General features: G+C 31.6%; 27 protein-coding genes and 2 pseudogenes across 34 annotated transcripts in view; 19 read left to right on the forward strand and 10 right to left on the reverse strand.

The window, feature by feature from the left end:
* The window catches only part of LOC101268613 (bet1-like SNARE 1-2), a 6,643-nt gene extending 3,678 nt beyond the window's left edge, over window positions 1-2,965 (reverse strand). For both annotated transcript variants that reach the window (XR_011211431.1, XM_004247654.5), the window contains exons 1-2: window positions 2,838-2,965; window positions 1-122 (exon numbers count right to left, since the gene is read on the reverse strand). The exon at window positions 1-122 is cut by the window's left edge and continues 35 nt beyond it. Coding sequence is in view for 1 of the 2 variants with exons in the window: in XM_004247654.5 (XP_004247702.1) it covers window positions 1-122; window positions 2,838-2,851 (136 nt within the window). In the remaining variant the exon portion in view is untranslated. The remainder of the gene's footprint in view (window positions 123-2,837) is intronic.
* Window positions 2,966-4,439: 1,474 nt separating this feature from the next.
* Window positions 4,440-6,517, reverse strand: LOC101243639 (protein PSK SIMULATOR 1). Its single transcript, XM_004247655.5, has one exon. The coding sequence runs from the start codon at window positions 6,201-6,203 to the stop codon at window positions 4,440-4,442; it is 1,764 nt and encodes a 587-aa protein (XP_004247703.1). The 5' UTR covers window positions 6,204-6,517.
* An 18,242-nt stretch (window positions 6,518-24,759) lies between these two features.
* On the reverse strand, window positions 24,760-25,110 carry LOC101243932 (uncharacterized protein At4g14450, chloroplastic). The gene has a single exon (XM_004247656.5). The coding sequence runs from the start codon at window positions 25,108-25,110 to the stop codon at window positions 24,760-24,762; it is 351 nt and encodes a 116-aa protein (XP_004247704.1).
* Window positions 25,111-26,685: 1,575 nt separating this feature from the next.
* LOC101244230 (actin-related protein 9) lies at window positions 26,686-43,163 on the reverse strand. 6 transcript variants are annotated; one of them, XR_011211460.1, is made up of 22 exons: window positions 43,005-43,163; window positions 42,860-42,932; window positions 42,664-42,773; window positions 42,439-42,498; window positions 42,216-42,281; window positions 41,873-41,975; window positions 41,003-41,211; window positions 40,625-40,745; window positions 38,640-38,704; window positions 37,182-37,271; window positions 36,408-36,458; window positions 35,612-35,743; window positions 35,224-35,313; window positions 34,678-34,748; window positions 34,443-34,606; window positions 34,323-34,366; window positions 34,200-34,249; window positions 33,840-33,885; window positions 32,441-32,491; window positions 31,579-31,725; window positions 31,216-31,289; window positions 26,686-26,933 (listed from the first exon to the last, which is right to left on the reverse strand). XR_011211460.1 is itself a non-coding variant. In XM_010328451.4 (21 exons), exons 1-20 carry the CDS (start codon window positions 43,005-43,007, stop codon window positions 31,582-31,584), a joined length of 1,743 nt encoding a protein of 580 aa, XP_010326753.1. In that variant the 5' UTR covers window positions 43,008-43,163; the 3' UTR covers window positions 30,893-31,289; window positions 31,579-31,581. The 6 variants fall into 6 exon arrangements, 2 of the variants coding, with proteins under 2 accessions (XP_010326753.1, XP_004247705.1); XR_011211459.1 differs by having other exon boundaries at window positions 41,003-41,214; XR_011211461.1 differs by lacking the exon at window positions 26,686-26,933 and adding an exon at window positions 30,709-30,884.
* A 1,933-nt stretch (window positions 43,164-45,096) lies between these two features.
* LOC101246566 (uncharacterized) lies at window positions 45,097-48,414 on the forward strand. Its single transcript, XM_004247663.5, has 5 exons — window positions 45,097-45,618; window positions 47,338-47,452; window positions 47,526-47,615; window positions 47,757-47,855; window positions 47,952-48,414. Exons 1-5 carry the CDS (start codon window positions 45,551-45,553, stop codon window positions 48,063-48,065), a joined length of 486 nt encoding a protein of 161 aa, XP_004247711.1. The 5' UTR covers window positions 45,097-45,550; the 3' UTR covers window positions 48,066-48,414.
* Window positions 48,415-48,596: 182 nt separating this feature from the next.
* LOC101245697 (1-aminocyclopropane-1-carboxylate oxidase homolog) lies at window positions 48,597-51,762 on the forward strand. The gene is made up of 3 exons (XM_004247662.5): window positions 48,597-49,571; window positions 50,437-50,758; window positions 51,394-51,762. The coding sequence occupies exons 1-3, from the start codon at window positions 49,033-49,035 to the stop codon at window positions 51,643-51,645; spliced, it is 1,113 nt and encodes a 370-aa protein (XP_004247710.1). The 5' UTR covers window positions 48,597-49,032; the 3' UTR covers window positions 51,646-51,762.
* Window positions 51,763-54,006: 2,244 nt separating this feature from the next.
* On the forward strand, window positions 54,007-56,121 carry LOC101245098 (1-aminocyclopropane-1-carboxylate oxidase homolog). Its single transcript, XM_004247660.5, has 4 exons — window positions 54,007-54,122; window positions 54,221-54,841; window positions 54,990-55,311; window positions 55,595-56,121. Exons 2-4 carry the CDS (start codon window positions 54,294-54,296, stop codon window positions 55,850-55,852), a joined length of 1,128 nt encoding a protein of 375 aa, XP_004247708.1. The 5' UTR covers window positions 54,007-54,122; window positions 54,221-54,293; the 3' UTR covers window positions 55,853-56,121.
* Window positions 56,122-56,736: 615 nt separating this feature from the next.
* Window positions 56,737-58,395, forward strand: LOC101246282 (1-aminocyclopropane-1-carboxylate oxidase homolog). Its single transcript, XM_069289066.1, has 3 exons — window positions 56,737-57,431; window positions 57,589-57,910; window positions 58,023-58,395. Exons 1-2 carry the CDS (start codon window positions 56,887-56,889, stop codon window positions 57,740-57,742), a joined length of 699 nt encoding a protein of 232 aa, XP_069145167.1. The 5' UTR covers window positions 56,737-56,886; the 3' UTR covers window positions 57,743-57,910; window positions 58,023-58,395.
* Window positions 57,761-58,274, forward strand: LOC138338655 (1-aminocyclopropane-1-carboxylate oxidase homolog). Its single transcript, XM_069289633.1, has 2 exons — window positions 57,761-57,910; window positions 58,023-58,274. Exons 1-2 carry the CDS (start codon window positions 57,761-57,763, stop codon window positions 58,272-58,274), a joined length of 402 nt encoding a protein of 133 aa, XP_069145734.1.
* Window positions 58,396-59,392: 997 nt separating the features above from the next.
* LOC101259289 (1-aminocyclopropane-1-carboxylate oxidase homolog) lies at window positions 59,393-61,134 on the forward strand (annotated as a pseudogene).
* A 526-nt stretch (window positions 61,135-61,660) lies between these two features.
* On the forward strand, window positions 61,661-63,646 carry LOC101244528 (1-aminocyclopropane-1-carboxylate oxidase homolog). Its single transcript, XM_004247658.5, has 3 exons — window positions 61,661-62,623; window positions 62,754-63,075; window positions 63,179-63,646. The coding sequence occupies exons 1-3, from the start codon at window positions 62,076-62,078 to the stop codon at window positions 63,428-63,430; spliced, it is 1,122 nt and encodes a 373-aa protein (XP_004247706.1). The 5' UTR covers window positions 61,661-62,075; the 3' UTR covers window positions 63,431-63,646.
* A 637-nt stretch (window positions 63,647-64,283) lies between these two features.
* On the forward strand, window positions 64,284-66,358 carry LOC101245991 (1-aminocyclopropane-1-carboxylate oxidase homolog). The gene is made up of 3 exons (XM_019215791.3): window positions 64,284-65,077; window positions 65,464-65,785; window positions 65,880-66,358. The coding sequence occupies exons 1-3, from the start codon at window positions 64,530-64,532 to the stop codon at window positions 65,931-65,933; spliced, it is 924 nt and encodes a 307-aa protein (XP_019071336.1). The 5' UTR covers window positions 64,284-64,529; the 3' UTR covers window positions 65,934-66,358.
* A 539-nt stretch (window positions 66,359-66,897) lies between these two features.
* On the forward strand, window positions 66,898-68,572 carry LOC101259580 (1-aminocyclopropane-1-carboxylate oxidase homolog). Of its 2 annotated transcripts, none has more exons than XM_069289067.1 (3): window positions 66,898-67,643; window positions 67,706-68,039; window positions 68,150-68,572. In XM_069289067.1, exons 1-3 carry the CDS (start codon window positions 67,096-67,098, stop codon window positions 68,405-68,407), a joined length of 1,140 nt encoding a protein of 379 aa, XP_069145168.1. In that variant the 5' UTR covers window positions 66,898-67,095; the 3' UTR covers window positions 68,408-68,572. The 2 variants fall into 2 exon arrangements, with proteins under 2 accessions (XP_069145168.1, XP_004247920.1); XM_004247872.5 differs by having other exon boundaries at window positions 66,913-67,643; window positions 67,718-68,039.
* A 12-nt stretch (window positions 68,573-68,584) lies between these two features.
* Window positions 68,585-71,350, forward strand: LOC101245399 (1-aminocyclopropane-1-carboxylate oxidase homolog 1). The gene is made up of 3 exons (XM_004247661.5): window positions 68,585-69,945; window positions 70,169-70,490; window positions 70,777-71,350. Exons 1-3 carry the CDS (start codon window positions 69,401-69,403, stop codon window positions 71,038-71,040), a joined length of 1,131 nt encoding a protein of 376 aa, XP_004247709.1. The 5' UTR covers window positions 68,585-69,400; the 3' UTR covers window positions 71,041-71,350.
* Window positions 71,351-71,459: 109 nt separating this feature from the next.
* On the reverse strand, window positions 71,460-72,970 carry LOC101244810 (deacetoxyvindoline 4-hydroxylase). Its single transcript, XM_004247659.5, has 3 exons — window positions 72,290-72,970; window positions 71,884-72,205; window positions 71,460-71,806 (listed from the first exon to the last, which is right to left on the reverse strand). Exons 1-3 carry the CDS (start codon window positions 72,784-72,786, stop codon window positions 71,567-71,569), a joined length of 1,059 nt encoding a protein of 352 aa, XP_004247707.1. The 5' UTR covers window positions 72,787-72,970; the 3' UTR covers window positions 71,460-71,566.
* Window positions 72,971-73,723: 753 nt separating this feature from the next.
* On the forward strand, window positions 73,724-75,774 carry LOC101246865 (1-aminocyclopropane-1-carboxylate oxidase homolog 1-like). The gene is made up of 3 exons (XM_004247664.5): window positions 73,724-74,568; window positions 74,919-75,240; window positions 75,331-75,774. Exons 1-3 carry the CDS (start codon window positions 74,066-74,068, stop codon window positions 75,574-75,576), a joined length of 1,071 nt encoding a protein of 356 aa, XP_004247712.1. The 5' UTR covers window positions 73,724-74,065; the 3' UTR covers window positions 75,577-75,774.
* A 138-nt stretch (window positions 75,775-75,912) lies between these two features.
* Window positions 75,913-77,703, forward strand: LOC101259885 (1-aminocyclopropane-1-carboxylate oxidase homolog 1-like). Its single transcript, XM_004247873.5, has 3 exons — window positions 75,913-76,593; window positions 76,706-77,027; window positions 77,103-77,703. Exons 1-3 carry the CDS (start codon window positions 76,088-76,090, stop codon window positions 77,349-77,351), a joined length of 1,077 nt encoding a protein of 358 aa, XP_004247921.1. The 5' UTR covers window positions 75,913-76,087; the 3' UTR covers window positions 77,352-77,703.
* A 548-nt stretch (window positions 77,704-78,251) lies between these two features.
* On the forward strand, window positions 78,252-79,927 carry LOC101247162 (deacetoxyvindoline 4-hydroxylase). Its single transcript, XM_004247665.5, has 3 exons — window positions 78,252-78,875; window positions 79,109-79,430; window positions 79,500-79,927. The coding sequence occupies exons 1-3, from the start codon at window positions 78,367-78,369 to the stop codon at window positions 79,737-79,739; spliced, it is 1,071 nt and encodes a 356-aa protein (XP_004247713.1). The 5' UTR covers window positions 78,252-78,366; the 3' UTR covers window positions 79,740-79,927.
* Window positions 79,928-80,720: 793 nt separating this feature from the next.
* On the forward strand, window positions 80,721-82,206 carry LOC101260178 (deacetoxyvindoline 4-hydroxylase-like). The gene is made up of 3 exons (XM_004247874.5): window positions 80,721-81,333; window positions 81,398-81,719; window positions 81,799-82,206. Exons 1-3 carry the CDS (start codon window positions 80,831-80,833, stop codon window positions 82,060-82,062), a joined length of 1,089 nt encoding a protein of 362 aa, XP_004247922.1. The 5' UTR covers window positions 80,721-80,830; the 3' UTR covers window positions 82,063-82,206.
* Window positions 82,207-83,712: 1,506 nt separating this feature from the next.
* Window positions 83,713-85,519, forward strand: LOC101247464 (deacetoxyvindoline 4-hydroxylase-like). Its single transcript, XM_004247666.5, has 3 exons — window positions 83,713-84,466; window positions 84,549-84,870; window positions 84,950-85,519. Exons 1-3 carry the CDS (start codon window positions 83,958-83,960, stop codon window positions 85,196-85,198), a joined length of 1,080 nt encoding a protein of 359 aa, XP_004247714.1. The 5' UTR covers window positions 83,713-83,957; the 3' UTR covers window positions 85,199-85,519.
* A 3,709-nt stretch (window positions 85,520-89,228) lies between these two features.
* On the forward strand, window positions 89,229-90,058 carry LOC101260478 (1-aminocyclopropane-1-carboxylate oxidase homolog 11-like). The gene is made up of 2 exons (XM_004247875.1): window positions 89,229-89,275; window positions 89,725-90,058. The coding sequence occupies exons 1-2, from the start codon at window positions 89,229-89,231 to the stop codon at window positions 90,056-90,058; spliced, it is 381 nt and encodes a 126-aa protein (XP_004247923.1).
* Window positions 90,059-93,023: 2,965 nt separating this feature from the next.
* LOC101248048 (CASP-like protein 5B3) lies at window positions 93,024-96,882 on the forward strand. The gene is made up of 3 exons (XM_004247668.5): window positions 93,024-93,978; window positions 96,130-96,262; window positions 96,364-96,882. Exons 1-3 carry the CDS (start codon window positions 93,848-93,850, stop codon window positions 96,556-96,558), a joined length of 459 nt encoding a protein of 152 aa, XP_004247716.1. The 5' UTR covers window positions 93,024-93,847; the 3' UTR covers window positions 96,559-96,882.
* Window positions 96,883-97,518: 636 nt separating this feature from the next.
* LOC101247754 (WAT1-related protein At4g08300-like) lies at window positions 97,519-99,588 on the forward strand. The gene is made up of 7 exons (XM_004247667.5): window positions 97,519-97,775; window positions 97,855-97,917; window positions 97,991-98,107; window positions 98,199-98,433; window positions 98,580-98,738; window positions 98,824-98,975; window positions 99,096-99,588. Exons 1-7 carry the CDS (start codon window positions 97,582-97,584, stop codon window positions 99,271-99,273), a joined length of 1,098 nt encoding a protein of 365 aa, XP_004247715.1. The 5' UTR covers window positions 97,519-97,581; the 3' UTR covers window positions 99,274-99,588.
* A 213-nt stretch (window positions 99,589-99,801) lies between these two features.
* Window positions 99,802-104,662, reverse strand: LOC101248331 (transcription factor bHLH104). Its single transcript, XM_010328455.3, has 5 exons — window positions 104,313-104,662; window positions 102,116-102,193; window positions 101,126-101,203; window positions 100,519-100,681; window positions 99,802-100,351 (listed from the first exon to the last, which is right to left on the reverse strand). Exons 1-5 carry the CDS (start codon window positions 104,426-104,428, stop codon window positions 100,106-100,108), a joined length of 681 nt encoding a protein of 226 aa, XP_010326757.1. The 5' UTR covers window positions 104,429-104,662; the 3' UTR covers window positions 99,802-100,105.
* LOC112940007 (U6 spliceosomal RNA) lies at window positions 101,546-101,642 on the reverse strand (annotated as a pseudogene).
* Window positions 104,663-107,894: 3,232 nt separating the features above from the next.
* On the reverse strand, window positions 107,895-111,545 carry LOC101248614 (electron transfer flavoprotein subunit beta, mitochondrial). Its single transcript, XM_004247670.5, has 5 exons — window positions 111,042-111,545; window positions 110,599-110,883; window positions 109,732-109,812; window positions 109,161-109,255; window positions 107,895-108,322 (listed from the first exon to the last, which is right to left on the reverse strand). The coding sequence occupies exons 1-5, from the start codon at window positions 111,108-111,110 to the stop codon at window positions 108,097-108,099; spliced, it is 756 nt and encodes a 251-aa protein (XP_004247718.1). The 5' UTR covers window positions 111,111-111,545; the 3' UTR covers window positions 107,895-108,096.
* A 2,636-nt stretch (window positions 111,546-114,181) lies between these two features.
* On the reverse strand, window positions 114,182-115,528 carry LOC101248916 (RING-H2 finger protein ATL16). The gene has a single exon (XM_004247671.5). The coding sequence runs from the start codon at window positions 115,385-115,387 to the stop codon at window positions 114,338-114,340; it is 1,050 nt and encodes a 349-aa protein (XP_004247719.1). The 5' UTR covers window positions 115,388-115,528; the 3' UTR covers window positions 114,182-114,337.
* Window positions 115,529-128,008: 12,480 nt separating this feature from the next.
* On the forward strand, window positions 128,009-128,422 carry LOC101260767 (ethylene-responsive transcription factor ERF096). Its single transcript, XM_004247876.5, has one exon. The coding sequence runs from the start codon at window positions 128,009-128,011 to the stop codon at window positions 128,420-128,422; it is 414 nt and encodes a 137-aa protein (XP_004247924.3).
* A 2,935-nt stretch (window positions 128,423-131,357) lies between these two features.
* On the reverse strand, window positions 131,358-131,816 carry LOC101261069 (ethylene-responsive transcription factor ERF098-like). The gene has a single exon (XM_004247877.4). The coding sequence runs from the start codon at window positions 131,814-131,816 to the stop codon at window positions 131,358-131,360; it is 459 nt and encodes a 152-aa protein (XP_004247925.1).
* Between the last annotated feature and the right edge of the window lie 5,472 nt (window positions 131,817-137,288).

Genomic DNA, 137,288 nt, shown 5'->3' on the forward strand with positions numbered 1-137,288 from the left:
CAACAGCTTTGTCATTGTCTCGTTCATCAAGATCACGGGGATAGGAAGATGAAGCCCTTATACCACCTTCCTCAATACTATCGTAGTTATCAAAGAGAGAAGCTCTATGGGCTCGATGATCCCTGTGGACCAAGAAGTTCAAATGCAATTACTAAGGCCATGAAACAAGAATAACAGAGACTTCTGGATATTATGTGTTTGTAGTCAGTAAAGTAACTACATCTATTTCTTTGCTATGTATCTCATTTTACAAGAGACACCCAGCAAAAAGAGCATTCACTTGGCACACAAAAAATGAGATCATGATAACTGAAATGCAATTTTTTCATGTCTTCTATGTTCCAACCCCAGTCTAAGCTTCATCATACGTCAAAATACACCCTCAAGATATCCAAATTATTTCTCAAAGTTATGCATTATGAAATCTATCTCAATGCATTTAAGCTGGCATCTTAATCCATCATATTGTCACAATCATGAATTATTTTTCCAGGTATTTAGCCAACATCTCAACATTGGTAGGCTGGTCGTAAGCATGTATTACACTATTGTAAATTGATTTCCTCCTTAAGACTAGACAAGTTCTTGTTTGAACACTCTTTGAAAGAAGTAACTCAGCTACTCTCAAGTATGTTCACACCAAGCTGTTCGACTAACTTCCCTAGCAATGATTTAACATGAGCCAAGAAAGAACAGGGGCATCTGGCTGTCTTTTAAGAAGCAGCAAATCCAAATTACAACAACTATGTCAAACTGCAAAAGGTCAGAAGAATGTGCCACTAAATAGATAATCCCTCCATCCCAAGGTTCCTCCTTTCCTTCTTTGATGTCTGAACATTGTTCCTTTTTCCACAGATAGAAATTTTCATTCCAAAACTACCCATAACTTTAAGGTAAAGGGCATGATTCTTGAAAGCCTTTTATATATAAGGGCAATTGTGGACTCGACATGTAAACTTCCACTTCTTAATTTTGTGAAAGATTTATAAGTGCCACTACTTGTGATATATGGAAGATACTATGAGCTGAGTGCAAATTCCACGTAAATCTTTGAATTTAAGAAAGAAATATGATATGCCATTCACACTGACACCTGGCAGAAGGCTTGTGTCTCATAGTAACTGCATCAGCAGAGACGCCATATTATGACATATTTTTATGGTCTCAGCAAAACTCAACTTTCTTTAGATGAAACCAATTAATACCTTACCATTGATATAACACGCAGGCAACAAAATTTATCCTTAAAGTCTCTCAGATCTAAATAAACACATGTGTTTTGCTTAGCTATCCAACGGAAAATAGAGAAGACAGAAATATTCACTACTTCCATGATTTATAGAACTGGTAATCAAAGAGTCCTGTAAACGGAAGTTTACCACAGGAACTGAGATCAAGTTTAAGTCACTCAGCAGACCCAACAGATGATCTGATCCGGAATACTTGTTTGACAACTATTTTGGTAATAGTGGTATCATTAAAGCTACAAACCTTAAGACGAAAGAAACCCCTTCTCTGATAACATTATTCAAAAATTCCTTTCAACACAGTAGAAATACAGGAACTAACTGCTGTTTCATTTCACAAATGTTGAAATACCAATCCGGAGAACAAATTTTAGCATTTCTTGTTGATTAGAAAAGCTACTCCAAATTGCAGACAGAAAAATGGCATCCAAAATCACGCTCTAGAGTTTAGAGCATTGGTTCAAAAAACTTATCAAAATAGCATAAACCTCAAAGTGGAGAGTTCAGCTCACTTAACGTATTTAACTTGTACAGTGTTTGAATCTAACATTCAGATATATTTTAACAACCCAACCATCCTATGTCAACTTTTATATTAAAAAAATAAAACTCTCTGGTGATTATTGATTCTATTAATAATCTTGATGAGTTAAGTGAAAACCTTCATATTATCATTTCACCAAGTCAAGCACAAATAGAAAGGGAGCCAGAAATGCACCAGCTATTTCTTTAACCTGAAATGGACCATTAAACATTCTATTCTTTCTTCAAGTTTAGTGGTTATGATATCATTTGCGATCTTTCGTGCAAACTAACTCGCCTTGGACAAGGGACTTCAAATCTTCACGGCATAGCCCCAACAAATCGAACTGACCAAATTAGTTTGTCATATTGAGATTCTTTTTTCTTTTAATGTCAATTAACTTGAATGGAGAGTTAGAACATCACTAGATTTGCTAAATCAATATTCCCAATAGCATTTGAGAATGCTAATTTCACGAGATAACCCAGCATTTGCCTACACAATTTTGAACTAACCATATCCTTGAAAGGGGAAAAGAAAGAAGAACAAAAACTACTCTTTCTATCTCATTTTATATGACATAGGAACTCTTTGGGAAGTCTTAACATTCTTTTTAATCAGTATTGTCCGCTTAAGCCCTGAAGCAAGGCATAAAACATGTTGAGCGGTTCACCTCGTCATCAAGGCTCTAAGACCTACTTTTCCTTACCGATGAGCATAAATCCGAAGATGAGACACCAAACAATTGATAATTTCACTTTTATCTTAGTTTTCTTTTCTCCACTTATGCCTTTCTTCAATAAAGCTAACCTTAGTTAGGCCTTAAGCTCCAAAGTCTTTCACCATATTTTTTCTCAGACACAGTACACAATATACTATAACTCATCTACTTTTGTTTAAAGTTAATTAATTAGGACATCAATATCACATTCACCAAAAATTAGATGCCTTGACTCTATTCATCATTCTTATTTGGCAGGAAATATTATAAACTACAATTGCACAACAATGCAAAAACAGTCCAAATGGCGAATGCTTATAACAGAGAATCGTAGAGACTGACTGACCTCCGATAACTCATTGCAGAAACCGCCGGTCACAGTTCTCGCCGGTGATCCGATTGAAACTATGTATACACACGACAATGGAAGATTCTAGAAGCCGGAATTAGAAGTCTATGCAGCAAATTGCAGATCTGGAAATTTTCAGAGTATAAAATTGATACTTTTTTTGAGTGATAAATACAAATCGAATTGGAAATGTTGGGAAAAGCACTAAAAATTGAGTTACAATGACGATAGAAGAATATTGGACGTGTCGGTGAATTAAAAAAATATATATATATATACTACTACATGTTATTGTATAATATACATTTGATATAAAAAATCAAGTGAAAAATTGATAAAAATTATTACCTAACATTCTATTACTGATGATAAAAAAAATTGTTGTTTGTATACCCAACTTAAATTTATTCAAATATTTTATTTTATATAACAGCTTAATTTTTTTCCTCTCGAGTAAATGAAATGAGTTTTTTTAGATTTCTTATATGTAAAAATATAATTAATTTTATAGGTGTGTATAAGGATTATACGGCTCTGCCAAGAGAATATGAGTTTTAATAAGAGGTCTTAAATTCAATTCATATGCCAAAAGAGATAAAAGCACAAGTATCTCATAGACTATAATCGAAATTTCAGAGACACATTTTAATTAAATTAAGATCTTGTTACCTCCCTGCATTTATTCTTTTTGTAGGATTGTGCACATTTTATGACTCCACGCAATTGAAGCGTGTGGGAGATGTATGAATGTTACGTAAGTAAAAAAGGTGCACAAAATTACAAAAAAAAATATGAATTAGGAGATAATATGACCTTAGTTTAGTTAAAATGCATCTCTAAAATTTCGATCATAATCTAAAAGGATACTTGTATATGCTTAGAAGACAATAAAGAGATGTCTGCTGTTTTTAAACACAAAACATTGGTCCTTTTTGTACTTGATTCATAACCAGCTCTAGAAATTTAGAATTCGAATTTAAAGACTTAAAAGTACCCATATATCAGTGTTGCAAGAGCAATTTGTAATAACATAAAAGTGAACCATCGGCATAAAGTCTGCATACATCTCACCCTCGCAGAGACCCTACTCGTGAGATCACACTGAGTATGTCTTCGTTGTAAAGTGCAAACATCATACAGAAATTTTCTGTGACATAGAGCACCATGGCTAATCTTGGAAGAAACATAACACATTGGATGAATCAACAACTTTCTTCACTTCCAGAAATGAATCCATTCAGTACTACTATGAATTTTGGATCTAAAAATACTTCGTTGAGTATCTCAATATAACGATACAAATGGAACAGTAATAATCCGTTGAGTATCTGAATCAAATGGATAACAAAAGAAGAGAAAACATATACAGCATACACAGCAATTAATTGGGAAGTGCATAAATATATACTCTTGGAAGTCCTTGCTTTTCAATAACTTGCAATGAAATATCTAAAATGATCAAACACCAGAGAACCAGACATCTTGAATGTATGGATCTCTGCTGTTGACATCGTGTCGAACTATATTCTAAACTATCATACAAATGCATCAAATTCAAAAAAAAAAAAATATTACCACACTAGTGTTGTTCCAATGCGATCAAGAATGAAAAGAACCTCCGAATTGCAGTTGCCACTCCATACAATCTTCAAAATCAATGCTGCTGGCGCAGTCCAATAAAGCATTTTGCTGTTGTTCAAACCGGCATATGTAGTTTAATCCAATAAGCAGCTCGCATATTACTGCCTCTATCTTCTGACAATCCGCGAAATACAATGTCTGAAGAAGGAGAACATTAGTTCTCTTAACAATCTGTTGCTGCTCAAAGTTCCGTTCGCTCTGCCACCTGATCATATTATGTGCTAAAGGTGCAAGCCATTTGAGTATCTCTTCAAGCCTTTCTTTCCAATCATGCGCAAGAGGCGCATCATATATGGCTAAACCTTTCATATAAGATCTCAGACTAGCCTTCAATGTCTTTCTTAAGCTTGTCGGTAACATCTGATATAGATCATCCCTCCCCTCATCACCAACCAGATGTGGATACTGGAGCAGCTTTTCTACTACGATAATCACATTCGCGTAATGCAAGGCTAAAGCAGAGCCTCCGACTGTTGTAGGAGGAGCATACAAAGTTATCCTACTTTTGGGACCATGTTTTGCAGCATCAGACACACAACTCTTAAGCTGTCTGGTATCTCCGCTAAAACGGATACTACCAGGGGACCTCTTCATACCACTGGAAACACTACAACATCCAGATATCTGACTACTTCTGTCATCAGTCCCAACATCATTGTCGAAATCCATTTTTGAAGCAGAACTCAAGCTAAGACATTCCATGAATAGTCTCCCAGGTCCCATTCCACAAGCAAAATTAAAATTCTCAGTACCAAATAAGCTCCCTTCATTTCTTCCACCCTTAGTTTGGGTACTATGGTTCATGCTCCTTTTCCCCGAAACCCCTCCCTCAATTGACCCCGATCGATAGCTTCCATTGTTGTTCCTCAAAACAGGTTTCTTGAAATCAGCATCCATAACTTCAGACTTGCTATCTGCTACAATTGAACCAGACTTCTCATTGAATCCTCGATTACCTAAAAGATCCCTCTTTACGAGAACATTATTGCCAAACACCGTACTAATCCGAGCATATACAGTACACACAGTCCTAGCCAACAGCTCAACAACTTTATCATAAGTCTGATTCCAGAGTGAAACATCTTCTAAATGCCTCACATCTTGTTTCTGCCAAGCCAGTTTCTGCTCAAATGCCTTTCTACTTTCCTCATGCTGATTCTGCTGAAATTTCTTTGTTGCAACTTCCAATTCATTCAAAACAGCCATCTCACAATACAAACTAGCAGTAGAATTCACATACCTCTCCATTTTCCTAACCATCCCATCCATATCTTTAACCAAAAATCCCAAATCCTTCACATCAATAACCCCAGAAATAACATCACCATAAACATGCTGAAACCCTTGTAAGGCAGAAATTGTACATTTTTTGCCAAGCCTAGACACTACACTAGCAACCCTATTCAAATCATCAAGTTTTTCAACAAGTACTAATTCAAGAAGCTTATCTTCATCATCAGAAACTAAAGCCTTTACTCCTACAGACTTAAAGATCTCATTTTTAAGCTTAAGAATCTCAGAATCAGTCAAAGATTTATGAAGATGAATAATCTTAGACATCATATTAGCAACTTCAAATGACAATATCCCTATAAACAACTTCTCTTGTTGAGTTTGTTTCTTCATAGATAATCTCTTTGAATTTTCAATAAGTAATGAATGTTTCTTGACATTTGTACTTACCTGACTACCCATCCTCAAACACCAAGGCTCAGCCACCATTTTCTTGAAATGGGGTTTCAACAGATCTAACAAAAGAGTGAAATCAAGAAGAGAAATGCAAGAAAACAAGAAAATTGAAGTTGGGTTGAAGTGTTTAAGGGTAAAAGATTGGATTTTGAGAATGGGTTCATTGATTTTTTGTGCTGAAAAAAGTGGGAACAATGTAGATGAGTTTCAAGAAACACGCATGGTGTGAATGGTGAGAAAAAAATGCAATTGATTTTGATGCACTAAAGAAGAAGAAGAAGATGAATGGAAAATGTTGTTGAGTAGTTACAGAGAAGACTAAAGACTTGTCTCTGCGTGTGAGAATTTGTAATGATTTTTTTTCTTTTGAAAAGGCAATGGGAGTTTTGAAGAGGAAGAAGAAGCCAAACCTCAAAGCTCACTAACCCACCCCCACTCAAAACCAACCCCCTCATAACCCCCTACCCCTATCAACTGTACCATCATTCCAAACAAACAAAGAAGTTTAATGTCCGGCTAAATCTGAAATCACGTTCGAAAGAGATTCAAATTCGAAGACTATGGTTAAAGATCAAAATCGCGTTTCAAAGAGATTCAAATTTAAAATCTATGATTAAAGATCATCTAAATCTTTATTGATAGTTAAATACATAAATTAATTATTTAAAAGGTATAATCTTCTTTAATTACGATGATCTTCTCTTAATTTATATAATAAACACTCGAGAATATAAATAAAAAAGTAATTTGACATGATTTGAATTATTGCGAAATTTAACGAAGAAATAAAAATTTTATATTTTAAAATGTATAAAATTTATAATAAAGAAAGTTTAAATCTATTGATTTACAAATTTCTTAAATACTTATTTGACTATAAAATATAAAGTTCATTTATTTTTAAATTTAATATTATATCTCTTGTTTAAATGAATCTTTTAAAACAAAAGTAATATAATATAATCTTATAATACTAAAAAAGAGTTATTAAAATAATAAATATTTATCGCTTTGTTGAGAAAGGGGTAAAAAGCGTAAATCCAATAATGTACTTCTAGTATCTATTGGTTTTCATCTTAAGAATATACCATTAAACTTAAACTTTTATTGTAAATTAATTATTATTTTTTTCAAATATGAAAAAAAGTGTATAATAAACTTAAATAGAATAGAAACAAAGGTAATCAAATATGATTCTTTTTTTTTCTTTTTTGGTCGAATCAAATATGATTTTTTTTTCTTTTTTTGGCCGAATCAAATATGATTCATATGTTACCTTTGTAAGAAATATAATTTAATTTTTTTTCTTTTTCCTTTTATGTGTGTAAAATTTTTGACCAAATTCAATTCCTTAGCCTTATCGTTCTTCAAATTTTTTTACTACCATAGTACTATTTAGAAAAAAATTAATAATAATATACCATAATTTTGAAACTGCCTTAGCTGTACACATTAATAGACGCATGGAAAAATTTAATATAGTGTTATAAAAGTGGTTTTTCATATTTTCCAAATATATGGGGATAAGAAAGTTAAAAAATACTCTCGCTGTTTTATATTAGCTTTTCACATTACTTAAAATAATCTTTTCAGATTATTTGTTAATATATAAAATCAAGATATAATTAATTATTTTATTTTTATAGTTAATTATTTATGAAAGATTAAATAAATTAGTAAAGTTTCTTGAGAAAAAAATAATAGTAAAATTGTAATTTTTATTTATGATTTTATAGTGTATGTGTAAAAAATAAAATAAACAACAAATATAAGACGAAGAAAGCGTCGAAAAGATAACTATAGATAGACAGTCTACTATAATGTTTTTATTATTTTTTTTTCCAATGACAGTCGAACAAAATTAGATACAAAAGTATGATTATTATTTGCAGATTTCATAATTTTTCCTTTATCTTACTCTATAATACTGTTTTATATTTAGTTAGCAAAAATTAGTGGAAAAAATATAATTGTGCTCCAAATTTGAGTGGTGATTATGAGGAATGGAAATTGTTGTTCTTTATTTATGGTCAATTTATTGTGAATTACATACCAGTATCAAACATTACTATAATTATATAGATACAGCTATAAAGAATCTAGGGAGGAAAAATAAGTACTTTTTATTGAAGTTTAATGCTCGTTCGATATTTTATATTCGTATTGAAATTCGATTAATTTAAATTTATATTGCATAGAATTTTGATATTTTATATTTGTATTGAGACTCGATTAATTTAAATTTATATTGTATAGAGCCTCATTTCGAAGGATAACATTTCTTACTAAATATTCTTTTATATTAAAAAAAAATGATCTCATCCAACAAAACTACATTCTTTAATGATATTTAGTTTAAAGAAATAATGTAAAAAAAGTGGGTAAATATTAAATTGTAGTTAGGTTCGATTTGCTTTAAAGGAATACGTTTTATTTTAATTCAGTACTTCACACAGCTAACAGGAGTACAAGCTCTACACCAAAAACATCGAAATTAATTAATATGTATAATTTAATGGTCATTAAATATTTATTTTTAGAGACAAGTAATTTTCTTTATAAATGTTCCTACAATTTATGGTGATATCTGATCTAATGATAACGTTGGTAAAAAATTTTTATCAATCTTTGTTAATATTTATATTTATTAACAAAAAATATATTTATTAAATGAATATATATAATAAAAAATATAATATATTTTAAGCGATTAACTTAAAAATAGTTAAAAAGAAGAGCGTGACAGTTTAATTTCATGTATAATTTTGCAAAGTCAAAGTAGGCACAAATTTGAAGAAAGGAACAAAATGTAAGTAAAAGTGTTGTAAAAATCACAATCATTATTTTAGAAAGTCAAATAGGCACACTGCATCACAAACCAAAGCCTGCTATTTTTGCAGTGGCAAATTAAAACAACTTTTAGATATTAACCCAAGAGGATTTTTCAAGAATTGTAAGTATTCAAAATTTATATATCAAATTAATTTATAATATGTGCCTGTATGTATTGATTATTAATCAAAACTTTAATCGTAATTTATAAAGTATAATTATTAAGGTTAAAATTTAAATTGCTCTAAATATTGATTGTGTTACGTTATGTATTTTGTCTTTTTTTTTTTTAAATCCTTAGAGACAACTCATATACGATTCAAAAATCAAGTCTTGAGCAAAGTTTTGATGTACACTTATGGAGTAGGGAGGTGGGGGGATCTATCTCAAAATAGACTATTCTTTTTTTAAGGTCAAATTGGTGCCCTAATCGCATAATTAAAGACTCGATATAAATTTCATCTGTCAAATCTTTAAAAATCACTAATGATGAATAGGGGCGAGCATAATATGAAGTCGAATAAGATACAAACTAGCAGAATATAAAAAAGTAAGCATACAAAGAAGTCAAGAAGATTTAACATCATCTACAATATATAATAAAATAAAATTTAATCTTATATATAGTTAATTTTTGTTCGTTCCAAATGAACCTTTCGATACTCTAGCTTCGCCCATGGAGCTTGACGTGGTCATTTCAAGTCTCTAGAGTAAAATATAAGTTGAGGCAAGAAAGATCAAATATAGCCCTCTTTAGGAAGTAAAAAAAAGTGAAGACATTGAATAGATGATAAAGACGGATTTTTATTTTATTTTCTCACTTAGTTATTATATTCACGTTAAAGCCCTGTTATTTTGGACTTAAGCCGCGTAGGCGCTCCATTCTGGAGAAATCACTCGATTTTTTTATATTTATAGCTCAAATTTGAGATCTCTAGTTAAGAGATGAACAACTTCATTCACTATATCACATTCTTTGACGATGAAAAAAGATGGAATATTATTAGTCATAGAATGAAAAGACTTATAACATCTCCATCAAATGTAGTTCTTTATCTTTTAGATGGGGCTATTGAGTTGGATTTGGTAAGTTAATAGTTCAATTTTACAAGGTGTAAAGACAAAAATATTGAGATGAGAAACTTGACTAAACAATTATGTCAAAGAGATAGAAATATATAGTGGGAGTTGTTGATATTATTATTATTTTTCAATACAAAGACAAAATCATTATTCAAAAACAAAGTAGACAATGACAAAAAGAGATAAACCTGCCCAACTAGCTATCCACCTTGAGTATATTGTGGGTTTGGTTTAAATGTCTTTTTAGATACCTCATATTTTTCCACTTATGCATTTTAGTATCACAATTTTGCTGTTGTTTGTGTACTTCTTTCTTTTTGTTTTGTTCTTTTTGTCCCATAATTCTTTTTAGTCCACCACAAATGTGAATGAAATGACTATAGGAAATAGTTTTAGAATATATTAGATCAAAATAGATGAATGAAGCTTATTAAAAATAATTTTTCCATCTCATATAAACGATAATGATCAAATCAACATATAATTCATTCGCCTGATCATATATTTCACTTGTAGGACGTTCAGAGTCGATAGGTGGTGGTTATTGTTGTAGACAATTGAAGCATTATCTCTTAGTAAGAGTAAAGGGGATCAAGTGACAAAATTGATCCTTCGTATTTGAGGTAAGTTAAAAATAATCTGATAAATATATTTTTCGAATAATTTTGATCTTTTGAATGTAAATATTTAGTTGATCCATGAGAAAATTATGCTCTAGTATTTCATATTATATGCTTTTAACAAAATTAGAAATGGATTAATGTATTCATTATTTAAATTTTTATCTGATATTTAATATTTATTTTGAGCCATAATTGATATAAATTTGTGTCATAATTTTTTTTTATTAAAGGCCGAAACACTTTTAACAATAATGACTTTATATTCTGAACTTGAATATAAAATTTATGATTAAAATAAAAACGTATTTTTCACTTTATCCATAATCGATATAATGGATTATATAATATAAAGGAAATTATATGTTGGACCATATATATATTAAGACCCAAACCATGTAAAGGTGAGTGATCTTTTAAAAAGACTGTTTAACATACCTTTAAATCAAATGATGATAATCAATCCATATGATATATAAAAGTTTTATAAAAAGAAGTGAAAAGTAGAAACATAAAAAATAAAAAATAAAAGGTAGGCAAAATCATACTACTAATTGATTAGGTTAATTCTTTGTTACATTAAAAAGATAATATATAGTTGATTGGTTGTTTCATAATGGTTAACTAAATTGATGACTTTTTGTTGTCAATTTAGGGGTACAATATGTCAAAAAGTAGAATCTAAGTTCTAAGTTTAATTAAATAATTAAAGAACTAAAGCACCTTCTCCATGATATTGACAATTTTTTATATATAAAAAACATTAAATTAAAATTCTTAATATTTTAAAAGTTTGTGGGGCTAATTTCAATAGGCTTTTAATATTCTTCTAGAAAAACAAAAGTTATTCGTTGAGAAAATGGAAAAAAACGGTTAAGAAAAAAAAAAAGGAAGAAAAAAGTTTAACATGTTTGTGGAGGGAAACTTGTTTATTATTTATTCATTCTATATTCTTTTTTTATAAGAAAAAGAAAAGTAGAAATTTAATTTAGGTTTGTTTAGCATGGAAGAAAAAATATGTTTTACATTTTCTCATGGTTAGAAAGAGGGGTAGCGGTTCGATAAATTCAGCGGCTTTAAGATAATATTAATGAAAGATTTGAAATGTTTGAGTATCGTCTTTCATTAAATTAGAGATCTCGTGTTTGAGTTTCAAATTATTTTTTTTTGGTGAGACAACTTCAGATTTTCTTTTTAATCGATCTTATATGTCTTAAGATAAAATTAATCAAAAAATTAATAGAAATATCAAACGTCGGATATAAAAAGTTTGGAGGCCTAAAGCTCTTGCCTTATTGGGTTGTTCGTTTAGTCGACTCAATTTGAATTTATTTTTTTTTTGTGTAAAAATAACATGTTTATTACTAGAAAAAATAATTTATATAAAATAGCATTTCAAGTCTACTTGTCTTTTATCACTTTCACCTATGTCACTAACAATTTGATTGGCATCCCAAATTTTTTCTTTAATGGCATATAAATACTTCTAAAATAATATTTTTTTAATTTACTTATCAGATACCAAAAAAAAAAAGCAGATAAATAATTCCTTTTCCATTCTTAAAAAACAAATTTTTGAGAAAAATATTTTCTATTAAGGATATTTCAAATCATACTAAATACAAGTTTATTAAGAAAATAAGAGGACAAAGAAAATATTATTTTTTCGAGAGATCTATCTAGTTTTTGATAGCTCATTATTTTGAGTTTACGTCGTATAGATTCATTCAAAAATAAGCATATCCTGTCAAAGATTTTTTCAAATTCAAAACTCCTAATTAAGAAAAAAACAATCTCATCCGCTGCACCATATTTTTTAATTTTCAAAAAAAATACTTGTGCAAGTTATTATAATGGTTGAAATGGAAATCCAGAGGATTTGTTATAACTTTCTTTTTGATAGATTAGAGGAAATTAAAACCAAATTTGTTTTAGGTAAACAAGATTAGAAAAAAGAAGAGAAAGTTGTAGAAAATGTTCATAGAAAGGGTTAAAAAAATATTTCCTATTGTTCACAATAACTATTTTATGGTTTTGGCGAATTCATTTTAAAAGTCATAATTTAATAATAAGAATAATACTATTATTTGTCTGTCCTCAAAATCATTAACTAAGAAATATTGAAAGACTTTTTTAGAAATTGTTTAGTCTTTTATTAGATGAGATATAATAAATTTAAATAACTTTTATGTTTAAAGTAAGTCATTTTGAATCAAATTCAATTAGCTTAAAAATTACTTATTTTAATTCTAAAAAGTCACTTATTTTAAATATATTTTATAAAGTTAAGAAGTAACTTATTTTGAATCGAATGAAATATTTTAAAAAATTATTAACACAATCGATATTTCACTATAATTTTAAAATTTTCAAAATAACTTTATCTAACCTTTCCATAATCTAGGTAGTTTCCACCACAAAAATTTAAATTTTAAAAGGAAAATAGTAGAATTTGTGTTTTTTTTACTCAAATAATCAACGTATAAATGAAACATTACTCTATAATTTATTTATTTTTCTTGGGAGAAGATAATGGATTAGCTTGTTCAAGAAATGAAGAGATAAAAAATAAAAAATAAAGACTAGCTAAAAACAACTTTTTATATTGACAAAAAAAAAAAAAACTTTTGGAATTGGAGTTCGTCAACCAAAGAAAAGTTTTAAAATGTAGACTTTAGAGTTATAATTAATTAATTAAATATAAATAACATAATCAACGGTAGAGTGAACACACCTCCCAAATTCAACATTCCATTATATATATATATAAAAAATACATTATATTAATTAAAAGTAATATGCAGATCATTGAAAAATAAATAATTTTGAATAAAGATTGGTAAGCTAGTTTTAAAGTTATGTTTCTTCTTGAGCTATATCAGAGTCTATATTGTCATTATTATTGATATTGCAATAGATAGTTGGTAAAGTTGACAGAAGCTAAATCTCATGATTTGTTATATTCATTGCGAAATATGAAATTTAAAACCTTATTAATATGAAAAATTTGTATAATTTTAAATATTTTCACCTCAATAACTAACTTTCAAATATAATTTTTCGCAAGTTATATTATTAATTTGTCCATAACTTAAAATATGAATGAATTTCAGTTTATTATACTTATCAAAGTTAATTTTAAATAATTCCACCTCAATAACTAACTTTCTTAAATATAATTTTTCGCAAGTTATATTATTAATTTGTCCATAACTTAAAATATGAATGAATTTCGGTTTATTATACTTATCAAAGTTAGCGACAATTCAATCAAATAAATAATAAATATGAAAAAGTCAAAAATAAGTATTGAGTCCATTTTCTAAAGCAAATGAATTGCAACAAGATAAAAACATTTATTCTCAAATTTACCAAATTTTCAATAAAAGCCTTTTATTTTCTTCTAAATGATGAAAGTTTTATTTTATATAAGGTTTCCTAAATTGTTAATTTATGCCCATTATCTTTTCTTAACATGAAAATTATTTTTATTTTTGTATGGTCATTCGATTAATATTTGAAATTTATTTGACTCGAGTGATTGAAAAAAAATTATTTCAAAAAATTAATTGAATTATAATGTCCATGAAAGAATTCAATTCTTCCAAATCTTAGTGATGAAAATAAAGGGGTAATAGAATTTAAATTTAAATTTAAAATTTATGATCTAATTTAAAATTCTATTGTAAACTTGTAACTCATTTAATTTGAAATCAATTATTTATAACTATTTAACTCTAATATTTCACACATATATAAAGTCTGATTTAAAGTTTGTAGTTTGCATCTCCCAATTACACCAATTTTAAATTCAGTATTCCATTATTTTTACTTCTTGCTAAAATATTTCCCTACTCGTTTTCCTTTTCAAAATTTTTCAAAAGTTTTTTTTTTTAAAAAAAAAAGATAATTAATTTTTCAAAAAAAAAAAAACATTCAAAAATTAAATAGGAGTGATAATGAGCCACCAAAATGAGTGGATTTGTTCCGCCCCCTATATATTTAAAGAAAACCTAACTTCATTTTTAAGTTTTTTGAATTAGTTTAGTTCGGTATAATCATTTATATAGATTGTTCGAGTCAAAATTTTAATTTTATGAGTTTTAAATTTTAAAAGAATAATTTAATTTACATGTTAATAACTAAATTTTAAATTTAGTATTTACACTCATTTGATAAAAAATTAAAATATAAATATATTATTAAAGTAAAAGATACTGATTTTAACTGATTTATATTCAAATTTTTATCTCCGCTCTATTGTATATATAAATAAATAGAGATAGACACTTATTTATTATATATGTCTCTATCAGAAAACCAAAAACCAAAAATAAAAATAAAATGACAAAGTAACTTTAGCTTTTTATAGTTTTTTTTTTTGAAAGTATTATTATGATCATGATTATAAGCTAAATAGGATCACGTAACATTTTAGTGGCACTATAATCATGATTAGTTAAAAAAAACACGGGCACGTAATTTAGGATTAGGACCAGTTTGATAATTTATCATAAATGCTTTTTGTTTTTCACGTCAATTTACGATTTAGCATTAAAGTTCTGATTAATTTGAATTGTACACTATAGGGTTCATTTAGAGTGACAATTCCAATATAATTTTTTTTTCATACTCAAGATTTGAGCTCGAGACGGTTTTGGATTGACTAATCTTTTTTCTGATAGGAAAAAATTTAGAATTCTATAAATAGAGACATGTTCCTTCTAACTTATTCAGCATTCACAATGTAGTCTTAAAAACTTTGAGAGTTTTGGTTAGAGGGAGAATTTGTGGGTCACAAGATACGTTATTATTTGTGTGAACCTCCCATGTATTCCGAGTGAATTGGTTGAGGTTGTTTCTATATGTATTTTGTACTCTCATATTTATAGTGGATTGTTCATCTCCTTTGTGGATATAGGTCGATTGACCAAACCACGTTAAATCTTTGTGTCTTTTGGTATATTTCTCGTTGTCTTCTTACTCGTGATCTTTCGAAATTTACTTTGCTAACTTCCATATTTACATATGCTTATTTTCGATCCTAACTAAACAGTGACCAATAAAATACTAAATACCAACCATGGTATAAGCCTCCTTTAATTTTTTCCGTTTCATTGTTTCTTAAATTGATATAATTATATTACAGCTATATAGTTTTTTTCCTTTTAATTCTTTTCCTCAATTAAATTTAGAAGTACAAAAGTAAATAACTTAGCAACAGGAAGTCAAACTTATTAAATTCAAATGGTGATTGAATTAATATATCCAACAATTCATAGGGGTAATTTAGGCAAACTTATTTAATATGCCATTAATAATGTGACTTGAATAAATTTATGGTGTTTAATTAATTACCAATATGTTAAACAATTATTGCAAAGAATTAATAGTAATTTTATAGTAGTTGTAATTATTTAGAAGGGAAAACAGTGCATACATGTTGATCACAATGTTAATATTAAAATTTGAATTTATTGTAGAAAAAAAAACTATGTCCTTAAAATAATTCAATTTGTTCCACTATTTGTTAATGTTTAGAGAATATTAGAGACTAATTAAGACAATGAATTTTTTAACTAAACCTAACGCTTATCATTTTGGCCAAAAATTAACAAAGCATTACTAATTTGGCAATTTCAAGATTTGGTATCAATAATTCTCTAGCAAAACAAATCAATTGGATTTATCATGCAATAATTTCAACATTTAAAGTTTAATCCAAACACATAATTACATATTTAGAAATCAAGTTCAACATGAAGTGCTTCAAATAGGAAAAATCCCCATTAAAAATACTTTTTATTACTCTTAGCCTTGTTGGACATAATTACATGGTACATGTTGTCAGTGACAAATATCTCGTCCAACTAGTCGAAAAGTACAAAAGTTAAATCCAGATATCACAATTATAAAAAATGTATTTTTTATTTTAATGATCTTATGCAATACAAATCAAAATTCATCGAAATTAGTCGCGGTCAAAGCAAATTTGGAATACCAAATCCACTCGTATTATCACAAGTCATTGTCAAATAAAGAGGTTACAAAATGCAACTCAAATTGTTTAAACTTCTAAGTAAAGACAATTTGAAACTAATGTTTTTCCACAAAAAAATTCAGCAAGAATGTTGTATTAGTTGACCTCCAAAAATGGACTTATATGCTATGAATGAAAAGTTAGTTCAACCAACGTGAGTCGTGGGGCGCCATCGTAGAATAGTTGAAATTTCTTTATTTATAACTAGGGCTTTCGTATTTGATTTTCTAGTAATGAAAACAATCTAGTTGGAAGCGTAACTCCCCAAAAATAAATTTTGCAATACATATCAAATATTAGAGAGAATTTTCGACGTTGTATCTGAAGCTCGCATTGAAATCCTAATTAAATTTGGATCGTCCATTGCATGGCCCATTAGGAGTGGTGTTTTCAATAGAATTTTCTTCATCCCTAAGTCTGAAACGCGATACATCTTAATTTTTACCATATATATGATATGACCATAGGATAGAGATAGACATATTTCTAACATACTTGTAACGCTTCAATTCAAGTGGTGGAACCTACATTTAGACAGTCATAAGAAGATTCATGTTTGAAGATCCAAGTTGTTGATAAATTTATTACTAGTTTTTATTAAATCAGTTGGTAATGGTCCATCCTTTTTTCTCTTTATTTAGAAATAATAGGAGTATCCATCTCTAACTATAGAGTTAATAACTTTGATGGTCACTTAATTATTAATTATTTTTATAAAAAGTGATTTAATTTTCAATTTTAACTCAAAAGTCACTTAACTATGATATCTTTATACAAAAAGTCACTCAATTTTCATTTTCAACTAAAAAATCATTCAACTATGATTTATTTGCACAGAAAGTCACTCAACCTATTTAATTGTTTTTTCATTAAAATTTAGTGACATGAAATTTTAATTATTAACATAAATTTTAAAATTGAATATATATCCATTTAATGACCCGTACCCGACCCCTAAAAATATAATTCACCATTCGACATTTACCATTAATTCACTAAAAGAATATGGGGGAGACAAGGGAGAATGATTTAGGCAATTAATAGTAAAATGAAATGTTCAATGTTATATTTTTTGCGGGTCGGGTTAAATGGGCGTATCATTAAATGGTTAAAATGGGTATATATTCGATTCTTAAAATTTTGGTTAATAATTAAAATTCTATTTCACTAAATTTTAATGAAAATAACAATTAAATAGGTTGAGTAACTTTCTATGCAAAGAAGTCATAGTTGAGTCACTTTTGAGTTGAAAATGAAAATTGAGTGACTTTCTATGCAAAGAAGTCGTAGTTGAGTGACTTTTGAATTGAAAATGAAAGTTGAGTAACTTTCTGTGAAAACAATTGATAGATAGTTGAGTGAACATCAAAGTCATTAACTCCTCAATTATAAATACTAGCTAGTTAGTAGCTATCATGTTCACGATAAACGTTGGATCTTCAACTAAACAAAGATAAAAGTGAACAAAATTTCATATGAAAATTAAAAAACGAAAAAAGAAATTACTGATGAAATGTTGAATATTCTTAATGGTTTGAAGCTTTCGGTGAAAAAACTGCATGCAGACTTGATCAAAATAAATATGATCATATCTTGTTATGAATATTTTTTAGTTATTTTACCGTAATTTAATAACTATATTTGAGCCAATGGTTCGTCAAGACGGTGCAAAAATATTCTTAATGATGTGAGACATTTACAAAAAATCGTACATGTTTTATTTAACGTGAAAAATATAATATCATATTAAAAATATCTTTTAAAATTTTGTTTGATTTGATATTATAAATAAATAATAATTTACATACTGTATACACAAATTATTATGTTTTTTATTCATAAATGTTGCCCGAGTTACTGGGAAAATGAAATTGCAAACTTAATGCAAAGCATTATTTAAAACTATTTTTTTTTACTGATTTAAAGGAAAAGGTCCACATGACTTGCTTCTGTCTTATCCCAAATTGTTCATTTTTTGCAATTAATTAATTTTAATATGATTCACGTGTATTTGAGATAAATAGACAAATCTTGCTCGTCTTTCTTTTTTCTTTGCTCGTCTCTCTTTCTCTATTTCAGTATATTTGATAAAAAATAATTTATATATCTAAGTATATTTAATTTGAAATATGATATGACATTATTAAATAGTAAAATAAATATAATAATTTTAAATGATAAAATTAATTAATAAATATAATAGAAATATTTGTGATTAAGTAATTTTTCCTTATTTAATTAGGAGACTAGTTCATGCAGGAAGGCCCAATTCAAAATTTAATGTATAAAATGTGGCTTTCATTAACAGGCTAGCCTATGCTGTAAAGCCCAATGATTAGTCCTTTTTGTGGAGCCCAAAGTAGAAAGAGATGTTTCACTTTCCGTACTACTTCCTCCGTCTTAAAATACTTGATTCGTTTCATTTTTTGGAAATTAATTTAACTAGTCTACAAAGCTATACGAAAAAAATTATAAATTGTGATTCTTTTATAGTGAAAAAAATAATATTAAAATATTAATCAAGATTCATTTAATCTGATCTTTAAAAATTATAAATTTCATTGCGTTCACTTACTTAACATTTGTGAATAATATTTCCCATACTCATCTATAAAAAGAGCTAATGTTATAAGTTGTAAAGTATTTTAAAATTTTTATTTTATTTATTTTGATTATATTTTTTTACCAGTTATTTTTACCCAACTATTTTAACTTTATAAACTGTACCATGAAAATTAAAAATTATTTATTGACTTGATTGTTTAAAAAGGTCCAAACTACATAGTATCCAATGATTTTGACAGTCTTAAAAGTGTTAATTTTGACACACAAAAAATGTAATATTGTTTCTTTATCCTTGGAATTGGAACAAATTTTAATTTATTTGCATCAAAATGTACTTTATGAACTTTAGACCATCAATATTTGGCCCAATTATCATCTCATATGTATGGTCCAGCCCAATTTTTGGATCGAGTTTGATATATCAATTGTTATTTTTCTTTCTCTTATTTTAATTTCATAATTTAAAGGAAAAATCAAAAAAATTTAAGTCATGCTTAATAGTTTTCATCGGTTTTGTTTTTTTTAGTAATTCAAAATTTCTTACTCACAATTAAGTTAGATGTGGAAGATTTGTACAACAAATTCCTTTTATTAATGTAGTATGAATGACTATAAGATAATTTTTGTATCAATGTTTCCCATTTATGTTAAGTTCAATAAAAATGTATTTTATATATTGCAGTCTATGTGTTTTGCTTTTTTTTTTTTTAATATAACATTATGTAAAAGGATTGTTTCTATTCTTTTCAATCACTTTTTAATTTTAACTTTCCACTTAACATGTTTAAAATCATAAGATTTTATATATATATATATATATATATATATATATTATTTTGATATATTCTACGTATGTTTAGTTTTACCACATAGTCCTCGATTTATGTGGTAATTATTCATTCTTACTTCTTTCCTTCTTTTATGTCAATATGGATGATTAGAGATTGCGCTCTTCAATTGTTCTTGAGATAAATTTAGAGAGAGGAGTTTCAATTTTATATCTGTTAATTCGTTTTTTATTTATAAAACTTCAAACAAATTAAATAGCTATGAAACTCATACTGAATAGATAATTTTAAATTAGCTTTTAAAATTTGAATTGTTTTACAGTAAAATTAAATATATATATATATATATATATACTACTTAGTTATCATCAAAGTAGCCTAATTATACCAAATAATAATTAACAAAAAGCTTATGTAATTGATAAGCAAGCTAACAGTCAATGTCAACATGTTTGACACTTTAAACCTAATTTTCTTTGTTTAAGTTTGTTGTGCGGAATTTGATATAATACGAGAAAATATAAACGCGAAAAATAAGATAATAGATTTACGTGGTTCACCAATAAATTGGTTACGTCCACGGAAAGAGGGGGAGCTGTTTTATTATGGAGAGGCAAAAACAGAATTACGGAATAGGGTTTGCCATAGCGTCTATATATAGTGCTAAGCTACGCCCTAACAGGCTTGGGCGCCCAAAATACAAAATTGACAGATAATTAAGGGCCCAATACAACAACATTGTATACCATCGGGTTGTAACGGATTTGATTCAAGGCATTCAACAAAGTTGACGTTATTTTGTTAGTTCAACAGATTGGATTGCCAAAATTAATTATTTTCCCCAAGAATTACAAGACAGGCGACATGTTAGACTACTCTTTTAAGATTCATATGAATTCGATATTGCGACGTATTATATTTGTCCCTAATTATAATTATCGCGTAGAAATATGTTACTTATAATATTTATTATTATGTATTAATATTTTTGTTTTATGTCCAATATTAATATGAAAATCTTAATTAAATTGAATTTATCTAAAACTAACTAAATTGAGAAGTACTTCTGATAAAAATACCCTCTCAGGACTTTAATCTGAGGTCCCTAACTAGCCTCTAGTTAAAAATGAAAGAATTTAATCCATTTCATTAAAACTTGTTATGGAATTACAATTTCTTATTAACTACTTATTTTACCTATATGTCATGAGTAATAACATAATTATAAATGAAAATTGAACCCTTCACAATTTTTCATTTTATTTATAGATCTTGAATAATTTATTCTAACGTATGTTAATAATAATTATTAATTCAGTTTCTGACTTATTTTTCTTGGGTAAAATTACTCAATATCTACAATGGATTTACAATGTCCATTTTAAATGAAAAAATTATCTAGATATATAACTTATTTGATCATATTATCTAAAAAAAATTATCAGTTGAAAAAGTTACTAAAATTGGATAGATACATCATTTTATGCTATGAATCGATTGGATACATCACTTTAAGCGATGTATCGATCGGATATATCACTTTACATGATATATCGATCTAATACATCACTTTAAGCAACATATCATTTGATACATAAATTTACGCAATGTATCAGGACGTTGTGTGATATATTCCAAATCGAGATGTGATGTATTAAAATGTTGATGTATGGGTGGATCTGCAGTTAGAAAATGATATACCAAAACGTTTTGAGATGTACCTAAATTCCATCAAATTTAAAGAAATTTTTGTTATTTTTAGAAAATAGGAATATGATGTAAATTCTTTAACACTATAAGATTATTGTAAAATTAAAATTTATACTTCTTATATTTAAAAATGCATATCGTGGGTTAAAAGACTAAAAACCACACAATTATACTACTAAAATCAACTTTATTCTAAAAGTTTGACACTCCTACATTAATACTCTATGGTAACATTTCACCCTCCATGGTTAAATTAGTTGAACAAATGATTTTCCAAATAAAAAATCTTAAAGTTAAATTATTTTTTTTCAAGTATTCTCGATCAAACTCACTTAAGTCTTACACTAAGCGAGTTTAAACTTATGTGAACACATTTAAAAAAAATATAAATTAGGAATTCATTTGTCAAACAAAACAATAAAAGTAATATTTCATGAAATTGGAATCTAATACTTTTCTAGTGTATCGACGTTGAATGGATTATTATATTATAAATTATAATATATGAATGAAAAAATAAAAGAAAATCATGTTGTGCATGGATTGTGTTTCTTATTTATAGACCATTCAAAATCAAACCAAACATCTCAAAGTATAAGATATAATAAAATAATCAAATTACAACTACTAATATAATAGGTTTGGCCGGTCTATGTATGCAACAGCCTACACTTAATTAGAATGTTTGGCTATTTAATTAGTCTATTACCTCATCTTCCATAATATTTTTTTCAAATTCAATATTTAAACTTGAAAAAATTAGGTACTAGTTTGTACCACCTTGTTAATTATATATGTAACAAAGTGGGTTACTTTATATTGCATTCAAACTATATGTGATATAAATATTATTATTATTATTTATATTACATCATCTAGTTTGAATGCAATATAATAACCATGTTATTATATTGCATTATCATTTACGTGAACACATATTATTGGTTAATTCTGATTCATATACATAAATTTTTTGAATCGATCTCTATTAATCGACAAATACAAATAAATTTAAAATTTTGAATCGATCACTATTAATCGATAAGTACAAATAAGTTTACTTTGTTTTATGGTTATCCCAACAAGAGGTTTAGGGAAATTCTCACCCCTATTAAATTATTTGTATCATATAAATCGGGATCTCGATTTATCAATTCATCAATGTCTCGATTAAAATTTATCAAAATAAGAAACTTAGACCGTTTCTTCTAACTCTTTATCAAATTCGATCAGTTTTGTATATTTCAATTTTCATTATAGTTATATGCTTTGGAATATTCTTTTTTATATATTTCCTTTGATTAAATTTCATATTAAAAATCCACAAGTAGTTGTCATTTTCAATTCGAACTCTTTGATATTATAAGGTTTGAAATTGTTAGTGAACTATTGACACATAATTATTTGGCATGAATAAGGAGAAGTAGTGGACTTAGGTGTCAATGATCTTGGCTTATTTTGTTTGATTGAAGAGACAAAATAATATAAAGATACGTATCTAAGAAACAAAAAATAGACAAAGACAATAAGACGTGAGGTGTTTGTATAAAAATTATTTATGTGGAAGGAAAAAGCAAAAAAAAAAAAAAAAAGTTAACAAATATGTGATCATTATTTACAATCATCCAAAGTGGACACCCTTTTAGTTTTTGTTTTCTAGGTATTATTACTACTACCTTTGCTATCCTTTTCATCACTAAAAAGGGGAAAAAAATTATGAGTCAAAAACACATAAAAAATATCTCATTTTCTTGTGTTTCAAACCTTTTTGTTTGGTTTCTTACTCTTCGTAGCATACATTATTGATTCGAATTGCGCTCTTATTTTCTTGTGTTTCAAAGCTTTTTTTGAATGGTTTTTCACTATTTGTAGCACAATTAAAGCTCTGACTTGTTTCGAATTATACTCTGCAAGATTTATTGGGATTAACACTTCCAACAAGGTTTAAAATAAATTTTAGAGCTTTGACTAAATTTGAATTTGCTTTGCAGAATTCATTAGGAGGTGAAGCTTCCAATAGAATTCGAAGCCCACATTAGAAGTCCAACTGAATTCGAATTGGGCTATGCAGGACCCACTCGATGATGACGCTCCCAACTCCATATGCAGGGCTCAAACACGAAATTCATAATTAAAAATAAAACACTCCTATCAATGCACCACAATTCATTTCCAGACTCAACTACACAAAACTATAAACAAATAGAGTATCTCATTTTTTTCGAGTTTCATACTTCACTATGAGGTGTTGTTGTATACATGAACTATTAGATATATAAGTTTCATTTTTTTCGTCCCATTTTATAAGTCACCTTTTTACTTTACAAAGAAATGATATAACTTTACCTTTCTATCCTTATTTAATATTTTCTTAAGTCAACTTTAATAATAAATGATAAATATATTTCAAGATGAATTACTACTCTGTCAAGAGTATATAATTTATATATAAATTTTATAAAATAACAAATATTGTGAATCAATTACTTATCAAAATAAATGACGATTTAAATACATGAACTATTAGATATGTGAGTATTCAACATTCACTATTGTCAATCCTTTATTGTGTAGTAGTTATCACTCCACGACAATCCAATTGATCAAACAAAGGTGTAATTTCTCGAGACACTTATCACTCCACGACAATCCAATTGGTCAAACAAACATTGTCATTTAATTTGTTCTAAAGCAAAAAAACAAAAAGTGAGCTGTGATTTACACTTTCACATGATCATCTCATCAAAGTAATTAATGGAAACAAAAAAAATAAAGAGAGATAATTTTTTCCTTAATCAGTTTTCATAACTTTGTTAATAATCTAATTATACAACTTCTGCATCCTAATAGAAAAAGACCTATCAACAATTTGTATCAAAAGCTTCAATCAGATATCTATCTATACTTTTGAAATTAAGAGATTCAGATTTTTTTTAGATCTATGATAAATTTCACCGTCTATCGGCGGTTCCTGTACACAAAAACTGAATCAACGGCGCCGGTTCATGATAAAACGGCGCCGCTGGATGTTGCCACTTCTTAAACACCGGTAGCTCTTTCTTCACTTCCTCTTTCTTACTATTACTCGAATTAGAATTAGAATTAGAATTAGAGAGACGATTAATCACCGATTTCAGATTTCCGGCATCAGGAGAAACCGGAGAAGTAATCAACGGTGATAAAAGAGGTATAGCCACATTCCAATCGGTCGGTCGGTTGATTTGAATCGATGCCGGTGCTCGACGCTGTAAACGACTAGGATTCCGACGGTCTCCGGTGGAAGTCCGGTGGTTAATTGACATGATTGGATCGGAGATTTGTATTTGGGAGAGAGAAATTAGGGCTCGAAAGAGGGGAAATGTGAATGCGATGAAGAAGAAGAGATTTGGGGGTTTATATAGGGGGTCATGTGGAGGACACGTGGCAGATTTTCAGTCAAAGGTCAAAGAAAGAGCCAGAATATTTATGTTGCACAGCTTGGCTTTGAGCTGGATTACTGTGAGTAATTAATCTCCGAGTCTTGTCCGTTTCAATTTATGTGAAAATATTTGAATAAATATAAAATTTTAAGACCATAATTATAAATTATGTTTGTCTCTAAATTAAAGTTTTATTAAACATGCAAATTGAACTAGAGAGAAATATCGAAAACACACTTAGATTTGATAAAAATATAATTTCATTCCAAACTGTTAAGTCGTCTTAAAAACGCCTCTTAATTTGACTAATTGAACTTAATACCCTCCCTCCGAATCTTGCAATATGAGTGAAGTACACTCCTAAATTCTCGTCATTTCTAGAGTGTTTTTTTTAATCACTTCTTGCAACTACATTTAAGAGTCTTGTACTCCTATAAGAGTTTGAAATTACTTGTTATATTATATTGTAGATCAAGCATATATATCTAAATTTAATTAATTAAGTATACAATGTTTTTAAGACTGACAACAATTTGGAGACAAAACTAATATTATCTTCATAATTTAATCATTAAAATTTTATATTTCATAAAACTAAGTTAATTGTTAAAACTAATATTATCTTTATAATTTGAACATTAAAATTCCATATTTTATAAAACTAAGTTTAATTGTTATGATAAAATTTGACTTATTACTTAATTTTTCATTGGATTGTCTTTTCATTTTTTATAGGAAAATGTCAAATATATATTGCCTTAAAAAGTTGATTACTTGAGGATAAGTTACGTATTAAAAGGATACTTTGTCATTATATACTATTATAATAGGATAGCAGGAAATTGTGTACCAAAAAAGATAATTAGCATAATAGGAAAAAGGAGTTTGTTGATACCACGAGCACATGAATAGATGATATAAATTGAGAACATGAATAGATAGATATAAATTATAATGGACAGTTTGGTGAATAAAATATTTGACGTTCACGTAAAATTTTGAAAAAATCAAATATTAAAATGATATGATACATTTTATTTTAATGTTTGAATAAATAAAGGGTTACAATTTAAATATATAAGTTTTAATTTATAAATATCTTAATTCAAATATATTAAGATGTACCTTTTGAAGTATTACAAAATGTTCTCTTATATTTCATAAATTTAATATTTGATTAAAATATATCACATAAATTAAGACACGAAATTAATCATTCACATTCTGAGCCGAGCTCATGTCTAAGCAGCTTAAGCAAAAAGACTGATATTTTTATAGTATATACTTTATAGTATATTATAAAAAAGAAGAAAAAAAGCTCATCACTTGGTCAAAAGCGTTTCATAGCTGACTGGATCCTTCAACCTAACGTCACTCTTTCTATTCTAGGCAAATTCTATACCAATTTGTCCATAAAATATGTGAAAACACTTTTACAAGTTAAAACTAAAAATACAATTTAATTGTAATTAGTTAATAATAATAATTTAATTAACATTAAATATACTTTTTAATAACAATATCCCTCTTTGTAATTGTCTTGAAAATTTATAGTGGCACTAAATTCAATGACAATAAATTAATATCGAAAAGATATACATATTAATTATTATTAAAAGTTACCCGCTGAGTAGCTGAGAGCATAGGCGGATCTAGGTGTGGATCCGACGGTTCAAACGAATTCACTAGCTGTCCCGTTAAACCTCCTAACAGAATGATTGATAGTTCAACGATAAGAAAGAGTGGTGAAAATATTTCACACATTTATTATGGGTTCGAATACCTTTCTCTTGTATTCTAATATTTAAAACTATAAGCACTTAATTTTAATTACGATAAAAAAAGTGGGCAAGAAACTTTGAATAGAACCCAACTGTCATTGACTACTCAGTTATAACCTCATAACCTCATAACATGAAGCTTGTAATACGATTCACTTTTTCTACGTGATTTATCGAACACAAATATTATATTACAGTAAATCAATTATTATAAAGTGTTCTTTTTATCCAGCCGTTAAGTAATGGGTTATTACCCGCACGTGAAACTATATCATCATCGTATATTTTCTGACAAATGATGAAACAATCAACGGCTATGATTACACCTACGTGGCTATATTTAATCCTTAAAAAGGACAATGCACGTTTGGGTCGGAGTTATCGAGTTATCTTCATTGTCTGATTGTGCTGTCACGCATTTCAAACTTTGGATCGTTTTAACGTTCCTTTTCGATGGTATCGCCCACGAGTACGGTAGGATGAATAAGACTTTTAAGTTTTTAATTATAAATAGAATGGAATATTACAATAAATGGTGTCGAGATAATTTGACATAATGTGTTTTTTATAATTATTTTAAATTAATTTGAATATTTTCGAATATATAGTTTTAAGTTATGAGTTTCTGTAAGTTCGTAAATAAAAAGATTGAGAATATAAATTATGTTTTAGAGATTGTTTGATTTAGAGACAATTAATACTAATAAAGATTATATTGTAAAGCAATATGGGAACAATGATATAAATGTATATTCAGAGTATCGATCAATTAAGAACTCTCACTGAAAATGAGGATTTGAACTGAATCACTTGGTATATTAGCTAGTCGAAAAAAGATAAGAAATTATGAAGATATTAAAAAATCTTTTTCTTTTCTTAAACTCTATTCCTAGTCAAATTAGGTCATCGTTTTTGAAACAGAGTAAGTAATAGACTTTAATTAAAAATCAAAAAAATATTAATACTACCATTTATGAGTGACACTCTATAGCACAATCATTAACCTGCTCTTGATCCCGAAATCTCTATATTTTTTCATTTAGAGTCTGTGTTACATGTGTTTTAAGTTATGTCTAATCATTTTATCTTGATATATATTTGGTCTTTCTCTACCTCTCATCAGACCCACCAAACTCAACATCTCACATCTCTAAATGAATCATTTAATTATGTCCTCGTCACACGTGTGAATTATGTCAAATTCAACTTCATTTTTCTTAGTTTATCCTTCATATAGGCAATATCCATCTCGTTCTTGTTGGCGCTATTTAATTTTTTTTTTCTGAAATATTCTCTTTTCCTTCTTATTTTTTTTTATTTTATATGGATTAGGGATTTGTTGGTGCTATTTAATTTTTTCCCTGAAGTATTTTTTTTCCTTTCTTATTTTATTATGTTTTATTTGAGCCAGGAATTTATATATAAAAAAAAACCTCTCAATATACACTACCATAAGGTCGGGATAAGACTTGTACTAACCATCTTCATGTTGATTTTGATCTTTTAATCTGTGTTTACTAATTCATTTATTCTTAATTCATACTATATATCATGGGATACGATATAATTAATGTTGATATTTTAATACGTGTTTACTAAGTACTTCTTTTATTCTTATTTCCTACTATATATCATGAAATAAATTTTTACCTATTTTATACAAATATTTTGTATGCAGGCAGAAAAAGAAATAATAATCCAAACTAAATGTTTTAAATCTGTATTTACCAATCCTTTTATTTTTATTTCATACTTATAATTCTAATAACCTAACTTTATACAAATATTTTGTAGGAAGACAATAGAGTGCTAAATTTTATGCTTTCCTATATGAAAAGGTACCCAAAATATGGTATACCATTAATGTGATCTTTTTCCCAAATATTATCTTATGCAACCAAAGAATCTTTGTTCAGCTGACTAAGGGCCTGTTTGGATGGGCTTAATAAAAGCAGCTTTAAAAAAGTATTTTTAAAAGTATTGAAACTTAATTTTAAAATAAGCAGTTATGCGTTTGAATAAAAGTGCTGAAGTTGTTATGCCAAACGTGAAAAGGAAAAAATGGAAGAAAGAGATGTTAGGGTTATATGGGTAATTTGGACATTGTATAAAAATATTAAGGGCAAAAAGATAAAAATATGGTCAACTTAAATCAGCTTATAAGCTAAAAAAAAAACATCCCTACCCAAGCTTTTAACTTTTGGCTTAAAATAATTTTTTTTTAACTTAAAATAAGTTATTTTGAGTATTGCCAAACAGTTAAATAAGTCAAAAACCAGCTTTTAAGTCAGTTTGACCAGCTTTTAAGCTGAGCCAAACAGGCTCTAAGTTATTTCGAATGAAATTACGACCGTTGAACTAATTTATTTCACAAGCAACTAAGAACAAAAAAGAGGGGGCTTAATATCGGTGTTAAGCTGAAGAAAGATGGAGAATTAAGAAATTAAAATAAAAAGAAGATGTTAGCAGGGTATCACTGTTTTCGATAAGAAATCTTTAATCAAACAAAATATAAATTTAATCTCGAAGATATTCAACCTTATCTAGGAACAAAAAGATCACTTAATTAGTACATCAGTTAAGAACAAACATAATTTCTAAATATTCTTTATGTGCCCTAGTCAAAGTGTCCATGGTGGGTCATATTTAAACCACCTTTGACACAAAAAAAAAGAAAAGAAAAAAGAATATACAGAAATGAATGGACTCAAGCAAAGACCCAATCCAAAAGCATAGACAAAAGTAGGAATCAATTAACCCCTAACACTAGTTTTTATAACTTTACAAGATATTGAAGAACATTTTTGACTATACTAAAATAATTTATCCACACCCTTTAATCTTTATAGCATATTTTCTTCTACTTTTATCTTTTTCCTTTCTTAATTTATGTAATAAGCAATTCAAATTAATCAACCAAATAGGGCAAAAAAAAAAAAAAAGAACGAACTTAAGAATTTATTGCACATAATCTTACTCTAATTTCTAATGGAAGTTGTTTCATTTGAATTCATAACCTTCTAATCACATAACAATAACTTAACCAGTGACTCAAGAGCTTCCTTAACACTCTACTAAATGAAATATCACAATTTAATCTTCAATGGACAAGCTTACGTAATCTATCCTAATTTTTACTGCAAGTTGTTTCGTGATTTGAATCCATAACCTCTTAATCACATAACAACAGAGTCTTTAACACTTTACTAAATAAAATATCACAATTTAATCTATAATTGACAAGCTGTCTTCCATAATAATTAAATTAAAGAGAAGTAGAATTTTATTGATTCTTGATTAATTTGTTACCATTTTGTTTTTGGTGCACCAACTAATGTTTTGAAAACATTAATCCATAATTTTTTTTAAGTAATGAAGAAATTATCAAAAGTATTAGAGAAGTGTGTAGTACATGAAATAGAAATTAGTAATCGTTTCTCAAATGACCATTTTAACCCTCACATACCACTTTCACTATTTAAAAGTCACTAGTTTTCCATTGAAATTTACTACTAAAAAATGTTTAATAGTTATTCCTATCGATATTTTAATTGAATGAGAGAGGAAAATAATAGCATCTTCCTACGGAAATAATAGGAAGCTTTGATGAGTATCTACACTATTGAAAAGAATCGCTATTTTCCCTCTAAAATTTCCCCGGAAAAATATAAATATTCACTAGCTATTCTCACGAATATGATCAGTGTGAAACAAAAAATAATAGTAATATATTGTATATGAAAAAGTTAACAAGCTTCCGACCATTTCAGTGAGAATGGTTATACCAAGTCATATTTAAATTAATCCAACGAAAAGGTCATCGAATTGTTTAGCTTTTGACTAATGCGCCGAATTTTGATGACTACTTGGCTTTTCCTGCATGGTTTAATATTTTTGAATATAACACGATTATCATATTTATTTGACTAATTAAATTACTCCCAAGTTAATTATTCACATAGAGGGTCAGCTAGCAAATCAACCCTATGAAAATTCCACAATCTTGAGAATGAAATCGTCTTAAATAAGTTTGAATACCAAGATTAGTATAACTCTATACTGTGACTTAAGTTTCCTAGAAATTAGGATGTACTCCAGATTGGCCTTGCTCAGTGATAATTCTTGAATAATTTTTCAGGTTTCAGGATTATCGAATCGTTGTTCACAAAGGCTACCATATGAGTCCAGAGAGAGGAGGGAGGCTTACAGTTCTTTCGTCTTCAAGATAAGCTAGCAAGCTCCAGTTTCGATCTTTATCAAATCTCATAACCCTGCAGAAAGCTGAACAACAAAGGAGTTGAAAGAGAAATGTTAATAGCAATAGTGTTGCACGACCTATGGACCAGCACTATAACAATAACAAGAAATCAGAACGCAAGGACGAGAATTATGTCTTGACAGGACGAAAAGGAAAGATAATAATCGTAACCGTTCAATTCCCTCGTCAGTTAGATTAATCCCCCAACTCATCCCTTACCCTTCCCACTTATCTGAAGCAAAAATAAAATCAAACGTATAAAACCTGAGTTGAAAATGAATATAGATAAATTAGAGCAACATTTATTTGTACCTCTTATGAATTCAGGTAGCACATTGCCTGAGCTTGAAGATAACATGAATCCTTGTACTTTCTCCCACTGCCAATGTGAATTCCATTTTTAATCCAGTCCTCACGATGAATCCAGGCCTCCCTACTAATATCAAGAATTCCGAGGATCTGCAGTGCATAGAAGTGATACTAACTCTATAGAGTCTCATACAAACTTAAAAGTGAAGCATGGTACAAGATATGGTTGAACAGGTATCACCTTATGCATCATTAAAAGAATATTGTCTCAACAAGATAAGTACATTTAGCATCCTGGATATAGCAATCTCAAATTGAGCTGGTGGATATTCGAATAGAAGAATTCTACCAACTGTAAAAGTGTACCACTTAGGATTCTACAAAAACTAAGATTATTAAACAAAAAGCACGACACAATACAATGATTGTCCCTCTTAAGGCTCCTGATCTTTAATTGAGATGTTATTCATAAATTATGCACCAAAATAGGTTCAGTGCAACAATACTCTGTAGCATCAACTGTTCATTAAGCACTGTAGTGGAGTCTTACAGGTCAGTTGATGCGATTAGCAGCCCCATTACGCTGTTCAGACTCGTCAGTGCCATTTATTTCATTAGTGACAGAAACACACTTCAGCTAATGCTATAATAGATAGTTATTATTTATCAACTCCTTTTATTCCTTTTATAATTGTGGTGTGAGAGCTACCTTGCCTGATTATTTACCACCTCCTTAGAATTACTTATAATACAAAGCCCTAAATTGTATCAAAGCCATATTACCACCAGAATGTAGGATATAGCCGTTAAAAAATAGTGTGACGGAAACTAAGCAGAACGTCTAATAAAAATAGTGTCTACTTACTGCTCCGCCTTTCCATGACACAAATGCTGGATTTGTTCTCGATTGCAAGACCTAAGATATGTACATACAAACGTAAATGTAAATACAGCAACTTACTAAATAAAAACAGAATAAAAGATGAGAAGAAAACGAAATGATGTAAGTCTGCAAGGACAGTAAGGGCTGCAAAAAAGGATGGGTACCCAATCACAATAGTTTCTATTGCACCTATTTGAGCCAAAGATTTTTCAAAGTCCATTCCAAATATTTACCCACACATGGTCCATTTTACATATGTATTTCAACAAGTTGGATTAGTTGGGGAAGGAATCTACATACAGGGAAAAAATGGCAACAACAACAATCACTACGCTTCATATTTGTGCAAGTTGGTGTCCTACATGAATCCGAAACAGAACAAAAGAACACTTAAGAATTTGTCTTTATCCATTCATTCCATACACAAATCTTAAATAGATTGCTCTATCGTGACAACATCCCTAATACCTTTTAAACTTCCAAATACCCCTTTCATAGAAAACGCCTAACACCCTCTTCATTCCATTTTCACCATTTGTTCTTCTCTCTTTTGTGCTTAGGTCTATTGCATTTATCACAAAATAATTTACATTTATTAAAAATAATCCTATCAAACCAATCTAGAGTAATTGATACATAAGTTAATTTGTAGTTGAATCAATTAGAATTAAGAATCTTGCAATAATCAGCTCCTTTTTTTCAAGGTGCCAAAATAATGGAACTCCTTTTTAGTGTGAACTACTTCAAAAGCATTTAAGTCATTTTATATGATAAAAGTCATTATCAATATTCTTCACCAAACATATCAACTGCTTATTATCTGTTTCGGTACTTGATATCAACATCTACATCCAGAAAGCCGTATACTTTGGAAGAAGCTTGTACAGTTTGTGAAGGGGTTTTGATGGAACAAAAGAAGAATCTACTTTAACCGATATTGCCCTCTCCAACACACAATTACTTATTTATAAAATAAACTTTAAAACTTAAAAGGCATCATTAGTATGTGATGCTTATCAACTAATTTGTACTCATCAACAAGCGAGAGCAAAAGACGTGTATCTTCCTAAGGAACAAAGGAACTCTCATATATTTATTTTTGGGTTCTCCTTTCCCTTTTCAATTTGTTTTCCCCATTTATGGTCTTCAGCATGCTGAAAACAATCTAAGCATCTGAAGGATATATTTGAGAAGGCCAAACACATAGAAACCTTAGGATGATAATGGGGGCAGGACTGATATAAATTTATTTGATTAAATCAAGCGCCAGATTATGCATCTGGCAAAGAGAAGATATAAGGTACACGAGATTGTCTGCACATGTATATTGAAGAATGACATAACAACTAGAATAGAAAGAAATCAAAAGCTCAAAACTTACCTCCACAGTGTCAATTGCTTCATGTGAAGGGATTGCATGTAAAACTCTGGATACGAAAGTGAGCAGTTAGATAAAAGCATACTATTTTGTTAGAAACAAAAAACATCAAAGCATACTAGACTACTGGTGATCTCCTAAACCATTTCTATAGCTTGGAAAATTTTGAACATTCTACTTATCAGCACTTACCTGATAACATGCCAAATGCAGTCACCTAGTTATGCTTTAAAAAATTTCTAAACAGAGGGTGGAATATTCATTGATGATATGTATATATAATTATGTCCAACTTCTTTTAGCAACAGGGCCATTGTTTTCTTTTTCTGTTTAAATTCCGGCAAAACTAGACTCAAAACAAACCTTTCCTCCACAGCAGGAATGAGACCATAAATCGATGCAGCTCCACCAATCTGAAGAGTTGAAAAATATCACGCTTCAAACCACATGACAATAACTATAGGTTTAATGCCTCAAACAACTAACCAGTTGCATGCTGCAAAACAACTTTCTCTGTAGCTCAATACGCCCTGTCAATTGTATGAAACAAGGCTCAGAAAGAGTATCCAAATTCTACCACATTATAGAATACATTACTATTATCACCTGTCAAAAGAATGCTCTTTGTAATAGCTTCAGCAAGTCCAATAATATCTTCTTTCTTTGGCTTTGTTTGGAAAACTGGGTAGCTCTCCCACATCGGATATGCACCACCACCAGGGAAGTCCATGTGCCATGTGTCCTCAAGCATATCATCATAATCGTTAAACCTATTTAGATGCAATAACTGAGCACAGAAGGAGGAGAAAGGATTTAGTGAAATCATATATACTTGACTTACCAAGAGCGAGGTGGCGGAGGATAGACATCTGGAACCAAAAGCATTGGGTAAAATAAACCCATTGGGGGAACCTGTATTATCAAACTATCAGGCACTAATATCAACCCTTGTGAATTCAAGGTTTCATCTTTATCAGCAAGTACCAAATCTGCCTCTTTCTTTTGAAATACAGATGGAACTTGATACTGTAAATTTTTTTGTCCAACTGTTAACATGGAATCTCATGTTCAACAAATCATGTCGCAATTGCTCACATGATATCTCAGCTTCAATTGCAAAAGCATGTCATAATTTAATTTTGGATTTTCATTGAATCATGATCAAAGAATAACTTTTCTGGATTAGACAATTCAAGTTGTCTCCCTTGTAAAGCAGTAACCTTGTCATATATTGCATTGAAAATGTTGCCCCAGAAAGTTACGAGGCATAAGCAGAATTTATCTTCGAAGAGTTAGAATGTGAAAGTTAAACAAATGGCATTAATCACACGTCCTCTTCAAAAAAAGCAAAATAAATACAAGAAGATTTTGAGGTTAAGAGGTATACATTAAGAGCAGTCAGCCTAGTCTTATGAGATCCAGGTTGCATTCCATCTTCATATGAATGTACCATAGCAACAGCTTCTACTTCCCCCTCCTGGACAGTGGAATAAATTAAACATGCATTTAGGTATTCATGTAAGGATGCATCCTATATAACTAGAGTTAATATAAACAGTGTGGTAGATTACAATAGAAGGTGATAAATCGAACAATTAAACTGAACATCATCCACTAATTGTCTCCATTCATACCAAGGACACTTTGGATATACATTCCCAGGTTCATATATTGATAACCAAACCGAGGAATATCCAGTAATGGGCTATACGTGTTTCTAGCATATAAAGTTAAAAACCTTAAATTTGTATTTTCCTGAATATTAGGAAACTTACTTTGATCTGACAGTAGGACTCCTTAAGTCTGTTAAGCATCAGCAAATCTACAGGCTTCGACAGGGCATCAGTCCGAATAGGTGGCCATGTTTGATGATGCCTCTGAGTCCAGAGAAGGCATCTTGATATATCCTGTTAGAATTTTTTAAAAAAACAGACAGGTTGGCTAAGAAAGACGAAAGACAATTAAAAAATCATTGAGGGAAGACTACAGGAGAAGCCGAGAACTTAATAAACTGCTTCAAGCTTGATGCTGAAGTGTGTAATCATCTCATCTAAAAGCTTAAGCCATTAGTGAGAGTACATTTTTAATTATTTAATTATATTATGTATCAACACTTGAAGACAAAGAAAACCTATGTTTTTCCAAAAAAATCCTAGAACTTTGCATTATTTATAAATTATAAAGAAAAGGAGAAGAAAAGTTTGTTCCGGTATTATAAGAACAAGGGATAGTTAAGTTTGTGCTAATTATCATATATTGAACTTTGCATCATATGATAGATCTTTGGAATAAAGTTATCGAATATAGACTTGGGGATATTACAAAGGTGAAATCAGTTTGGATTCACGAGCAATAGATCTAAGGCATAAGCAGCCTATTGACTGCAAAACTATTCAATTGAAACATCCGATTAAAGAAGTTCCCAGTTTATTATATGTCTCACCCTATTTAAAAAAGCTCCAAGAAATAAAAATGAAAATAACCCCTGCTATAAGCAAAGCATAAAAAAAATTGAGCTTCTCAACTTTTTCATTCCGCAAACTAAAATCCATAGTTTTACTGAATGCTCACCTCTCCACCAAACCGTAAAGATATCTGTGTTGTGGGTAGAACCACTCCATCCTGTCCAATAGCATTAACAATTAGCATATGAACTCATGGAGGATCAGCATAAAGGTCAAATAGCAATTTTCAGATGTTCTTGTTAAAAAGCATAAGAATATCACAGAATTTTTTTTACTTCCAGATTTAAGTAACAACATATGTATAGACTGTAGGTCATCTACATAGATAACAAGGCACTGACAGAGCAATTGGGGAGATCAAGGTGAAGCAGTAATCACAGTGAAGTAATGACAATGAAAGATATCATGCCAGTGATAGAATAGCACTCTCAGAATCCCAATTTTCTTGTATAATTTTACCTAGAATTGAGACTATGGGTAATGAGAAATTTTCTTGTACTTGGGTGTGCATCAATAGCACTGATGGTACTGGATGTACTAATCATGATTCATGGCCTTTCACAATAGGTGGCGAGAGCCGCTCGGAAAATCTATTTAAGAAATAAAGAGGATAGATGCCATTACTGTGAGTCTGTGAAGACTGATGCCTCAGTAACATGAATTACTTTCGGAACGTTATCATGATTCATGTCCAGTTATAACCACCCACTTCCGCAACACACAAGGAAAAACGCTTGCAGTATGCCAGTATCAAAGTTACTTAGAATCCTTATCCTGGGTCCCATTCTAATGCTGGGGTGCTATAAACAAAGCTGTAACAAAAAAGGGACTTAATTGTTACTTTCCAACCATATAGAATGTAGAAACAAAGCCACCATACCTCAACACAGATAACAGATGTCACTTGAGCTCCCATGTTGACAATGCATGCTGTTGATAAACCATTTCCAAAAACTGCAGCAAGACCTTCCTGGTTTAACCAATTGAAACAGAACATGAGTAACAAAGATGATTTCATACATTTGCCCCCAAGGCCTAGCTCGAGTGGCAAAAGGTGGAGGATTTGTGGCTTAGGTCACAGGTTCAAGCCCCACACCATGTAAAGCGAAGCCTGGCATTTAAGTGGAGAAGGGTAGAGGGGTGGCCTATTATTCACCGAGTTTAGATGGTTGTGATTGGTCCAAAGGACGGTCAGACAAATTTCCCGGTAGTCAAAAGAAAAAGATTATCTCATCCATTTTTATCCCTACTGTTGATTACAAGGTACAGTTAGCACTTCCAGTTAGTTGTTGACAGTCATCTGCATTTCCAAGAACAGGCAATTGCATATTCAAGAGTAAAGTTTTTCTATTTCAGCAAACTTCTTGACATCCTTAATGTTTCTTCCTTAGCCCTCCTAAGGTAACTAATGGCACAAAGAAGGGAGACTTTTAAAGCTTGTAGCATTAAACATGCCATAACATTCGTGTCACGATAAAAGTTTGTCATTAAGGATAAATAGAAGGTTTGTGTTAATATTTCCGAACTTATAAAACTGCCGGGTTTTTTTAAACCGAACTAAAAAATTGTCACAGGAACTGGAACCGAGGGGAGTAAATAATTTAGATCTTGGATTATCATAAGAGACAACTAGGATGGAGAAAACAAAACATTGATGAGACACCCTAAACATAGGATTTCGGGGAGCCGAATTATTAATTTAAAAAGAACAGAGATTTATTCACCGTTCCACACCTCCTCCCACTGAGTGCAACTTCAAATAAATAAGTGTTTTTAATAGATTCTGACCCTTCTTTTTTAATTTCATCAAGAAGTAGGTGCTCCATAAGAAAGAAAGTGGGCCAATCGTTGGGCAAGTTATTGCTAAACGTACTGGTGTACAAGATAAATCTTCCTATTCTCCTTAAGTAACTGAAAATGAAATGTATTAAGTTTGATCTACATCAAAATAGCCTTAAACCAACTTTCAAGAAGTAAGCTTAAAATTCCTGGAAAACTAAACGTGATCCCCTTTTAGAAAGTGCAGCAAGTCTATCAAGAAACTTGCAATGAGGGTAGTAATATGTAAGTTCTTCTATGATCATACTTAACAAATACATACCTTACACACAAGCTTTATTGGTATTATTGTTGATTAGAAAGCATGGGACAAGCAATTATCAGATCTTCAAAAAAATAGAATGAAGCAATCTATATATTTCAAAGTTAATGCTGTCATGTATGTCGGTAGTTGGAAAATTATATGAACAGGTTAATAAGAATGAAGGCTTAGGTCCAACTTGTGTGCATACATACAATCACTTCATAATGCCTAAAAAGTTCAGCAACATAATATCACCTGGTGGACTACTGCTGAACCAAACCGTAAGTCACGCAACACGATAGATAGCATTTCCTTGATTTCTGCTTTGCATAAACAGCAAGAAGTGTTACATTTTCTATAAGGAACAAAAGTTCTATATCAACGACGGAAAGGGTGATCATATGGTAAATATGAGTCAATCTATATTGTCCACTTAAGATTTGGTAATTTAAAGGGCAAAGTAGATTAAACTACAGGCTACATCATATACTTTTTTTTAAACATAGGCTACAGTCATATAGTACTATGTTATTTCCTAGAATTTAGAAAGAAAGGAAAGAAGCAGGTTATAAATACTTTTATTTGCGAGGAAGCACAATGCCTTGCTAAATTCATTTCTTTTGGAAATTTGTGAATGTGGTTTGACATAATAACTGAACTATAAGCATATTAACATTGTTGGATTGTTCAAAGGAAATAGTTGATATTCTCTTGGTTCCCCCACAAAATAATGTGGTAGAGTAGTACATAAAACTAGTAAAATGAGCTCTCTTGGTTCTATGTTATAGTAGGTATTGTCTTGATACTATGATAATGATAATTTTGATCAGCTTTGGTGGGGTAATTTAGACCCACCATATTCCACAATGATAATATCGACAATAAGGATGTCCATATTTTTTTTGATAAAAGAATAAGGATGTCCATATTATCCAGTGAGTAACCTATCTTCCATTCGTGTTAAATATGATTGGTCAGGTATTTTATCCATTTTTGTTTAACTCGTTTTTGACTTGTCCATATCCTACTCAATCCGCCTGTTTCCCACTCCTAATCAGAAGATTAGTCACTTAACAGCAATCTCTTAGACATTAACAAAAACAACATATCCAATGTCATCCCACAAGTGTGGTTTAGGTAGGTTAGGATGTACGCGGACTTTACCCTTACCTTTGTGGGGTAGAAAGGTTGTTTCCAGTATATACAAAAGAAATTAAAATGACAATCTGAAGAAACCATAGGGAAATTTTCCTCTTCACCAAACTGTTGGGCTTCTCCATGGACAACAAGACCCTATTTCAAAGTTCTTGCTCTGAATTCCGATATTCCTAATTCCAAATCCAAGTAATTGATGAGTAGAGAAATTCTCTGAGAGACCATTTTATGATGGATCACTATCTTCAGCATTTGGAGAGGCAAGGAGAACTTCAATGCTTGGAAAACTAGTCAAGATCAGGGAAGCAGAGGAAAAGTACTGATCTTTCCTTTTCATCATTTGGTGTTAGCAGTAGGAAGAGGAGGGAACATGGGGATATAATTTCCTTTTGGGCCTACAAATTTTAATTTCCCTTTTCTCTTCAATTTACCCACTTACTATACTTCTGCTCTCTTTTGCCTTACCTTCCAGTTCCCAAAATCAGTGGAAACGAGACCAGAACAGCTCTTTGGATTCGTCTCAATATATTGTCAATTAAATTCATTATTCTCATTTCAGTCTGCAGGACAGCACATATGTAAGATAACACACTATCACAATTTTTTTTAAATGATAGTGGTGTTTGGCGCCAATTTGCGCAACCCTGAGCTAGTCCACCTACTGTAGCACACAAGCACAAATGTTGGTAACCTGCCCATCAAGGATGGAGCAGCTGGGGATTCCTACTGTCACACACACATCTCTCTGTCTTGATAGTCCAACTAGTGGAGTATTTACTTTCTCTAGAACACTGGAACTTCACATTGCTTCTTCAATTAAAACAGGTGTCCCGTGGATGACAGTATGTCATTTTTACAAACCAACTAAGAGAAACACATAAGAGACCTTATGCAGACGTGAATTAGCGAAGCTAGCTAGACCATGAGCAGCTAAATTCCAGGATCTAGTGGTGCATGCACCTTATAATATTTATTTCAAAAATTGCAGATTTGACCAAAATAACAAGATTCTAGCCTAAACATAAATTTACCAGATTCTGGTTTCAGACAGAAAAAATGAGAAGGAAAAAATAGAGTATATATACCACGATTGTCAAATGTCTCTGGAATAACAAGGATTGCAGAATACATGCTTCTCTCACGATGAGAAATATGCAATTTCTCATCCAAAATCCACTCCCATATAGTATGCAGGTCTTCGAGAACCTAAAATTCCCCAAGTATTATAAAATAATGGCCACTGTAACTCTAGTTAATCTGAAAGAAGTTACATTTATACACCTTTCGAAAAATCAACAGAAAAGTTTTCAGAAAATCATGCCAATGCTCAATGAAAAAATTGGAAAGAGAAATCCAACATTGATGTCAAAAGTATAGTTACTAATGTGTGAGTCACAACTGGAAGAAGCAGATGCACATCAAATTTTCCATGCATCTAAAGAAATCTTGAAACAAAATGTTACCTGCTGCGTCGGATAATATTGAGATACATTCAGATGACCTCGGCGTATAGGACGCCGCAAGCAATATGGTTCAGTTGGGGAAATTCTTAAAGCTTCCTCTCCACATATGTACTCTCTATATTTACGTTCACTGGAATTAGGTTCAACCTTAATCTTGCTTTCCTTCAGAGTGGGTGACTCGCTGGTATCGTCCTCGTTGGGTACATCTTCTGCTATTGCAAAACATACTTACTCATTCTTGAAATAAAGGTGTAAATAGCAAAATAAACAAACTAAGCATGTTCTAGTACCAACTACTACTGAAAATCAAACAAAAGCTAAGCCAATCAGAAAATATATTCTCTCCGAACAAAGTGTCCTTAATGTAAAATTTTGAGAACAGAAAAATATTTTCAAGTCCAAAATTTAAGATCGGGTCATCAACTATGGAAGAGTTGCCGCAAAATATCCTTGTCATAATGCTCATTGGTCATCTGAGAAGCTTGACACGGGATATCAGATGATATCTAATCGCTAAAAGATCTCCCAGAAAATATGAATTAGACCATCCACAGAAGCACTAATAGAATTATAGATGGGGAACCATTCGGCTGCTTTAGGCATTGATAGCAGAAAATATTTTCATGCCAGCTGGAACATAGGGCTACTTGCCAACCAACTAACTGGCTAGGGCATCACTTGCGGACAAAGAAGAATGAGTTGTAGACTAAAAGAGTATTCAAACTCCATACAAAATATTGTGTATCTGTACATATAACTGGTTTACAAGAAAACTATACACCACCTATAACTTTCAGCATAGAGAATGCAACAGCCAAACCTGAACGAATAAATGCTTAATTCAAAGAATGAACATGTTACAGTACTTACCTGTTGTTGAAGAATGAGGGACATTTCTCTCAAAAACATCAGTCCAAGTGAACACTGGCTCTTTCATGTTATTTTGCGGAGGATATGCGTCTACACGCCCCATCTGCACAGATAAACACAAAATACACACAAAAGATTGTCGATAGAGGTATTCCAGAAAGCATGGCTATAGATACTTTGTAGTTCAACTAGTTTCGATTCCATTAAAATCTTCCTGATAAAATCTAGCTTCAATAGCTCCAATAACCACTCCTTACCACACATGTACTTGAAAATCCCGCAGAACCAAAGAAAAAAAAATTCATATTATACTTTAAAAAGCATAGAGAATTATCCCTGGTACCTTGCGTGGATAAGAACTGTTAGCTACCTCCTCATCCAAAAATGGAATTCTCAATAATGACGCAACCTGATTAAAAAAAAAGTGAAACATCGAAAATATTACAATGTATTGATGTCATCGACCTATATAGTTTCATATTCGTGCTTATATGATTAAACATCTTTTTTTTTTCAAGCTCAAATATATAATTTAAACATTGTTTACCATATTTCATCATACTTACAATGTCATAAGCTCTTTCCCTTTCCATATGCTGTGCAGTCGTAACCTGAGAATTCAGCATCTAATCCACCAAAAAAAGAAAAGGATATCATCAAAATACATAAACATACACACTTGCAATATGATCAACAAACTAAAGATGACTTAGAACTTCAAAACTAAAATTTGCGAAAAATCACATAAAACTGCAAACTTAACTACAAAAATTCAAAAAAATTGGCCTTACTTGATCTTGAGCATTTCGTTTCGGTAACTGACTAGTGCGACGGGATATGCAATGAGGTATATTCAATGGAGTGTCATGTTGAGCCAATCCTATTCTAATATTTGCGGAACCTAAATTACAGTACAGTATTTCACTTAATTAGTTAATAGAAAAAGCAAAAAAAAATGGAAATCGAGGAGAATTTAGGGTTTAGTACCTGGATTGATGACGACGATATTGGACCCGCGTTCAGTGAAGATGTTAGTAGGAACTGCTGTTTTAGGGTAATCCTGTGTATAGAAACAAAAATTGTTAAGATTGAGAAGAAGATTATAGTGTGTAGCAATGGAGAAGATGAGCACCATGGCTAAAAGCTTGAGCTGGTGCTGAGGCCTGAGGGAGCAGAAAACGGTACTGATGAAGAAGGGGGGTTAGCTTATATACTGTTTGGAATTGTCCCGAAAATTGAATTTGCTCAATTTTGTGTACAAATTAACGTGACTCTTTAGATTAGCTTAGTTGAGGTTCCGTTAGTTAATTCATGATTTATATTTTTTCTTTAAGAAAAAACTACTTTTCATTGTTACTCTTTAGATTATTTTGAAACTTTTCACTTAAAAATGAAAAATAGTTAAACATTTTATTTTAAAAAAAAGTGAAACTAAAAATAAAAGTTGATAATTTTATTGAATTTTGAAAACAATAATAATATACTCGATGAAATTTCACGAAGGAGGCAGAGAGACTATTATGAAAGATCCTGAGCTCAAGTGCAATAAATTTCGCTATGAAGATGAAAGAGATAATGAAGAGAATATAACAAATAATAAGAAAACAATGCAAAGTCTACAAAAGAATAGCCAAAACAACAATAAAACATTTGATAATCGAAACTTCGTAACAACATGCTAGGGTAGATTAGTATAAAGTTAAAAAATAATAATGATAAAAAAAGTTACAATAATACAACTAGTTCCATCACAAACATCAACCACCATAAGCAAGACAACATTATATTATCTATTAACCCTCGCATCTTCGTGTCTAAGGTTATATCGTCATTCCTCTGAATTTTAGACCCAAAATACTTAAATTTATCTCTCTTGAAGATATTTGTGTGTCAAACCTCACTTCCAAGCATATCTCATGCATCGTATTATTTAATTTTTACCAAACATATACTATCTTGATTCGGCTCAACATAAACCTTTTAGCATCTAAAGTTTTTCTCTACGCCTACTTAGCACCAATTTTCTTGCGCGTCTCATCATGTCATCCACAAATAACATATATCACGGCATTTTATCTTGAATGTCAAGCGTTAAAGCATTCTTCGCAAAGACAAACAGAAACACACCAAGATTCGACCCTTGGTGTAAGCTGATCTCCCCATGAAGGTGCTCTAGAATCTCCTCCCCTTGTCTTATCCACATTTTAGCCTTTTCGTACATGTCCTTTATCGCTCTAATGTAGGTCATTGATATACCTCTTGCCTCATGCATCGCTACCAAACTTCCCTCTGAACTTTATCATAAGTCTTCTCAAGGTCAATGAACACCATATATATATTCCTCTTTCTTTTTCAATACAATTCTATCGTTTCTTCACAAAATGAATGACTTCTACCATAAATCACCCTAACATAAATCTAAATTAATTCTCTAAAATAAACACACTATTTCTCACTTTCTACTTCACCATTCTCTCCCAAACTTTTATAATATAACTTAACACCGCTATAGATATTACAATTGAATATGATTAGAGGGAATACTATTTTTTGAGTGTGGGACCAAAATGAAAGGAACAAAAGTCATAAAGGAGTTCAACAAGAAACTACTCTTAAAACCAAGGGACATATTTGAGAAGACCACAAAAATAATTCTTCCATACTCACCTACTTAAAGAATGAAACTACTCGCTTACTCAAGCTGCCACGTTTCTCAATGCTATTGGTTCTAAAACGTGTCTCCTTCAATCAACCGTACATTTCAAAGATGGCCAAACAAAAAAGCGAGTACACTATTTTTATCTTACTCCCGAGCGTTTGCCATTTGCATAGAGAAATTTATAGTAGGTATGGAGGAAATTTAAATTTTACAAATATAAATAAGCCGTCGAGAAGGAAAAAAAGGTAAGTGGACATATTTGAGAAGAGTTGTTATTTGTGTTTGATACGAAGAAAAATATCATTTTAAAAAAATTTTAAGTAATTAAATTGCAAGTTTGTAACTTACAATGAGCTTTTTGAGGTAAATTTGAATTAATGAGATTTTAATATTGATATTAAATATCTTATGATAAATAAAAACAAATATAATATCTTCTATAGTGATAGAATCACATTTCGTTATATTATTCGTACTCTAGAAATAATTTTAATAATTTTTAATTGAAAAAAGTTTGGATGAACTCATGGCCCTTATTAGGTTCAAAGTATTTCTTAAAAGCCTCACGATAATATTATTTTTTCTTCTTCAAATATAAAACTCAATCGATTCATTTGTGTATTTCTAAGAATAATAATAAAATCTCTTAATTCTCCATCCCAAACTTCTTCAACTATATTTCTTAAAAGAAATATATTATTGTATGAAAATTCATAACTATTGTGCATATTTTAGTTATTAATATTCTTACTTTTTAACGTGAATACAAATATAATGTAAATAAATATCAAAATCAAACATAACAAATAAAATTAAAAAAGTGACTTCAAATACTAAAGTTTGAATTCCCCGATACTAAGGGGACCAAAGAACAATTTTTTTTACTCTAACAAGTATTACTACTACCTATAAATTAAAGGAAAACAAAGACCAACAAGATCCCTGTTTTTTCTCTCTGTTTGAATTCATCTCTGTTTTCTCTTTTATAGAGAGAAATTTGAATCCCCATTTGCATTGTAATGGCGACCATGTCATTCGTTGGAAGACTTCTCTTCGTATCCGTCTTTGTTCTCTCCGCTTATCAAGAGTAAGTTCTTCATTTTTCATATTCAGATCTGCTCTGTTTTTAGTTTTTTTTTTTTCAAAATATGAAAAAGTAAACACACGAATAAGTTGAAGAACCCAAAGGGGTTCAATATTTACTATTTATGTATAACTAATAAATTTAGTTTTGTACAAATAGTGTAATTTTTCGCCGGAGTGGTAGGATGTGTATAGTGAGGAAAGCTAGGGTTTTGTTCTTTGCTTTAGGAGATAGATCCAACATTTTAATGTAATTGACTGTACACGTTGACCTTATGCATATTATGTAATTGATGACAGTATGAGTTGCACTTTGCAATTCTTTTGGTTAGTTTCTACTGGCCAGCATGCAGATCCGCTTATTTGTTTTGGTGAGGTGTTGGAATATTATTGTTGTTTCGTGGTAAGTTAGCTTTTGGAGTTGAGTTTAAGCTTAAAGTTCAATTTTTTAGCATGGTGTCTTTGTTAGTTTGTGTGCTTATAGCTTATATTGAGTAAAGGAGTGTTGTAATTGAGATTCAAATCTGGGATCTTTAGGTTGTTAGTTGTTACTACTATGCCTTGAATACTCCGCCATTGGGGAGTAGATCCTTCTCGTGTTTGTACTTGGTTTGAGTTGATTTGTTAACAGAGTTGGATGACTAAGTTTTGGATGAATTAGTGTAATGATTTGGAATCAGCTCAATTGGTTGTGATTGGAGATCTCTCAATGTTTTTGAAGTTGATTTTCTTGACTTTGATGTTGAAGTTGGAACTTTTTGGTTGGAATTGTGTTTTTTTGCTCTTGTGTGTTGATCCATTCAAGATGTAGATTTACAACTATATGACTGGATATATGGTGCAAAGATTACATAGCTTGAGTCAAGGTTTGTGTTCTTTGTACTTGTGGCATGCTTATAAAGCTGGCACTTGATGTGTTGTTAACACTACCCGGTAAAGTAGATCTGTTATTGGAGTTTTATATTGCTAGAGGAAATTACATTACGAAGTTTAAATGTGAGGCCCAATCTAGATTCTTGAATTTGGTATTGGTGTTAAGGCTGTCAATGGTACAGTATGTGTGTTCTATGGTGTAAACTATTACCACTCTCTCTACTGAGTCTGTTATGGAATACTTGCCAATACTCATTTTCAAATTGATTGAACAAGTATACCCTTTTATATAATACTTGTTAGTATGGAAGCTAATTCTGAAGGACATAATGATGACTTGCATAATGTTTCTTTTGCTCCATTTCATGTGCATATATCTGACCTTCCTCAAGCCTTTAAAAAGTCAATAACTTGCATTTTCCTCTTTGGTTTGTGTGGCCCGATATAGAAAATACAGCCTACTTCCTTGACTCTCTTTCTTGAGTCCTGTACTACCAAATGGCTATAGATGAAGCAAAAAGGAATATGTTAGAGGTCAATAACACAACTGAAATGGTGTTAAACATAAAACATGTACCAGAGTGCCAACTGCGTGGCACTTCTATCTACTGAGCTTCGATGATTAGTTCATTGATTGATATTACATTAGAATGTTTTGGGCTGAAGAATTTATGAAAAGTTAAACTATTGACTGTCTTGGACTGCAACATTGGGATGTAGTCTGCGTACATAATGTAGTCCGCGTACATAATGCTAGGAGTAGGGGAACTTTCTAAATTATTTTATAATTTCTTTGCCCTTATATTTTATTCGTAAACTGATCATTATTCATCAACTGCTCTGGTTATAGGTTCAGTGAATTTGGGTCTGATGGCGGGCCAGCAGCAAAGGCTTTAGCACCAAAGTTCAATGTTTTGTCAAAGCATGTGGCAACACACATCGGATTTGAATTACCCCATGTAGAGGTATCACTTTGGCTCAACTTATTTGACCTTCTTTCTTAGTTGTACCTAACTTAACATGATATGTTATTTACAGATGAAACATCTTATTTTGGGGGCCATAGTTTTGAAGGGTCTTGGAAGCCTTTTATTCGTCTTCGGCAGCACTCTTGGAGCTCTTCTTCTGGTTTGTATCTTACTATGCGTCATTTTCTTGTTGGACTTACATTGTATAGTAGCTTTCGTGGGGTTTTTTTTTGGGAAACTATTTTGTTTGAACCTTTTTGTCTCATACCTCACTTATCCTTATCTTTGTTTGTTTACACAGCTGATACATCAGGCCGTTGCTTCCCCAGTTTTGTACGACTTCTACAACTATGATGTTGACAAGAAGGAATTCGTTCAACTCTTTTTCAAATTTTCTCAGGTTAGCCATTGGTTTGCTCTTCAAACTTTACGTTCATCTGGTATTCGTATCTGCAATGTATTGATAAAAAGTACGTCTCTTCACTCGTTTGAACAGAACTTGGCGTTGCTAGGTGCACTATTGTTTTTCATTGGCATGAAGAACTCAATGCCCAGGAGATCATCCTCCTCATCTTCAAAGAAGAAGGGTCCAAAGGCAAAAGCAAATTAAGAAGGGAAGGTGCATTTTTGTTGCAACGGTTTCGCGATTTCATATTTTTCCTGCAGGTTTACGATGTATTTTTCTATTTACGGTTGAACTTTCCCAACCCTTTTTAGCATATTCATCTTTGTTTTTTTTTTTTCCTTTAGCCGGCAATTTTAAACGTTTGAACCAACACTATTTAGATATCAACAGTGCAATATGAGAAAAATGTAGTTGATATTTACATTGTTATCATCTGTAGCCATGTTGGTTCTTTTTGCAGCAGTTGTACTATTTCATGTACTGACTGAAAATGTTGCTCGTACTAATATATTTTTATAGTATAATGAATGAGTAAAAATAATCATTTGCCAAATGTAAAGTACCTACAACAGTAATGGAGGTGCGCACTAAATAAAAACACATAGTAGGTATGCTGCAGTAAATTTTGTTGGTGTACCAACCTGGATTATAATGTGGGATTTGAGTTTCGTGTTTGAGCTCGAGGTCTTAGTATGAAAAAAAAACTATTGAAAGCGTCATTAGTTTGGCGATGTACAGTTCAACTTTAATTAATGTTGTTGGAGTTCTTATCGGCTCATTTAACTTATTTTCGCCATCTGTGTTATTTAATTATAATTACTTGCTATTATTATCGTGATATTTTCTATGATATTATTTTAAACATTAAACAGCAATTTACATGGTAAGCGGAGACTTTATAAATTATTGCTCATACACGTGAAATACACCATTTAAAATTTTAAATAATATAAACTCATTGCACCACTAGTCCACTAGGATTTAACTGAAATATTTGCTGCTTAAAGTCAATTTTTTTGCCAAACAAGTGGCTATTAATTAATATGTTTGAAATGAATCTTATTCTTATCATCTATCTAACCTTTTATAAAACTTGCATCAAATAGGATTTTTTTTTTTCAAAAGAGATTTGAATTTATCGGTGAAACTTTTGATTCCGTCACCGTACAAAATGATACAACAAATTCAAGACACGTCCTCATCAAACTATGATAAAAATATAGAGCTAAAAGCCTTTGATGACACGAAAGCCGGTGTTAAAGGCCTTGTTGATGCTGGAATTACTCAAGTACCTCGGATATTCATCCATCCAGAGGTTTCAGGCTCGGGGCCTTCCCCGAGCCTGGAGGAAACACGTTTTGTTTTTCCAATAATAGATCTCGAAAACATCAATAAAGATCCTATCAAGCACAAAGAGATTGTTAAAAAAGTTGGTGATGCTTCAGAGACATGGGGATTCTTCCAAGTGATCAATCATGGTATTCCGATGTCAGTCCTGGATGAAATGCTACGAGGAGCACGAGGTTTCTTCGAGCAAGATATTGACGTTAAGAAGAAATATTATCATCGCGATTATACACGGAGAGTGGTGTATAATAGCAATTTTGATTTGTATAACCCTAAGGCTTTAGCAGTAAATTGGAGAGACTCACTTTATTCTACTATGGGTCCTGAGCCTTTTAATCCTGAGGAATTGCCTGAGGCTTGCAGGTATGTATTTTCGGAAAATTACTCTGTCTTCATTTTATATCACGCTCTTTTCATTTTGGGATGTTTTAAAATGTTTGATACCATTCGATGATGATGTGTTGGTTGTTTCAATGAACCTAAATTTTCAATTATTGCTTTAGTATTTTCTTTCATGTCTATCAATAATATGCGCCGTCCATTTCATTTTATGTGATATTATTATATGTTACTTTTTGAAAAGTCAAAGAGTTTCATTAACCATATTTTATATGTAGATTATTTTGAATTATTAACTATTGTGAGTTAGTACTTTTTGTAAGCATGATTTTCAAATATGTAAGTCTAATTTTAGAAAAATTCAAGAATTTGTCTGAATTCACAATGAAAGTTAAGTTGGTTGACCCTCGTACTCCAATGAAAATCAATTTATATCTTAAACTCTATTTTCAGTCAGATACTATATCATATTAAATAAAAGACATAATACATATAAACATTATTTTTAACTTGGTGTCAGTTGACAACTATGACCCTTAACTTTATATGTACACAAGTAGACACTCAAACTTGTATAAAATTGAACAAATTGACACATTCGTCCTACATGGCACCCTACATGAAAATTTTGTGTCCTTCGTGTAGTATGCCATGTAAGACACGGGTGTCTACTTGTTCAATTTTATACAAATTTAAGTGTCTACTTGTACACTTCCAAAGTTAAGAGTCATAATTGTCAACTGACGCCAAGTTAAGGGTCATATTTATATATTATGCCTAAACTAAAATACACATGGAATAACTAAACTAATAAGAAATGATGCATATTGTATACCTTTCTTTTCAAAACTTATTATTTGTATAAACTTTATTACTTACATTCTTGAAGGGAAATAGTAATGGAGTACTCACACCATGTAATGAAAATGGGATGCACTCTGCTTGAGTTACTCTCAGAGTCTCTTGGTCTAAAAACAAGTCATCTCAAAGAAATGGAATGTTCAGAGGGTCTTAGCATTTTGTGCAATTACTATCCATCATGTCCACAGCCAGATTTAACCATAGGTCTTAGCAAACATACAGACAATGATTTCTTCACAATCCTTCTACAAGATGATATTGGAGGTCTCCAAGTTCTTCATCACAATCATTGGGTTGATGTTCCTCCTACACCTGGAGCTTTAGTTATCAATATCGGAGATGTTCTCCAGGCAAGTCTCTTACTTCTTAATAATCATTCGGATTGAGGATCTAGAGTCAGTACATATGTGATGAACGAGTATGATATATAGTATCACATGTATTTATAAGACAAGTCTTTTTCTTATTCTTACTTCCTAGCTAGTCGAATTCAGGATCTAGAGTCAGTACATTTGTGATGAACGAGTATGATATATATATAGTATCACATGTATTTATAAACAAGTCTTTTTCTTATCCTTACTTCCTAGCTAGTCGAATTTAGGATCAAGAGTCAGTAGGTGAAGGAGTATGATAGTATCGTATATATGTATAAGACAAGTCTTTTTTCTTATTCTTACTTCCTAGCCAGTCGAATTCAGGATCTAGAGTCAGTAGGTGAAGAAGGAATATGATAGTATCACATGTATGTATAAGACTAGTCTTTTTCTTATTCTTACTTCCTAGCTAGTAGAATTCAGGATCTAGAGACAGTAGGCGAAAGAAGGAGTATGATAGTATCACGTGTATGTATTAAACAAGTATTTTTCTTATTCTTACTTCTTAACCAATCGAATTCAGGATCTATAATCAGTAGGTGAAGGAGGAGTATAAATAGGGTCATAATCAACTTTTATTATATTTGTGTGAATTTTGTATTTTTCAGCTCATATCAAATGACAAGTACAAAAGTGTAGATCATAGAGCATTGTCAAACAAAATAGGTCCAAGAATATCAATAGCAAGCTTTTTTAGCTCAGGGCCATTGCCATCTTCCAAACTCTATGGACCAATTGAGGAGTTACTATCAGAAAACAATCCTCCAAAGTATCGTGCAACGACACTGAAGGACTTCTATGATCATTTCAGCCAGAAAGGACTTGATGGAACTTCAAATCTATCTCACTACAAAATCTAAACGTTAGGGTTCGTTTGGTTCACATTCTAGTTATGTGGGGATTGTAATGCAAGAACTTCTATTTAATGGATAATAAATATACTGAAATACCATGACACATGATTTATTTATGCTTAATATTACTTCTGGAGTATACTGTTCGGAGAAATCTTAGTAGCTCAATTGATTGACTATCTGAAATTGAAAAAGATTGGATCCATGAGAGCAATTAAGCATACTCCATTGTTAAATAGTCAACCAACTGAGCTACTAAGAAATGAAAATATTTATCCGCATGGAGTTGGAAATTCTTGTAGACTGGGAGGATTCGGAGCCATGAAACATAAAATTGTCTCTCCAACTTGCAGCTGGAACACAAGGTTTATACAAATCAAGATTGCTAGTATAAAACACTTTTCTCTCCTAAGTTTTATTCTCTTTTTAAAATCTGAAATGACGTCTGATTAAGGACAGAGGAATTTCAACCATCTCAACATAATCTATATTCGTCATTTTGAATTTTTCTTATTGATGTAGTGGACGTTTGGCCTTAACAACCAAAAAAATTGTTGAGGAACAATTAAAATTTCACAATATATTAATATAGTACTCAACTTTTTATTTAGCAAAATAATAATCCTAAAAATTAGATAAATATTAGTATGATGATAAATAAATGTTAATATTAAACATAAATACTTGGACAAGTGATAAGGAGGGTGTAAAAGAATAACATACACTGCCAAATGCTTCATTGTTGCAATTTCTCCAAAAAAGATGACTCTTTGACAACTATATTTCTTTTAGAGAAAATAACATAAAAAGCATCTTTAAATTTGATCGAATAACTTATTTTAATATTTAAATTACACGAGCGCTTAAATATCCTTTTATAATTTTTAAAGTGAATTAAATGCACCACAAAAGAATGATGTGGTAAATAGATTGAGTTCACTCACCTGTCATTTTTTATAAAAACATACACATGCCTTTTTTTTTATAGATTAAAATATAATTAATATTTTAAATATTCATATATATTTAAAATTGAATTATTTATATTTCGTATTATTATTTTTGATATTATATTTTCCAACAACAGAACATAGAAGAGAAAATCAAAGTAAAACAAGAAATAGGGAATTGAATTAATTAACCTTTCTTTTTATGAAATAAGTTGCGCACAAATTTTATCATCAAATCAAAGAAAGAAAGAGGAAATATATATAGAAGGACCACAAAAAGATATGGTTTAGTGAATAATGCTCCGTATGTCTTATTATCATGACATATTTTCTTTTTAATTTATCTGAAAAAATGTCAATCTTTGTTTTGTTAGAAATAATTTAACTTTAAATTTTCTTTCTCATCTTCATGAGATAATTTATATTGTACAAACCTTTAAAATTTATTTTAAATCAAAAATTTTAAAAGCTTTTCTTTCTTTGTTAAATTTTGTGTTAAGTCAAACGATAGCACATAAATTTGGACAAAAAGAGAACTATATGTGGTGTTTACTTACCTTTTAGGGCGTGTTTAGAAATATATTTTCTTAAATAATAAGTGTGCTCTTTATTTATTTTTTTACTATTTAATAAATAAACAATTACGAATCTAGCCACAATACAAGATCCAATTGATATACTGTCAAATTATATTTGGAACACCTGGATTAAAAGTATAAGTCTGTGCACTAAAGATGCCTATATATAGAACATAAACTATCTCATTACTATTATGCTAGGAGTTATGTTATTTTCTTTTAAATAGCTATTTTGTAATAGCACTCTAAAATCTCCCTTTTCTAATTTCCTTTTTTTTTTTTAAGTTCTTTTACAATCAATACAAACCTTACTTTGTTACATAACACAAAAATATATTATTCCAAAAACATCTAAGCAAGCATAAAGAAATAAGAGGCTTCTTTATTTTTAGAAGAACCAATTAATTTCTTATTCCACGTCTCAATAATTGGAGCTAAAGACACACACAAAAAGAGTATTGGTCCCTTTTTTTTAAAAAAAATAAATAAATTTATAGATGTACATTCTTATATTTTTTAAAGGGATAATGCACAAGTACCCCTCAACCTATGCCCGAAATCCCAGAGACACACTTATATTATACTAAGGTCCTATTACCCCTGAACTTATTTTATAAGTAATTTTCTACCCTTTTTTGCCAACGTGGCACTAGTTAGAAAAAAAAAGTCAACCATCGTTGGGTCCACGAGATAGTGCCACGTAAGTCGAAAAGGGGTAAAAAATTATTAATAAAATAAGTTCAGGGGTAATAGGACCGTAGTATAGTATAAGTGTGTCTCTGAGATTTCCGGCATAGGTTGAGGAGTACTTGGCATTATCCCTTTTTTTAAATAAAAACTTATCTTAGCTTTATTTAGGTGTTTTCCAGCTATATGATGCGTCCTTTATCTTTCCAAAAGAGTGGACATAATTCTCTCAAGATAGGGGCGGAGCTAGATGGGCTCGAAGAGTAATGTATATACAATATTAGTTGAATTTTTTTTATATTTATTTTTTCATATTCGAATCTCGTTATTTTAGTGAAAATCTTGACTTTGCCATTTGCCGTTCAGATTTGTCCATCTTATAATCTCACAAGTGAAGTAACTTTGTATTTACAATAGTAATGAAAAAGTAGAAGAAAAGATGGTTTTCTCCATGAATGAAGAATTTCAGGCTACATTACAGCCAAATTATGATAAACATAGTGAATTAAAAGCCTTTGATGACACAAAAGCTGGTGTCAAAGGACTTGTTGATGCTTGCAATAGTACTGAAGTGCCTCGAATATTCGTTCATCCACGAGAAAGCATACAAAACTCCCCAGGCTATACTGAGGAGGAGTTTGTTTTTCCTGTAATAGATCTTGAAGGCATTGATCATCCAATAAGGCATAAAGATATAGTTGACAAAGTTCGAGATGCATCAGAGACATGGGGATTTTTTCAAGTAGTCAATCATGACATTCCATTACCTGTCCTTGAAGAAATGTTGCAAGGAGCACGAAGATTTTTCGAGCAAGATGTGGAGATAAAGAAACGATATTACACTCGAGATACTACGAAGAAAGTAGCACATGTTAGCAACTTTGATTTGTTTAGCCCCTCTGTTCCAGCAGCTAGCTGGAGAGACTCACTTTACTGTTTTATGTGTCCTAATCCTCCTAGTCCAGAGGAATTTCCCACAGTATGTAGGTATGTTCTTACTCACACTTGAAAGAACACATTATTTTCACAAAAACACTCAAATTTGGCCAATAAGTAAGCACTTCAACTTTGAATATGCACGTCTAGACACCTCAACTCGTCTAGCCAATTGAGCAGACTAATTTGCATTCTGCAGGGAGATTTTGATTGAATTCTCTAAGAAGATGATGAAATTAGGCTGCTCATTATTTGAGTTATTGTCCGAGGGTCTCGGTCTCAATCCTTGTCATCTTAAAGATATGAACTGTGCTGAAGGGCTATCTATTGCCCAACATTACTATCCAGCATGTCCTCAGCCGGAACTCACCATAGGCACCAGACAGCATTCGGACTGTGTTTTCATTACCGTGCTTCTTCAAGATGATATAGGAGGTCTCCAAGTCCGTCACCAAAATCAGTGGATTGATGTTCCTCCTACACGTGGTGCTCTAGTCGTGAATATTGGAGATCTGTTACAGGTTAGCGTTCGTTTCCTAAAAACTTAAGCTGTGAAAAAGAGTTGTACTTTTACTTACTTAACTATGTCTTCAACATATCCTTTCATGTGCAATCCCGATTAGTCCAATCACGTGAAAGTTCTTTTTGTTTTGTAATTGGTGGTGGCGAGATGTTGAACTGTGTGATCATATCATGTGAAAGCTCAACGGTCACACAATTGAACTCACATTCTTAATTAGACTGATTCGTATAGTGTGTTTTGGTACTGATATAAAATTTTGCTTTAACTTTTTCTGATTTCAGCTCATATCGAATGACAAGTATATAAGTGTTGAGCATAGAGTATTGTCGAACAAAGTAGGTCCAAGAATATCAGTGCCGTGTTTCTTCAGCACTGGTGCATTTCCCTCTCCAAGGATTTATGGACCAATTAAGGAATTGTTATCAGAATGTAATCCTCCAAAGTATCGTGCAACCACAGTGAAGGAATATACAGACTATTTCCGCAAGAAAGGCTTCGATGGAACTTCTACACTGCTGGATTACAAGATCCCGTCCTAAAATTTAAGTTATTTCGTGTAAGTCATATCAAAGCTGTAAACTGAACATGTGATGTACAATTAGCTAATAAGATATTCTGTAGCAAGTGGAATCACATCAGGCTTTGATGATCACCTGATATTGGATTCCATCTATTTCTTTCGAGATTGAATTCAGTGTTAGGCATGTCGATAACCTTTAAAAGTGCAAAGGATGACTTTAATTTCATAGTCAATGTATTGAGAAAACAAACTCATTTAATCATATGTGCTACAGCCTATCTTCTTAAATATTTTGGTTATTCGTAGTCGTTAACGTGTTGTGCATACTATCAATGGGAACTAGTTCCATGACCACAATTAGCTTAGAGTGATGACTTTTTTTCTTTGGCTTATCTACCTTACATAAGCTATCGCTATATCTTCTAATATCCCCATAAGGGTAGGGATGGCAAGGGGAAGGGCGGGAGCAAATAGGGCAGGCTTAAACATAGGCGGGGCAGGGAGGGTTTCGATATGTGTGTGTGTGTGTGGGGGGGGGGGGGGGGTTAAAACTAATTTTTCTAAGCCCAAAGAGGTGCAGGGTGGGGGTGGGTTGAAAGAACCCTGTCCATTTATCTTTTTGACTTCTCATTTCTATCTCTCTTGAGTCCCAGAAATGAGAAGCTTACTATTTAATTTAGGGAATATACCCCTCGTTATAAAAGTGACTCATATATAGCGAGTTCCGTCATTTTTAGTCCCTTATGCAGGGTGGGGTGGGGCGGGTTAAACTCAACTCCCGCCCCATTGCCATCCCTACATAAGGGACTAAAAATGACGGAACTTCTCTATTGTGGTCTGAATTGCAAGTATCCAATAGTCTATGTTAATAGCTCTTTGACAAATCAACTCTAACTACTATGTGCTACGAAGAGACTTGTGGTCCGAAGGTTGAGAAATCCTTCACCTTTTAGATATTTTTGCAGTAAAAATTAATTAAACTCTAGTCCATGCTTCCTATAAGATTCTAATGAACCTCGGGAATCCTACTTGTTTAACACTCTAGCAAAGAAGATGGCAATCTCTAGAACCAATGATTATCAGGCCACAATTCAGAAAAGTTATGACAAAATGAGTGAGTTAAAAGCCTTTGATGATACTAAGGCAGGTGTTAAAGGGCTTGTTGATGCTGGAATCTCTAAGGCTCAAATATTCATTCTACCACCAAAAAACAGACCGGAATCCTCAAATACATGTGAAACTCAGTTCAGTTTTCCAGTGATAGATCTTGAAGGAATGAACGAGGACCCAATCAAGCATAAAGAGATTGTGGAAAAAGTTAGAAATGCATCGGAGACATGGGGTTTCTTCCAAGTGGTAAATCATGGCATTCCAAAATCTGTCCTGGAAGGAATGCTGCAAGGAACACGTGAGTTTTTTGAGCAAGATATCGAGGTTAAGAAGCAGTATTACACTCGAGATATGACGAGGAAGGTGGTTCATAGTAGCAATTTTGATTTGTATAGCCCTTCTGTCACAGCTGCAAATTGGAGAGACTCCGTTTTATTTTCAATGGCTCCTAATCCTCCCAGTCCACAAGAACTTCCAAAACCATGCAGGTAATTTAATATGTATTATGTTGTGATAAAAATCAAGAATTAACCAAGGAAATGTTGGCATCGTTATTTCTTTACTTATAATCAATTTATGCTTGATGTAAGTTTTAAAGGATTGTGTTCGGGAAAATTAGAAAATTTAACTGTGAAATTGCTGCAGGGAAATACTAATGGACTACTCGAATCATGTCATGAAGTTGGGAAAATCCTTGTTTGAATTATTGTCGGAGGGTCTAGGTCTTAATCCATCTCATCTGAATGATATTGATTGCGCTGAGGGGCTCCGCCTTTTGGGCCATTATTATCCAGCATGACCTCAGCCAGAACTCACCATGGGCACCAGTCAACACTCTGACAATGATTTTATCACCGTGCTTCTACAAGATCATATAGGAGGACTCCAAGTGCTTCACCAGAATCAGTGGGTTGATGTTCCTCCTACACCTGGTGCTCTTGTCGTGAACATTGGAGATCTTCTGCAGGCTAGTATTCCTTTTCTTTTCAAATCTTACATCACCTTGATAAGAATGAACATAACACCTTATTTGGTACCAAAGCTAGTTGTGCTTATTATTGTTGCCTTCTCTTTTCCAGCTCATTTCAAATGACAATTACGTAAGTGTTGAGCACAGAGTATTGTCAAATAAAGTTGGACCAAGAATATCAGTTGCATGCTTCTTCAGTACAGGTCCATTACCATCTTCCAAGCTGTATGGGCCAATTTCTGATTTGTTGTCAGAAGATAATCCTCCAAAATATCATGCCACCACAGTGAAAGACTTTAGTGATTACTTCCGTCAAAAGGGTTTAGATGGAACTTCTGTACTGTTGCATTTCAAGTTCTAACATAGTAACCGTAACTTATAAGGCATGAAGAATAAAAGAAAACAATAATATAAATTCATAAGGAGACTATGCAATCTCTATGAACCAGCTATTCTATCGTATATACAATCATATACATATATGTAGTGATTCTGTAACCCAAAATAACTTTTGGTGTGTATGTCGCTGAAGCTTCATAGATGTTGAAAGTAATAATACATATACAGTTTAACTTGACCTCCACTAGCAGATGAACACTTCAACTATCATTGTGATTATCTAGACAGTACAACTTGCACTTGCGATCAAAAACCTTAACTTTGAAAATGCACATTTAGACACCTTTAAGGAGGTGCATTTCTCAGCATTGGGGTGTTCACAGGGAGAACTTAAACAGAATTAAGGTGTTGAAACATGAACTGTTATGATCTTTGCAAGATTGTCCTCGTGATCTTTGTTATAGTTTCTATTCTTACCAGCAAATAAATGATTGTCAATTACCACTTGCAGCATCGGTCATAATTCATTTCTTTTCTCAACTGTCTAGTTTTTCTTTCCTCTTAATATAGTGTGGCGGGAGTACTTGTAAAGAGTAGCAAAAACTAGTTTGAAATTCCGGAGTTTAGGACTGATCGATGTATTTCATACTTACAAAATGCTATGTCCTTCTTTCCTTTTGTCTAAAAATTACCATTCTAATACAATGAATCCAGACTCGTGTCAAAGAGTCTGCATCTCAATCCTAGTTATTTCTGTTGAACTGTTTGTAACACGGATTAACCATTTAATTTGGCACATGTTGATGATACCTTTATTTTTACTTCTGTTGACAGTGAGTCCCTAAAGAGTTTAGTGATTGTTTTGAGAAGAAATGAGCAGACATCGGGACAGTTAATGTAGTAGTAACTAGTGCCATGACCACAACTTGTTTTCTTTGGCTTCTCTACCTTACATAAGCTACCACTATATCTTCTAATATCCTCATAAGGGACTAAAAAGTAATTTTGCTTGTCTGTTTTGTGGTCAAAATTACAAGTATCCGGGAGTCTAAGTTAGTAGCTCTTTGATAGATAAACTCTAATCTTTTTGCTGTAAAAATTAATAGCCCTTTAAAGTTTATCATGACTATTTCCTAGTCTACGCCTCTATTTATGCCGGATGGTGAAGATTATATATGTTTTTCATAGTGAGTAGTACTTTTAGTATCCCGTGCAGCCTATGTGATTCTAAGAACCTCAGGTATTCTACTTGTTTATAATACTCTAACAAAGAAGATGGAAATCTCTAGCACCGATGATTTTCAGACCATAATTCAGAGAAGTTATGACAAAATGAGTGAGTTAAAAGCCTTTGATGGTACAAAGGCAGGTATCAAAGGGCTTGTTGATGCTGGAATCACTAAGGTGCCTCGAATATTCATGCTACCACCAAAACACAGACCGGAGTCCTCGGATACATGTGAAACACAGTTCATTTTTCCAGTGATAGACCTTGAAGGCATTGCTAAGGATCCAAGCATAAAGAGATTGTGGACAAAGTTCGATATGCGTCAGAGACATGGGGTTTCTTCCAAGTGGTTAATCATGACATTCCAGTATCTGTCCTGGAAGAAATGTTGCAAGGAACACGAAAGTTTTTTGAGCAAGATATTGAGGTTAAGAATCAGTATTACACTCGAGATATTACGAAAAAAGTGGTTTATTCTTGCAATTTTGATTTGTATAGCCCTTCTGTTCCAGCTGCAAATTGGAGAGACACACTTTTCTGTTTAATGGCTCCTAATCCTCCTAGTCCAGAAGAAGTTCCAACAGCATGCAGGTATGTTCTAAACATTAATTAGAAAAATAACCAACTTCATTTCGTTACCTAATAACTAAATATGTATTATGTTGTGACAAAAATCAAGAATAAACTATGCTAATATCGGTAGTTATATCCAGATGTCATATCTTTACAAATTGTGATGGATATTGTTAGGAAAAATAAGAAAACTGGATTTTCGGTTAGTTAATGATAACCACTGTTTCACGAGTTTACTGAAATTTCTGCAGCGAAACACTAATGGAGTTCTCTGATCATATCATGAAATTGGGGAAATCCATGTTTGAATTATTGTCTGAGGGTCTAGGTCTCAATACATCTCATCTCAATGATATCGGTTGTGCTGAGGGGCTCGTTGTTTTGGGCCATTACTATCCAGAATGTCCTCAGCCAGAACTCACCATGGGCACCAGTAAGCATTCTGACAATAGTTTTATCACCGTGCTTCTACAAGATCATATCGGAGGGCTTCAAGTGCTTCACCAGAATCATTGGGTTGATGTTCCCCCTACGCCTGGTACTATTGTCGTGAACATTGGAGATCTTCTACAGGCTAGTATTGTTTGCCTTTTTGAATATTATACCTACTCGATATGTATGAGTATAATTATTATTTGGTAAAGATTACTAGTTACGTTGTGCTAATTGTTGCTGCTTTTGTTTCAGCTCATATCAAATCACAAGTACATAAGTGTTGAACACAGAGTATTGACAAATAAACTAAGTTCAAGAATATCAGTTGCATGCTTCTTTGGTACAGGTCCAGTGCCATCTTCCAATCTTTATGGACCGATTACTGAGTTGTTGTCCAAAGATAATCCTCCAAAATATCGTGCAACCACAGTGAATGACTACTCTGCTTACTACCGTAAAAAAGGTCTAGATGGAACTTCTGCATTGTTGCTGTTGTGCGGAATTTGAGATAATATGAGAAAATATAAACGCGAAAAACAAGACAACAGATTTACGTGGTTCACCAATAAATTGGCTACGTCCACGGGAAGAGAGGGAGCAGTTTTATTATGGAGAGGCAAAAACAGAATTACAGAATAGGGTTTCCCATAGCGTCTATATATAGTGCTGAGCTACGCCCTAACAGGCTTGGGCCCAACATACAGAATCAACAGAAAATTAAGGGCCCAATACAACAACATTGTATACTGTCGGGCCGAGGGCGTCTCCGCCCCCGGATCAAGGCATTCAACAGTTGCATTACAAGATCTAATCATAGTAGTGTAACGATTGAATATACGATGAAAACTGAGAGTTTTAACTTTTGATGTATCTTATGCTGAAGCTTCATAGATAGTGAAACATGACCTGTATCAATATATGATAGAAAATTTATGTAGTCCTTCTCTTTTATGTACTGGCTTTAATTTTTTCTCCGAGGAGTTCTTTCACTTTAGAACATACCGATAAGATAGTGAAAAGCAATATCAAACAGAGGGAGTAATTCACACATAACAGTGTGAGGAAACAGAATGGGAGAGTACTATTATAGAAAGGCGTGTGAAATAAAAGAAGGTTAATTCTTTTAAATTCGTAGTAGTCTTTTAAGATTACAAAATACTAAATTTCTCACTGTAGTGGTATTATGTTGCTCGACTCAGCTATTATGTTTTCCGTGTTTAAAGGACTTGGTGCCTTATTACTCTCTTGTTCTTGTTATTTGTCGTGGATATTATTCCTACGAGTAATTTTTGTTTTAAACACAATTATATGAGAATTATGAATGTTTTGTTTTTTTCTGCTTGTCTACCTTCTATTTTTGGGACATGTGTGTGGTGAAGAGTGACAGTGGGTTCAGACAGTGACCGGTGAAAGGGACTTAAACAATTTAAAGCTTATCACGAAGATCTACTTGTTTACGGCCTCTTCTTTTTTGTGGATAGGAAGATAGTGCTTTGCATAGAGAGTAGTATTTATAGTATCGTGCGTGGCCTATTAGGTTCTAAGAGCCTTAGGAACTCTATTGTTTATAACATCGTAACAAAGAAGATGGTAGTCTCTAGCACCGATGAATTTCAGGCCACAGTTCAGAAAAGTTATGACAAAATGAGTGAGTTAAAAGCCTTTGATGATACAAAGGCTGGTGTCAAAGGACTCGTTGATGCTGGAATCACTAAAGTACCTCAAATATTCATTCTACCACCAAATAACAGGACGGAGTCCTTGGATACAAGTGAAAAACAGTTCATTTTCCCAGTCATAGACTTTGAAGGTATTGACGAGGACCCAATAAAGCGTAAAGAGATTGTGGGAAAAGTTCGAGATGCATCGGAGACATGGGGTTTCTTCCAAGTGGTAAATCATGGCATTCCAACATCTGTTCTGGAAGGAATGCTGCAAGGAACACGTGAGTTTTTTGAGCAAGATATAGAGGTTAAGAAACAATATTACACTCGAGATATCATGAAGAAGGTGGTTCATAATAGCAATTTTGATTTGTATAGCCCTTCGGTTCCAGCTGCAAATTGGAGAGACTCCTTTTGCTTTTCAATGGCTCCTAATCCTCCCAGTCCAGAAGAATTTCCAAGACCATGCAGGTATGTTTACCTAGTAATTGAATATGTAGTTTTAACTAGAAGTTCGGTACTTAAGAGCCAATCAAGCATAGCATTTCTCTTTTTAAGTATCGAGATGTGCTATTTCATTAATTTTATAAAATTGCTGCAGGGAAATACTAATGGATTACTCCAAGAATGTGATGGAATTGGGCTGTTCCTTGCTTGGATTATTGTCAGAAGGTCTCGGTCTTGATCCTTGTCATCTCGAAGATATGGATTGCGTGAAGGGGCTCGGTGTTGTGGGCCATTACTATCCACCATGCCCTCAACCAGAACTCACCATAGGCACCAATACACATTCTGATAATGATTTTATCACAGTGCTTCTACAAGATCATATCGGAGGACTCCAAGTCCTTCACCAGAATCAGTGGGTTGATATTCCTCCTACATCTGCTGCTCTTGTGGTGAATATTGGAGATCTTTTGCAGGCTAGTATTCTTTTTCTTTTCGAGTCTTGTATCGACTCAATAAGAATGAAAGTAACTCCTTATTTGGTACTGATACTAGTTGTGCTTATATTTTTTTCCACAGCTCATTTCAAATGACAAGTACACAAGTGTTGAACACAGAGTATTGTCAAATAAAGTTGGACCAAGAATATCAGTTGCAAGCTTCTTCACTACTGGTCCATTTCCATCTCCGAAGCTCTATGGACCAATTGCTGAATTGTTATCAGAAGATAATCCTCCGAAATATCGTGCAACCACAGTGACGGACTATAGTGATTACTTCCGTAAGAAGGGTTTAGATGGAACTTCTGCACTGTTGCACTTCAAGATCTAATCCTAGTAATGAAACAATTAAATGTATGATGAATATTACCGAGAATTTAACTTTTTATTATATCTTAAGCTGAAGTTTCATAGATGTTGAAACATGAACTATTATGATCTTTGCAAGATCGTACTCGTGACTGATAAGACTCATAATATAGTGTGGTGCAGAAGGTTTATGACGGATAGATGTATTTCATACTTACAAAATGTTGTTTTCTCCCTTCCTCTTGTCTAAAAATTACCCTTCTTATGAATTCAGACTCATGTCAAAGGGTCTGCATCTCAGTCCTAGTCATCTCTGTTGAACTGTTTGTAATCATCTCGTCTAAATTGTGGATAAATGTTCTAGCTGACCCTTGTAACCACTGTACCATTTGACATATGCTGATGATACCGTTATTTTTACTTCAAATGTATGGTATGAAAATTCGACAAGGCGGGGAGCATTACATCATATAGTATATCCATTGGATAGACCATGTAAGGACGACTACACGCACATGGAAATTCAAAAGTTAACAGTGCCTGGAACATGTTGAGACACAAAGAGCAGACAGACACAGACACAGTGAGTTCAAACACAACGAGCAGACTCATCTGATATCCGTATATTTTTTTTCAGTGGTGGTGGTGGTGGGGGCAGTGGATTCAGACAGTGACCAAAAGAAAGGGACTAAAAATAATTAACCCATTTTCTTTTGTTTTCTTCTGCTTCAAATATCAAGTTTGTTGGTATGAACTGTTAGATGGTGACAATTGTGGTCCAAAAGTCTAAATTAGTGGCCCTTGTTCATAAAGCAAACTAGATTCATCCCAAGTATATGAATTTAATAATAGATCATTGACAATAACTCTAACCATTGTCCAAAAGTCTAAATTAATGGCTCATTGAGCACTAAATTGGAAACCTGAGTAAAAAAGGACAGCCTCGGTGCACTAAGATCCCGCTATGCACGATAAAAAGGTCATTATATGGGCATTTTCGTCTTTCAACTTTTTTACTTTGGACCTTCCGACTTTTGATGTAAAAATATATGATGATATGATGGCCATTAGGTACTAACTGATCTCAGAAACTCTTGGTTCTTAACATCCTAGCAAAGAAGATGGTACTCTCCAGCACTAATGATTTTCAGGTCACAGTTGAGAAAAATTATGACAAAATGAGTGAATTAAAAGCGTTTGATGATACTAAGGCTGGTGTCAAAGGAATTGTTGATTCTGGAATCACTAAAGTACCTCAAATATTCATTCTACCACCAAAAAAAAGGCCGGAGTTATCGGATACAAATGAAACACAGTTCATTTTCCCTGTGATAGACATTGAAGGCATCGATGAGGACCCAATCAAGCATAAGGAGATTGTGGACAATGTTCGAGATGCATCAGAGACATGGGGTTTCTTCCAAGTGGTTAATCATGGGATTCCAACATCCGTCTTGGAAGAAATGATGCAAGGAACACGGCAGTTTTTTGAGCAAGATGTCGAGGTTAAGAAACAGTATTACAGTAGAGATACTACGAAAAGAGTGATTCACACTAGTAATTTTGATTTGTATAGCTCTTCTGTTCCAGCTGCAAATTGGAGAGACACACTTTTCTGTTTAATGGCTCCTGATCCTCCAAGTCCAGAAGAACTTCCAACAGCATGCGGGTAAATAAATGTTCTGGAAATGAACCTTTTTTCTATTTTCCCCTTCACACCCCACTGGAGGATCAATGGTGCTTCCACTTACCTTCTAGTGTGACTCGAGTGCTCAACTACTTGAGAAAGCCTCACTTGTCTGAAGATTGGCACCGAGATGTTTCGGGAACATGAATTAGAAAACCAACCAGCTTCATTTGTAACAAAAATCAACAATAAACATGACTTGTGTTGCTATGGTTACACGCTATATCTTGCAACTGGTTATGATTAATGTGTGCTCTGGTGGATTAATTCAACTAGATGTCTGGTCCCTTTGAGCCAGTTGAGTTACTTTATTTTTTTCAAAATATCGATATGTGACATTTCATCAATTTTACTTGAAATTACTGCAGAGAAATACTAATGCAATACTCTAAGGATGTGATGAAATTAGGCTTCTCCTTACTTGAATTATTATCAGAAGGTCTTGGTCTCGATCGTTGCCATCTCAAAGATATGGATTGCGCGGAGGGGCTAGGTATTTTGGGACATTACTATCCAGCATGCCCTCAGCCAGAACTCGCGATAGGGACCAACAAACACTCTGACAATGATTTTATCACCGTACTTCTACAGGATCATATCGGAGGACTTCAAGTGCTTCACCAGAATCAATGGGTTAATGTTCCTCCTACACCTGGTGCTCTTGTCGTGAACATCGGAGATCTTCTGCAGGCTAGTATACTTTGTTTTTCTAAACCATATACGACTACAATCAATAAGAGGCACTGATATCATTTGTTTAATTTTTTTTGTTGCTATTTTTCAGCTTATATCAAATGACAAGTACATAAGTGTTGAGCACAGAGTATTGGCAAATTAAGTTGGACCAAGAATATCAGTGGCATGCTTCTTCTACACAGGTTCAATGCCATCTTCCAAGCTTTATGGACCGATTACTGAATTGTTATCGGAAGATAATCCTCCAAAATATCGCGCAACCACAGTGAAAGACTACCGTGACTACTTCCGCAAAAAAGGTCTAGATGGAACTTCTACATTGTCGCATTACAGGATCTAATCCTAATGTAACAATTCAATTTATGATACGAACTGAGACTTTTACTTTGGATGCTTGTCGGGATGGTTATTATCTATTGTATTGTATCGTATTGTTACTTGAAATACAATGTTTATTTGTATTGTTACTTAAGTTTTGTTGTATCGTATTGTGTAATCCATCGTTATATGATGACCTAAGATCCCATTTTATGTAATATAACAAACAATTTGGTGTGTTCATGTCAATTATCCGTTACCTTTTTTTCTTCTCAGTTTTTCTTTGCTACTTATTTAACTAGACTCTGAACATATGTGTTGCACGTATATCTTATGACAATTATTACCAAATAGCTATATTTTATCACTTTTTTGTTTAAATGTAAAATAGAAATTAAAAAAAAAAGAGAAACTTACATTAGATCATTTGAAATGAGAACATAATGTACTTCAAACTTTCCAATTGATTGCTATTTCATTAATCTTATTGATTAGCATATCAATTTTGCTCAGACGTATTTGTATCAATAAATTCATTAAATATATACATATATAATTTACAACCTAGTTATTGTCACTTTAAAAAGTTGTTATTGCAAAATTCAGAGCTCATAAAGTTAAAATGCTAGCTTCGCCTCTGTCGAGGTTGCACATGCTCAACTCTTTACAATTTTGAGATTACACACACAAAAAAAAAAGAAAATACTCAACTGTACATGTGATTGTGCAGACTAAGTCTTAAACTATGATATTTGGGACAACAAGTTTTTATTAAAAAAAAGACTGTCATGTGATTGTACAATGTTAATCATAAACTATAAAAATGAGGACTCCTTGTTTTTATAAAACTATAGATTAGTTTTTATATTTCAATAAACTATGCTTGACTGTTCATATGGCTCTTTAAACAAATCTAACAATTTTGAGGTAAGATTTGAAGTATCCTCTCAACTCTAGAGTTACGAGCCCGAGGATTTTGAGAAAAAATGATGAAAGTCTCTAGCACTGATGATTTTGAGGCAAGAGTTCCGGGAAGTTATGACAGAATGAGTGAATTAAAAGCCTTTGATGATACTAAAGCTGGTGTCAAAGGAATCGTTGATGCTGGAATAACTGAAGTGCCTCGGATATTCGTTCAGCCAACTAAAATAGAGGAATGTGTAAGAAATTGTGAAACAAAGTTCATTTTTCCAGTGATAGATCTTGAAGGCATCGATAAAGATCCAATAAAGCATAAAGAGATTGTAGACAGAGTTCGAGATGCATCGGAGACGTGGGGTTTCTTCCAAGTGGTTAATCATGGAATTCCATTATCTGTCATGGAAGAAATGTTGCAAGGAACACGACGATTCTTTGAGCAACATGTTGATATCAAGAAACAATATTACACTCGAGATAATACCAAAAAAATAGTTCATGTTAGTAATTTTGATTTGTATAGCCCTTCTGTTCCGGCTACGAATTGGAGAGACTCAATTTTCTGTTTAATGGCTCCGAATCATCCTAGTCCAGAGGAATTGCCAACAGCATGCAGGTATGTTATGTTATGGTTTTTATTTTCAGTTCTTGATATTTCACGTTTCATCGATTTTATAGTAATTGCTGCAGGGAAATACTAATGGAGTTCTCTAATCATGTCATGACATTGGGAAAATCCTTGTTTGAATTATTGTCGGAGGGTTTAGGTCTTAATCCATCTCATCTGAATGATATTGATTGCGCTGAGGGGCTCCGCGTTTTGGGACATTATTATCCAGCATGCCCTCAGCCAGAACTCACTATAGGAACCAACAAACATTCTGACAATGATTTTATCACCGTGCTTCTACAAGATCAAATAGGAGGACTACAAGTACTTCACGAGACTCAGTGGATTGATGTTCCTCCTACACCTGGTGCTCTTGTCGTGAACATTGGAGATCTTCTGCAGGTTATTCTTACACATTCTGAAAACAATTGGAACTTTTTCCGAAAAAATGAATATGAAACTTTGTTTGCTAGTAAAACCAATTGTTCTTATTCTGGTTTTTGTTTTTTCAGCTCATATCAAATGACAAGTACCTAAGTGTTGAGCATAGAGTATTGTCAAATAAAGTTGGACCAAGAATATCAGTAGCTTGCTTCTTCTACACTGGTTCATTGCCTACTACCAAGCTTTATGGACCAATTAAGGAGTTGTTGTCAGACGATAGTCCTCCAAAATATCGCGCAACCACAGTGAAAGACTATGCTGATTACTTCCGTGAGAAAGGTCTAGATGGAACTTCTGCATTATTGCATTACAAGATCCAGCCGTAGCTACGTAATAACACATTGGAAAGTAGGATGAGAGAATCTATATTGTGATGTTCTATAGTAATATATATCATAAGCTACTTGCTTAAGTTTTTCAAGAGAATAAACTCCGTTTCCTTGAGCTACTTATCTTTAGTTTTATTTGAAGAATGATTCTGTTTCTTGTTAATCGCCTTTTTTTTTACATTTCGTCCTTGTCCTCTGCAATTGAATAGTAGCTATTAGTTTCTCTGCTACAAATTGAACAGAATATAACAAAATCCAATTAGTGCCAAAAGATTATGTGAACTAAGTCAAAAGAGAAATAGTCTTGAATCATAATTTGTATATCTCCCTTTGTCCTGTAATTTCTTGGCTTTGCATTGCGATCGAATCTGGTTGCAGAAAAGTTAATAGGAATATATTAACTTCTCTTATAATATATAAGCACCCTTGTTATATATACACCTACTTATTTTCGATCCTAACATCTATAACACGAAATAAATGTCGAAATTTATGTTTGAGTTATACATTGTCAATATTTTTAGCTTTCTGAGTTGTCTCTGGCTTCAATGATGTCCAATTATATTCCAGATGTGAAATGCCACTTCTGAGACTTGTTTTTCCTACTTACTAGGGAAATCATTTTCCGAAGAACTTTTGACCTAGAGAAAATATTTTCCGAAGAATTTTGACCAACTGAACATGTGCTCTTCATGTTTTCGGTCTTTTTAAAAGAGAAAGTAATGTAACAAAATATTTCAAAATTCTGTTGTTATTTGAACAAGACAAAACTTATTATAATCTTAATAGTTCCAAAGTTGTCTGTAATACAGTATGTCTGCCTTTGTCCTGGAGCTTCTTGGCTTTGCATTGTGATGGAATCTGATTCCATAAAAACTATATTATAATATCAATTTTGTGAGTACCCCTATTATATTCCCATTTTATTATTATGTCTGTAATGAATCTTGATTTCATACTCAACAAGAGTTTTCCTCTACAAGGAGAAAAATGGTTGTCTCAAGAAATGAAAGTATCGAGCACGATGACAGTTCAGAATATGATAGAAAAAGTGAAGTGCATTTATTTGATGATTCAAAGATGGGGGTAAAAGGACTACTAGATGCCGGTGTCACAAAGTTACCACGTATATTCTTACACAACGAGTATGTGAGTGAAAAGAAATCGGACCCTGATGTTACTAGTAAGTTTAGCATTCCTGTAGTAGATTTTCAAGGCTTGGAAAATAGTGCAGCTGAACGAGCTGATATTGTTCGAGAAATAAAGAATGCTTGTGAAAACTGGGGATTTTTCCAGATTGTACATCATGAAATCCCATCAAGTATTAAGGAGAAAGTACTAGAAGGCGTTCGTCATTTTCATGAGCAGGATTCTGAGGTGAAGAAAGAGTTCTACTCACGTGATGTTACAAGGAAGGTCACTTACAATAGCAATTTTGATCTACTCAAATCGCCAACAGCTAATTGGAGGGACACCCTTTACTGTGTCATGGATCCTAATCCTCCTGATCCTGAAGAAATTCCCAATGTTTGCAGGTACAAAATGTTATGAGAGAGACAAAGAGTCGTTTAGACAAAATCCGTATGGTTAAACCTATGAAATATATTTCTTAAGGGGTGTGCAAAAGTCTTAAAAATTTGACTCGGAACAAATTATGAACTAGTTATATGTTTCCTTATCATCATGGTAATGTTCAAATATGCTTGGATTTTTCCAATATAATCTCTGCTTTATTGGATGCATTTTTTGACATTACAGAGAAGTTTTGATCGAATACACGAAGTATATCATGAAACTGGGACTTACTCTCTTTGAGCTACTCTCTGAGGCTCTACAACTCAAATCAGATCACTTGAAAGACATGGAATGTGCCGAGGGGCTGTTCATCACCGGTCATTATTATCCAGCATGCCCTGAACCAGAACTGACTTTAGGCCTTAGCGGTCACACGGATAGTGGCTTCTTAACTATTGTATTACAGGATCAAATTGGTGGCCTCCAAGTCTTTCATAAAGATCAATGGGTTGACGTTCCTTTCTTACCTGGAGCTCTAATAGTGAACATTGGAGATCTTATGCAGGCAAGTAAACATTTGTAAATTGAGCTTGATGTATAAATACACGGACTTAAAGTTATATATATTGGCATCGAAAACAAATTTTGATACTAGCAGTTCACGGTTATAGCTGGTTGTTACACTGATTTTCAGGCTATTATAACCTTATCAGTCTTGTTATAAAATGTTACCTATTATTCTAGGTGTAAGAAATGTATATGTTGTCTGTGCACATAACTTGAACTCTTTATGTAAACGTCAAGAACTTGATTAATGAATTCACTAGTTTCCATTTTTTTTGGTTTTGCAGCTCATCACAAATGACAAGTTCAAAAGTGTTCTTCACAGAGTTTTGGCGAAAAATGTAGGACCAAGAATTTCAGTGGCAAGTTTTTTCAGAATGCATTTTCAAGAAGGAAGTGAATCGAGATTATATGGTCCGATCAAGGAGTTGTTATCCGAAGAAAACCCTCCAATCTACCGGGAAACAAGCAGAAAAGAGTATGTGATGCGTCTATACAACAAAGGGCTTGATGGAACTTCGTTATTGTCACCTTTCAAATTGCAGAAATAGTCGAAAGGATTTACAGATATGTTTCAACATCTTCTCAGGACTTTACCATTTCTTTCGGAATTCTTCATTACGCTTTACCTTATTGTCAAGTGTCTCGTGTTGGTTGAGCCGTTGAGGGATGATCGATCAGGTTTTTATATCCTTACAAGGTCCTACTCAATCATCACCTCATGAGTAAGTTTCGAAGGTCCATTTTTTTTTTGAGTTAACTTCTCAGACCGTGTTTCAACTAATAGTTTGTAGCTCAGAAAGTCACTCAATATTGTCCTGTAATATAAAACTCACTCAACAATTGTCATTTCACCTACAAGATCACTCAACTATATCACTATATCCCCTATAAAATCACTTATAATCGTATCCTCAAAACAGATTGTTTGGCTAATTAAGACAGCAATGAATAGCGATCACTTGAAATATTATGGAACAGATCCCTTTTTATTTGAAAATAAAGAGCAGAATACGAAAGACGACATTTATTGTACAGCGAATCACAAACTCTGACATTGTGGTGCTCGGTCTCTCTTCACAGTCTGAAAAGATCAAGAGTATTAACAGGCTGGGAGAAATACTTAGCAGTATAATCAGCTGCTAGAAAGTCTTTATATAGTGCGGGGTTTTCTTCAGATATGAGCTCTTTGATTGGACCATATATCTTCGGAGGTGTAGAACTTCCAGTGAAGAAGCTTGCCGCTGAAATCCTTGGTCCTACCTTATTTGCTACAACTCTATGAATTGCACTAACAAACTTGTCATTTGATACGATCTGTTATAAAATCAGATTGAGATGAGTAACAATTTGTTAGGAAATGAGAACAAAAAGTTGTGTTTTGTTTGCCAAACCTGAAGAAGGTCACCAATATTAATAACCAAACCATGTTCAATCGGTTCAACATCAGCCCATTGGTTATCACGCATGACTTGGAGCCCACCGCTCTGATCTTGAAGCAGAACGGTAAGGAAAACAGGATCTGTATGCTTACCGGTACCAAGAGTCAGCTCTGGCTGTGGACATGCCGGGTAGTAATGACATGCCAACATTAGTCCTTTGTTACAATCCGCGGCTTTCAAGTGGTCAGGTTTTAGCCCAAGAGCTTCTGATAGTAAGCCAAGAAGAATGTCCCCTAGTATTATAACATGATTTTTGTACTCAACCAATATTTTCCTGGACATTACGAAAAGATCAAACATATCAAGATTTAATGCAAAAAACTTCAACACCCTGTGCGCGTAAAACATACATAATTACCTGCAAACTTCTGGTATTTCTTCAGGTTCAGAAACTGACTTAGAGATATACAATGTATCCTTCCAGGTTGCATTTCTACCTTTTGTTGTCAACAGTTGAAGATTACTCTCAAATCTAACTCCTCGTCTTGGATCAGACGAATAGTACTCTTTCTTCACTTCGACATCTTGTTCATGAAATTTACGAGTTCCATCAATCATTCCTTCCAAAACACTTGAAGGAATCCCATGATTTATCAGTTGAAAAAATCCCCATTTCTCAGATGCATCCCTTATTTCATCGACAATCTTCTTACGTCGATCTTCAACTTCTATGCCACTTAGATCCACCACTGGAACCTGTAGAGTTGACCTGCACATATTCAACTCCTCAGCAAGTTCATGAGATGGCCTAATGAAAATTCTTGGAATCTCGACTATTCCTGAATCAACTAGTCCTTTAACACCGGCCTTTGTATCATCAATAGCCTTTTTCTCAATCGATGGATCATATTCCATCTCAATTACGAATCGATAGCGTCTAGCTAGTTCAATGAAAAAAATGATATGACTTCCAAAATAATTGGACGATAGTGGTCAGCAGACAAGCTCGTTCTAGAGATTTATCATAACAATTATTTATTGATCGGTCAAATAAACATGTTAAAGTCAGCTCAACTTTCATATAAAATTATTGTGGGTCCTTTTGGATATTAATAAAAAATATGTCGGCCATTTCTAGTTTTTTTATATTATATATAGTTGAAGACTAATGAAGTTTGATTTTGTCAAGTTTAACTTTTCCACGCTAAAACGCTTATAAAAATATATCAATCAATTTATTAAGTTAGATTATCTTATAAATTAGCGCATATTAAAAAAAATGACAAATTCATTTTATGTTCTATAATATATGTGCTATAATATATTCGCACAGAGTAGGTGATGTAACACCACCTCTTTTTTTAGTTAAAAATTGATTGGTTTTTTTTTCTTGTCAATGGCATTTCAGTAATTTTATTATTTATTTAAGGGCAAATGTGTCAGATATTATAACATTTCTTCTTTCTTTCATATTTGTACTTTGTTTAATCCGTTAGTCTTCCACACCTTTTTTTCTTTCTCTAGCTCTTTCATATTTTATATATTTTTTCCGTTTTGCTTCAAAATTTCTCTAGCGATATCAAGCTATAAGTTCTTCTATTTTTCATTTGTTTCGTTTTCTACTTATCGATGTTTAAAATAGTGAACAAATAAAAATGAACAAATAAAATATTTAAAATAATGAACAAATAAAAATGAAGGACAGAATACGTAATAGATCATAAAAAGAATTATTCTTCCTATTAAAAGTTAAGTAACTTATTATGTTCGTTGGTCAAATTAATTTACTTTCATTTATTGAAAATTTGATAATACTAAATAAGGATATAATGATAAATTTACCTACTTTCTTAAGGAGTCTGGACCTAAAATGGTGACAACTTAATAGGAACGGAGGAGTATTATTATGTGGTTGTTACCAGTTCCTTATTAGTTGAGCCGAGGGTCCTCCAAAAACCGTCTCCTTACCTCCATGATTACGAGGTAGAGGTATGATCTGCATATACTCTACCCTCCTTAGACCCCACTGCTCGGATTTCACTAAATATGCTTTTTGAATATTGATTCACATTGGATCACATTATTTATGAGCACAAGTTGACTTTTAACTAACTTATTTATTGCTCAAGAATCTTTCCCTTATTGAAATTAAGAACACATATGTCCAGAATTGCAGTCTCAAGCTGAATTAACAATGGAATATGATCGCTTGATGGAATTAAAAGCGTTTGATGATACAAAAACTGGTGTTAAAGGATTAGTTGATTCCGGAATTGTGGAAATTCCAAGAATATTCATTAGGCCATCTGATGAACTTGTTCAAGAGTTGACTCATGGTAAGCCAACTCTGCATTGTCCTGTGATAGATTTCAGTGGCATAGAAGTTCAAGATCATCGTAACAAGGTTGTCGATGAAATAAGGGAAGCATCAGAAAAGTGGGGATTTTTCCAACTGATAAATCATGGGATTCCTTCAAGTGTATTGGAAAGAATGATTGATGGGATTCGTAAATTTCACGAACAAGATGCTGAGGTAAAGAAAGAGTACTATTCGCGTGATTTCACATCGAGAAGAGTAAGATATGAGAGCAACTTTGATCTTTATCAATCGAAATCTGCAAACTGGAGGGATACATTGAACATTTCTTTGCTACATTCAAGTCATATCGAACCAGAAGAACTACCAGCAGTTTGCAGGTAAGTTTATATTGATCTTCTGTTCTTGAATTTCGTGCCTTTGATTTTTCATGGAGTAGTTAGATCAGTTGCTTGGACAGGCTTCTCGTTAATTATGTGATTACGTATCTAAAAACTTAAGTTGTTAGAGAGGATATACCTTAATCCACTTAATTATATCTTCAACACGTACCAGTGAGATTTGAACTCAGCGCCTCTACCTACTCTGTTACCATATTGAATTTTGTGAACATCTCGTCAAAAAAGCTCAAGTTGTTAGAAAGGATAGTGTTTTATTCACGGAATTATATGTAGTACAATTCTTGACATGTTAGGCTATATTATATCTGAAATTGTTTTTCTATATCCAGGAACGTAATTGTTGAGTATATAAATCACGTTACAAAGCTAGGAGAAACTATATTCTGCATTTTATCAGAAGCGCTCGGGCTAAAACCAGATCACTTGAAAGAAATGGAATGTAATAAAGGAAAATCAGTAGTATGCCATTACTATCCAGCATGCCCACAGCCAGAGCTAACTCTTGGCGCTGCGAACCATACAGATCCTTCTTTCCTTACTGTTCTGCTTCAAGATCAAATTGGTGGCCTTCAAGTCCTGCACAATAACCAATGGATCGATGTTAAACCGGTATCACAAGGATTGGTTGTTAATATTGGCGAAGCACTTCAGGTTTGTAATGGAAAAAAAAAAAACTTTTCTTAGTCTGGTTTATCTTCTAGACAAAATTGTCCAACTTATTTCAATTTGGTTTTGTCACAGATCCTATCAAATGACAAGTTTGTGAGTGCTAATCATAGAGTTTTAGCGAATGGGGTAGGACCAAGAATGTCAGTGGCATGCTTCTTCAATGGTAGTTTTGCACAACCAAAGATCTACGGTCCAATCAAGGATCTAATATCAGATGAAAATCCCCTTTTGTATAAAGAATTTACAGTAACTGATTACATTGCTAAGTTTATGTCCAGGCCTCTTGGTACATCTGCACTTGACCTTTTTAGACTCTGACGAAACATAAAAAATCTACATTACCAAGCAGCGACAAACGCCATCAGTATAGTCCTTCTAAAGACCGATGATTGTTGTTGATTAAAGTATGTTTTCATTTGTAATAATGTTTTACATACGAGTACTGGAAGAATATGCAGCTTATCCCTTTATATGTAAGCATTTCATATTGAATAAAATATCAGCATTTTGTTTGGATATTTTAGGTTACTCTGCACTCTTTCTGTTTCCGATGTGTGAAATATATTTTAATCATATGATCAGCCTTCTTTCTTCTTTTGTGTCTAACCCCAATAGGATTTTTCAGAGATCCATGTGGTGGATCTTTGGTTTCTTTTCAGTATGTCCACCTAACTTCATTAGTTTATACTTTATAGTAAAAAACATTAAAGTACTATTTTAACGAATTCTAGGACAAAGTGATTCCCCAGATCTGCAGTCTTAACTTCAAACTAATTATTAGGATATATTCAAGAGTTGCCTTGCTGAAGAGTCTAAAGGTGAACTAGAAATGGATTATGATCCATCGGATGAGGTAAAGGCTATTGATGGTACAAAGGCTGGTATTAAGGGACTAGTTGATTCTGGAATAGTCGAGATTCCAAGAATTTTCATTCGGCCACCTCATGAACTTGCTGAGGAGTTGAATATGTGCAAGTCGACTCTACAGGTTCCGGTGGTGGATCTAAGTGGCATAGAAGTTGAAGATCGACGTAAGAAGATTGTCGATGAAATAAGGGATGTATCTGAGAAATGGGGCTTTTTCCAAGTGATAAATCATGGGGTTCCTTCAAGTGTTTTGGAAGGAATGATCGATGGGACTCGTAAATTTCATGAACAAGATGTTGAAGTGAAGAAAGAGTACTATTCATCTGATCCAACCAGAGGTGTTAGATATGAGAGCAATCTTCAAGTGTTGACAAACAAAGGAAGGACTGCAACATGGAAGGATTCATTACATATCTCTGCGCTAGTTTCTGGATACGTTGAACCTGAAGAAATACCACCAGTTTGCAGGTAACTCTGTATTTTATGCGCTTGATTTTAATTCTACATCTGTCATTTTTAAGCGTACAATGTGTTGAAGTTTTTGTAACTTAGTAATCTCTGATCTTTTCCTAATATCCAGGAGAACATTCCTTGAGTACAAAAATCATGTCACAAAACTAGGGGACGTTCTTCTTGGCTTACTATCAGAAGCTCTTGGGCTAAAATCTGACCACTTGAAAGCTGCGGAATGTGACAAAGGACTAGCGTTGGCATGCCATTACTACCCGGCATGCCCACAACCAGAGCTAACTCTTGGTAGTGGTAAGCATACAGATCCTGTTTTCTTTACCATTCTGCTTCAAGATCAGATTGGTGGGCTCCAAGTCATGAATGATAATCAATGGGCCGATGTTGAACCGATTGAACATGGTCTCGTTGTTAATATTGGTGACCTTCTTCAGGTTTGCAACAAAACCAAACTTTTAATTCTCATTTCCTTACAAACTGTTACTCATCTCCATCTGATTTTGTAACAGATCCTATCAAATGACAAGTTTGTAAGTGTGATTCATAGAGTTGTAGCGAAAAATAGAGGACCAAGGATTTCAGTGGCTTGCTTCTTCACTGGAGTTTCTTCACCTCCGAAGATGTATGGTCCAATCAAAGAGCTCATATCAGAAGAAAACCCCCCACTATATAAAGACTTTCTAGTAGCTGATTACTTCGATAAGTATTTGTCCAGGCCACTTGATAATAATACTGGTCTTGATCTTTTCAGACTGTGAATAGAGACCGATAGCCACATCGCCAAGATGCAGCGAAAATAACCATATACCATCAGGAAATACTATCATCATTCAGACAGAACAATGTCAGTGTTTGCAATTCACAGTACAATAATCTTATTTTAACAATGTCTTTCTTATTCTGCTGTTTATTTTCAAATAATGTTATGCACTATCATATCCTTCTCGCAAAATTAGATCAGTTATGTATGGGATCCAGTGGATGTCTTTCTTATTCTGCTGTTTATTTTCAAATAATGTTATGCACTATCATATCCTTTTAGCATTCAAGTGATCACTATTAACTGATCTCTTAGTTGTTTTAGCTTCAATACATATTTCACATTGTTAATATTATTTGAGTCTGAACCAAGAAACTGCGTGTTCTTTATGTACGAGACGTTAACACGTCCTAATCTACTAGGCAACAAACGCCATCGGTGTAGTCTTTCATAAAACCTATGATTATTCTTATCTGTACAATAATATTTTACACATGAGTACTGGAGAAATATGCAGCTTATCCCCATTATTTATTCTGCACTCTTTCTGTTACCAATGTGTGAACTTTTTTTTAATCATATGGTCAGCCTTCTTACTCCTTTTGCATCTAACCCCAATGTATTTATGGTTTCTTTGCAATATGTCCACCTAACTTCATTAGTATATAGTAAAAAAAAAACATTAAACTAATATTTACAGAATTCTAGGACAGAGTGATACCAAGATCTACAGTCTTTAACTTCAAACTAATGATAAAACATATACTCCCTCTGTCCCTTTTACTTTTCATTTTCGACAAGTCGATAATTTTTTTTTTACCTATTATACCGGTGATTTATTCAGAGAGATAATGTTTTTGGAAAGGGTTGAACCACGGGGTAAAATGATAAACTCAGTAGCAAGTCAAAAATGGACAATTAAATAGAGACAACGTGCGTATGTTTCTTCTGAATATTCAAGAGTTGACCTTGTTTAAATTAAGAAGAAAATTTATCCGGCACTGAAGAGTCTCATGGAATATGAACCATCGGATGAGGTAAAGGCTATTGATGATACAAAGGCTGGTGTTAAGGGACTTGTTGATTCTGGAATAGTCGAGATTCCACGAATTTTCATTAAGCCATCTCATGAACTTGCTGAGGAGTTAAATATGTGCAAGTCAACTCTACAGGTTCCAGTGGTGGATCTCAGTGGCTTAGAAGTTGAAGATGGGCGTAAGAAGATTGTAGATGAAATAAGGGAAGCATCTGAGAAATGGGGATTTTTTCAACTGATAAATCATGGGGTTCCTTCAAGTGTTTTGGAAGGAATGATTGATGGGACTCGTAAATTTCATGAGCAAGATGTTGAAGTGAAAAAAAAGTACTATTCGTCTGATCCAACAGCTAGACGAGTTAGATATGATAGCAATCTTCTTCAGTACAAAACAAAAGGAAAGACTGCAAACTGGAAGGATTCATTATACATCTCTGGCCTAATTTCTGGTCACATTGAACCTGAAGAGATACCAGAAGTTTGCAGGTAACTATGTTTTTTCCGCACTTGAATTTCAATTCTATATCTGTCCTGTTTGATGCATACACAGTGTTGATGTTTTTGCATTATATCTTCAGACTTATGAATTAGAGGTCAGTGTCTCAGTATAGTGGTTTATCTTCATTTCTCGTTGATAATTAGATACGTGTTGCCAGTGGCAGATCTAGAGTAGAAATTCCTAATGTCTTATTGATCTCTTATTTTTTCCTAATGTCCAGGAAAACATCCCTCGAGTACATAAATCATGTCATAAAATTAGAAGACATTCTTCTTGGCTTACTATCAGAAGCTCTCGGGCTAGAGTCAAACCACTTGAAAGCCACCGAATGTGACAAAGGACAAATGTTGGCATGCCATTATTACCCGGCATGCCCACAGCCAGAGCTAACTCTTGGTACTGGTAAGCATACAGATCCTGTTTTCCTTACGATTCTGCTTCAAGATCAAAGTGGCGGGCTCCAAGTCATGTGTGATAACCAATGGGCCGATGTTACACCGATTAAACATGGTTTGGTTGTTAATATTGGTGACCTTCTTCAGGTTTGCAACAAAACACAACTTCTTTTGTTCTCACAAATTGTTACTCAACTCAAACTGATTTTGTAACAGATCGTATCAAATGACAAGTTTGTAAGTGCAACTCATAGAGTTGTAGCAAATAAGGTAGGACCAAGGATTTCAGTGGCATGCTTCTTCAGTTCGGAATCTCCAAAGATGTTCAGTCCAATCAAAGAGCTCATATCGGAAGAAAATCCCCCACTATATAAAGACTTTATAGTAGCTGATTATCTCGCTAAATTTTTCTCCAAACCTCTTGATAAGACTGGTCTTGATCTTTTCAGACTGTGAATAGAGACCGAGCACAACGTCACCAAGCAGCAGCAAAATCCATCAGAAAAGACTATCATCCATATCGATCAGATTTTGTGATTCACAGTACAATGATAAACAGATTATTTTCATTTATGTATCCTTCAACTTGTTCCTCTAATAATGTTATACATTATCAAATCAGTTCCATTGGATCTTTCAAGTGATCATGGCCTAGTATGCAGTTTCAACATCGACTTATTATTGCCCATATAAACCTACTTTATTAACCGTCATTGGTTTAATTAGATAACCAACTAGATACATTTCTAACTTCACATAATTATCATGTCTTAATTTCATGTTTATGCTCTTATAATTCTAACTCTTCACGTTGACAATAAATAAATATGTTGTTGTAAGAATCAACTATAAACTCGAGGCAAAAAAAAAAGTTACCCCTAAATGAAATTTCTTGTCTGTGACCTCAATTTTGTTGGTAGCCTGCATGCTTACTTCCAAAAAATGTGTCATGATTTTAGTTTATTTTGGGTGTACTTATTAATATAAGTTGTCCTATTAAACAAAGAAAACGTCATCAAGTCCAATCTTGCAACAATTACTATAGTTAGGTAGTAGCTACAATATTGGCTACGCGTTCGAATAAATCAATATTTTTTGTTTACATTATTATATATTTGTACTATGAAATCTATCCAATATGTATAAATAAAAATATTTAATTGAATAGTATTTTAGTATTTGCAAATGCTCTGTTTTGGCATTTGTATTTTCCTAAAATTTAAAATATTTGAAGTAAAATCATGATGCAAGTGTCTACTTGTATAGTTGGACGACATAGATATCATGTGAGACCAAGTTAAAGGGCATATTTATGTATCATGTCATACAATAAGAGGGTACATCGCCCCTGTGTAGCTTGAGCTCGTGTCACGGAAGGAGGCCATCGATGACCAAGTAACATTAAATATCTCTTTGTTGTATTGTTGGTGTCTAATTATAGAAATATTACGTACTACATTGACGTCAATCTAATTAAAATATATATATGTAGAGTTAGTGAGCCTTGTTGAAAATAAGAAGGAAGACGATCTGGAAGTGAATTAGCAATGGATTATGAAGAAGGATGGGCTGAGATAAAGGCTATTGACGATACAAAGGCTGGTGTTAAGGGACTCGTCGATACTGGAGTAGTCGAGATTCCAAGAATTTTCGTTAGGCCACCTCATGAACTTGCTGAGGAATTGAATATGTGCAAGTCGTCAACTCTACAGGTTCCGGTGGTTGATCTAAGTGGCGTAGAATTTGAAGATCGACGTAAGAAGATTGTTGATGAAATAAGGGAAGCATGTGAGAAATGGGGATTTCTCCAGGTGATAAATCATGGGATTCCTTCAAGTGTTTTGGAAGGAATGATCGATGGGATTCGTAAATTTCATGAACAAGATGTTGAAGTGAAGAAAGAGTACTATTCGTCTGATCTAACTCGAGAAGTTAGATACGATAGTAATCTTCACGTGTACAAAACAAAAGGAACAAGTGTTAGCTGGAAAGATACACTCTTCATCTCTGCTGTAGTTTCTAAACCCGAACAAATACCACGAGTTTGCAGGTAAATACTCTGCACTTGAATTTCAATTCTATCTCTCCTGTTTAATGTTTATGGTCATTTTCAGGAAAACATCCCTCGAGTACATAAATCATGTCAAGAAACTAGCCGACATTCTTCTTGGCTTACTATCAGAAGCTCTTGGGCTAAAACCTGACCACTTGAAAACCGCGGAATGTGATAAAGGACAAGTGTTGGCATGCCATTACTACCCGGCATGCCCACAACCAGAGCTAACTCTTGGTACCGCTAAGCATTCAGATCCTAGCTTCATTACGATTGTGCTTCAAGATCAGAGTGGTGGGCTACAAGTCATGCATGACAACCAATTAGCCGATGTTACACCGATTAAACATGGTTTGGTTGTTAATATTGGTGACCTTCTTCAGGTTTGCAACAAAAAACATAACTTTTTCGTTCTGATTTTTTCACAAATTTGTTACTCATTTGAATCTAATTTTGTAACAGATCCTATCGAATGACAAGTTTGTAAGTGCAAATCATAGAGTTGTAGCAAACAAAATACGACCAAGGATTTCAGTGGCATCCTTCTTCAATGGTCTTTTAGCACCTTCAAAGATGTATGGTCCAATCGAAGAGCTCATATCTGAAGAAAACCCCCCACTATATAAAAATTTTCAAGTAGTTGATTATGTTACCAAGTTTTTCTCGAAGCCTCTCGATGAGACTGCTCTTGATCTTTTCAGACTGAAGAGAGACAGATCACCATAAACCATCAGATAAAAGAACAATGCCAGAGTTTGTGATTTTCTGTACAATAAATGTCGTTTTTTTTTCCAAATAAAGGGATAATAATGTATGGACTATCATCATTAATCATCCCCTTTTAACAAATATCGCATCAGTTTCGTATGAGATCCATTGTATCTTCGAGGTTTTGGTTATTCAACTTATAAGTTAGGATCTTTTCACTAATATCATCATAGTATGATGACGATGATGTTGTTATTCAGCGTTCTTGCTTCTGCATCTTTTCAAAAGTCATGTGGGCATTTATGATTTACAAAAACATACCTAGTAATTCCAGTAGTGGAGTCTACACAGACCTTACATTCTTTCCGATACACCCCTTAAGGAAAAGCATACACTGAAAAAAAGGAGGAAATAGAACGATAATCAGAACACAAATGACAGTAGATAGTAACAGAAAGTTGAGGATATGTAAAAGCTATGAGAGAAATACTACAACTACTGAGGACAAGAAACTATAGAAGAAATACTACGACTACTAATAAGGAAGAATAAGCAAGACAACACTATCTACTACCTACTGCATTTCTATGTCAGTCATGCTGTTGTCGACTAAAGATAACAACTGATGAATTTTAGAAAGACTAAATATACTGTTCCTTGTGTTCTTAGCTTTGCACAAAATCCAGTATGTGATGCAGTGGTGTTGCTTGTTCCCTATGAGTGTTCCCCTCTTCTCTTCATTCCCTTATGAGTGTTCCCCTCTTCTCTTCATTCCCTTTATCAACGGAAAATGATTAAAGAAAAACCCTCAACTATTGCAATAGGTTTATTATATACACTTTTTTATAGTAGAACAATTCCTTGTACTATTTCCAGAGTACTCTAATCTAAAATGGTTTGGTTGTTAATATTGGTGACCTCCTTCAGGTTTTCAACAAAATACAACTTTTTTGTTCTCATTTTTTCACAAACTATTACTCGTCTCAATCTGATTGTCACAGATCCTATCAAATGACAAGTTTGTTAGTGCAATTCATAGAGTTGTAGCGAAAAAGGTAGGACCAAGGATTTCAGTGGCATGCTTCTTCAATGGTCTTTTAGCACCTTCAAAAATGCATGGTCCAATCGAAGAGCTCATATCTGAAGAAAACCCTCCACTATATAAAGATTTTCAAGTAGTTGATTATGTTACCAAGTTTTTCTTGATGCCTCTCGATAAGACTGGTCTTGATCTTTTAAGACTGTGAAGAGAGACGGAGGCAGAGTTTGTGATTCGCTGGACAATAATGTCATCTTTCCTATTCTGTTGTTTATCATCAAATAAAAAGGGATAAATCTCAAGAACATATTGCTTATGTATCCTTCATTTCGTTCCTCTAATAATAATAATGTATGCACTATCATCATTCATCCGCTTATCGTTCCTCTAACTTACAGCCTTTTTTTTTTCTCTGGTGTTTGTAATCTAAAACCTTGTTCGTGTTTAGTGAATTTGTTGGTGAAATACTACGTGATAGGTCGTGATTTTTTTTCAGGTTTGCACATAAACATCATGTGTTGAAAGGGACTGTTGAACCAGTATTTTGAGAAGGTGAAGGGAGAGTGTTTTGTACGCGTGCATGCTTCTGGTCTTTTTGTCTTCTTGATTATAAAATGATTGTAATTAAGGATTGAATAATACAACTTGCAATGTTGATAATAACTTGATCAATTGATTAATATCAATTATTACAACTACTCAACTACTATTTGTTTTTAATGAACTACTACTCTTAACAAATCTTTGTTTTATGCTAAAGGAATATGTTATAAAACTATAATGGGATGTTTAATATGTTTATGAAAATTAAACCATCTAAGTAATACCCTCTTTGTACCAAATTTTGTAAAACTTTCTAAAGCTGAATTTAGCAATGGATTATGATCCATCGGATGAGAAAAAGGCTATTGATGATACAAAAGCTGGTGTTAAGGGACTAGTTGATTCTGGAATAGTCAAGATTCCAAGAATTTTCATTAGGCCACCTCATGAACTTGCTGAGGAGTTGAATATGTGCAAGTCAACTCTACAGGTTCCGGTGGTGGATCTAAGTGGCATTGAAGTTGAAGATCGGCGTAAGATCATTGTTGATGAAATAAGGGAAGTATCTGAGACACTGGGACTTTTCCAAGTGATAAATCATGGGATTCCTTCAAGAGTTTTGGAAGGAATGATTGATGGGACTCGTAAATTTCATGAACAAGATGTCGAAGTGAAGAAAGAGTACTATTCGTCTGATCCAACAACCAGACGAGTTAGATATGATGGCAATGTTCATGTGTACAAAACAGAAGGAAAGACTGCACACTGGAAGGATACATTGTATGTCGCTGGGCTAGTTTCTGGTCACATTGAACCTGAAGAATTACCAGAAGTTTGCAGGTAAACTATGTATCTTCATTTCTATTTGATAGTTATGGTATTTTATAACTTAGTAGTCTCTGATATTTTCTTAAACGTCCAGGAAGGAATACGTTGAGTACACAAATCATGTCGATAAACTAGGGGAAATTCTTTTTGGCATACTATCAGAAGGTCTTGGGCTCAAACCTGACCAGTTGAAAGCTACAGAATGTGCCAAAGAACAAGGGATGGCATGCCATTACTACCCGAAATGCCCACAGCCAGAGCTAACTCTTGGTACTGGTAAGCATACGGATCCTGTTTTCCTTACGTTTATCCTTCAAAATCAGATTGGTGGGCTTCAAGTCATGTGTGATAACCAATGGGCGGATGTTGAACCGATTGAACATGGTTTGGTTGTTATTATTGGTGACCTTCTTCAGGTTTGCAACAGAACACAAACTTTTTTGTTCTCATTTTTTTCACAAACTGTTTACTCATCTCAAACTGATTTTGTAACAGATCCTATCAAATGACAAGTTTGTAAGTGCAACTCATAGAGTTGTAGCAAATGAGGCAGCAGAACCAAGGATTTCAATTATATTCTTCTTCAGTGGAGTTTCTACACCTCCAAAGATGTTTGGTCCAATCAAAGAGCTCATATCAGAACAAAACCCCCCACTGTATAAACAAGTTCTAGTGGTTGATTATGTCTCATACTTTTTGTCTAAACCACTTGATAAGACTAGTCTTGATCTTGTTAGACTCTGAAGAATCGCTAAGCGAAAATAACCATAAACCATCAGAAAAGACTATCATCATTCATATATGTCATAGTTTGTGATTTGCGGTAAAATAATGTTCATTTTCATGTTGAAGGAACTATTGAAAGTAATAGTGCTTTGAACTTTTATGTGAAACTTTATCACAATGTATTGGAGTTGGGTAAAACATGCGACTTTGTACTCAAGGGGTCTCGAACCCGAGACCTCTTGGGTTAAGGAGAAAGGAAACTTACCGCTCCATCACAACCCTTGTTGGTCTGGCTTATCTTTCATTACCCCAACAATACACGGTTTTTAACATATTAAATATTTCCTTATTTGATTTTCTTTTTTACTTGTCATTTTTGACAAATCAAGGAAAGGTCAATCTTTTCCTTCCTATTATACCTCTCAATTTATTAATATTGAGTTAATGAGTCAATTAATAGGGATAATGTTATTTGGAGTTCTGATAATTTGAAAAACTTTCTGATAATTTGACAAACTCATAGACTTTGTGAAGAGACCTGATTCATTGTGCAAATGTACATGCAACTGTCAGGTCTTTATCGACAGGGGGAACGAAACATGGAAGAACATGTAGACACTGGTGTACTGTTTATCATCATCAAAAAGGAAAAAATGTTATTTGTAGTTTTGATGATTTGACAAACTCAGGGACCTTATGAAGGGACCTAGTTCTTGGCTCAATATGTTTTTTGGCTGCCAGCTGGAGAAAGTACAAAAAGTTGGTGCACAGTCTCCATCAGTAGCAGAAGTGGCAGACGCGCCAGAAACCTCAGCCAATGGGATTGTTTTACATTTTGTGACCTTTCTACATGAACAAAACATCCTTATATTCACAATTATTTTTTGCAACTTGAAAAGTATCTCAAGAACTCTTGCAAAGGCTTACAAAAGGAGTGAAGAAGTATCCTCAAGATCAACTCAAATCTGAAAAAGCTGGAAGCTTAGTTGTCTTAGGATTATTTCTTCTGCACGTAAATTGTAAGCCTGTTCCTCTATTTATAAAGGAATCAGATAGTTGTTTGGTGTGAAAATATAAATCAGTTGAGTCCAACCGATTTAGTGGGCAGCCTTGAGTGTTGCTTAGTAAAAATCCTAAGTCATTCGGAGCGTGGTGATTTAGTGGGCAACCTGTTGCTTAGTTGAATCCTAAGTTGTCTAGTGGTGATAGCTTAGTAGGAAGAGTGAAATCTGCTTAGGCTCTTCAAGCAATAGAGTTATTGCTTGGTTGTGAGATTAATAGTTTTTTCTCACGTTTTTGTAATCGATTTTACTTTTGCTTGTGAAGACTAGTGGAAACGGATTGAAATCCTGTGAGACAGGTCGTGGTTTTACTTCCTTGAGTAAGGAGGTTTCCACGTAAACTACTGGTGTTGATATTTTGCCTTTATTTACAGTTGTTCATATTTTGAGTGTGTCAAGGGACCTGGTCCATTCACTGATAGTGGACGCACAAATTCTAACGGATAAAATGAAAAATTCACTATATCAATCATTGTTATTATTCTTAATACATGTCAAGTCAAAATTATCAAGTAAAAAGGGACGACGGGGTATTTTTCCATCTCACTTCATGGTTATTGTCTAACTAGTTCTCGAACACATGCATTGCACGTGTATACCGTGCTAATTAGTATAAATACTTTTAAAATATAAGTGTACGATGTGTAAAATACAAGTTCGAATCAATGAACAATGAGCATATTCAACTAATATTATGATCAAGACACATCATACAAAAATATTGTTATCAAGTGAATTTGTAAACTAATAATATAGAGACTTCAATCATACAATTCTTATAATATACCAAGTATTCAACTTGTTAAAAGCTCTTTTTTAATATATTTGAACACATTATTTAAATTCGACATTAAAGTTAAAAAATATTTAATGCCAAAGTTTCCGCCTTATTTTTAAGGAATAATATCCTCCACTTTTTTTTTTTTTTACAAATGCATACATATCGAGAACTTGTCGTCGAAGGAGAGTGGTATTTTGTAATTGTTGTAGAGAAATTCGATCAACATATGTCTTCCTTGGATGACTAGTAGATCACTATCTTTCATAGTCTACACCTACAAAATAAAAGTATTTATAAAAAATGATCATTGTTTAAATATTTAATTGACATTTATAAATAATAATTACATGTATATGTACCCTTCATCTTCTTTGGCTCATTCTAAGTTATTAATTCTGCCATCTGGAAATTTTGACAAAGAAATTTTTGTCAAGTTATATACATATAATTGAATTATGAAATACAATACAATCATTTGTGAGATATTAATGGTAGAAAAAAGAAAACAATATAAAGCAAAATTTATATGATACAATAAATAAATGCATATAAAAGGGCAATATGCAAATAAATGTCTACGAACGATAAAGTAACAATGAATCTATTAGATAAAAACTTACCAAATATTATCATCAACTCGTGGAATTAAATAGAAAGAAAACTATAATATCATCATCATCGTTGGTAATTGATTTAATTTAATTTCAACATGTAATACAAAATTCTCTGAAGATAGAAAAAAATTTAAAAACTACCATAATATAATTGGAATGAACTCAGAGACCACTGTATATAGTTAGATTAAAAGTTGAGTGGTCAAGTAGAAAGCTGGAAAGGACAAAAATAAAGAGCAAACTAGATATAATTTATACTTATAATGGTATATGTACTTCTAGTAGCGGTTGGCAAAATGATACAAAGAGATCTCATTGAATTTGTGAACAAAAATGAGGGAGGCATGGGGGATTTACCATAGAAGTCGTTTTATTATTTATTCAATGCTAAGATCCCTTATCAGCTTTATTCTATATTTTTTTTTCTTTGAGTCATTAAAGTTATTTACTCTATCAAATTAAATTGAATCTCTTTCTCTTCTTATTTAAGATATAATTATTGTATATAGTAAAAGAAGTAATTCAGTCCGAAAATCTCCTCATCTTCCCTTATTTAAGACTCATAAATCGTACTTTAATCATTTTGAAATCAAAATTTTACTGAATACATATGAAAGTTAAAAAATTCTACAAAAAAAACAAAAAAAACATATATAGATGTTGAGTTTTGGAGGTGGGAAATCACCATTTTCATTTCCCAACTATATAGTAATATATAGATTTTCTTAAGATTTTCGAGTAAAATTAGAACTGCACGATTAGTAATTTTTTTCTAAAAACAAATAAATAGAATGAACTTGAAGCAAAGAGCGTTAATTAGATTTTAATGAAATGATAATAATCAGAAAATTTTTTAGGTATAAATGTTAATGGTGTGCCAAACTTATATTAATTAATTTTTTAGTTTATAAAGAGTAAAAATACACTTACCACTTTTTTTTATTATTATTATTATTATTTAATGTTTAATTCATTTGCGTGGAACTCTTAGTTCAACTCGAACTTGTCTTCGCCGCATCTTCAACTCCTTATCTGAATCAACTTTGTCTTTGCCTCTACAAAACCTTGTTAAGTTCAACTTGAATTCTTTATCACTGTTTGTCTTTGCCACAACCGCTTCTTCGTTCTTCTTAAACTTATGCTGCCACCTCAAGGAAAACTTATACTTTGTTTTTCTTAAATAAGTTGCCAGGAAAACTTACACTCAATTTTCTTAATTAAATAAGAAAACCTTCCACAAAATTTTCTTAATTAAATAAGAAAACCTTCCACAAAACTTTCCTTAATTAAATAAGAAAAAACATTATTGATCGCTAATTCCTTTTTTAACTTGGTTGCGAACTCCTTTATAAAAGAAACTTTCTGTACTAGTTGCTTGTCGAAAAAGCAATACTTCCACAGCTTTATATCTTCTAATTCACGGGATTGACGTTCTCCTTATTCAAGTCGGATTTGGTCTGTAAAGAACACGTCGAACAACCTGTTTCTTTCGTATGTTCCTGTATTTGTCAATTATCAAAAATTTTCTCATTCTAACACAACTATACCAATCAAAGACCGTGAATTGGAGGGATTCGTTGAGCATAGCTAGGATGGTTTCTGGTCAAATTGAACCTGAAGAAATGCCACCAGTTTGCAGGTATCTCTGTATTCTCCTGCCCTTAAATTGCAATACTATGTCAGTCATGTTCTAGGAGTCTGTATTTACGAGTTGCTTGAAGTTTAGTAGAGCTTTGAGAAATCCTATGTGACAGGTCGTGCTGTCTTACTTTCCTCCCTTAAGCAAGTAGGTTTTCACGTAAACTTCTGTGTTCTTTACTTTCCGTTTCTAACTTCAGTAACTTTGGTTACTGGTTTTGTTAACCTGGTCTCTTGACTCGAGGTGGATACACACAAGCCAACAACAACCACAATCATAACAATGTTATACTCAAAGTACAAGAAACAACACATAGTAACATAAATAGAAGAAAAGGGAATAGAAGAGTAATAGTACGGTTACTAGAATAGAGTAAAAGTGTACAATGTTGCTTGAATCATTATCAGATTTTGTAACTTAGTAATCTCTGATATCTTCCTGGTGTCCAGGAAAGCATATGTTGAGTACTTAAAACATGTCATAAAACTAGGAGAAACTCTATCGGAGGGTCTCGGGCTAAAACGAGACCACTTGAAAGCCATGGAATGTGCCGATAAGCATACAGATATTTCTTTCTTCACAATCTTGCTTCAAGATCAAAGTGGTGGCCTTCAAGTTGTGCATTATAACCAATGGCTCGATGTTGAACCGATTAAGCATCGTTTGGTTGTTAACATTGCTGACTTCCTTCAAGTTTGCAACAAAACATATCTTTGTAGTCTCAAATACCTTCAATTTTGTTACTTCTCTCAGTCTGATTTTGTAACAGATCCTATCAAATGACAAGCGTAAATCATAGAGTTGTGGCATGCTTCTTCAATGGTCTTTTTGAACCTCCAAAGTAATAGTATCTCCTAGGGTCACATGATTATATCTATATCGATGTTTATGTCAAGGTAGACTATCTACATCAAAACTTCTCGGAATGCAGCAATGCTTTATGTTCTTGGCTTTGCATAAAATCTGATATGAGAGGTTAATTTTTTTCTCTGTTTTTTTTTGGATCTTTTTCATGTGTACGTTACGTACCTCTTATCGTCAAAGTTGATTGTTTCTCGTACAATATACATGACACTTTATATGGAGCGGATGCATAGAGATTTCTGTAATCTAAAGAACTAACTTTAATACCTCGACTCGGTATTTAGTCAAACTGTAACTCTATTAACTACAAATAAGACTAGTAAAGTATATATAAAAAAAGAGATATAGTTTCAAAAACAAGTTTCATACTTAAACTATTGAAACTATCACTTTTTAGTTTGTGAAACACACCTCACAGCTCAGTGGGGTGTGTAATGCAGTCTCTCTTTTATTTGAAAACAAAAGATATCTTGTGGCGGCAAGTAAAAAATATTTTCAATATGTATATCTAAATACTTGAAAAAAATTGTAAATGGAGGATAAAGTGGGATGGATAGAATTATTTTTTTAAGAAAATAAAATATTATCTAAATTAATATTTGAGGAGGGGGAGGAGATGAAGGAGAAGATGAAGTTAAAAAAATGAAATACTTTTACAACTTAAACTTAATAAAAAAAATTAAAAATAGTGTGGGGGTTTAGGGGGGGAGGGGGAGGAAGTGATGACGTCGGAGAAGAAATATATTTGACATTTTATTATATAAGAAAATATTTTTTATAATATTTTTTTTATTTTTAATTTTAATTAATATTAACAATTTATTTAATTTTTATTAAGGTCAAATATATTGTTCATTTAGATTGTGATATGGAATTTTTTTTAAATAAAAAAGAGAATGTATTAACAAATACCATGATAAGAGTGATTGATATAAAAACACAGATATCTTTCTCAAACTAAAAAATAATAATTTAGGTAATGAATTCAAGAAAAAAAAAACTTAGATATACTATTAACAAGTTATCTCTTTTTTTTAAAAAAAAAAAAGGTCAAATATCTTTTTAGGTAGGGATGTAGGATCAAAAGTCAATATTGGAACTTCCTTCAAGCCACTCATGATATTAAAAGTGGAGCTTTTATTAAACAAATAATAATGAATGGATGTCTAGATTCTAGTATTAAATTGGTGACCAAATCTTTGCCTTGATTGCAGTTGAAAATTATGGTCTTTTAAATATCTCTATTAGCCCCTCAAAATAAAAATTGGGGACAAAGAAATACTTTGCCTGTAATTTTTGCATTAAATTAATATATATATATATATATATATATATATATATGTATATTATATAAAAAAGTTTTTTTTGTTTTTATAAAGAGCGTTCTTCCCAAATAAAGCTCTACGTAATTCAAAATAGTCTAGCTTTAATGTGAATTCTCGTACCAAAAGATAAAAAAATAAAGGTTTCAAAGGGAACAAATGATGAGGAGAAGTCAGCGGTTTCCTTTCCTTCCTTTGTTAAGAAAAATTCAAATACTATAAATTTTTTGACATATTTGAATATAATACTAAAATGAGAAAATCCCACGACAATGAAAGGAATGTTGTAAAACTAAAAAAGAACAATATAAAAATGAAGATAAGAATATTATAAGACAAGAAAAACAATATAAGATAACCTTCTTTTTTTCCAGGTGTTCACCAAATCTTTAAATGTATACAACATGAACTCTTACGTCTCTATTTATAGTGTAACAAAGAGACTTACAACACAATAATCATAAACATGACATTAATATGAATATAATAGAGGAAGTTATGAAAGTAAAAGATTACAAGAATAATGATTATAAAGTTGAAGATGATAGAGGTTAGGTCATAGAAAATAGTTTATTTTCTATCTTAATTTAATGACACGCTTTTCTTTAGTCAATTTCAAAAAAAGAAAAAGAAGGAAAAGGATCTAGATACCCCTTAACTTTGTCATTTAGAGTTGATATACCCTTTGTTATGAAAGTGACTCATATATACCCCTAATTGTAAACAAATGACTCACATATACCCTTTTCCTCTAATGGAAATGAAAAAAAATTATTTTAATCTAAATTTTTATTATTTTTTTCTAAAAAATATAATCCTATATGAGTAAATTTATTTCTCGTCAAACATATTTTTTTGACTTTTTTTCCTTTCAATGACTAATTTAGAATTATTATTTTGATAATCAAATTTATTTATGTTTCACTAATATTCTTGTAAAACTTATTGTAGATGATCAAATTTTTTCTTCGAATACGAAATTAAATTACAATACACACAAAAAAATTAGTTTAATTTTTTTTTCTTTAAACTAAGGAATGTAAGAAAAAACAAAAATAAGAATAAGAAACTCAAATAATTATAATAAAAGAAGTCAAAAATATGTATGAAAAAAATTAAAATATACCATGAACTTTGATAGAGGAATCCTATATACCCCTAAATAACTTTATTTTTTTAAAATAAGAAGTAATAAATATAAATTTAAAGCTAATTTTTTAAATTCCGTTAAATGAAGAGTATATGTGAGCCATTTTGTAACAGCATGGGTATATGTGAGCCGTTTGTATAACGGTAAGGGCATATATAAGCCACTTTTATAACGAAGGGTTTGAAGGGTATATCAGACCCTTTTCCCAAAAAAAAAATTACTTGATAAGTATTTAATAAACATTATAAACATTTTATCTTATATTTTTATTGTATCTAATCATTTATACGGGAAAAAAACCATAAAAATATTTACTTTTTAATGATAAATTAATTTTAGAATATATTTTTAAAATTTTTCAGGTTGAGTCAAACTAATCACATACTCCACCTCAACACCCCACCCACACCCCAATAACAATTGTCTCAAGGTGTGAAATTAAAGTTGATGTGAACAAAGTCTCTTTATCTTTTTAAAAAAATTTCTTTAATTGGGAAAGTGTCATGTAATAACATTTTTTTGACAAAAATGTGGCTTGTGGTTGTACTCTACATATCAATTTAGAAAATTCTGGTGATTGAATAATCCAGTTTCCAGCTAGTTGTTTTCTCATCTTTCTTCCACCAAATCCCCCCAGCCCACCCCCCACAAAACACCCCACCCTTCTCTATCACTTTTTCATCATACCCTTTTCCAAGAATTGGCAAATTCTCATCAGATTTTTGGATTTTAGCATCTGGGGTAGCAAAATCTTTGAAGCAACTTGCTGTTTTTGTTTTCATCTTGCTATAAAAAAGGTGCCTTTTGGGGGCTTTTTCATTGGAAGGGGTTGTGTAGGAAGTAGCTGTGATTTCTTGATTCTTCAGTTTATTGTTGAAATGTCATAGTAATTGGTAGATTGCTTAATCAAGAATGCAACTTTATGTTTGATTTTGCTTCTGAAATGGTTAAAGACAGCTTCTTTGGATAATTTTTTCTTAGTTGGGTGTTGTTTTTTTGTTCTTGTCCAAAAAGGGTACATTCCTTTGGTAATTCTTGAAGGTGGGGTTGTAGCTATTCTTCAGTTTTTTGTTGGGAAGTTGCTGTAATTGGTAGTTGCTTGATCAAGAATGCTAATTTGTACTTGATTTTGCTTTTAAAATGGTTAAAGAAAGGTTCTTTGGATTTTGGTTTGTTGGGAGTTTGCTTTAAACCTATCAAGAAGTGTAAAAAGTTGATTCAGTTTGAGGAGATAAAATGAAGGACTTTGCTGGCACACCTGGTACTTTAACTGGACTTTTTCTGAGGATGGGTCAGTGCTTTTTTGCTGCTGGTGCAATTGCCTCAATGGTTACCTCTAAAGGTTTCTTCAATGTCACTGCTTTTTGGTACTTCTTCATTTCCTTTTCTCAATTTTGCAATTATTTTTGTTAGTGTTAGTTACTGGTATTGATTAATTAATTTGAAGTTTCTGGGATGAATGAAGATCAAGATTCAAGTTTTATTCTGTTGTTGGGAATAGATTGTGGTGTGGCATTTCTTTGTTATCTGATTAATCCTAGAATTTCTTTATTTGTTGCTGACAATAACATATGCAGCTAGAAGAAAATTACGGAAAAATGAGTCTTCAAAAGTCTTTTAACATACTTATTGTTGTGCCAGCAACTGTTTGTAATGTTTTCCTACATGAATATGATATTTGGATTTAGGGTCTAAGCTGAACAAAGATACATGTGTAATCAACTAAGTCAGTTCTCTTTCCTTTGAAATTTTGATGCAGTTCTTGTCATTGTTCTGCTAGTTTGTAAGGTGCGAGAAGAGTGTTTACCTTGTTAATCTTTATAAAGTCCAGTGTAGAAGAAGGAAGTCTAGAACCGGTAAATGTTTGTTGTGTTTCAAATCCTTCATGATCACCAAGGTCTAAAACCTTAGAAAGCTCAGCTCTGTCCTTGCTATTTCTTTCCTCAAGGACAATCAACAAAGCAATTCATATATCGATCAACACCTCAATCCTAAATTAATTGGGGCTGCCTCTACTCTATTTGTCCTGCTCTATTCAAGGATTCATCTTAGTTTGACTATATTTACAATGAGTGTCAACCTAGCTCTCCTCCTTTATCCAAGCTTTGGATGGGCTATGTTTTGCAAAGCTCACCTTGGCAAAATTAACAAAGAATTTGTACTCATACCTTGTATCTCTATAGTTCTTTTCTTCAACCTTCTCATCTGAAAATCACTACTAGAGTATTATACATCTGATCTAGGCGTCTAACCATGAAATTCACCTCCTGAGCTAGAAGTTTAAGCAATAGTGTACCAGTGTTCTTAAAGGCAAGCGCCTCTCGCCAAAGGCGACGAGGCGTGGCGAGGCAATGGGGCTGCACCTATTTCCAGCAAGGCGTGGCGAGGTCAAAGAGGCAAGCCAAGGCGAGTGGTGACGTGGAATTGGCGAGAGGCGATTGAACTTGTAATAGTATCCTCTGTGTCTTAATCCAGTTAAAATGTTTGTTGTTTGATCCAACAAGGGAGAGATAGCCAAGTGGAAGGGGTAATACACTAACAACCATGAGGTCAGGGGGGTTCAAGTCGCGATGGGGCAAACTAGGAAAAGCCGCTCTTTGGCTCCTCAGTAGTGAGTTTTGAGGATGGGGTTCACGGTATCAGGAAGGAAAAAATTTGTTCTTTTGATCCAAGTGACTACTAGCTATAGAGCCTTATAAATGTCCAAACTGATGCCTAAACGTTATTAAAGTCGTCGCTGGCCTTTTAAAAATCATTGTATGCCTATGTATATCCAATGAAATGAAATGTGCCTTGTCCTTTTCTGGCATAATGTCCTCGGCAGACCTAATCTAAAAGCACTTACAGTATTTGACTTTAGAGATGACTCCATACCGAGCAGTTTAGTTCTTAATCATGCATGAATTCTAGCTGTCATTTTCTAAACACCTCCTATTACTCTGATTCCAAATGCTCCTGAAAATAGCAGCAGGGATCATTAACCAAATCCTTTTGATGGTTTCATCTTCTCTCAGCATGCTCCAGTTCATATGTGTGTGTTTTATGGTCTGTGGCATGACCGTTGTCAACCCAATAATGCATAAGAACATGTTCCAAAGATCAGAAAGCACCGATGCGTGAATAAAGCATTAAAATTTAGTGAAGGGATAAAAGGTTCTAAAATGTCTTTTTGACGCGTATAAGGCTTGACATGGATCATTCAATCGAGTCTTTAGCCTCTACTTCTTTTCAACCAATATTTTTTTAGTGAAAACACTATACAAAAAGAGAAGACTAATGGCTATTTCATAACCTCGGGACTCCTTATGTCTTGCAGCAAGTGTTCTCCCTTGAACTATAAACTAGCTTCTCTTCATTTTGCAAGTTATAACATATTAAAAGACACCAGTGCCTCATGCATGTCTTGCATTCTGTCGACATGTCGAATTGATTGCTCTGTCATTTTCCAAGATTTTAGCATTCTTATAAAACTAAAACATTAAAATTTGATGGCTTCCATATACATGTCATTATTGCAGCTACTTAATAGCCTCAATGGCTTTGCAAGTCATCTGGAGCTTCGGACTTGCGTTCTTTGATGCCTATTTCTTGGCAAAGAAGAAGTCTTTTCACAATCATGTTTTACTGAGCCTCTTCGTAGTTGGAGACTGGGTTAGTCTCTGCTGTATAACAGTATTCTTTAATAGTACACAACAAACTTATCGTTTACTAATTATCTGTTATCGATCTCTCTGGGATGAATCTACTTGCAGTGTACAGGATTACTATCGCTCGCTGCAGCTGCTTCTTCAGCTGGTGTCACCGTGTTGTACTTTCATGACTTGGGAAGTTGCAGTTTCGGCGAGGAATGCACCAAGTTCCAGTTATCCGTTGCATTTGCTTTCCTGAGTTGGATATCGATTCTTATATCTTCTCTAATTATGTTTTGGATATGGGCTGCCGGTTAGACGACTCAACAGGGTGCTGCATTCATATGTTGCCGCTGTATTTCGTCACTGTCCAATTTTTGAAGTGTTAATAGGGGGGAAAATTAGGAAAAAAGAGTGTTCATTTTGTATACTTATACTCCAGCATACATATTTTCCTTTCCTCATCCATACAGCAGAAACTGTAATCGATCACTTGAAGGTAATTGAGGAAGATTTTTTTTGGTCCTGCACCTTTACTCAACAGTGTTCATGGATCATAGTTATGTTGATTTGCTTTGTAACTATCTGAGTAGTGTCTACCGGAGCGGATGTTTGATAAATGCCAGTTTATGTGTTCAAAAATTTATTTAGCAAGTACAAATAGTTGATTCCGAACTCAGTAATGAAACGAGTTATGTAGAATTGCGAAGTTGAATCCATTAAGTTCAGATCAGTTTGCGCGCATCTCAACCAACTTCTTTCATTTAAGGTTTAGTGCCATAATTGCTTGGAACTGAGAGATGTAGTTATTGTTGTTGAATACCAAGAAGGATATTTCTAGGTGCTAGGAATATTTATTGATATTAGCATCAAATACATTTCCAATTGGCAACTTTAATTAAACAATATTTCTCTCCTTTTGTTCTTTTTAGAGATGGTTGGGTGTAAGCATGGTTCACATGGTTTTTCTATTGAAATTCAAGAATGGAATTAGGTCCGATATAAGTTGCACGAACTTTTTTCGATATTGTACCCAGTGGGATTCTCCAAAAATACACTACTTTTGAAATTCAAAATTTGGTACGTACTTGTTGATATTTTTGAAGAGTCGAACGACGATAATATTCTATTCCTAAAGGGGTTGGTTGTGTAACAAGTGAATAATATCTTTCACCTGTGTTAAAGAATTTTGTCAGGTTATCAATAAGAATAATGATGAGAACAAGATACTATGAACAAATATTTAGGTATCTAATCCCATTGTTCTATAGTAGTCACTATATGAACACCTCCATGTTGGAGTGTAGTTGAAGTCATAGAAAAGCACAAGTATTGGTAGCTATGGGGACTAGCATAGGCACTTACAAGAGGTTCAAGCCTCATATCCTTATGGTTTTGGCTCAAATTGCTTACACTTTTTTGTACTTCATAACTGAAGCTTCCTTCAATCATGGAATGAATCCTCATGTCTACATAACTTATCGTCATATCGTTGCCGGTCTTGCTATGCTACCCTTTGCCTATTTTCTTGAAAGGTAAAAATCACAAAGTCATATCCAATGCAAAAAATATGCAGAAATGCAGTTTTTCTAATGTTTCTGTTGATTTCTGCAGAAAGACGAGGCCAAAGTTAACTATAGCTTTGTTGTTGGAGATATTTGTACTCTCTCTACTGGGGTAAGATCTATCAAACATCAAATTTTCATATGTTGTTTGATGAGGAATATTAACAGTGTATCGTTCATAACAGAGTGAGTTTGACGCTGAACATGTACTTTGTGAGCTTGAACTACACCTCTCCGACTCTTCTTGCCTCGATGGTCAACACTATAGCTGCCTTAACATTTGTACTAGCAGTTATTCTCAGGTAACACACACAATACCATCATGAATACAATGAAGAGGATATGACTTCGGAGTCTGCAAACACAGCTCATAAATGCTCTTTCTTGGTGTAGGTTGGAAGATGCTAACATTCGAAATCCTAGAGGAATAGCAAAAGTCCTCGGAACCTTGGTTTCCTTGGCTGGGGTTATGAGCATGACATTATACAAAGGACCTATTATGAAAAGCTTAGGACATCCTCTCATCTACATCCACCGAGGGAATGGTGTTATCCATGAGAATTGGTTGAAAGGCTCGATCCTCATTGCTGCTAGCTGTATTACGTGGTCAATATGGTATATCATGCAGGTTTTCACTATAACTCTTCCTATAACACATTAGGAAGATTTGCATGAAATATGCAGATTCCTCCAGTAATCTATATAGGAACTAACTACTGTTTCCAAGGAGAGATCTCCACCTAACGCACACAAGCTTACACTGGAATTTTTCAGGCTTACACTTTGAAAAGATATCCAGCACAACTATCGCTGACTACATGGATGAGTTTTGTTGGTGCAGCACAATCAGCTTTCTACACAGTAATTGTACAACACAAACAAACAGCTTGGACCATGGGTTTCAACATTGATTTCTGGTCTACTCTGTACGGGGTAAGAAGGGTCCAAGTCCAATAGTTTCTCTCTAAATCAGTTTAGAACTTGCATCTTTTAATAAGAATCTTTGTAACTGGAATAGGGAATAGTGATCTCTGGTTTAGTAGTGTACATACAACTCTGGTGCACTGAACAAAAGGGACCAGTTTTCGTAACAGTGTTCAACCCACTCTCAACCGTACTAGTTGCAGTTCTAGCATATTTCGTCCTTGGTGAAAAGCTCTACACGGGCAGGTAAACAGTCTTACCATCTTGTCCTTAGAACAGGAATGACGGGAACCCCTTCATTTTGTTCTTTGGGGAAGAAAGGGAATCAAATTCATGCACTATAATACCCTCCTTAAACATTTTCAGCATCATTGGAGCAGTAATTGTCATTATTGGACTATACTTGCTTTTGTGGGGAAAAGAAGATCAGCAACCAGAAATGAAAGAGAAAGAGCAATGCTCCACAAAAAACGAAGCGCATCATGAAGAACCTAGGATGCAGAAATTCACATCAGATGCAGAAAAATTTAGTGCAGAACCTTGATAGTCTCTGCTCCTTTATGTGGTGAGGAACAAGATGACTTCCATGCCCAATCTGTAGTAGTATGCTAGAAGTAAGAAAAAATAATACACATAATTGGAGTATAGTCAAACAGAGAAGTACCTGCAACCTGAATGTGTTACGTATAGCAGACATGGATTCATCTGATGAACAAGGCGAAAGAAGATACACCTCCTAAGAAAGAGATTATTCAGGGCTATATGTTCACCTCCAAAGTACAGAAGAGATAGACTCTCTTTTTCCTTTTTTTTTGTTTGGATGTTCAATTACTTATGCAAGGTGTGGCAGGTTAAAACAGCAGCCCATATCATTCATATTTCTGTCCAGTCAGGAGAGACTAGACAAAGCACACATAATTCATCTAACTAGCATCAAGAAGTTCACCCATCGTGACCAGTAAATGGAGCTCTCCATGACAAAACAATGTCCTACGCACATTTAATTAGTTCTATATGTCACTGAATTACCCCTGGAAATCCTGGGATTGAAATTCCCTCGGCTGCAGCATCATAAAGAATCCATAAATGCTCATAAATAAGTAGTACCACATAGTTTGGATACAGAAAAACTAGAATGTCTACCTATTGCAAGAGACAAACAAAAATGCAGGAGCTAAACGCAGCAGATGTAAATCAAATCCAATTCCATCTAGAGAAATTCTCTGCCATACATGTTCCTCCCTAAAATTAAATATCGAGAAAATGAGGAAACCCAAAGGAGGCAGAGATGACTAAGAGAGTAAAAACTCGACTAGTATGTTGCCACTATTTACACGAATGGAGGGGGAAATGCCATACATTATCTTGCAAGATTTTCAAGCAGCAGGAGGTCTGAGCTCATGATCTTGAGATGTGTCCCGCGAAGATGGTTGTAGATACTGCCACATTGGCACATAACCATAACTAGGGAAAACGGCCATCTTATTTACAGCCGGCTGATATGCTGCTGGATGAGGGGGAATAAAACTTGCTGGAGAAGCTGTAGCTTTCAACTCTTGCTCCATCCTCTCTTTGTCAGCCCTCAGTGCAAGTTTCTCTTCACGAAGTTCATTCTTCTCTTCCTGTTTATAAGAAAAGATTTTGTCTGGGCATCAGATATAGGAATTCAAGTAATCAAGAGTACCAAGCCTAAATTTTTTCTAATTCCATTCAAGAGTTAAGACTCAAGATTGCCAGTCACCGTAAATTTTACAAACTACTTAAACCTTTCAACAAAATCATTTCTAACCTTCAAAGTCTTAATCTCTTCCATAAGCTTTTGGTTCATCTCTTTGTATTCCTCAGATTCAGTCTTCAGCTGGTTTAGAACACGAATGGCATCACCAAGTATGGCCATTTTGTCTGTTTTTACAGGTCTCCCGGGTTCCAGAACAGAGCATAAGTCTGAAAACCTATCTCAACAAGATTCAATAGATTGATGTAGATTTTCATTTGAAGGAAATAATATTAACTGATACTAAAGTGATTTTGTGTCACTTTAAAAAAGATACTTCTGTTCGGAAGAGAGACTCTCTTCTTTCTTCAGTAACAGTAATCGCTATCTGTTCGGAAGAGAGACTCTCTTCTTTCTTCAGTAACAGTAATCGCTACCCTACTCACAGAATAATGACCTTTTTTAAATACTCTTAGCTATACTTAGAAGAACTTCCAATGGCAGCTCCAAGTTTTGTAAGACTTCCCAAGCCAGCAGAGAACAAGACAGCTATAGAATTGCAATGAACTATATCCATCTTTTATCTACCATATCGGTGTTGTTGCGTATGGTAGAAAATAGTAGACAAAACCTAGTTTTGAAGGCAGAGAGAAAATAAGAATTCATATGAGCATGACAATACCTTTCATTCAATTTTTCCCTTCTTAATCTCTCACGGCAAGCTTTGTTCCCTTGTTTGCTGCAAGACTCATTACGACCTCTGTTGAAAAAACACAAAAACAAATGAAGACTTGGTAAGAGAATTGCGAGTAGAAATAACTTCAGTTTTCATGACCTGATAAACTATAAAGCAGCACTAAAATTTCCACAAAAAAATCAAACCAAGGAACCCACGCCCTCCAATTTATACAATGAATTGTTTCACAGGTCCATCATCCACTCTGAATTGAAGAAATCTCCAGCACATGCATGATTCAGGATAATCGAGTCCATATAAAGCCAAGCTCACATAAAATTATGACCAACATTATGCAAGTCTACCAAGGGGGTAAAGTGCAATGCAAGAAAATATTACTTAAGAAACTCTTTTCTTTAGAAGGTGAGAGTTTTAAACCATTTCCTGATTCGTGCTTGTCATCCTTGCTCCATGCTAATCTTCTCCATATCGTTCCAATTTCATCGGATGTTTCCGAAGGAACACCAAGCAAACAAATACATTTAAAACCTTTCTTTATTAGATAAATAAATGATGCAGGATAAACTATGTATTCGCAAAAGAAGCATGTAAGCTGCGCAAGATTTTTAAAGAATATGCTCCATAGCTCGACAGATATAGATGTGCTTCATTAAGATCGTTACGAAGCAAAAAATGTGGAAAAAGGTTTCCTAATTTGAATAAACCTGTTCAATCTCAAATATGGTGTGCCAGATATAGCAAAGGCAAAGCTAGAACATAACTGAAAGCTAGAGCAAGTTCATCTAGAATGAAGAGGAGGAATTTCTTTCACTCATCACTAAATTATCATATATGATTTCTAATACATCAGCATATTAATTCCATTAATGTGATCATGGAAAAGCTAGTCATTCTCATGAAATATTCTAAACATATGCATAATTTTCCACATGTTAAGGAAGGCACTGATATATTTAGAAGCTACAATACAAATACCTTTTCCGAGGGCATTCTGTTTCTATGCACTCCTGTAATGCAGCACTGCTGAGAGGTGCCTCGACTTCTGCTACAGCACTGCAACCCAAGAACCAATGAGATACAAACAAGCTTATAAACCAGGATTATGGAACAAGGCATATATCATCAGTTTGAACACGAAAAAATTAATGTAAGAAAAATCATCAGCCTCTGGAAAGAAAGACAACAATTCGCTTTGTCCAACTATGTAGAACAAATAAAAGTCTCGAAAAGACCCCTTTTCTTCAATTCTCCTTTAGCTATAGCTATTAGAGAGATAGAATGTAGACTGTAAACAACCAAATGAGAAATGCTTGTGGGGGAAAAACCATAAGCATTTCCCACCTACTCTTATTATTTGTTTCTATTTTCTCATGCAACAAATGCAGGTAGTGACTTAGAAACTATTCAAATCAGAATTTGTCAGATTTCATGATCTCTTACACAATTGCTCCAGTATCGTAAAATCTCTCTTGACATCAAGTAAAGGAGATATAATGTGGTACCAGAGATCATTCCAGGAGAGAAGCGAAAATAAGGTGGAGGACTGAACAATGACAAGACAATAAGAGGAAGAAAAGGAAATTCAGGAAGTCCAAGATTCAGCTCTGATCTAATATGACAAAGGATTTAAGGAGCACAATGAAATTATTATGGAATGACTGTATAAATCCTCTCGCAACAAGCCACATGTGAACAATAAACTTGCATACTTTTTTCCTAGAACGATACAAATAATCTCATGATCTAATCAAGCTTTTTGTTCGAGCAGTTTCAAAAGTAAAAAGCTTTTCTAGTTCTCCACATCATGATTAAATGGAAAGGTACCTAATATGATCATACACTAATCCAGTACTTTTACCTATATCCTGAAGCATTCTACTAGACAACCTTAATTCTAACCAAGAAAAAAAAAGAAATCATTTTTCACCTCTCTCTCCCTCCCAGCTTCCTTAATCTAACATCGACCATAAGAATGCATCAGATCATACTGAACAAACACTCTTAACAATTTAACCACTCAAAAGATAGAAAAAGATGCAGCCCTAGCAGAAAAGCAGAGAAAAGTAGGCTCGGAAGTTACACCTAAATGAGCATTACACCAAGCATATGAAAACATAAGAAACTACAAGAAGCAAATAATCTGGCATCTCGAGATAATATGAAATATATATCATGACATGCAAAAACTTGTAAATATAAGATTTATTTGAATCTAGACTAGCAAGATCAATTAACATGCATGAAAGGTTCTCTTAAATAACATTAAGGAAACAAATCCACCAAGATTAAGCTGTAGTAAGTGATAAACCTAATCAACAAGAGAACTCACCAACATAAAAAAGCATATGAAAAAATCAGGACAGATTATTAAGCCATCTCAATTCAATTAAAAAAGGCCCACCAAAATCAAGCTGTATGAAGAGATAAATTGAATTAACATATGTTAATGCCTGTAAAAAGGATCACATATTTTACACGATAAACTTGAATATCATATTTTTGAGCCAAGAGTCTATTAGAAACAACTCTCTACCCCAACAAAGAGGTAGAGTAAGATTTGCATACATCCTACCCTCCCCAGACGGAATTACACTAGGTATGTCGTTGTTATATAAACATGAAAATTACACTCTTGAATCGAGTGTATCAGAAACAGCCTCTCTACCCCAAATGTAGAGTAAGGTTTGAGTACATTCTACCCTTCCCAAACCCCACTTATGAAATTACACGGCATATGTCATTGTCATTGTCATTGTATAAACTTGAAAATTACACTAAATATGTTGTTATCATTGTATATAACTTAAAAATTATACTTTTGAGCCGAGCATTTATCAGAAATAACCTCCCTACCCACTACTCTCCTCAAACCTCACTCATGAAATCACATTGAATATGTTATTGCATTGTATAAACTTGAAAATTACACTTTTGAATCAAAAAATCTATTAGAAACAGCTTCGCTATACCACAAAGGTATGGTAACACCTGCACACATTCTACCCTATCCTACATTCCACTTATAAAATTACACTGGATATGTTATTATCGCTATACAATATTAATCAGCACAAACATTAAATCTAACAAGCATAGCTTAAAAACAGATAAAAAAGATTAAATTTTTACCATCAAATTATAAAAACAAAGGTTTAGATATGAATAAAAATACCTCAAATCCTGGGTTTGATCGTTCCAAAAGAAATCTATCGGCGATTCTTCATCTATAAAGCTATTGAAATCAATTAGGTCCCAATTGGCATCTCGAAATGAATCAAATCGATCCATTTCGATAAATCAAACCAACAAAAAGGAAAAATTAGACAAATCGAATCAAAACTAAACCGAATTTGGATAAAATTTAATAGAAAAAGTTTTTCAAAGGATTAAGATGAAGAGTCACAAGTCATGATTTGGAGGCGGAAGAGGCAACCAATAATTATTCGACACGTGTCAGTATGGATCGTCCAATTATTGGTGGCGCCGCATTTTTCACTGTGACATGATGGGAACAAAAAGGACATTTTAACTCGCGCAAAATTATTAGATTTATCGTCGCACCGTTGAATGTCTTAAAAATACTTTTCAATTTAATTAATCAAATTTATATATATTCAATTTTACAATATGAAATGTAATACATCACTAAATTCACATTTAGTTTAAGGTTATTTTTAATATTTCTTTTAAGAGTCTCATATTTTAACAAGGGTGTGAAACTATTTACTATGCAATACGATTTATTAAGGGTGTATTTAAATTTAGTTAGTAAATAGTTTATATTAAGTTCAGGTTATTTCCCTTTTTTTTCTTTTCTTGTCTAGAAGTTAAGAATTAATTGTTTGACTAATATTTGATGCACCTGGAAAAGAAATAAATAGAATAATAATTTTTTTGGAAAATGACTAGTTAAGTAACAAGAATAAATTAAAGAGAAAATGGATTATATTTATTTGATATTTTAAAATAAAATTTAGATATTCAAAAATTATAAAAAAAAAAAGTATTATAAATTATAATTTTTTACTGAATTTTTCTAAAAAATTAAAAAAAAATTCATGTTGATATGATATCGATTTGACTTGTTGTAACGAAGTTGTTCGTGTTTATTATAAATGTCAATTGAGGGTGAGGACTGGAAATTCGGGTTATGTTTACGATTGTGGCTATAATTGTATGTTATCTGTTTTATCAAGTTCTGGTTATATGTTCATATTGTATATAATTGAAACTGACCAATGATTCTACTTGTGAATTTTGTCCATTAATACTATACTTACTCTTTTCTATAGAATATAGAACATATTTCGACGATTGTTTTGCGACCACAATTGTAATACTAGCGTTTTCTAAATCTAAGGGTGAGTTGTTTGCTTTGAGCTATTATGGGTTTCTCCTTTCTTCTCATTCATTCTTTAAATCTAAAACTATATTTATTTCAAAGTTACGTTTTTATTTTTAAAATATTTAAATTTTTCAATACACGAATTCCAATTCTGTGGGGGAGGGGGGATTTTTAATCATGAAAGCTATGCACGATAGATCACGATTGTGACAACAAGAAATCATAACACAAGATTAAGGTGTAATCACCTAAACACAAATGATATCAAAATACATTGATTATATGAAAATGTTAATATATATTACAATAGCATGATGATTATACTACCTTTACCAAGCCAAATACAATTATGAAACCACTAGAGGAAAAAATTGTAAAAGAAAAAAACAAGAAGCCTAAATAGGAGTCAAAACCTAATTAAGGAAGTACTCGATAACATAACCATTTGATTCACATTAAAAAAAAACATTTCTCTTTAGTCATAGCTAGAAAGAAAGTTAAATTTACTTTTATTAAAAATAAATCTGATAAGAAAGACTCGTAAAAAAAAAACAGAATATGTTCATGAAAAAGACTCAAGAACTTAGCATGCTTTGTGGTAAGGAGTATAGATTATTATAGTCATTTCAATACTACAAAGCATGTCCTTTTCAAGTACTCTTTCTATCTTCTTTTTTTTTTACGAAACTTCTTTGTCAATTTATTTTCAACAAAAATAAATTTAACTTTATTTCTACCATGGCTAAAGAGAAGGAGAAATGTGTTTGTTTGGGAGGGATCAAATGACTATGTTATTGTTGTGGTGGTTTTTTTGTTTAGATTGACTACTATATATAGGGAAAATTTAGATTTTGTAAATTTTTTAATAGTTTGAATAAGATAATACTAAATCGTCGATAGTAACTATTTTGGCATGTAACTTAATGGGGGTGTACTAGATATCAACGGTCTTGTATGATCAAATTTTTTTAGTCAAACTTTATATTAGAAAAATAATTTAGAGATTCGATCTGAGCAAATAATATATACAAAATATGGTCATCCAATTATATAAAATATAGTTAGTTGACCGTTGTTATTCTTTATTATCAGATTTTTTTACAGCTAATCATGATTTGACGATTACAAAATAGCTAAGAATTATGTTATAAGGATATGAATACTATATTATTTAGTTCATTATAAAAGAGGAAAATTCAAATATGATATTGAACTTTGATAAAAGCTCATTGATGATATTCTTTCAAATTTTAATTTATCTATGTCATTTTTTCTTTGAGAGAAAAATCATCTATGTTATTATAAACAGTTCCAAGTTTACAAAATCATTTATTACACATGTTGAATTATAAACTGTAAAAGTCTAACAGATTTTACTTTCAAAATGAAATTGTATTTTAATTGGATAAAACTAAACTTGAGTGTTCTAAGGAATTAGGAGGGGCACCCTTTGGCCATCATTATTGATTATAAATCGGAACCTTTCGCGTATGGTCACTTAAAAATAATTAATTAATCTCCATTATATAGATAATTACAATTTGTAGCTACATGTTATATAAAAGAAAGAGACGAGCGAGACTGGAGAGAGAGGAGAGAGGCGAGAGAGAGGGGGGAAAGGTGTATTATATATGTATATTGGTTAGATAATCGTATATTATACATATGTATTTGTATATATGGTAGAGAGATTGGGAGAGAGAGGAGAGAGGTGAGTGAGACTGGGAGAGTGAGGAGAGAGGCGAGCGAGATCAAGAGAGGCGAGCGAGAGAGGGCAGAGAGTGGGAAAGAGGTGAATTATATATGTATATAATTATATATTATACATATACATATGTATATTGGCAAGCGAGATTGGGAGAGGGAAGAGAGAGGAGAGCGAGAAAGGGAGGAGAGAGGCGAGCGAGAGAGTGAGAGAGAGGTGAATTATATATGTATATAGGTTAAATAATTGTATATTATACATATGTATTTATATATCCTAGCGAATTACACATATACAAACGTGACTAATTATACAAACTCGAAGACAGTCCATGTAATTAATATATAATGTTAGTCGCAAGTGGTAATTATAGTAAACTATAGCTATGATGAGTAATTAAATAATATAAGTTTACTTAGCTACGTAATTTTTCCATTATAGATTGCGTCTTCAATACCCTCCGCACCTTCACCCCTACCCTCCCATAGTATTTGTATATGAAACGTTTTTAGGACGAGATTTTTTTATTACGTAGCAAATACAAATTAAGTAAAAAAAAAACACTTATTTTCTATGAAAAACATTTTCATTTGTACGGAACACACCCCTATATCAACTTATAATCCCAAATATTCACTTGAAAATAGTAGTACATAAAAATCTCTAGCTTTAATAAAAAGGGGAGGGAAAAAACAAGAAAATACATTCCAAATGTAAGAGAATAAGAGATATTTTCCATTATATGATCACTGTTATTAACATTGCAAACTATTGAAAGTTTACAAAGACAAACAGTTTGGTGTAAAAGAGATGAAATTTGCAGCTAAACTATAAGCACACCCAAATCGCGCGTGCTTCATTTTTCTTCAGATCGTCAATCGGCTCAGGAAATGATAGTTAGTGTACTCAAATTACGCGTGCTTCATTCTTCAGCTTGTCAATCAGCTCATCCACGGATGAAAGGATGACACCGGATTTCCTTTTGGGAGGTTCGGTTACTTCAACTACTTCCAAATCAGATCTGATCTCAACGTTCAAGTCTTGCAGTGTGAATTTCTTTATTGGCTTCGACTTTGCTTTCATTATGTTGGGGAGTGTTGCATATCGTGGCTGATTCAGCCTCAGATCAGTGCTGTTTCCACAATCAAGAAGTCGTAAGTACACAATAAGGTAACACAAATACATTGAACAGAGAGGACACAAAGACGGTCTTCACATAAGTTCATAGCTGAGTAAAGTTCTGATCTCCTGTCATTGGCTATGATTTAGATTTATCAACCTAATGGTATAATATTATCACCGATCGATCCTCCAAGGCCCCATACCACTAAGAAAACAATGAAGTTAGTTTTTTAAAACTTCACTACATGGATAAAAAGATCTGCTTCACAAATCTCCTAGAAAACTAATAGATTAATTCTATTGATACTTCAATATTGAATGGTAACATGAATATAGTTTTTCTCAGTATTAAGAATGTTATGGATGTCATAAGCATGTTAAATAGAATAGAGCGAGGCCAAACCATTAAGGACTATACCGGGATTGTATCAAACCATTTACCTGCGAAATAAACTAATGTAACAGTAAACTGCATTCTTATAATTAAGCTGACTTAACAGTTTGACAGTACACATTTCCAAACTAAGGCAGTATTTGTTTCTGGTGCAGAAAAAGTTTGGAAACTGAACAAAGGGGGAAATACGGTGGCAGATAATACATTTAGTTTGAGGGTTCTCTTCACGACTTGTCATGTATATAACTCAATATCAGAGAACTAAAGCAATCATATAAACAAAACTTGAAGCTAGTGCCTTTTAATTTGAGATTAAGCTAGTTAAAATCCTATTTGTTTTAAGATGTGCCCCAAAAGACCTACAATCACATTTTTTTTCTTATCCAGAAGACACGCTTCTAGGTGTTTTCTTCGTGAACATGCAAGTCTTTGTAATAACTCGATTGAGACGTACGTGATTACTGCAGGCAAATCCAAACACAATGTCTCAATACCACCATCAACTTCTCTGTCCACTGTAGCTACCTGCTTTTCTTTATCGAGAACAACCTAACACAAAAATCATAGTGAGATTGCAGCCCTAAACAAGCCAACTGAACATGATGGCAAAGAAACCATAATTGAAACAGTAATATGGACTTTGGAAGATTGCAGACTGTTTTATAATAATTTTGATATGAAACAAAGTACAGATTGCATGAGATCAGGCAAAGATTACATGTCTTGTAAAGCAAACAGCTAAATGATAGAGATAATAAGGTAAACAGAGATAGTGTTATGGCTGATTAGATTTAATATGAGCACATGGATTAAAGAGGTGCTCAAGAGGAAGATATAGAAAAACAAACGAAAGAATCAGTTTGAAAGCCCTGGATACTTGGACACAATGTCCAAGGCATACTCAAAATAGGCATATCAAAGTAAAGGTAATATAAACCAACTTAGACCAAATAGAGATTGCAGAATCAGAATTTTTTGGATCTCTTTAACTAGTTTGCACACCCTTACGCTGAACTGATACCAACCTTAGAGGCAAATGTCCCCTGCGGCCACTTGAGAAGTCCTGCAACCATTTGACCTGTCTGGTTTTGATCATTGTCAATTGCCTACACAAAAGTAACAACATTAGACAAACAAACTGATAGAAACTCAAGAAGAATAGTTTGAATAACTGAAGCAGAATGAAGAAAGCAGATAGCTAGCAACTCCACTAAAATCACAAAACAATCCATTTACACCTCATCAGTCAACCCTTAAGGACATGCTTGGTATGGCCAAAACTATATTTTTTCTTAATAAACTCATTTTTCAGGGCTCGATTACCCTAGTTGTTGAAATTTTGCATCAAAAAAAATATTTTTCACCAAAAAGGGGAGATGACTTATCCACAGAATTCATTCTCTTGTGCAGACATCTTTAGCTCTTACTTCATATCAGTAGCTTAAACCAACTCTTAGACGCTATCTCAATCTTTCATATTAAAGAATATCATCAAAACACTAACAACGTGCCTTATCTTCCACCTCGTATGATTAGCATACACCACTCACTTTTACACCTAACCAAACAGAGGACATGATCCAAAACATACTTCCCTAAGAGAAAATCTTCACATATATCCACGAGAAACAGTTTTTGCTATATCAAACACACACCCAAGACAAATTAACCAATCACATAACTCAAGTGCAACACATACTGATTAATCCAAAACCCACCATTGGATTTTAAAGTAATCTGGCATATAAGAACTTGCTCACCAGAACAACAACAAACCGGGTAATATATATGTAGAGAGGCTGTTTTCGATAGAGCCTCGGCTCTAACAGGAAGTTATTCAGATCATAACACAAAAGCAGAATAAAAGCTCAAATCTTTAAATGAAATCAAACCTGTTTGCCAAGAAAAAGAAGACCAGGCTTTTCAACATCAACAAGAGCTTTAAGAATCTTAGCAATTGTTAGTGGATAAATATTCTCAGGCGCTTCTACATGAATTGCCCTGTCTGCTCCCATAGCTAACCCAGTTCGTAAAGTCTCCGTAAACTGAACTGGTCCAATACTAACAGCCACCACCTCTGAAGCCAAACCCGATTCTCTCACCCGCAAAGCTTCTTCCAAAGCTATTTCACAAAATGGGTTCATCGACATCTTCACATTTTTCGTCTCTACACCACTCTGACAGTTCAAATCAAAATTCAACAACAACAAAAAAAAAATCAATTTACTACACCTTAAACCCTAATACAACTAGGTTCACTGTATAAATCCTATATACCCAGTCAATTCAGTGTTCAAATTTTTTGAAATTTAACCAAAAAATTGTGAAAATGTACCTTGTCGGGTTTAACTCGGATTTTGACGGCGTAATCAACAACGCGTTTGATGGCTACCATGATCTTCATCGTTGATCGGAAACTGATCGGAAAAAATGGAGACTAATTTGAGCTACACACGGAAGTTGCCACTGTTTTAAAGCCAATTTTGACACTTAAAAATATTTCCTAATAATTGAACAAATAAATTTATTTTATTAAATGAGACTATCTTGTTATAATTTAACCTCGGATGGATATTCAAAGCTGTATTGGATCTAGACTACTTTAATTTTTTTATTCCCATTTTATTAATATTAATAATTATATTATAGCTTAATTATTTTAAATTTGTATTGAGCAAGGTTTGATAAAAAAAAAATTCAGTAAATAGCATTTGACATTATTAAAACCTATTTGTTTATTTTTTAATGATTTAGAAAAATAACAAAATTATTCAGTGTTGTTATCGAAGTAAAAATCTTAATGTCAAATTCTTAAGTTTAAGCACGGAAAAGAAAAGATATTTTAATGATGGAAAATATTTTTAGTATTTATAACAATAGTATATTTAAGTCATCATTGAATTAGTCTTGAACTTTTTAAAAATATTTTAACTTTGTAATCGTTTTATTATCACACTAAACAATTCTGAATAAATAGCACGATTACAAAGTTAAGATATCTTTATACAAATTCAAAACTACTTCAATGATTACTTTATATATTCTTTTCTAAAGTATATTTGATCAAATACTATTAATTAATTCTACGGTAATTAGATATACTATATTGCATTGATTAACAAATTTCTTAAACGTAGATATATCATGTATTTATTTACTAGAAATACAATTACAAATACATAATCTCTAGTTTTAGAGTAAGAAAATAATGATTAATTTAAAGATTAGCCAATGGAAAATTAAAACATTTTAGATAAGTACAAGTGATGATTACGTACTCATCTTAACGTGTTCACAAACATGAGTCTTATCCTTGTGATTAATTGATTTCTCAATTTTTTTTTAAAAAAAAAAGTCAAAAGATATGCAATAGCCACCAGAATAATTTTTAATAAATAATTTTAAAAAGCCCATTTTTTAAGTTTTGTTTAAAAAAGAAAAGGTATATTTAGGCTATTCGCGAAGATAATGATATTTAGTTATTTGTGTAACGATAATAGTATATATATAAGTCAATTATGTACAAAAGAATATATAATCTCTAAATAGCAAAGTTGAAAGTAAATTATTATTTTTTTCCAAGTGAAATTTTACCACATCTCTTTCATAGGGAGTATATTTGTTTGGGTCATTCTTTATTTTTATTTTATTGAAATAAAAATTGTGATTGAATTCGTGATGATTCTTTTACAACTTGTGAACAATATCCCGATAATTACCATAACTTGCTACTATGACAAGTTTTGCCTACTATCAAATAAAAAATTCTAACGACTCTCCAAAAATTTTACTCCAATTTTTCGCGAAACATTTATCCTTACCCCATTATTTTGCAAGGTCAAAATTTAAATGATGATACTTAAGGTTCTCTTTACGCAAACAAATGACACCTTAACTTGGCCCAACACTAGGCTGGGCTATTAAAACTAAACATTGATCCAATTTTCAGAATAGTTTGGGCCAAACAAAATCCATTTATCAACAACAATTATTTTATTTTTTTAAAAATATATATTTATTAATTTGTTGACTATAGACACTGTTTGTAAATGGAAAATTTGTCATCCCTAAAAAATTTTGAAATCAATGACTTTGGATTCTTTGACTCTTAGAGTCTTCAAAAATTTTCTATTTTCAATGGACAGCCATGGTCCATCTACCATTATTCCACTATTCATGTGTTAGGAATCCATGTTTGATGGAAACAAAAAAAAATGCAAGTGAAGATTGTAGTACATTTTTTTAGTTATATTTTTGGCAATTTTCACTCAACATCACTTGGGTGCATGCATGACCCAAATTTCTATTCTTGTTTAAAAATAAATTCGTGGTGTGTTTTGTTCGCGACGTAACTAATTTCATAGGATATTCGCTACTTCACAGTAATATAGGTATCAAGTAATTCTGTTTATCAAAAGTCAGACAAAACTATTAATCTTCACGAATTCAATATACTGGTATCACATTCATCTGAACTCAAATACTTTCGACGCGAAATATTAGATATGAACTTATAAGTTCGAAAATATAACATATCCAATGCTAAGAACCTTAAAATTTAAATCTTGAATCTGTCTCCGTGATGATTGATCTTTGAATCTTGGATATTAATTAGACATAACCTAATGGTCTAAAATCTACACCTACACTAGACATGACATTGACCCAAAGAGTGGGGGGAAAAAAGAAGCAATTTGGTGGTTGATAGTTGTGACTTGTGACCTTGCATCAAGGGAACCCCCCACCCCACCCCACAAATGTAAATTAAGGGTACTGTCCTTGTTGAATTTCATCTGAATCAATTTTGATACTTCTTTGTAAATTATTTCCATATTTTAAGGGAAGGGACATTTTAGTTAGCTGTCATTGGAAAATTAAAAAAAAAAAACTCCAAACAAAAAAAGGAAGAAGAAGGCAAAAAGAAGAATAGTTGTTCTAACTAATGATGCCTATAATCATAACAAATGAGTCATATTGCATCAGTGGTCCTGTCCTGCCTTGTGAATCTTATACAATAGGTGTCATAATATAGTGAAACAAAATAATCTCGAGATTAGCTAATAAAATGGGGTCAAGACAATTCCAAATTGTATATCGAGCTCCTTATTCCGCATACCAAACAACCCTACATGAATAATTCAAATTAAAAAAACATCTTAAAAAACAGAAAGTTGAGGTTTAACAAGAGGAACAATTCGGATGATAAAGCAACCTTCACCTTCAACTCTGAATTGTAGGTTCGAGTGAGAGTGAAAAGTTGAACTTCCATCAAAACTACTTTAATATCCATAACTATCTTTCTAAACAATCTTTTTCTATCAAAACTACTTTAATATTCATAACTATCTTTCTAAACAATCTTTTTCTCATTATGACTCTAAATGAATCATGGAGTTCCTTATTCCGCATACAAAACGACCCTATATGAAAAATCAAAAGGAAAATCTTAAAAATCAATAAGAGGAACAACTCAGATGATGATAAGCAGTCTTCACCTTCAATTTTTAAATTGTACATTCGAGTCATCAAGAGAATGAAAAGTTGAACTTCTATACTAAAACTATTTTAATATCAACAACTATGTATTCTACACACAAAAAATTACAATGAAAAAATCAATCTTTTTTCTCATTATGACTCTAACTGAATAGGTAAAACTACATTTCTTAATCCCCTTCCATGTCCAAATGAAAAAAATGATCTTTTTACTCTACTACTACTACTACTACTACTTTCAAAGGGACTAACATCACTCACTTGCCTTTGTTGCTGCATTATAATCTCTTGAACAGCTACGTAAAGTTGTCGATCCGTCGCTGAATCCATTGAAAATGATCTTCTTATAGGCTGAATTGAATCAAACTCATCATCTTTCTTCCTCATATTTATACACTCATCTCCCATACTTGTTACATGTCTAAACTTGTTACATTTTCTTGATGAAACCTTTTGTTGTTCTTTTTTTCGTGGCGAAAAATGCCCTGTTGTTTCCCCTGTATTATTATTCATCATCAACCTTTCTTGATTATTGTTTGATATTTCAATCACAACATAATCATCATCTCTAAAATTTTCAAGATTTGGATCTTGATAAGGTGTTGAACTTGGAGCAATGATTGGATCCAACAATAACTTTGTGTTACTAATTGTTGTACATGATGAAATACTATTTCTACAAAGTGGACAATTTGCATTGTTTTGTAACCAAACATCAATACAATCAATATGAAAAATATGTGCACAATTTGGTATGACTCTTAGCTTTTCATTTTCTTGAAATTCATTTAAACAAACAACACATTCACTATGAATTCTTGAATTTTCTTCCCTTTTCTTGTACTTAAATACGGGGATTGAACGAATCACTGATTCGTCTAATCCCCTATTCTCTACTGCTGGTGAGTAAATCATTAAAGGGTCTTCAACACGGCGATTTCTTGAGATCGAAAATCGTCTCAAGAGATCAATTCTGTGCCAATTCAAACAACATTTTATCACAAAAATGTAGTAGCTAACTAGTAAAACACAAGTTGCTAATATTCCAATAATAGCAACTGCTATAATTGGAAATCCAGCATGATTTGATGAAGAATGTATAGGTGAACCAAAAATTGGAGGACTAATTGTATGATTTTTCATATGTGAAAAAGATTCAAAATACTTTAGTCTAACAAGATCCATGATATTAAAAAAAATAAAAAAAAATTATGTAAGGACAAAAGTGGAACAAATGGTTATGTTTGGATCTTCAATGCACATGAACATGTTATGGAGAGAGAAAATGTGTTAGGAGAAAATGGACAAATTTTAGTGTTATGAGAGAAAGTCTAGTAGAATGGAAGAGTGAACATATTTATAAGAGGTAAGTTTTTTTTTTATTATAAGGTTTAAATTTAAAATATTAAAAAAATTAAATTAAAAAAAAATAGAAGAAAGTCTGACTTTTGAGGTACGTAGTTGGTGAATGTTGTCTCTCTGCCTTCAATAATAAGATAAAAGAAAAAAATATATATATAGTTGGCAAGAAAATATATTAAGAGGTTTGTTTGGTTCGATAATAAGTTATTTTATGATTAATTATATTGAGATTAGTTATTAATTATTTGATTATAAAAAGAATCGATTCACTTCATTCAGATGGAAAAGAAATGGTTGGAGGGTATTTTTGTCATTTTATTCAAAGTATTTAATACTATTATTATATTATCGATAAATTAACTTATTCGATACGAATTTATTACCTACTGAACTTCGTATAATTTATTCTAGAATTAATAGATTAGCAGGACTTAAAAAATATTGTACTACATTTTATTTTAATATATATTATGTATGCTTATTTAACATGTTAAACGTACAACTCGTAAATATTTTATTCTATTTAATTATATGATTCTTTTTATTAGTTATGATTTATAGTACAATTTTTTATTGAAGCGATTTATATAATTCATGACGGAATAAGAATTTTTTTTAAAAAAATTTTGAAATTTACCTACAAAGTAAATTTTATTGGATAAAAAATGTAAATCGACTGCACCGACCAAGACTGTATGACTGGTCATATGTTTTTTTATATATATATTTCCAATACTTGATCTTGTGGTCCATCCTAATTTTTGTAAACTATGATTAATTGACAATTATTTAATTTGTCAAAGGTACAAAGGAAAATATATTTTTAAAAAATATGTTCATTTATAAAATTTATTTTTCATATTGAGTATGTAATTACAAAATTATTATTTATTTTTTTAATATAATTTTGATAAAGGTGAATGGTGATGCAAATTTAGCAAAAATAAAGCGTGTTGAAAGGCAGAAAGGAGATATCCAATGCAAAATGTTATTTGATGTTTTTACTATTTTAACGATGACAGTAAAAAAAAAATTGAATTATTTGATTAATTAAATATGAAAAAAAAAGTTAAAAAATATTTTTCTTCGTACAGGTGTAAATTTTTTTACACTATAAAAATAATTAATTTAATTTAACTTTTTATATATTAAATAAAGTACTATCATTTTAACTAAGTTTAGAATATAGAGAAGGAAGGGATATTTACAGAAGAGAATAAATACTATATTACTATGCAATGGTCAAAAAAAAAACTTTATGTTTTGGGTTTCTGCATGTGATGATAATTTTTTTAATTAAAAGTAAGATAGGAAAAAAAATATTTCACTTTTAATATTTTGACTAGCTATAGACTAGTCATTCTGTAATCTTTCTACTCATATTCTTTTACATCTATGAACCTTTTGGATGTACTTTTAGAAAGAATAGCTATGACTCTAAAGTCTAAAACCACTTAAAAAGGCTTCCATTTTTTTTAATTTGATACGAAATTTTAAAAAAAAATAAAATAAAAATTTAAATTTTATGATTTTAAATTAAAGAAATCGATCGATGTAAAAGGTATGTATCAAAATATTCTTTAATTTTAAGATTTTAAATATATCAGGTGAAAAATTTTAATTAAAAAGTTGTTGAAATCTGAGAAAGATATATTTTTTTTAAAACGAACTAAAAAAAATAAAACTAACTATTTAAAAGAGAGCAAGTATTATTTTTAGTAGTTGATGTTGACACGAATAGATATATTTAATTCTTGAATTCCAATACTAGGTTATTGATTGAACAATGACAATGAGGTATTAGGTGTGTAGCCATTATTAAGAATAGGAACTTTACTATATATTTCTTCGATCTTTAATCACAATCACAGGTCTCGAATTTAAATGTCTTAAAGAATGAAAAAATTCTAATGGAAACTATATATACGATTTCTGAATTAGTACTCAAACATCAATACGAATATTGAACCCGATTAGAAAATAAAAAAGATGGAATAAGATGATGATGATGATTTCTCTAGGTTCAATGATGAAAATGTGTCTGTTGGTGATTGAGTTTTCTTTTATTTACTTATAATATACAGATAGATTTGATGTGTCAAAATTATTTGGTAAACCTAACAGAATATAAGTTCTTACAAGTTATTATCAAACACTTTGATGACAAACCAAATTAGGTAAAATGTTTTAGAAATCAACTAAAAGATGGAATGACAATTATATTATAAGATCCACTTTGATGAGGAATCTTCACTTACACACAAAGTGTGGATAATTAGTATAAGAAGAAAAAAATTATTGCTGGTTGGCAAATTACTATACTACTATTGTACCTATCTTGGAAAAAAAATTTAAAAATAATTTACAACATAATTTAAAAATACTACTATGATATTACCATCATTCTTTTAGTTCAACTTCTATACACCAAAGTCCAAAAGTGTAAAAGAATTATCAATTATTGGATCACTTAACAATACAAGTAAACCATACAGAAAAATTGAGAATATAACCTCAAAAAACTATGTAGTTTATCTACTATAGTATGTTAAAATATACGAATAGGGGAACTTTTTTAATTTTACGATAAAAGTATTTATCTAGAATCGAATTTTAGACTAATCATAGCATATGAAACTCAAGGATGATAGATCAGCTCGTCCTAGCGATGACAAATAAGGAGGAGACGGACTTCCTCTCCATTTCTCTTCTCCACTTCAATAGAAAAATAATTTTTTTCGAGCAGAACTCAATTTTGTGATCTTGCCTATGAGCTTACCTCGAGAAGCGTGGTAGAGGAAAAATCATTACATTGGTTGTGTTCGGTATGGAGTTGGAAACAGTTTCTCTTAAAAATCAAATTTCTTAAAAATGAGAAAAAAAATGAATTTTCTAGTGGAATTAAAAGAAAAACAAGTGATACTCTATATCAGTTGTGTCCTTCCCACCTTCTAACACACATCTGCACATCGTCCACACACGACCACACCCCATCTAGATTATACACATATATTTAGAATAATATTATTTGTTTACGGATCGAAAAAAAAATCCTATATTTTTCTTTTCAAAAATTTTATAGTACCAAACTACCAATTACCAAACACACTATTCATTTTCTTTTTATCCAATTGTACCCTTTAATAATTGGAAAAGGAGTAAAATTTTTAAGGCTATTCTTGAGAAGTGATTACTCCCAAAAAGGTTAAAACTTTATGATAAGCTAATCCAATCTTAATCATGAAGGATGAAAATAATAATTTTTGCTTTGCACATGCAACCCACAAATATAATTAACTAGCCACCCCAAACGTGGGGTTAAGGGTATCTCCTAAGCTTCTATTCACATCACATCAAAATAAATTACCTTTATGGCCCCTACCCCCCTTTAAATACAAATTTGAAATCTTGAAAGAAACTTTAGCCAAAAAAAATTATACTAAATTTAATTAAAATAAAATTGGGACCCAATTCAAGAACCCAGAAGCAATTTCTCAAGAAAAAGGTAGATATCACACATAAAAAGTCAAATCTGTAATAGGAAAACATAAAGAAAAGGAGGTATAGAGAAAAAGGAGAATCCTAGAAAGTGTTAAGAGGATCTAATAGAAGGGGGCTGATTTTCTTTTGTTTCTTGTTCGGCGTTCGAAATCCACGTTAAAGATTCAAATAAATTTGAATCACACTCATTTGAAGGTAGTATTTTTAATAAAATTTTCTCCATATCCAGAGCTCGAATTTAAAATTTTTTTATTTAAAGGTTGAAAAAGGAGGAAATGTTTTAGTCAGAAAATTACCTGTTTAGATCAAATCATATTATTTATCTCGACTAACTAAAAAAATTGAAATAAAAAAAAACACTCATTTATTTCTATAGTGGTGAGTGATTTAGGAAGACTAGTCACTTAGGTTAAGAAGAATAAAGACTTCTTTAGTGATGACTTGTATTTTATGACAATAAGATGAATAAAACTTTTTTATTGATTTGTATTTTAATTTTTTTTTAAAAATATGTATATGCTAGTAAAAATAATTTATTTTATGATAAATTTTATTTGATACATATTTATATTAATTAATACTTTAAAATAAATATCAAATATAGCGCGAAAATAAAAGATTTGACTGTTACCTAGTCGAAGAAATGCCCTCTATGCTAAGAAACTTGTAACTTTTCCTAATTATAGATGTTCTATTTTCAAAGATTTTATAATATATATTATGGTCCAATAAATCAACACACAATATAAAGCCAAAAATAACGGCTTCTCTCACTCTCTCTATATATAATTATTACTTACCTTTTTCTTTTCAAATTATTAAATAAAAATCTTTGAAAATTTTGGCACCATAAATTTTTGAACTCGACCTTGTTGACTTTCTTGCTTTAAGAAAATTGAGAAAATTATGAACATAATATTTAAGATGATCTACAAATGTTTGGCGAGAATTATTAATAATCTTATCAACATGGAATATGATATAGTTTTAATTAGAGTTATTAAATTTAAATTTTAGAGAAAAGTTATGTTTAAAACGTCACTTAAATAGATACTGCAATATTTGATTCAGACGAATTGATTTCAAATACCAGACAAAAAAATAATTATATTCATTAAAAGCATTCTAATTATTTGCTTATTGATAAATTTTAATTTTAATCCTTACGATATTTGATGATGCAACATTTAACATTTACATCATCAAGTAATACAAAGATTAATATCAAAATAGTCACCAAAAGTGTTATTATATTCCTTTTGTTTAATTTCTCACCAATTTCCTTTCAGTTTTGACAATAATTTAAAACTCATTAATTTTTGTTTATGTTAAATTCGCTATTCTTACCCATAATTACAAAAAGGTTTAGTAAATATTATGTAATTTCTATCCCTTTGAAATCTATAGCCTTCCTTTTACTTGACATTTAAAGCAAAGTTTGTGACACAATTTTCACCATATATTTATTTTTTTTTATCCATTTTATGCTAATATGTCATGCATTTTTTACTATTAAAAGGTACGCACATTTCTAATAATATATATTTTTAATGAAAACAAATTATATTTTAAGATATAATTTTAAAAAAATAGTCAAACACTTTTCTTATTAATATTTTTTAAAAAATATGATAGTAATTAATTTGAAACGAAAAAACACCAACCAACAAATACTTTGCTCATAAAAATGTCAACAAATTATCACAAATATATATATAAAAGGAAAAAGATTAAATTATGTAAGATCTCAATGTAATTTTTTCTAAGGCTACTGAAGACACAACATTCAATTAATTAAAACATTATACCAAAAACGGAATCTTTTATTTCTCCCCAAAAATATAATAATTAAATTAAATTACACAATTTCAAATCTTGGCATTCAAGTTAGTTGACTGGCCTTTAACTCTCTGTGCTCCTTGACTGGTAGCGTTGACTCTTACCCAACACATGCATCAATAAAAATGTACTAAATTACTTAATTAAGTATTTAATATTAATTTTGACACAAAATTTTCAATTACATATCTAGACACAATGTAAAAGTATTATAATTGATATTATAGTACTAAATATGGTATTACGATGATTCACTCAGGGTGTGTTTGGTACGAAGGAAAATGTTTTCCATGGATAATGTTTTTCTGGAAAACAAGTAGATTTTGGACTTATTTTCTTATATTTGGTTGGTGCGCAAAAAATATTTTTCGGAAATGTTTTTTAGTGTTTAATTTATGAATGAAAAATATTTTTGAGGAACATCTTTTATTTTTACTAGAGTAGAAAATAATTTATAAAATTGAAAATAATTTTTTAAAATAATTTTTTTTGGGTAGTGGGGGTGGGGGTGGGGGGGATAGTGGGGGTGGGGGCAGGGGAAGTGGGTAGGAGTGAAAAAATAAAAATTTGAAGTTGATAGTATTTTTAAAAAAGCAAAATTAATTTTTTGGGGGTTGGGGATGGGGGTGGGGGGGAGGGGTAGGGGGGCTGGCCAGGGGGAGGTAGGAGTTCAAAAATAAAAATTTAAAGTTGAAAATATTTTTAAAAAGCAAAATCAATTTTTCGAGGAGGGGGTTAGGGGGAGGGTGGTCAGGGATCGGGTGAAAAAATAAAATTTTGAAATTGATTTTTTTTTTAAATTGATGTTTTTTCCAAAAAAAAAATGTAATTTGAAATTGGAGGAGAGCTTTGGAAAATGTTTTCCTTAATTTTTGAAGCAAAGTCATTTTCCTTAATTTTGAGCAAAATGAGTTGATTTAGAAAATATTTTCCAAAACTTTTGCCCCAACCAAACATGAGAAAATTGAAAAACATTTTCCAGAAAATGTTTTCCTTCGTACCAAACACACTCTCAATTTCTATATATATAAATATAGTATCACTAATTGACATTAACACTTTGAATGTATACTCAGAGATTACTGTCTAAAAGTTTATAAGTAACGATTTTGAGATTGTTTCACATTTAATAAAACTTTTGAGATTGTTTCATGTTAATAAAATATATGTAACTTAAATTTTTCTGTATACATTAATATAATAATATAAAGAGTGGACGGTAAAACTTGATATTTTAAATAAACTCAACAACTTTTACCTAGACTATTTCCTCTTTTGCTTGATTTATTATCAGACATTGGGATGAATTTATATGCCAAAAACGAAACATGTGAATCCTGATGTAAAATATCGATATCAGAAGTATATTATAATGTTAAAAATTTACAGTATTTGGTAAAATAAACTCATGTACAATAATTATGTTTTCATAAGCAGTAGTAGAATATCTTCAATTCATTTTTATTTGTTTTAAGTTGTGAAAAATATATTTAGAGTAATTCAATGCAATTCTACATCTAATTTGTATAATTTATTTGACCCTCAATTTTGGACCTTCATTTATTATTGGTCAACCTTCTTCAATTCAAAATATAGTATAAATAAGTATTTATAAAAGTAAAAAATATTTGTATTTTGTCGTTTTAAGCATAATATTTTATTGTATAGTAGGTATATTTAACATATAATTTAAAGTAATAATAATGTCAATTTTACTAATTTGAAAAATCAATTTATCACAGAAACATTTCAACTTGTCAAATTAATGTCATTCACTACTTAATTACTGATAAATTCATTATTCCGAAGGATTAATCACCCTATTGAGTCAACATGTTTAACTCGTTAATTATAAACACAGGGGCAAATTAAAATGCTAAAATTGAACATGTGAATACGTGATTTTTCACAAAACAAATATTTTAGGGGTATATTTTTTTATAATTAGTATACTATTATCTAGTGACACCCATGCTATAAGAAAGCTAAAGAATTTAATTGATTGAGTGTTTGCTATATTTATCTAAAATGGGACTAAGAGATTTTTTCACTCTTCATATATTTTTCCCTTTCTTTTTTAGGGGTACACTCATATACTAAACAATTTTAATCTGCGTCTAAATTCAAATTGACACAACGAAATAAATATATTATCCCTTCATCAAAATATTTCTTTTGGACGAAAATCCCATTAGAAGGCTTAATATATGTGTGGGTAATTCAATGTGGAATAATTTTTTTTTGGGCCAACTTTTAAGTTGATCGAGGACTTGAAGACGTATAATTTAAAGAGAACTTTCAGCAATAGTAATCATAATATATTTAATTATACATTAATAAAACTCTATAAATATAGTTTTGATAATTGTGTTCCGTAGTTATAGTTTCTTTTTTTATGAAGGTTGTGGTTGTGTATTTCTACCCGATTGTATATTTCGTGTGTGAATATACAAATAGGGTAAGTATATAAAATTTTGTATTTATATATTCTTGAATTTTTCATAACTTTTTTTTGTATATTTCATTTGCCAATATACAAACAAGGTAGTTCATTATGAATTTATTAATCGTATACAAATGGATAGAGTCAGCATATACCAAATTTTGATTTTGTACAATCCAGAATCCAATTTTACAAATTGGGAATTTATGCAAATCGGCAAATCATACTAATCAGGCGAATTATACAAGATAGATTTTTTTTATATATATATATGGATAGATGTGAATTTGACTTTCCCTAAAAAATAGTTATATCATTTGATATGGCTTAAATATACTTGCTATTCTGCACAATTTTCCTGCACAATTTTCCCCACTTTTTAATGAGTTTAGGTTTTGTTGAAAAGCTAACTAACATGATTTTTAATTCTTTATGTTATCTAATTTTTATCTTTTATTATTTGTCAATTCAAGTCATATAATTACAATGTCAAGAATGAAAATTAATACTACCAAATAAAAGAGATAAGTTTTTTTATTTCATTTCATAAATGATAAACATATTGAAATGAAAATTATTGAAATCATAGATAGATTAGCAAGACCTAGTTGGTCAAAAATCGAAACTTGGCTAAAAATTTCACTCTTCATCCTTTGAACGAGCCACATCGCTTCCAACTTTTACAGATGGAAAAATAGTAGCGAACTCCTTTTGTAGCTTCGTCAAATCTTCAGCAATTTTCTCAATTGCTACTTTCAGAATCTCTATCAGCTGTTGAAGCTCATGATACTTCAGTTCTTCAATTGGAATTGTTAGCAACCTTCCAATGTTGATTAGCTCCATTTTGGTTTCCACAGCTAAATTTTACTTTGATAAATTAAGAAAATGTGATACAGAATATCAATATCACAAATGTATTTATAGTGTTAAAAAGCCACATTATTTGATGAAATGAACTCATGTACAATTATGTATAGTAATTTAGTGCATTTTCACGTCTAGATCCTTTAAATAAATTATTTGACACTCTATTTTGACCTTCATATTTTTAATTAATTGGTCAACCTTCTTCAATTAAAAATATAATAAAATAAGTGTTTATAAAAGTAAAATAATTTTGACTTTTATTTTGTCGCTTTAAGCATAATATTCTAATAGATATTATATGTATTTGACCTATAATTATAAGTAAACACTATGTCAATCCTACTAATTTGAAAAATCAATTTATATTCAAAACAAATATTTCATCTTGTCAAATTAATATCATTCACAACTTAATTACTGATAAGTTCATTAATGCGAATGAATAGTTATCTCGTTGAGTTAAAAAGATTAACTCATTAATTATCAAGATACATAGAGGTGAATTTTAACGCTAAAAATGAAACTCCTGAATTCGTAATGTTGTCATATAACGATTTGTCGTAGGCGTATATTTTTTTTAAAACAATTACAAAATTATTATCTAATGACACCCACACCACAAGAAAACTAAAGAATTAAATTGATCGACTGTTTGCGATATTTATCTATAGGACTACGGTTTCAATTTACTCTTCATACATTTTTCCTTCTTTTTTTAAGGGGTACGCTCATATACGAAAAAATTTTAAATTCACCTCTAAATTTATATTGACGGAGAGTTAAGAAACTTATTTTGCTTCATCAAAATATTTCCTTTTGGATGAAAAGCCCAGTAGAGGGCCCAATATAGATGTGGGTAATTCAATCTGGAACAAATTTGTTTTTGGGCCAACTTTTAGACCCAAGACTTGTAGAGGTATAAAAGTAGAGAAAAAAAATAACAAATTAAATGATAAACATAATAGACATGATAAAACTCTATAGCTATCGTTTCGATAATTGTGTTATATAACTATAGTTCCTTTTGTATTGGAGGTTGTGACTGTAGATTTCTATCCGTTCGTATATTTCTCTTGTGCATATACAAATAATATATATATATATATATATATATATATTTAATTATTATATATTTAGGGATTTTTCAGAACATTATTCGTTTATTTCACTTGTCAATACACAAACAGATTAATTGATTATGAAATCATTCAAAACATATATTTTCAATGTCAATGAATGAAAAATTAACGCATATTGAATAAAAGACATAAATTTTATTTCGTTTCATACAATATATACATATTTAAATGTAAAATTAAAACCATTAATATGATTAGCCAGACCTAGTTGGTGAAACAATGAAATTTGACGAAGAATCGTCAAAATTTTACTCATCCTCTAAAAAAGCCAAATCAATTTTAAGGATTTCAGATAGAAAAACACAATCACGCTCCTTATGTAACTTTGTGAAACATCGAAACTTGATGGAAAATATTACTCATCATCTGAAAGAGCCAAATTACTTTTAGAGTATATCAGAATCAAACACCGCCACACTCCAATTGTAGCTTTGCCAAAGCTTCATCAATTTTCTCAATTGCTATTTTCAGGAGGTCTTCCAGTTGTTGAAGCTCGTGATACTTTAATTATTACATTGGAGTTAGCGACCTTTCAATGTTGGTAAGCTCCATTTTGATTTCAAAAACTAAATTTTACTTTGAGGAAGTGAGAAAATGTGATATAGAATATCGATATGACAAGTGTATTTATAATTTTAAAGAGACACATTATTTGATAAAAATAAACTCATACAATATTTATGCATTACTAGAATATCTTGGAATCCTTTTTATTTGTTTTAAGTTAAAGGGAAAAAATTACGTATAGTAATGTAGTACATTTCCACGTCTAGACCCTTTGGATAAATTATTTGTGTTTTGACCCTCAATTTTGGACCTTCATGTTTTTAATTAATTGGTTAACCTTCTTCAATTCAAAGTATAGCCAAATAAAATTTATATACGTCAAAAATACCTCAAAAATATTCTAAAATCATCTTGACTTTTATTTTGTCATTTTAAGCATAATATTTTAATAGCTATCAGATATATTTTTCACATAATTATAAGTAATAATTATATTAATCTTACTAATTTAAAAATCAATTTATAATCAAAACTATCGATCTTTTATAAATAAATGTCAAGTACTAAATTAAAAGTACGATTAATTGAATTACTAAAAGAAGTGAAAAAATAACAAAATAAGTTAATAGTAATAAAAATAATTAAAGATGTCTCTAGAAATATTTAATTTTTTTGCTATCATTTTTATCAAATAATGTGGCTCTTTAAAATTATTTACTATCTTTCTTAATAATTTTTTGTTAGAATGAAATTACAATTTTACCTTTGGTTGTCCTGTCACTTTACGCTTCTCTATATATATATATATGAAACTCACCTCCAACTCATTGATTCTCATGTCTCGACGTTTAAAATTCCAACAGCCAACGAGTAGAAAATAAAAATCCTACCGCATAATTAATATTTTGCATTATTAAATCTCACTATTAATAAATTTAATGAATGTATACCCTACAAAATAATTTTACTGTATGGGAAAAGACTATTTTTTATTATTTCGTTATACGTAGAGCCAAGTGCATAAGCAAGTGACCTCACATCAACTCAATGGACACTATAAACCTTAATGTGCCCCCACATAAAATTATTTTGGTTTTTTTATTTTTCCAAATTTTATTTTCATCATTAAAAAGGTGTTATTGTTTTCTCGATTATATATGGTGAAACATAAATAATCTAATTGAAAAATCAAAATAATTTTAAAAATCATGAAACTTAATAATTTATACATTATATATTATTACTTTAATTAAGAAACATACCTGAATGTGTAACGCTTTTGAATTATTTTCAACGGAGGTAATTAAACTATAACATAACTTGAGTTTTCCTTTGGTATTGAGCTCTTTCTAACTTTTTTTTATGGGAATAACTATGAATTGTAGTTGAGAGATGTATCTAACTAAGATATAATAGAGTATTTAATTAAAATACTACTCTCTTGATGCGAGATGAACGCATGAACTATTTATACATAGAAAATGATCACACAAGCATAATGCAAATGCGATATAAGTGAGACACATGTCACACATATACAAATCTACTCTCATACTAGTAACACGTGTCATGCTAACTATATAAACGTGATAAGTAATGACACGTATTATATTTCTTAAATACTTACTAATAAATAGATAGTCACATAATTCTTCACTTTACATCAAAGTAGAAAAATATCACTTAATTACCTTAAACTTAAAAAGGTACAACATATAAAGTTTGACCAATATTTTTTAATAATAGCTCACTCTTTTATTTATTTTTTATAAAAAACCAACAACTATTTATTACTTGAAACATATATTATACCAAAAAGAAGTCAATACACATGCATGCAAAAATTAAAAGCTGATGAAAAAAAAAAAAAGAAGACTTGAATTCTTTTTCAAAATAGCCATCGTTTGACCATTCCAGATACATTGCATCAAAACTTTGGTCTAAAAAAAAAATAAAAAGAAGTTTCTTTTTCAGCACGTGGGAACATTTTTGGACCCTACGATATTCCACTTGGCTTATTCTTCATCGTCCATTTTTTAAAACCAAAGACCAAAATTTTGTACCCTTTTTATAAGCGCCAAAATCACTTTGCCACCTTATATATATATATATAGAGTCCATTAATAAGCGATGGAATTAAAATTAAACATGGAACAAGATCCTAGCAATGAAAGAAGAACTAATGGTGGTGGCGGAGAGATAAAATATCGAGGCGTACGTAGGCGTCCGTGGGGTAAATTTGCAGCGGAGATACGTGACTCAGCACGACAAGGGGCACGTGTATGGCTAGGGACATTTAATACTGCGGAAGAAGCAGCAAGAGCTTATGATAGGGCAGCTTATTCAATGAGGGGACATTTAGCTATACTAAATTTTCCTGAGGAGTATAATTTACCTAGTAGCTCTTCACATTTTTATAGTGCCGGTTCTTATTCTTCATCATCAATGGCTTCATCATCATCGTCATCGTCCTCGAGGCAAGTTCTTGAATTTGAATATTTGGATGATAAGTTGTTGGAGGAACTTCTTGATTGTGATGAAGAGCCAAACAAGAGGAAATAAAGATCATTTCAAATGTGACGGACGCATGCAAAAAGTTTTCACTAAGAAAGCTCATCATTTATCATATATAAGTTCAAGAAAAAAGAAATATTTATATCTTACTTATACAATATGGTTTTTACAGAAAAAAGTGTTTCGTCTGAACCCCTTCTGCCCCTCTAGCTCCGTCCACTAATTTGAATAATGTAATTGGTCTGAATCCCCTTCCGCCTCTATAGCTCCGTCCACTAATTTAAATAATGTTCTATGTCTATTTATCATATACTCTATTTTAATTTCACTATGAAATTTTCATTTTTTTCCCTTAATTTTGAATTTTAGCAATCAATTTGTTGCTACAATTCTTGTAACTCAATTGTACTAGTACTATATTTGGTAAATGCAAATGTTGAAAGGTCAACAAAAGAAAAATTGCAAGTCTTTATGATCATAAATACTAATTGTCATATTCTCTCAACAAATTTTTAGCTATATGCTTTTTCATATATTTTTTGTCAGTTATTCCACTGACAAAAAGAAATGCAAGTTGATAAAAAAGTTTGTGGCCATTCATAATTTCTTCATTAGGTTGACTATTATGGGCTGACACCTAATAAAATTGAGTCCATGACTCCATGTCCAATTTTTTTTTGATATCTGTCACATTCATGCTACATATATTTGGACATAATTTCTACTAATAGTAAGGGATCATTAATAGGTCTATGTTTATTTATTTTTTTCATTTACATCGAAAATCAGTATTGAAGAGATTGTGAGAATTGAACTCATACCTATAAGTACTATTAAACTGTAAGTCTTATCTTCATCACATGTAAGTCTTGTTTTGTACGTGTACTATTGGTTTGATTTATCAGTTTTTCATATATAGATACATTAAATCGATAATAAACTCAATAAAATATTTTAAAATCTCTTTCAGCCTCACCATCCAATTCGAGATCATGGATATGACCTCCACCTAGGCAACGACTCCTAATCCCGACTCTTGGATCGTGGTTAGGAGTGGAGTCCCGAATCAGGGTTGGTTCTTGGGTCTCCGGTCAGGGTTAGGAGTCAAGTCCCGAATCAATTCTAGATCGGCAATATCGTGTTTTGGTTTGGATCGGGTCAAGATAAAAAAATAAGTGATTTTCTGTTACTTATTAACCAAACACTAAAATTAATTAAGAAAATCGTTTAATTTCCTTAGTAGGAAACAAACCAAGGGCAAAGAATTTTCGAAGCCTGTAGTATGTATAAAAGAAAAGCTTATCCTGAAGGTATAAAATGTATATTTATTATATACCTGCTGAGTATTCAATTTTATCAATGTTCTTTTATAAATTGAGTATAAAGGGTAATCTTTTAAAAACTACTACTAATATATTTCTAGTAATTTCTTATTTTTTTATTTTTTATTTTTTGAGTCATGAGCACACATATTAAATTTCCCAAAGAAGAAAAAAAGAATATATAAAAAGCTAATCACAGTGTTTATTTAGAGAAGTAAAACACAAACTTAATTAATAAATATTAAAGGTAGCGTTGTATCGTTTTCTTAATTAATTAATTAATATAATTAGTCGTACTTAGATAACATTTGAAATTCATTTTTGGCATATAGGTACCTTATCATGGTGTCACCATATATGTTCCCCATGCATGTAATCTTAAAAGAAGATTCAGAATTTACATATATTGGAAGATTTTGAGTGTTAATTATCATCGTTCTATCATAATTTATATTCGATATATCAGTGAAAAATATTTATATATAAGTTATAGAGAAATACTCGAGTGGATGGGATAGGAGTGTGTGACGGATGTAAATGGAGGTATCGCTTACTTGCTTGTGAAACATATTTTCTTAATTTATACTAAGAAAATCATTTTCCTTATTTTCATTTTTTTTTAAAAATAAATATTTTTCTCCGTATCGGAACACGTATACCCAAATTGCTTACTTTTAATTAATCTTGAACATTTTTAGACAATAATCCCTTTTTACTTAGAAATGGCATCTCCTAATATCATGTGTTTATTTTGAACTTTATTCTTTTTTCTATTTATTCTTTATTTGAATGAGTCAAAGGGGAATAATTATAAAGTGATTCACTCTTTAAAACACAGTAATTTCACTAGTGATTTTCCTTATTTTGCACAAGAAATGCATTTTAAATTGGACACGCATGATGTATATTATATAATCAACATTTTTCTTTTGGAGGGGTTATGTGTAAATGAAAGGACAAATAATGTATTTCATTATTATAAATTTTTCAACTTTATTTTAACATTATTTTTTCAACTAATTATCTGATTAATTATACCATCTTTATATCTTATCCTATTTCTTTCTTGACTTATTCTAGGAATAAATTAAAGATTGTTTATTCCTTCAATATGTCAAAAGTAACCAATAGACGATATAATCAAACTTACTATTTCAGCATTTCACCTTCTCAACAAAGATACCATAACAACAATATTTATCAAATATATCAAGAAATTAATGTATAGAAATCTCAATAAGAAAATACATGTCTCAAATTCTCGATAGCCATATATAACTACAAATTTTATTGATGGTGCTCAAGATTTAATAGTAAAAAATACATGTTATATATACAATATAGTTTTTTCGCATAGAAATTTCAGTTAAATCTGAATCGCAGGATTCATTCTGAAGGTGGCGCTCCCAACATGATTTTCTTCAAACTCAGCGCTCAAATTCAGAAACTACTGATTAAGAGTGGAGCAGTCTCATGTTTGTAGGTATTCATAGCTTGATCACCCTTCGATCTATATTTCTTGTTCATTAGCTTTTTCCAAGCGGAGATTAATTAATAAAATTAAAACAAAAAGTTTTGCATATTGATGATGATTAATAAGCTTAAACTCAACAATAAATTACATGAAACTCAAATTTATAAAAATAAAGTTTACAATACTTTTATTTTCTTTTTGTAATTTTTGGATCTTCCACACCAAGAAGTTCTTCAAGAACACTATTATCAAGACATTCAAGTTCAATAATTTCCCTACCTTTATAATTTGTTGATGATGATGAACTAATTCCTTTTCCTCTTGAAACATTATTTGTTGATGAACAAATAATGTTGTTATTATTATTACCATAATATAAAGGAGGACAAGAAAGTTGATTATAGTACTCATTAGGAAAATTTAAGGTAGCAAGATGTCCTCTCAGGTTAAATGCTGCCTTATCATAAGCTCTAGCCGCCTCTTCAGCAGTATCAAACGTACCTAGCCACTGTCGGGAACCGGGCCTGGTGGTTGGATCGCGTATCTCCGCCGCGAATTTACCCCACGGCCGCCTACGAACACCGCGGTATTTTACTTCATCCTTCTCTTGCATGGCTTTTTTTCCTCTAGATGAATTTCCCTCCATGTTATAATATTTATGTATGTTATAGTTTTTTTTTTTTTCTTAATTGATAACATTAAAGGATATCTATATATTTATATAGGGGTCTATGGAATAGTGACACGTAAGAAATTAATTGTAGCAAGATATTATTATATATTATATTCCAAGTTCTATGTATGGAAGTATTTGTTCGCTATTGATTTCATTTTATGTGTTTTAATTTAATCGTAATATCGCATATAAAATTTAAGAAAATTACATCTTTTACAATAATATTAATGTGTCGTTTATTTTCTTATAAGCACTAGCAATATCGGATTTTTGAATATCAAAATATAGAGAAGTAAAAGAAATTAAAAAAAGTAAGTCGAGAGGATTTAATGTATATAAATATTTTCTTATTCGTAGGGTTTATTTGAATCTTTTTTGGTAAAAAAATACTATTATGCATATACGTGATTAATTAAAAAGAAATTATGTATGTACATTCGATGTTAGTTTTTTTTTTTTGACTAGTTCATGTGTCTGTTTCTTCAAATTTTAAACTCTCTTGGTAAGAATTGTGACTCTAACTCTCCGTCATTGCATAAGGGAGTATCATTATTATGTCTAAAATTAATAAGAATATTTGGATTAAAAAGTTACCGTACACAAAAATAGATATAATTTCTTTGGAACAAACAAAAAAAAAACAAAGTAAGACAATTTGAATAGGAGTAAGATAAGTTTGTTTAAAATTATGATGAAATTTAATAGTTGGAGCAGATTCTAATACGTATGTGATATTATATTCAAGAGATATTAATAAATTGCTTTTTACTGCTAACACTTTATATCCATATAGTGTTTTTGACTAGAATTATTTTATTCGAAAATATATTGGATTTGGAAACTAATTCTAATATTAGAAAATCAGAAATATCTTTTTTTTTTTAAAAATAATAATTTAAAAATATTTGATTAATGTGTATTTTTACTTTAATTTTTGATTAAGATTAAAATATCTTTGTTTGGTGTCAAACTCGAGTTTCCTGGATTATATTGTTAAAAATGACAGGAGAACAGTAATTTAATTACATGACCTTAGATTTTTTTTAAAAAAGAAAAGGATCAGAAAAATATTTTAATTTTGATCGACATTGTTTTTACAATATCAAATTCTATGGAGGATATTTACTGCACTCTTTAATAATATATTTTAAAGATATATATGTGTTCACATAGACACACTACTATTTATAATTATGCAATATTTATAATGTCCACGTGGACACATATATACCTGAAAATACACTATTAAATAGTGTAGAGGACTAAAAGATATTTCCCAAAATTTAATATCATTACGACAATTTCGATCAAAATTCAAATTTATTTCTAACGTTTCCCTAAAAAATTAGATAAGATTCCTTAATCTTACAAGATCTAATTTAGTATATATGGGAAGATTTACCTTAGTATTGTCTAAAACTTTTGATGAAAACGTAATTTAGTAATTTGCGTTGGGTGTAATTTATCTGTACATATATTCCTTAGATGTGTACAAAGAATCCGTTTATTAAGTATCAATTTAATTTCAATAAATTGGAATATATACTCCTAAAAAAAAATAATGGGTAAATGACAAAAATCACATACTTTTAAGGTAAAATTATCATTTTTTCCTTATAAGTTTATAATTACAAAATTCCCCAAGCTGATACAATAATATAAGTATTGATACATTAATCTAATGCACGAAATACATTAATTGTTACGAAAGATACATTACATTTTATACACGATACACTAATTTGGTGTATATTTTACACATGATACACTAATCTGATAAGCGAAATACATTAATTTAATGCGTAAAATACATTAATTTGATGTGTGAAAATGAGAGATTTTTGAGATTTATAAAACTAATAGAGGATAATTTGAAATATCATTATGCAAATGAGATCAATCTTTGTATATATTAGACGCAAAGAACATTTTCACTTATTAAAACAAATAAAAAAATCCTTATTCAAAAATGATAAATAAAAGGGAAAATTATATAGTAGCAAACTAATAACCTAAAATAAATGGAGTAGCTAGGGTTTGATTTAATTGTGCTCCATAGCAAACGTTTGCAAAAAATTGTGAGGCGCCTCTCCCCCAAATATCTCGCTCGCCACTCTCTCCAATCTCTCGCTCGCATCCTCACTTTTTATACAAACACAAGTGTATAAAAATTGTTTCTAATTGTATAAAATAGAGAAAATTGTATAAATACATATATTGTTGTTCCCCTCTCTCCCCTCTTCCAGATCTCGCTTGCCACTTTCCCAAATTTCGCTCGCCACCCTCGCTTTTCTCACTTATACAAACAAAAGCGAAATGTATAAATTGCGTTTCCGTTTGTATAAAACGTGAGAAAATTGTATATACACATGCAAATACATATATTTTCGTCCTATACACTTATAATTATACAATAAAAATACTCCCCTGCCCAGTTTCTTTTGCCTTTCGCTCTTTATCGTTTTATACAATTTTCAAATTGTATCTAATTTCTCTCTTTCTCGTTTTATACAATTCGATTCAATTGTATATTCCTTGTCAAGTCTCTTTTGTCTTTCATTCTTTCTCATTTTATATAAATTAAAATTGTATATAATCGTTCTATAAACTTATAATAATACAATTCTTTTATATACTTCGTTTTTATATAGTTTTCTGCCTAAATATCTTTCTCTTTCTTGTTTTATATAATTTGCTTTAACTGTATATGTATAACGAATTATACAGTTTCTATGTCTGTTATGGAACGCAATTGTAAACTTTGCTATAACATACAAATATAAATTTTTTATTTGCTATATATAAAAAATTGCCCTAAATAAAAAACTAAAAGTCGATAAATTCAATTAATTTGAATCCGAAAGGATCAAATAAAATATAAGATAATTATTATAAATATTTATAAACCAAAAAAGTCAATAAGAATGTAATTATACATGTGTGGGACCGCCCATTAATTAGGGGCCACAAATTCAACAATTTAAGTTCTTTTTGGCTATCTATGAAAGTGGAATGGTCAAATCGATCAAAAGAAGTTCTATTTGATTTTATTCACATGTTCAACAAAAATTACGAGCCACAATTTAATTGCTACTAAATATTTAGAATTGTGGTATAATGATAAGATTATTTTATTTATAATAAGAAATTTAAGTTCAAGTTTCAAATACGAAAAAAATCATATTAGAAACATCATGTTGAATATTTTATAGTGCGTGATTCAGCTTTAAAAATGATAATGATGAGAATATATTTTAAGGATAGTACTTCTCTATTTTATCACGAGAAAGAAAATTATGTGTAATTAAATACTTGAATCTTATTATAATAACGTAATTTTATTTTGAAATATTTTAATTGGTATAGAGGAATGATGTTATTATATAATATAACATAAAATAAAAAATTGATTCTAAAGAAATTTGATTTTTATAGTGTTCTGTACTTATTATAAAGGATGATTGTTATAGAAAAATGAAAAAAGACTCAAATATGCCATCAAATTTTCAGAAAAAACTCATTTATGTCATTAGTTAAAACTTTGACTCATTTATGTCATTACTGTTAAAGAAAATGCTCATTCATGTCATTATTTTTAACGGTGATTTTGCAAAACCATTTTTGACATATGATCAATTATAATTCGGCCACGTCATCAATCCTTTTTAGTAAAAAAAATCAAAGAAAAATTCAATTTTTATTCATAATTTTGATTTTTTTAATTTTAAAAAATTGATGATGTGGGCGTATTATAATTGACCATATCATCAATTTATGTAATAAAATAATCCAAAAAAAATTCTTCAATTGGTCATGTGTCAAAAATAGTTTTGCAAAACCATCGTTAAAATATAATGGCATGAATAAACCTTTTCTTTAACAATAATATAAATGAGCCAAACTATTAACTTATGACATAAATAAGCATTTTTCGAAGGTTTAATGAAATGTTAGCTTTTTCCCTAGAAAAATTTAACGGGATATTTATAAAATATTATGAGTAACTTTAATTAGCACTCTATTTTCTCGCTTGTTTTTCCTAATTTTGTTTTTTTTAACTAATTCAAATATAAAAAGACATCAACAAAAGGAAGACTACTCTTAACGAGTATTTTTACTGAATCGTAAACAAACAATTCTTTTATTCGATAATAAAATTTCATTTTTCACAATCATTTCTTTCGTATTGCCAAAATCATAATATTAATTGGGTATCTCTAACGAAAAAAAATATAAAGAATTAAATAAAAAGAGATTGACAATATTCAGCCACACACTCTCAAATATAATAATAACATTGATGTACTAAACTTTCTTTCTCCTATACATTTCAACTGAAATTGCACATTTATTGCAAATTCAATTCAGATAATGTTTATGGTTTGCTTTAAGTCACTTCTGGCCTTCTAATAATAGGCCTAAAACTACCCTAGTACATATTTTTTTTCGGAAAAATTATATATAATAGCAAATTAATAACCTAAAATAAATGCAGTAGCTAGAGTTTGATTTAATTATGCTCTATAGCAAATATTTGCAAAAAAAATTCAGGCGCCTCTCTCCCAAATATCTCGCTCGCCACTCTCCTCCAATCTCTCGCACGCCACTCTCCTCCAATCTCTCGCTCGCTTCCTCACTTTTTATACAAACAGAAGTGTATAAAAATTGTTTCAAAATTAATAAAGCAGAGAAAATTGTATAAATACATATGTTTTTGTTCCCCTCTCTTCCAGATCTCTCTCGCCACCCTCGCATTTCTTACTTATACAAACAGAAGCGAAATGTATAAATTGTGTTTTTGTTTGTATAAAGCGTGAGAAAATTGTATATACAAATGCAAGTAAATATATTTTCGTCCTATACACTTATAATTATACAATAAAAATACTCCCTTGCCCACTTTCTTTTGTCTTTCTCTCTTTCTCGTTTTATACAATTTTCAAATTGTATTTGATTTCTCTCTTTCTCATTTTATACAATTCGCTTCAATTATATATTCCTTGTCAAGTCTCTTTTGTCTTTCTCTCTTTCTCATTTTATACAAATCAAATTGTATATAATCGTTCTATACACTTATAATAATATAATTCGTTTTATACACTTCGTTTTTATACAGTTCTCTGCCCAAGTGTCTTTCTCTTTCTTGTTTTATACACTTCGTTTTATATAATTTGCTTCAACTGTGTATGTTTAGCGAATTATACAGTTTCTATGTTTGCTATGGAGCGCAATTATGCAAACTTTGCTATAGTATATAAATATAAATGTTTTATTTGATATATGTGAAAGTTATCCTTTTTTTTTAGTTGCTTTGAAATATTTTTAACTACACACGAAAATATTGGCCGCATATAAGTATATATTGACATGATATATGATGTTTGTTATTTCATGTGATGAGATACGTTATCTATGAAATAAATATTCAAAGAAGGATTGTTA

Source organism: Solanum lycopersicum, chromosome 9 (genome assembly GCF_036512215.1).
Source record: "Solanum lycopersicum chromosome 9, SLM_r2.1".
Lineage (NCBI taxonomy): Eukaryota > Viridiplantae > Streptophyta > Magnoliopsida > Solanales > Solanaceae > Solanum > Solanum lycopersicum.

What these genes read in the sequence shown, in the direction of transcription:
- LOC101244230 (XM_004247657.5), bottom strand. An exon ending in CATCTGTTATCTGTGTTGAG is followed by an intron (nt 36,459 to 37,181) that starts GTATGGTGGCTT and finishes GCTATTGGACAG; the next exon opens with GATGGAGTGGTTCTACCCAC. An exon ending in CTAGGCTGACTGCTCTTAAT is followed by an intron (nt 34,749 to 35,223) that starts GTATACCTCTTA and finishes TTGATAATACAG; the next exon opens with GTTCCCCCAATGGGTTTATT.
- LOC101259885 (XM_004247873.5), top strand. Translation starts at nt 76,088, where the DNA reads ATGGATTATGATCCATCGGATGAGGTAAAGGCTATTGATGGTACAAAG. An exon ending in GAAATACCACCAGTTTGCAG is followed by an intron (nt 76,594 to 76,705) that starts GTAACTCTGTAT and finishes CCTAATATCCAG; the next exon opens with GAGAACATTCCTTGAGTACA. An exon ending in ATATTGGTGACCTTCTTCAG is followed by an intron (nt 77,028 to 77,102) that starts GTTTGCAACAAA and finishes ATTTTGTAACAG; the next exon opens with ATCCTATCAAATGACAAGTT.
- LOC101245991 (XM_019215791.3), top strand. Translation starts at nt 64,530, where the DNA reads ATGGTACTCTCCAGCACTAATGATTTTCAGGTCACAGTTGAGAAAAAT. An exon ending in GAACTTCCAACAGCATGCGG is followed by an intron (nt 65,078 to 65,463) that starts GTAAATAAATGT and finishes AAATTACTGCAG; the next exon opens with AGAAATACTAATGCAATACT. An exon ending in ACATCGGAGATCTTCTGCAG is followed by an intron (nt 65,786 to 65,879) that starts GCTAGTATACTT and finishes GCTATTTTTCAG; the next exon opens with CTTATATCAAATGACAAGTA.
- LOC101259580 (XM_069289067.1), top strand. Translation starts at nt 67,096, where the DNA reads ATGATGAAAGTCTCTAGCACTGATGATTTTGAGGCAAGAGTTCCGGGA. An exon ending in GAATTGCCAACAGCATGCAG is followed by an intron (nt 67,644 to 67,705) that starts GTATGTTATGTT and finishes TCGATTTTATAG; the next exon opens with TAATTGCTGCAGGGAAATAC. An exon ending in ACATTGGAGATCTTCTGCAG is followed by an intron (nt 68,040 to 68,149) that starts GTTATTCTTACA and finishes TTGTTTTTTCAG; the next exon opens with CTCATATCAAATGACAAGTA.
- LOC101247162 (XM_004247665.5), top strand. Translation starts at nt 78,367, where the DNA reads ATGGAATATGAACCATCGGATGAGGTAAAGGCTATTGATGATACAAAG. An exon ending in GAGATACCAGAAGTTTGCAG is followed by an intron (nt 78,876 to 79,108) that starts GTAACTATGTTT and finishes CCTAATGTCCAG; the next exon opens with GAAAACATCCCTCGAGTACA. An exon ending in ATATTGGTGACCTTCTTCAG is followed by an intron (nt 79,431 to 79,499) that starts GTTTGCAACAAA and finishes ATTTTGTAACAG; the next exon opens with ATCGTATCAAATGACAAGTT.
- LOC101244810 (XM_004247659.5), bottom strand. Translation starts at nt 72,786, where the DNA reads ATGGAATATGATCCATCGATTGAGAAAAAGGCTATTGATGATACAAAG. An exon ending in GAAATACCAGAAGTTTGCAG is followed by an intron (nt 72,206 to 72,289) that starts GTAATTATGTAT and finishes CGTAATGTCCAG; the next exon opens with GAAAATATTGGTTGAGTACA. An exon ending in ATATTGGTGACCTTCTTCAG is followed by an intron (nt 71,807 to 71,883) that starts GTTTGGCAAACA and finishes ATTTTATAACAG; the next exon opens with ATCGTATCAAATGACAAGTT.
- LOC101245399 (XM_004247661.5), top strand. Translation starts at nt 69,401, where the DNA reads ATGGTTGTCTCAAGAAATGAAAGTATCGAGCACGATGACAGTTCAGAA. An exon ending in GAAATTCCCAATGTTTGCAG is followed by an intron (nt 69,946 to 70,168) that starts GTACAAAATGTT and finishes TTGACATTACAG; the next exon opens with AGAAGTTTTGATCGAATACA. An exon ending in ACATTGGAGATCTTATGCAG is followed by an intron (nt 70,491 to 70,776) that starts GCAAGTAAACAT and finishes TTGGTTTTGCAG; the next exon opens with CTCATCACAAATGACAAGTT.
- LOC101261069 (XM_004247877.4), bottom strand. Translation starts at nt 131,816, where the DNA reads ATGGAGGGAAATTCATCTAGAGGAAAAAAAGCCATGCAAGAGAAGGAT.
- LOC101246282 (XM_069289066.1), top strand. Translation starts at nt 56,887, where the DNA reads ATGGCAATCTCTAGAACCAATGATTATCAGGCCACAATTCAGAAAAGT. An exon ending in GAACTTCCAAAACCATGCAG is followed by an intron (nt 57,432 to 57,588) that starts GTAATTTAATAT and finishes AAATTGCTGCAG; the next exon opens with GGAAATACTAATGGACTACT.
- LOC101248614 (XM_004247670.5), bottom strand. Translation starts at nt 111,110, where the DNA reads ATGAAGATCATGGTAGCCATCAAACGCGTTGTTGATTACGCCGTCAAA. An exon ending in TCCGAGTTAAACCCGACAAG is followed by an intron (nt 110,884 to 111,041) that starts GTACATTTTCAC and finishes TTGAACTGTCAG; the next exon opens with AGTGGTGTAGAGACGAAAAA. An exon ending in TTCTTTTTCTTGGCAAACAG is followed by an intron (nt 109,813 to 110,598) that starts GTTTGATTTCAT and finishes ACTTTTGTGTAG; the next exon opens with GCAATTGACAATGATCAAAA.
- LOC101248916 (XM_004247671.5), bottom strand. Translation starts at nt 115,387, where the DNA reads ATGGATCTTGTTAGACTAAAGTATTTTGAATCTTTTTCACATATGAAA.
- LOC101260178 (XM_004247874.5), top strand. Translation starts at nt 80,831, where the DNA reads ATGGATTATGAAGAAGGATGGGCTGAGATAAAGGCTATTGACGATACA. An exon ending in CAAATACCACGAGTTTGCAG is followed by an intron (nt 81,334 to 81,397) that starts GTAAATACTCTG and finishes GGTCATTTTCAG; the next exon opens with GAAAACATCCCTCGAGTACA. An exon ending in ATATTGGTGACCTTCTTCAG is followed by an intron (nt 81,720 to 81,798) that starts GTTTGCAACAAA and finishes ATTTTGTAACAG; the next exon opens with ATCCTATCGAATGACAAGTT.
- LOC101248331 (XM_010328455.3), bottom strand. Translation starts at nt 104,428, where the DNA reads ATGGATCGATTTGATTCATTTCGAGATGCCAATTGGGACCTAATTGAT. An exon ending in ACAGAATGCCCTCGGAAAAG is followed by an intron (nt 101,204 to 102,115) that starts GTATTTGTATTG and finishes TTTTTTCAACAG; the next exon opens with AGGTCGTAATGAGTCTTGCA. An exon ending in AGGGAAAAATTGAATGAAAG is followed by an intron (nt 100,682 to 101,125) that starts GTATTGTCATGC and finishes TTGTTGAGATAG; the next exon opens with GTTTTCAGACTTATGCTCTG.
- LOC101247464 (XM_004247666.5), top strand. Translation starts at nt 83,958, where the DNA reads ATGGATTATGATCCATCGGATGAGAAAAAGGCTATTGATGATACAAAA. An exon ending in GAATTACCAGAAGTTTGCAG is followed by an intron (nt 84,467 to 84,548) that starts GTAAACTATGTA and finishes TTAAACGTCCAG; the next exon opens with GAAGGAATACGTTGAGTACA. An exon ending in TTATTGGTGACCTTCTTCAG is followed by an intron (nt 84,871 to 84,949) that starts GTTTGCAACAGA and finishes ATTTTGTAACAG; the next exon opens with ATCCTATCAAATGACAAGTT.
- LOC101244528 (XM_004247658.5), top strand. Translation starts at nt 62,076, where the DNA reads ATGGTAGTCTCTAGCACCGATGAATTTCAGGCCACAGTTCAGAAAAGT. An exon ending in GAATTTCCAAGACCATGCAG is followed by an intron (nt 62,624 to 62,753) that starts GTATGTTTACCT and finishes AAATTGCTGCAG; the next exon opens with GGAAATACTAATGGATTACT. An exon ending in ATATTGGAGATCTTTTGCAG is followed by an intron (nt 63,076 to 63,178) that starts GCTAGTATTCTT and finishes TTTTTTCCACAG; the next exon opens with CTCATTTCAAATGACAAGTA.
- LOC138338655 (XM_069289633.1), top strand. Translation starts at nt 57,761, where the DNA reads ATGGGCACCAGTCAACACTCTGACAATGATTTTATCACCGTGCTTCTA. An exon ending in ACATTGGAGATCTTCTGCAG is followed by an intron (nt 57,911 to 58,022) that starts GCTAGTATTCCT and finishes TCTCTTTTCCAG; the next exon opens with CTCATTTCAAATGACAATTA.
- LOC101243639 (XM_004247655.5), bottom strand. Translation starts at nt 6,203, where the DNA reads ATGGTGGCTGAGCCTTGGTGTTTGAGGATGGGTAGTCAGGTAAGTACA.
- LOC101248048 (XM_004247668.5), top strand. Translation starts at nt 93,848, where the DNA reads ATGAAGGACTTTGCTGGCACACCTGGTACTTTAACTGGACTTTTTCTG. An exon ending in TTCAATGTCACTGCTTTTTG is followed by an intron (nt 93,979 to 96,129) that starts GTACTTCTTCAT and finishes TCATTATTGCAG; the next exon opens with CTACTTAATAGCCTCAATGG. An exon ending in TCTTCGTAGTTGGAGACTGG is followed by an intron (nt 96,263 to 96,363) that starts GTTAGTCTCTGC and finishes ATCTACTTGCAG; the next exon opens with TGTACAGGATTACTATCGCT.
- LOC101247754 (XM_004247667.5), top strand. Translation starts at nt 97,582, where the DNA reads ATGGGGACTAGCATAGGCACTTACAAGAGGTTCAAGCCTCATATCCTT. An exon ending in TTTGTACTCTCTCTACTGGG is followed by an intron (nt 97,918 to 97,990) that starts GTAAGATCTATC and finishes CGTTCATAACAG; the next exon opens with AGTGAGTTTGACGCTGAACA. An exon ending in GTACTAGCAGTTATTCTCAG is followed by an intron (nt 98,108 to 98,198) that starts GTAACACACACA and finishes TTCTTGGTGTAG; the next exon opens with GTTGGAAGATGCTAACATTC.
- LOC101260478 (XM_004247875.1), top strand. Translation starts at nt 89,229, where the DNA reads ATGGTTTCTGGTCAAATTGAACCTGAAGAAATGCCACCAGTTTGCAG. An exon ending in GAAATGCCACCAGTTTGCAG is followed by an intron (nt 89,276 to 89,724) that starts GTATCTCTGTAT and finishes CCTGGTGTCCAG; the next exon opens with GAAAGCATATGTTGAGTACT.
- LOC101245697 (XM_004247662.5), top strand. Translation starts at nt 49,033, where the DNA reads ATGATACAACAAATTCAAGACACGTCCTCATCAAACTATGATAAAAAT. An exon ending in GAATTGCCTGAGGCTTGCAG is followed by an intron (nt 49,572 to 50,436) that starts GTATGTATTTTC and finishes ACATTCTTGAAG; the next exon opens with GGAAATAGTAATGGAGTACT. An exon ending in ATATCGGAGATGTTCTCCAG is followed by an intron (nt 50,759 to 51,393) that starts GCAAGTCTCTTA and finishes TGTATTTTTCAG; the next exon opens with CTCATATCAAATGACAAGTA.
- LOC101246566 (XM_004247663.5), top strand. Translation starts at nt 45,551, where the DNA reads ATGGCGACCATGTCATTCGTTGGAAGACTTCTCTTCGTATCCGTCTTT. An exon ending in TTGAATTACCCCATGTAGAG is followed by an intron (nt 47,453 to 47,525) that starts GTATCACTTTGG and finishes TGTTATTTACAG; the next exon opens with ATGAAACATCTTATTTTGGG. An exon ending in TCTTTTTCAAATTTTCTCAG is followed by an intron (nt 47,856 to 47,951) that starts GTTAGCCATTGG and finishes TCGTTTGAACAG; the next exon opens with AACTTGGCGTTGCTAGGTGC.
- LOC101245098 (XM_004247660.5), top strand. Translation starts at nt 54,294, where the DNA reads ATGGTTTTCTCCATGAATGAAGAATTTCAGGCTACATTACAGCCAAAT. An exon ending in GAATTTCCCACAGTATGTAG is followed by an intron (nt 54,842 to 54,989) that starts GTATGTTCTTAC and finishes TGCATTCTGCAG; the next exon opens with GGAGATTTTGATTGAATTCT. An exon ending in ATATTGGAGATCTGTTACAG is followed by an intron (nt 55,312 to 55,594) that starts GTTAGCGTTCGT and finishes TTCTGATTTCAG; the next exon opens with CTCATATCGAATGACAAGTA.
- LOC101246865 (XM_004247664.5), top strand. Translation starts at nt 74,066, where the DNA reads ATGGAATATGATCGCTTGATGGAATTAAAAGCGTTTGATGATACAAAA. An exon ending in GAACTACCAGCAGTTTGCAG is followed by an intron (nt 74,569 to 74,918) that starts GTAAGTTTATAT and finishes TTCTATATCCAG; the next exon opens with GAACGTAATTGTTGAGTATA. An exon ending in ATATTGGCGAAGCACTTCAG is followed by an intron (nt 75,241 to 75,330) that starts GTTTGTAATGGA and finishes GTTTTGTCACAG; the next exon opens with ATCCTATCAAATGACAAGTT.
- LOC101260767 (XM_004247876.5), top strand. Translation starts at nt 128,009, where the DNA reads ATGGAACAAGATCCTAGCAATGAAAGAAGAACTAATGGTGGTGGCGGA.
- LOC101243932 (XM_004247656.5), bottom strand. Translation starts at nt 25,110, where the DNA reads ATGTCAATTAACCACCGGACTTCCACCGGAGACCGTCGGAATCCTAGT.